At 57.4% G+C, this 111,932-nt stretch overlaps 2 protein-coding genes across 2 annotated transcripts; one reads left to right on the plus strand and one right to left on the minus strand.

Moving 5' to 3' along the window:
• Positions 1-143: 143 nt before the first annotated feature.
• On the plus strand, positions 144-2,832 carry LOC135175010 (leucine-rich repeat-containing protein 4-like). The gene has a single exon (XM_064142806.1). It carries the CDS (start codon positions 433-435, stop codon positions 2,527-2,529), a length of 2,097 nt encoding a protein of 698 aa, XP_063998876.1. The 5' UTR covers positions 144-432; the 3' UTR covers positions 2,530-2,832.
• Positions 2,833-26,481: 23,649 nt separating this feature from the next.
• On the minus strand, positions 26,482-102,694 carry SND1 (staphylococcal nuclease and tudor domain containing 1). Its single transcript, XM_064141569.1, has 17 exons — positions 102,507-102,694; positions 99,325-99,474; positions 95,617-95,737; positions 94,541-94,619; positions 94,070-94,230; positions 92,941-93,032; positions 89,491-89,649; positions 88,181-88,287; positions 86,919-87,009; positions 76,926-77,039; positions 57,704-57,793; positions 49,823-49,923; positions 41,305-41,415; positions 33,388-33,460; positions 31,948-32,089; positions 28,286-28,407; positions 26,482-26,508 (listed from the first exon to the last, which is right to left on the minus strand). The coding sequence occupies exons 1-17, from the start codon at positions 102,579-102,581 to the stop codon at positions 26,482-26,484; spliced, it is 1,815 nt and encodes a 604-aa protein (XP_063997639.1). The 5' UTR covers positions 102,582-102,694.
• Positions 102,695-111,932: the final 9,238 nt, after the last annotated feature.

The raw sequence follows: 111,932 nt of genomic DNA on the forward strand, positions 1-111,932 counted from the left end.
TCTTAAAACCCCTCCAAAAACCAACCCCCCCCAAAACCCAACCTCCCCCACCCCCAAAACCCACCTTCCTGACTCCAAACCCAACTTCTCTACCTTCAAAACCCAACCTCCCCCCACCCCCCCCCCATCACCACCCTCTCCCCCCCCCCCCCTTTGACCAAGCCGGGACCAGTCCGAAGGTGGCGGCGGCGGTGCTGGTGCTCCCCGGCGGCGCCGGAGGTTGATGGTTGGTGGTCGTGGTGTGGGGGGGTGTGTGTGTGGGACACACACACGTAGGCAACACAGGACCCCCCCTCCCCCCTCCCCAAAACTCCTTCTTCCTTCTCCATACCCCCTCCTCCTCCCTCTCCCCCCACCCCCTCCCCAAAACTCCAACCAACCCCCAACCCCAAACCTCCCCCAGATGATGGTGAATGATGATCGTGCCACACCATGAAGCTCTTGTGGCAGGTAACTCTGCACCACCACCACCAGCAGCAGCAGCAGCAGCAGCAGCAGCAGCAGTATCACCACTACGACCATCACCATCATCACCATCACCACCACCACCACCACCATCAACCTTGGCCGAGTCGTCACCGCGCCTGGAGGGCAGCTTTGGTTTCCTACTTAACGGTTCACGCTTGGATCTTCTACGTGGCCGCCGCCTCGCCGGGCCCTCAGAGCTGCCCTTCCGTCTGCTCCTGCACCAACCAGTTCAGCAAGGTGGTGTGTAACCGGCGCGGCCTGGCCGAGGTGCCCCCGGGCATCCCCTCCAACACTCGGTACCTCAACTTGATGGAGAACAACATCCAGCTGATCCAGGCGGATACCTTCCGCCACCTGCATCACTTGGAGGTCCTCCAGTTAGGGAGGAACTCCATCAGGCAGATCGAGGTGGGGGCCTTCAACGGCCTGGCCAGCCTCAACACCTTGGAGCTCTTTGACAACTGGCTGACCGTCATCCCCAGCGGCGCTTTCGAGTACCTCTCCAAGCTGAGGGAGCTGTGGCTGAGGAACAACCCCATCGAGAGCATCCCCTCCTACGCTTTCAACCGGGTGCCCTCCCTCATGAGGTTGGACCTGGGGGAGCTGAAGAAGCTGGAGTACATCTCGGAAGGGGCCTTCGAAGGGCTGTACAACCTCAAGTATTTGAACCTGGGGATGTGTAACATCAAGGACATGCCCAACCTGACCCCTTTGGTGGGCTTGGAGGAGCTGGAGATGTCCGGGAATCACTTCCCCGAGATCAAACCCGGCTCCTTCCACGGGCTCAAGTCCCTCAAGAAGCTCTGGATCATGAACTCCCAAATCAACCTGATCGAGAGGAACGCCTTCGACGACCTGACGGCCCTGGTGGAGCTCAACCTGGCCCACAACAACCTTTCCTCTTTACCCCACGACCTCTTCGCTCCCTTGAGGTACTTGGTGGAGCTCCACCTCCACCACAACCCCTGGGACTGCGACTGCGACATCCTGTGGTTGTCCTGGTGGCTGCGGGAGTACATCCCCACCAACTCCACCTGCTGCGGGCGCTGCCACGCCCCGCTGCACATGAGGGGCAGGTTCTTGGTGGAGGTGGACCAAACCTCCTTCCAGTGCTCGGCGCCCTTCATCATGGACTCCCCCATGGACCTCAACATCTCCGAGGGGAGGGTGGCCGAGCTCAAGTGTCGAACTCCTTCCATGTCCTCGGTTAGGTGGTTGCTGCCTAACGGGACGGTGTTGAGCCACGCTTCCAACCACCCCAGGATCTCCGTCCTCAACGACGGCACCTTGAACTTCTCCCACGTCCTGCTGACCGACACCGGCCTCTACACCTGCATGGTGACCAACGTGGCCGGCAACTCCAACGCCTCGGCTTACCTCAACGTGAGCACCGCCGAGCTCAACACTTCCAACTACAGCTTCTTCACCACCGTCACGGTGGAGACCACCGAGATCTCCCCGGAGGAGATCTCGCCCAAGTTCATCAAACCGGTTCCCACCACCTCCACCGGTTACCAACCGGCCTACACCACCACCACCACCGTTCTGGTCCAAACCACCAGGACCCCTAAACAAGTCGTCGTCCCTACGGCCGACTCGACCGACAAGATGCAAACCAGCTTGGACGAGGTGATGAAGACCACCAAGATCATCATCGGCTGCTTCGTGGCGGTCACCCTCCTAGCCGCCGCCATGCTGATCGTCTTCTACAAGCTACGCAAGCGGCACCAACAGCACAGCACCGTCACGGCCGCCAGGACGGTGGAGATCATCCAGGTGGATGAGGACATCCCACCCGCGGCCGCCGCCAGCACCACCAACACCTCCACCACGGCGGCGGCGGCGGCGGCGAGCGCCGGCGGTGGCGGTAGCTCAGGTGAGGTGTTGACCACCATCCATGACCACATGAACTTCAACACCTACAAAGCGGGGGGCCACGGGGCTCACTGGACAGAGAACAGTTTGGGCAACTCTTTGCACCCCCCCGGGACAACGTTGGCTGAGCCCCCTTATATAATCCAAACCCACCCCAAGGACAAGGTGCAGGAGACCCAAATATGATGACTTGATTTTAGGGTTGTTATATTCCTTTCTTTTTTGGGGAGGGTGGGGGGGTGAGGGTGGTAGGGGTGGGGAGGGTGGGGGAGGGATTTTGGTCTTCTCTTTTTGGGTTTGTTTTTTTTTTTGGGTTGATTTTTGCCTCTCCCTTCCCCCCCTCCCCCTCCCCCCTCCTCAAACCTTGACTCCTTCCCCTCCAAATGCAATAGAAAGATGAAGAAGACAAAAAAAAAAAGAGATGAAAAAAGGAGGGGGGGAAATGGTTTAAAAAAAAAGAATAATAATAGACAATAACTTTTGTACAGAGCTGGTTTTGGATTTTTTTTGGGGGGGGAGGGGGTTTGGGGAGGGTCAGAGGTTATTTTTTGGGGGGGGAGAGGGAAGGTATAACTTTGGTTGGTTGGTTTTGTTTGGATGTGTTTCTTGTACCTGATGGGTTGAGAGAGAGCAGCAAATCCTGGCAAAGCCTCAACCCTTACCCCCCTTGGAAATTAACTGCTCTGCTCCATAGTCCAGAAGCAAGCCCCAAACCACCCAAAATAACCCCAAATCCCAAGAAATTGTCCCCAGGCCCCAAGGGATTGTCCTAAAAGGTCAAGGAATTGTCCCTAAATGCCAAGAAATTGGCCCAAACGCCAAGAAATTGGCCCAAAAGGGCAAGAAATTGGCCCAAAAGGGCAAGAAATTGGCCCAAAAGGGCAAGAAATTATCCACAACCCCCAAGGAATTGCTCCAAACCTCCAAGAAATTGGCTTAAACACCAAGAAATTGGCCTAAAAGGTCAAGGAATTGTCCTAAGAGGTCAAGGAATTGTCCCCAACCTCCAAGAAATTGGCCCAAAAGGTCAAGGAATAATCCTAAAAGGTCAAGGAATTGTCCCCAAATGCCAAGGAATTGGCCCAAAAGGTCAAGGAATTATCCTAAAAGGTCAAGGAATTGTCCCCAACCTCCAAGAAATTGTCCCAAGCCACAAGAAATTGTCCCAAAAGGTCAAGGAATTGTCCCCAAAAAATTGTCCCTAAAGGTCAAGGAATTGCCCCAAAAGGTCAAGGAATTACTCTAAAAGGTCAAGGAATTGTCCCCAACCTGCAGGAAATTGCTCCAAACCCCAAGAAATTGTCCCAAAAGGTAAATAAATTGTCCCCAAATGTCAAGGAATTGTCCCAAACACCCAAGAAACAGTCCCAAACCTCAAGAAATTGCCCCTAAAGATCAAGGAATTGTCCCAAACCCCAAGAAATTGCCCCAAAGAGTAAAGTAATTGTTGCAAAAGGTCAAGGAATTGCCCTAAAAGGTCAAGAAATTGCCCCAAACCCCAAGAAATTGTCCCCAGACCCTAAGAAATTGTCCCCAACCCCAAGAAATTGTCCCAAAAGGTCAAGGAATTGTCCTAAAAGGTCAAGGAATTGTCCCCAAACCCCAATAAATTGTCCCAGAAGGCCAAGGAATTGCCCCAATCCCCCCCAAATTGCCTCAAAACTCCAAAGAACTTCCCCAATGCTTCAAGAAATTGCCCCAAACCCCAAGAAACTACCCCAAAACCTCAAGAAATAGCCCCCAAAAGCCAACAAATTACTCCCAAATCAACAAAACAAGCCCCAAAACCCAACAAATTGCCACCAAACCCTCCAAAAATCCCCCACACTTGAAGAACTTGCCCCAAACCCCAAGAAATTGCCCCAAACTTTCAAGAGTTAACCCCAAAACCTCAAGAAATTGCCTCAAACTTTGCAAAATGATCTCAAAATGAACAAAATAAGCTCTAAAATTCAAGGAATTGACTTCAAACCCCAAGAAATTGCTCCAAACATTGATGAGTTAACCCCAAAACCTCAAGAAATTGCCCCCAAACCCCAAGAAATTGCCCCAAACCTTACAAAATGATCACAAAATGGACAAAATAAGCTCCAAAATTAAAGAAATTGCCCCTAAACCCCAAGGAATTGCCCCAAAACCTCAAGAAATTGACCCCAAACACCAAGAATTAACACCAAAACCTCAAGAAATTGCCTCAAACCTTAAAAAATGATCTCAAAGCAAACAAAATAAGCTCCAAAATTCAAGAAATTGCCCCTAAACCCCAAGAAATTGCCCTAACCCAAAGAATTAACCCCAAAATCCAACAAATTGCCCCAAAACCTCAAGAAACTGCCTCAAACCTTACAAAAATAACTCAAAATGAACAAAATAAGCTCCAAACCCCAAGAAATTGCCCCAAAACCTCAAGAAACTGCCCCCAAACCTCAAGAATTAACCCCACAACCTCAAGAAATTGACCCTAGGCCCCAAGAAATTGCCACAAAACCTCAAGAAATTGCCTCAAACCTTACATAATGATCTAAAAATGAACAAAATAAGCTCCAAAATTCAACAAATTGACCCCAAACTGCAAGAATTGCCCCAGACTTTGATGACTTAATCCCAAAACCTAAAGAAATTGCCCCAAATCCCAAGAATTAACCCCAAAACCTCAAGAAATTGCCTCAAACCTTTCAAAATGATCTCAAAATGAACAAAATAAGCTCCAAAATTCAAGAAATTGACCCCAAACCCCAAGAAATTGCCCCAAACCCCAAGAAATTGCCCCAAAACCTCAAGAAATTGCCTCAAACCTTACAAAATGATCTCAAAATGAACAAAATAAGCTCAAAAATTCAAGAAATTGCCCCAAAACCCAACAAATTGCCCCAAAACCTCAAGAAATGACCCCAAAACTCAAATACTGCAAATCATTCCCAAAAGACAAGAAGTTACCCCAAAACCTCAAGAAATGACCTCAAAAGCTCAAGAAATGACTCCCAAACCTCATGAAATGACCCCAAAACTCAATGAATCACTGCAAATCACCCCAAACCACTATAGGTTACCCCAAAACCTCAAGAAATGTCCCCAAAACCTCATGAAATGACCCCAAAACTCAACTAATTGCTGCAAATCACCCCCAAAGACTAGAGGTTACCCCAAAACCTCATGAAATGACCCCAAAACTCAATGAATCACTGCAAATCACCCCCAAAAGACAAGAAGCTATCCCAAAACCTCAAGAAATTACCCCAAAACCTCAAGAAATGACCCCAAAACCTCAAGAAATGACCCCCAAAACTCAATTAATTGCTGCAAATCACCCCCAAAGACTAGAGGTTACCCCAAAACTTCAAGAAATGACCCCCAAAACTCAATGAATCACTGCAAATCACCCCCAAAGACTGGAGGTTACCCCAAAACTTCAAGAAATGACCCCCAAAACTCAATGAATCACTGCAAATCACCCCCATAAGACAAGAGGCTACCCCAAAACCTCATGAAATGACCCCCAAAACTCAATGAACTGCTGCAAATCAACCCCAAAACACAAGAAGTTATCCCCAAACCTCATGAAATGACCCCAAAATCACCTAAATGCACCCCCAAACCCTCCATTACCTCAGATCCTCACAAAGTCACCCCCAAATCTCAAGACTTTGCCCCAAAGTCAAGAAATAGCTCCCCCCAAAATCAATTCATTGTCCCCCAAAGCAAATAGAATCACCCCAAAGCCCAGCAAATTACCCCAAAATCTCAGGCATTGACCCCAAAACCTTAATCCCCCTCAAACCTTTTGGAACCACCCCAAAAACTGAAGCTGTGACCCCAAAACTCCAGAAGAAGTCCAGATCTTGCCCCCCAAAGCCAAGAAACTACCCCAAAATGCAAGGAAATGACCCCAAAAGCCAAGAAACTAATCAAAAATGCAAACAAGTACCCTAAAAGCCCAGAAACTACCCCAAAATGCAAAGACTACCCTGAAAGGTAAAGAATTTACCCCAAAATGCAAAGAAATTGCCCCAAAATCAAGACACTATCCCAAAATGTAAGAAACTGCCACCAGTAGACAAGAAACTGCCCCAAAATGCAACAAATTTGCCCCCAAATGCAAGAAATTGCCCCCAAATGCAACAAAATTCATTCAAAATGCAAAGAAATTGCCCCAAAATGCAACCAATCTGCCCCAAACCTCAATGAAATGACTCCAAAATGCAAGAAAATTACTCAAAATGCAATAAATTGCCCAAAATTCAAGGAAATTGCCCCAAAACTAAGACACTACCCCAAAATGTAAGAAATTGCCACCTGTAGACAAGAAACTGCCCCAAAATGAAACAAATTTCATTCAAAATGCAAAGAAATTGCCCCAAAATGCAAGAAATTAATTAAATATGTAATAAATTGCCCCAAAATGCAACAAATTCATCCAATATGCACTAAATTGCCCCAAAATACAAAGAAATTGCCCCAAAGTGAAAAAAAAATCCCCAAAATGCAATTAAATTGCCCCAAAAGCCAAGAAATCGCCCCCAAAACCAAGAAACTATCAAAAATGTAAGGAAATTGACTGAAAATGCAAACAAATTACCCCAGAAGCCAAGAAGTTGCCCCCAGGAGCTAAGAAACTATCCCAAAATGCAAAGAAATTGCCTTTAAAAGCATGAAATTGACTCAAATTGCAAGAAACTGCCCCAAAATGCAACCAGTTTGCCACAAACTTCATTGAAACTACTCCAAAATGCAATGAATTGTCCCAAAATGCAATGAATTGTCCCAAAATGCAAAGAAATTGCCCCAAAATGCAACAATTTGCCACAAACTTCAATGAAATTACTCCAAAATGCAAGAAAATTACTCAAAGTGCAATAAATTGCCCCCAAATGCAAAAAAAGCACCAAAATACAAGAAATTGCACCAAAATGCAACCATTTTGCCCCCAAATTCAAGAAACTGCCCCAAAATGCAACCAAATTACCCCAAAATCTGAAGAAATTTCCTCCAACCCCAATAAACTACCCCAAAATGCAAAGAAATTGCCTTAAAAAGCATTAAATTGACTCAAAATGCAGGAATTTGCTCCCCAAACCCAGAAAACAACTCCAAAGTGCAAACAAATTGCCCCAAAACACAAGAAATTGACTCAAAATGCAAGAACTTGCCCCAAAATGCAGGGAATTGCCTCCAAAAGTCAAGAACCTACCCCCAAATGAAAGGAAACTCCCCAAAATGCAAGAAAATTGCTTTTAAATGCAAGAAAGTGACCCCAAATGCAAACAAATTACCCCAAAATCAGAGAATTTGCCCCCAAACCCAAGAAACTATCCCAAAATGCAAAGAAATTGCCTCAAATTCCAACCAATTTGCCCCAAACTTCAACAAATTACTCCAAAATGCAAGAAAATTACTCAAAATGCAATAACTTGTCCCAAAATGAGAAGAAATTGCCCCAAAATGCAACAAAATTAATTATAAATGCAAAGAAATTGCCCCAAATTGCAACAAAAATAATTCAAAATGCAAAGAAATTGCCCCAAAATGCAAGAAAGTGACTCAAAATGCAACAAATTCATCCAATATGCAAGAAATTGCCCCCAAAATGCAAAGGAATTGCCCCAAAATGCAAGAAATGGATTCAAGAGGGAAGAAAATGATTCAAAGTGCAAGAAATTGCCCCAACATGAAATAAATTCCCCCAAAATGCAACCAAATTGCCCCAAAAGACAAGAAGTTGCCCCCAGGAGCTAAGAAACTACCCCAAAATGAAAAGAAATTGCCTTAAAAAGAATGAAATTGACTCAAAATTCAAGAAACTGCCCCAAAATGCAACAAATTCGCCCCCAAATGCAAGAAATTGCACCAAAATGCAACCAAATTTCCCCCAAACCTGAGGAATTTCCCCCAAATCCAAGAAACTACCCCAAAAGCCAAGGATCTACCCCAAAATGGAAAGAAACTACCCCAAAATGCAAAGAATTTGCCTTAAAATGCATGAAATTGACTCAAAATGCAACAAATTGTCTCAAAATGCAACAAATTGTCTCAAAATGCAAGAGTTTGCTGCCCAAACACATGAAACTACCCCAACATGCAAAGAAATTGCCTCAAAATGCAAGAAATTGCCCCAAAATCTGAGAAATTGCCCCCCCCAACCCAAGAAGCTATCCTAAAATGCAAGAAATTGCCCCCAGGAGCCAAGAAACTACTCCAAAATGCAAAGAAATTGCCCCAAAATGCAAGAAATTGATTCCAAAATGCCAGAAGTTGCCCTAAAACGCAAGAAATTGCCTCAAAATGCAACCAAATTACTCCAAAATCCAAGAAACTGCCCCCAAACCCAAGAAGCTGCCCCAAAATGCAGTCAAATTACCACAAAAGCAAATAAACTCCCTGAAAATGAAGAAACTACCCCAAAATGCAATGAAATTGACTCAAAATGCAATGAAATTGTCCCAAAATGCAATGAAATTGTCCCAAAATGCAACAAATTTGCCCCAAAATTCAAACTGATAAAAAATGCAACCAAATTACCCCAAAATACAACGAAATTGTCCCAAAATGCAACAAATTTGCCCCAAAATTCAAACTGATAAAAAATGCAACCAAATTGCCCCAAAATGCAACCAAATTGCCCCAAAATGCAACCAAATTGCCCCAAAATGCAACCAAATTGCCCCAAAATTCAAATTGATTCAAAATTCAACCAAATTGCCCCAAAATACATCAAATTTGCCCCCAAAATAAAATGGATTCAAAATGCAACAAATTTGCTCAAAAATGCAAAGAAATTGACCCCAACTGCAACCAATTGGCCCCAAAATGCAACCAATTTGCCCCAAAAATTCAAATTGCTTCAAAATGCAACCAAATTGTCCCAAAATGCAACCAAATTGCCCCAAAATGCAACAAATTTGCCCCCAAATTAAAATGGATTCAAAATGCAACAAATTTGCGCCAAAATGCAACAAATTGCCCCAAAATGTAACCAAATTGCCCCAAAATTCAAATTGATTCAAAATGCAACCAAATTGTCCTAAAATGCAACAAATTTGCCCCAAAATGCAACCAAATTGCCCCAAAATTCAAATGTCTTCAAAATGCAACCAAATAGCCCCAAAATACATCAGATTTGCCCCAAAATTAAAATTGATTCAAAATTCAACCAAATTGCCCCAAAATACATGAAATTTGCCCCAAAATTAAAATTTATTCAAAATGCAACCAAATTGTCCCAAAATACAACAAATTTGCCCCAAAATGCAACCAAAATGCCCCAAAATTCAAATTTCTTCAAAATTCAACCAAATTGCCCCAAAATACATCAAATATGCCCCCAAATTAAAATTGATTCAAAATGCAACCAAATTGCCCCAAAATGCAACAAATTTGCCCCAAAATGCAACCAAATTGCCCCAAAATACATCAAATTTGCCCCAAAATGCAAAGAAATTGCCCCAAAATGTAACCAAATAGCCCCAAAATACATCAAATTTGCCCCAAAATTCAAATTGATTCAAAATGCAACCAAATTGCTCCAAAATACATCAAAGTTGCCCCAAAATGCAACCAATTTGCCCCAAAATTCAAACTGATTAAAAATGCAACCAAATTACCCCAAAATGCAACCAAATTGCCCCAAAATTCAAATTGCTTCAAAATGCAACCAAATTGCCCCAAAATATATGAAATTTGCCCCAAAAATTCAAATTGATTCAAAAAGCAACCAAATTGTGCCAAAACGCAACAAATTTGCCCCAAAATGCAACCAAATTGCCCCAAAATTCAAACTGATTATAAATGTAACCAAATTACCCCAAAATACATCAAATTTGCCCCAAAATTCAAATTGATTCAAAATGCAACCAAATTGCGCCAAAATGCAACAAATTTGTCCCAAAATGCAACTAAATTGCCCCAAAATTCAAACTGATTAAAAATGCAACCAAATTACCCCAAAATGCAACCAAATTACCCCAAAATGCAACCAAATTGCCCCAAAATTCAAATTGCTTCAAAATGCAACCAAATTGCCCCAAAATACATCAAATTTGCCTCAAAATTCAAATTGATTCAAAATGCAACCAAATTGCCCCAAAATGCAACCAATTTGCCCCAAAATTCAAATTGCTTCAAAATGCAACCAAATTGCCCCAAAACACAACAAAATTGCCCCAAAATGCAACCAAATTGCCCCAAAATTCAAACTGATTATAAATGTAACCAAATTACCCCAAAATACAACAAATTTGCCCCAAAATTCAAATTGATTCAAAATGCAACCAAATTGCCCCAAAATGCAACCAATTTGCCCCAAAATTCAAATTGCTTCAAAATGCAACCAAATTGCCCCAAAATACAACAAAATTGCCCCAAAATGCAACCAAATTACCCCAAAATGCAACCAAATTGCCCCAAAATTCAAATTGATTCAAAATGCAACCAAATTGCCCCAAAATACATCAAATTTGCCCCAAAATTCAAATTGCCCCAAAATGCAACCAAATTGCCCCAAAATTAAAATGGATTCAAAATGCAACAAATTTGCCCCAAAATACAACCAAATTGCCTCAAATTTCAAACTGATTCAAAATGCAACCAAATTGCTCCAAAATGCCAAGAAATTGCCCCAAAATCCCAGACCCCTCCCCAAAAAAACCCTCTCTTGACCCAACCCCCCCCAATCACCCCAAATTTCACACCTACCCCCCCCCCCTCAGCATTAATTCATTGCCCACCCCCCAAAAACTCCAGAATTCACCCCAAAACTTCCTGGGAGGTAGCTCCAAACCTGAAGCATTGATCCAAATCCTCAAGAATTTACCCCAAACTCCTCACTGAACCCCTCCCTTCCCCCCCCCCAAGTAATTAACCTCAATAAATTACCCCCCCCAAAAAAAAATCCCCCCCAAAAACTTCACCAACTCAACCCCCAAAAGCCAAGAAACTGAACCCCAAAACCCCTCTGGGAATGACCCCAAAATCTCAACTATTTACCCCAAAATCTCACCCAACCCCCCCAAAAAAAAACACCTTAAACTCCTCCCCCGATTATTTTCTTGGGGGGGGGCTCAGTGTGGCTATTTTGGGGGGGTTCTGTGTGGGTTATTTTGGGGGGGCTCAGTGTGGCTATTTTGGGGGGGTTATGTGTGGGTTATTTTGGGGGGGCTCAGTGTGGTTATTTTGGGGGGGCTCAGTGTGGTTATTTGGGGGGGCTCAGTGTGGTTATTTGGGGGGGCTCAGTGTGCGTTGTTTTGGGGGGGCTCAGTGTGGTTATTTGGGGGGGCTCAGTGTGGTTATTTGGGGGAGCTCAGTGTGTGTTGTTTTGGGGGGGCTCTGTGGCTATTTTGGGGGGTTATGTGTGTTTTATTTTGGGGGGTTATGTGTGGTTATTTTGGGGGGGTTATGTGTGGGTTATTTTGGGGGGGTTATGTGTGGTTATTTTGGGGGGGTTATGTGTGGGTTATTTTGGGGGGGTTCAGTGTGGTTATTTTGGGGGGGCTCAGTGTGGCTATTTTGGGGGGGCTCAGTGTGGTTATTTGGGGGGGCTCAGTGTGTGTTGTTTTGGGGGGGCTCAGTGTGGTTATTTTGGGGGGGCTCAGTGTGGCTATTTTGGGGGGGCTCAGTGTGGCTATTTTGGGGGGGCTCAGTGTGTGTTGTTTTGGGGGGGCTCAGTGTGGTTATTTTGGGGGGGCTCAGTGTGGTTATTTTGGGGGGGCTCAGTGTGTGTTGTTTTGGGGGGACTCAGTGTGTGTTGTTTTGGGGGGGCTCAGTGTGGTTATTTGGGGGGGCTCAGTGTGGCTATTTTGGGGGGGCTCAGTGTGGCTATTTTGGGGGGGCTCAGTGTGGTTATTTGGGGGGGCTCAGTGTGTGTTGTTTTGGGGGGGCTCTGTGGCTATTTTGGGGGGGTTATGTGTGGATTATTTCGGGGGGCTCTGTGGTTATTTGGGGGGCTCAGTGTGGTTATTTGGGGGGCTCAGTGTGGGTTGTTTTGGGGGGCTCAGTGTGGGTTGTTTTGGGGGGGTTCTGTGTGGGTTATTTTGGGGGGGTTATGTGTGGGTTATTTTGGGGGGCTCAGTGTGGTTATTTTGGGGGGGTTATGTGTGAGTTATTTTGGGGGGCTCTGTGTGGGTTATTTTGGGGGGGTTGTGTGGGGGTTATTTTTGGGGGGGGGGGGATTTGAGGTTGAATTTTACCCTTGGGGAAGGAGTGGGGGATGGTATAAAAGAGGTATGTGTCTGCCCCCCCCCACACTTTCCCCCCCCTCTCTTCACAGGGCTAAAGGCTCCTGAAAATAAAGGGGGGGGGGGGGGGGGACACAAGATAAAATTTCGGGGGGCCCCCTCCCCTCAAATAACCAATCTAGGAGCTTTGACCTATGACTGCAGAGCTGTTTGTAGTCTTTTTCTCTGGGGGGGGGCCGAGGGGGGGTGTATAAGAAAGGGGGTGGGGGTCCTGTCCCTCCCTCCCTTCTCTCTGTCCCCTCATTAAAATACCCCCCCCCCCAAAATGATGATTGTGAAATGTGAGGTGTGTAAGGGAGGGGGGCATTAAAGGGCTATTTTAATTGGGGGGGGCTTCTTTTGGTGTGGGGGGGCCCTCCTATATATTTCAAGGGGGGGGTCCTCACTTTTAAAGGGGGGTCCCCTCATTTATATTTTGGGGGGGGGAAGGTCCTCACTTTTAAAGGGGGGGGTCCCTCCTTTATATTTGGGGGGGGGAGGTCCTCACTTTTAAAGGGGGGGGTCCCTCCTTTATATTTGGGGGGGGGAGGTCCTCACTTTTAAAGGGGGGGTCCCTCCTTTATATTTCGGGGGGGGGGGGAGGTCCTCATTTTTAAAGGGGGGGTCCCTCCTTTATATTTTGGGGGGGGGGAAGGTCCTCACTTTTAAAGGGGGGGGTCCCTCCTTTGTATTTTGGGGGGGGGGGAAGGTCCTCACTTTTAAAGGGGGGGTCCATCCTTTATATTTCAAGGGGGGGAAGGTCCTCACTTTTAAAGGGGGGGTCCCTCCTTTATATTTTGGGGGGGGAAGGTCCTCACTTTCAAAGGGGGGGTCCCTCCTTTATATTTTGGGGGGGGGAAGGTCCTCACTTTTAAGGGGAGGAGGGGGGTTGGGTGTCCTCATTCATTGTTATTTTGGGGGGGGGGGCGTTGTGATGCAAGGGGGTTCCCCCCCCCCCCCCCCCTTTCCACCTCCCCCCTTCCTCCTTCTCCTCCCCCAGCACTGAAATTCCTTCTTTTGGCTTTGAAGGAACCAAAAATGTTCATTACTGGATGAAGATAGAAATGATTTGGGGGGGGGAGGGGAGGGAGGGATATTTTGGGGGGGGGTAATTTTGGGGAGGGAGGGAAGGGAGTAGGGGGAAGGGGAAGCAGGAGGGAGGGAACAGACTGGGGAGGGGTGGAGGGAGGGGAACTGAACTGGTGATGGCTCCCCCCAAACCCAAACCTAAACCCAACCTCAAACCCAACCTCAACCCCAAACCTAAAGCCAAAGCCAAACCTAAACACAATCCCAAACCTAAAGCCAAACCTAAACTCAATCCTAAACCTAAACCCAATCCCAAACTCAAACCCAAACCTAAACCCAACCTCGAAGTCAAACACAAACTCAACCCCAAACCTAAAGCCAAAGCCAAACCTAAACTCAATCCTAAACCTAAACCCAATCCCAAACTCAACCCCAAACCTAAACCCAACCTCGAAGTCAAACACAAACTCAACCCCAAACCTAAAGCCAAAGCCAAACCTAAACTCAATCCTAAACCTAAACCTAAACCCAAACTCAAACTCAAACCTGAACCCAACCTCGAAGTCAAACACAAACTCAACCCCAAGCCTAAAGCCAAAGCCAAACCTAAACCCAACCCCAAAGCCAAATCTAAACACAACCCTAAACCTAAAGCCAACCATAAACTCAACCCCAAACCTAAACCCATACCTCAACTCAACCCTAAACCTAAACCCAAACCTAACACCAAACCCAAACTCAACCCCAAACCTAAACCCAGCCATAAACTCAACCCCAAACCTATAGCCAAAGCCAAACCTAAATCTAAACCAAACCTAAACTCAACCTCAAACCTAAACTTAACCACAAACTCAACCCTAAACCTAAACCCAAACTCAACCCTAAACCTAAACCCAATCCCAAACTCAAACCCAAACCTAAAGTCAAAGCTAAACCTAAATCCAAACCCAAACTCAACCCCAAACCTAAAGTCAAAGCTAAACCTAGACCTAAACCCAAACCTAAACTCAACCCCAAACCTAAACTCAACCCCAAACCTAAACTCAACCCCAAACCTAAAGCCAACGCAAACCTAAACTGAACCCCATAACCAACCTTAATTTAACCCCCAAACCCAAACTCAAACCCAAACTCAATCCCAAACTCAACCCCACCCTAAACCCAGTCCTAATTCCAGCCACAAACTCAAATTCAAACTCAAACCTAAACTCAACCCCAAATCTAAACTGAAATCCAATCCTAAACTCAAATCCAAATCCAACTTCAACTCCAAACTCAACCCCAAACCCAAACTCAAACCTAATCCTAAACTCAAACCTAAACTCAAACCCAAGTCTAAACTCAAACCCAAACTCAACCCCTAGCCTAAACTCAACCTCAAACCCAAACTCAACCCCAAACCCAAACTCAACCCCAAACCCAACCTCAACCCCAAACCCAAGCCTAAACTCAACCTCAACCCCAAACTCAACCCCAAGCCCAAACTCAAACCCAAGCCTAAACTCAACCTCAACCCCAAACCCAAACTCAAGCCCAAACTCAAACCCAAGCCTAAACACAACCTCAACCCCAAACACAACCCCAAACTCAAACCCAAACATAAACGCAAACTCAACCCCAAACCCAAACTCAAGCCCAAACCTAAACTCAAACTCAACCTCAAACCCAAACTCAAACCCAAGTCTAAACTCAACCCCAAACCCAAACTCAACCCCAAACTCAAACCTAAACTCAACCTCAAAGGTCTTTAAGGGCATTTTAGGCTTTTAGGGCTTTGTTTTCTGTGGGTTATTTTTGGGTGGGGTTTTTTTGGGTGTTTTTTTTGGGTGGGTATTTTTGGGGTGGGTATTTTTGGGTGGGGTTTTTTTGTGGGGTGTTTTTTTTGGGTGGGTTTTTTTGGGTGGGTTTTTTGTGGGGTTTTTTTTGGGTGGGTATTTTTGGGTGGGGTTTTTTTGGGTGGGTGTTTTTGGGTGGGTTTTTTTTGGGTGGGTATTTTTGGGTGGGTTTTTTTTGTGGGGTGGTTTTTTTGGGTGGGTTTTTTTGGGTGGGTTTTTTGTGGTTTTTTTTGGGTGGGTATTTTTGGGTGGGGTTTTTTTTGTGGGTTTTTTTTTGGGGTTTTTTTTGTGGGTTTTTTTTGGGTGGGTTTTTTTGGGTGGGTTTTTTTGGTGTGTTTTTTTTTGTGGGGTTTTTTTTTGGTTGTTTTTTTTTGGTGGGTTTTTTTTTGGGGTTTTTTTGGGGTGGGTTTTTTTGGGTGGGTATTTTTGGGTGGGTATTTTTGTGGGTTTTTTGGTGGGTTTTTTTGGGTGGGTATTTTTTGGGTGGGTTTTTTGTGGGGTTTTTTGGGTGGGTATTTTTTTTGTGGGTTTTTTTGTGGGTTTTTTTTTTGTGGTTTTTTTGGGTGGGTTTTTTGTGGGTGGGTTTTTTTTGTGGGGTGTTTTTTTTTGGGTGGGTTTTTTTGGGTGGGTTTTTTGTGGGGGTTTTTTTGGGTGGGTATTTTTGGGGTGGTTTTTTTTGGGTGGGTATTTTTTGGGTGTGTTTTTTTTTGTGGGGTGTTTTTTTTGTGGGGTGTTTTTGGGTGGGTGTTTTTTGGGTGGGGTTTTTTTGGGTGGGTATTTTTGGGTGGGGTTTTTTTGGGTGGGTTTTTTTGGGTGGGTGTTTTTGGATGGGGTTTTTTTGGGTGGGGTTTTTTGGGGGGGGTTTTTTGGGGGGGTTTTTTTTTGGGTGGGTTTTTTTAGTGGGGTTTTTTGGGGGGGTGGGGATTTTTTGGTGGGTTTTTTTTTGTGGGTTTTTTTGTGGGGTGTTTTTTTTGGGTGGGTTTTTTTGTGGGGTGTTTTTTTGGGGTGGTTTTTTTTGGGGTGGGTTTTTTTGGGTGGGTTTTTTTGGGTGGGTTTTTTTCCTGTGTGAGTTTTTTTTTGTGGGTTGTTTTCTGGGTGTTTTTTTTTTGGGGTGTGTTTTTTTCCTGTGGGTTTTTTTTTTGTGTGAGTTTTTTACCGTGGGCTTTTTTGTGGGTTTTTTTTTGGGGGTTTTTTGGGGTGATTTTTTTATTGGGTGTTTTTTTCCTGTGTGGGTTTTTATTTCGTGGTTTTTTTTACTGTGGGCTTTTTTGGTTGTATTTTTTTTTGTTGTTATTTTTCTGTGTGGGGTTTTTTTGGTGTTTTTTTTGTGATTTTTTGGGGTTTTTTTGGTTTTTTTTTTGTGTTTTTTTCTGTGTGGGTTTTTTTTGTGTGTGTTTTTTTTTTCCAGTGGGGTTTTTTTGGAGGGTGGTTTTTTTTCTGTGTTTTTTTGGGTGTTTTTTTTTCTGTGTGAGTTTTTTTTGGTAGTTTTTTTTACTGTGGACTTTTTTTGGTGGGTTTTAGTTGGTTTTTTTTCCTGTGTGGGTTTTTTTTTGCTGTGTTTTTTCGTGTGGGTTTTTTTGTGGTTTTGCTTGTTTGCATTGTGGGTTTTTTTGTGTGTGGTTTTCTTGTGTGGGTTTTTTTGTGTGTGTGGGTTTTTTGTGTGGTTTTTTTTGTGTGTGGGGTTTTTGTGTGTGTAGGTTTTTGTGGGGGGGGTTTTTTTCTGTGGTTTTTTTTTTCCTGTGGGTTTTTTCCTGTGTGACTTTTTTTGGTGTGTTTTTTTTGTGTGGGTTTTTTTTTTTGTGTGTGGTTTTTTTTTTTTTGTGTGTTGTTTTTTTTTTTGTTGGTTTTTTTTTTTGTTGGGGTTTTTTTTTTGTGTGTGGTTTTTTTTTGTGTGTGGGGTTTTTTTTTTGTGTGGGGTTTTTGTCTGTGGGTTTTTTTGTGGGTTTTTTTTTGTGTGTTTCTTTTTGTGTGTGGTTTTCTTGTGTGTGGTTTTTTTTGTGTGTGTTTGTTTTTGTGTGTGGTTTTTTTTGTGTGTTTGTTTTTGTGTGTGGGGTTTTTTTCTGTATGCCTTTTTTCTGTGTGGGTTTTTTTTCTGTGTGGGTTTTTTTTCTGTGTGGGTTTCCCCCTGTGCTTTTTCTTGGTGTGTTTTTCCTGGGTGGTTTTTTTTGTGTGTTTTTTTTTGTGTGGGTTTTTTGTGTGGTTTTTTTTGTGTGTGTGGGGGGGTTTTGTGTGTGGGTTTTTCTTGTTTGTGTTTTTTTTTTGTGGGGGGTTTTTTTCTGTGGGTTTTTTTTATGTGCTTTTTTTTTTCTGTGGGTTTTTTCCTGTGTGACTTTTTTTGGTGTGGGTTTTTTGTGGGGGGTTTTTTTTTGTGGGGGGGTTTTGTCTGTGGGTTTTTTTTGTGTGTGGGTTTTTTGTGTGTTTCTTTTTGTGTGGGGGGTTTTCTTGTGTGTGGGGTTTTTTTTCTGTGAGTTTTTTGTGTGCTTTTTTTTTTCTGTGGGTTTTTTCCTGTGTGACTTTTTTTGGTGTGGGTTTTTTGTGTGGGTTTTTTTTTTTGTGGGGGGGTTTTGTCTGTGGGGTTTTTTTGTGTGTGGGTTTTTTGTGTGTTTCTTTTTGTGTGTGGTTTTCTTGTGGGGGGGGGTTTTTTTGTGTGGTTTTCTTGTCTGTGGGGGTTTTGTGGGGGGGGTTTTCTTGTGTGTGGGGTTTTTTTTCTGTGAGTTTTTTGTGTTGTTTTTTTTTTTTCTGTGGGTTTTTTCCTGTGTGACTTTTTTTGGTGTGGGGTTTGTTTTTGGTGGGTTGTTTTTGTGGGTTTTTTTCATGTGTGGGGTTTTTTTGTGTGCTTTTCTTGTGTGGGGTTTTTTTTTGTGTGGTTTTCTTGTGTGGGGGTTTTTTTGTGTGCTTTTTTTTGTGTGTGCTTTTTTTTTTTGTGGTTTTTTTTTGGTGTGTTTTTTTTTTCTGTGGGTTTTTTCCTGTGGGTTTTTTATTCTATGTGTTTTTCCCCTGGGTGTTTTTTCTCTGCGTGTTTTTTCCTCTGTGGTTTTTTTTCCCTGGGTGTTTTTTTGTGTGTTTTTTTCTCTGGGTTTTTTTTTGTGGTTTTTTTTTTCCTGTTTTTTTTTTCTGGTGTGTGCTTTTTTTCCCTGGGTGTTTTTTTTGGTGGTTTTTTTTTTCTGTGTTTTTTTGGGTGTTTTTTTTTTTCCCTGGGTGCTTTTTTGGTGTTTTTTTTTCCTGATTTTTTTTTTTGGTGTGTGTGTGTTTTTTCCTGGCTGTTTTTTTTTGTGGTTTTTTTTTTTCCTGGGTGTTTTTTTGGTGGGTTTTTTCCTTTTTTTTTTTTTTTGGTGTTTTTTTTTTTCCTGTCTGGTTTTTTTGTGTGTTTTTTTTTTTTTCTGGCTTTTTTTTTGTGTGTTTTTTTCCTGGTTTTTTTTTTTGTGTGTTTTTTTTTTTTCCTGTCTGTTTTTTTTTGGTGTGGTTTTTTTTTCTGGGTGTTTTTTTGGTGTTGTTTTTTTTTTCCTGGGTGTTTTTTTTGGTGTTTTTTTTTTTTTTTTGGTGTGAGTCTTTTTTCTCTGTGTGTTTTTTGTTTCATTTTGCTGCTGTTTTTGTCTCTGGTTCTCTTCCCCCTCCCCCCCCATTTTTTAGGAGGTTTTTTTTCAGACTTGTCTTTACCTTTTGCAACTTTTTTGCCTTCTTGGTTGGGTTTCACTTTAAGGCTTCTGGGGGAACCCTGCAGGCATTTGGGACTTTGTTTTGTTCCACTTCAGGCTCTCAGGAAGGTTTGGATTTGCTCTCTTGTAACCTTTTAAACACCTTTAAGGCCTTTGCCTACTTTTTAAAGCCTCTTTAGGCTTTTTGGGGGCTTTCCTTAGGCTTTTGGTGGTGTTTACCCAAACCCTTCCCTGGCTTCCTCTTTATGTGGCACCCTCAGCCCCTACCCACAGCAGAAGGCTCCACACTGCCACCTCCATCCCCTTCCCATGCCACAAGGCTCCACAGTGCCACCTCCATCCCCTCCCCATGGCACAAAGCTTCACACTGCCACCTCCATCCCCTTCCCATGGCTCCACAGTGCCACCTCCATCCTCTTCCCATGCCACAAGTCCCCACAGTGCCACCTCCATCCTCTTCCCGTGCCACAAGTCCCCACAGTGCCACCTCCATCCCCTTCCCATGGCTCTGCAGTGCCACCTCCATCCTCTTCCCATGCCACAAGGCTCCAAACTGCCACCTCCATCCTCTTTCTGTGCCACAAGTCCCCACAGTGCCACCTCCATCCTTTTCCCATGCCAAAAGGCTCCACAGTGTCACATCCATCCTCTTCCCATGGCACAAAGCTCCACACTGCCACCTCCATCCTCTTCCCGTGCCACAAGTCCCCACAGTGCCACCTCCATCCTCTTCCCATGGCTCTGCAGTGCCACCTCCATCCTCTTTCTCTGCCACAAGTCCCCACAGTGCCACCTCCATCCCCTCCCCATGGCTCCGCAGTGCCACCTCAATCCTCTTCCCATGCCACATGTCCCCACAGTGCCACTTCTATGCCCTTCCCATGGCACAAAGCTTCAAACTGCCACCTCCATCCACTTTCTGTGCCACAATTCCCCACAATGCCACTTCCATCCCCTCCCCATGGCTCTGCAGTGCCACCCCCATCCTCTTCCCATGCCACATGTCCCCACAGTGCCACTTCCATCCCCTTCCCATGGCAAAAGGCTCCACACTGCCACCTCCATCCTCTTCCCATGCTTCATGTCCCCACTGTGTCAGTGCCTCCTCGGTGCCAGCCTCAGCCCTCCAGGGTGGCATCAGAAGGGAATTCCCATGCCCTGATGTCACCACACAGCCATGCCCGCCGTGCCAGGCAGAGCTGGCACAGCAGCTCGTGTTGCCAGCCACTGGTACACCTCCTCCCTCGACATGGGGCTCCTGCTAATTAGCCTAATGAGCTGCAGCTAATCTGGGCTCTGGTGCCGCAGTTGGGCTGTTGCTGCAGCTCAGCAGGTTCACCGCAGCAGTGTGCCCTGGCACCGCCTGCGTTTGGGTGCCCTCAGAGGCTGGCATGGACACAAGACTCTGTGGTGCCACTTCCAGCCCCTCCCCGTGGTCCCACAGTGCCACTCTCATCTCCTTCCCATGGCACAAAGCTCCCTGCTGCCATTCCCAGCCCCTTCCCAGTGCCACCCCCATTGCACAGGGCTCCACGGTGCCACCTCCAGCCCCTTACCACGGCTCTGCAGTGCCACCTCATCTGCTCCCCATGGCACAAAGCTTCACAATGTCACCTCCATCCCCACCCCATGGCTCCACAGTGCCACCTCCATCCCCTTCCCAGGGCACAAAGCTTCACAATGCCACCTCCATCCCCTCCCCATGGCACAAAGCTTCACAATGCCACCTCCATCCCCTTCCCAGGGCACAAAGCTTCACAATGCCACCTCCATCCCCTCCCCATGGCACAAAGCTTCACAATGCCACCTCCATCCCCTTCCCATGGCACAAAGCTTCACAATGCCACCTCCATCCCCTCCCCATGGCACAAAGCTTCACAATGCCACCTCCATCCCCTTCCCGTGGCACAAAGCTTCACAATGCCACCTCCATCCCCTTCCCATGGCACAAAGCTTCACAATGCCACCTCCATCCCCTTCCCATGGCACAAAGCTTCACAATACCACCTCCATCCCCTTCCCATGGCACAAAGCTTCACAATGTCACCTCCATCCCCTTCCCATGGCACAAAGCTTCACAATGCCACCTCCATCCCCTCCCCATGGCACAAAGCTTCACAATGCCACCTCCAACATAGAATCACAGACTCATAGCATCAACCAGGTTGGCAGAGCCCTCCAAGCTCACCCAGCCCAACCCAGCACCAGCCCATGGCACCAAGTGCCCCAGCCAGGCTTGGCTGCAACACCTCCAGGCACAGCCACTCCACCACCTCCCTGGGCAGCCCATTCCAATGCCAATCACTCTCTCTGGGAAGAACTTCCTAACAACATCCAGCCTAGACCTGCCCTGGCACAACTTGAGGCTGTGTCCCCTTGTTCTGTTGCTGGCTGCCTGGCAGCAGAGCCCAACCCCACCTGGCTACACTGTCCCTTCAGGTAGGTGGCCTCTGCCCACCCATGCAGCCTGGCCAGGTCCCTCTGCAGGGCTCTGCTACCCTCCCACAGCTCCACACTGCTCCTAGCTTGGTGCCAGCTGCACACTCACTGCTGCTGGACTCAGTGCCCTCCTCCAGACCAGCAATAAAGACACTGACCAGGCCTGTGCCCAGCACTGACCCCTGGGGCACAGCACTGGTGCCAGCTGCCAGCTGGGTGTGGCACCATTCAGCACCACTCTCTGGGCCCAGCCCTGCAGCCAGTTCCTGACCCACAGCAGAGGGACTCTGCCCAGGCCAGGAGCTGCCAGCTGTGCCAGGAGCTGCTTGTGGCAGAGGTGCCAAAGCCTTTGCTGCAGCCCAGGCAGCCTCCAGCCACAGCCTGCCCCACGCTCAGCAGGCAGAAGCTGAGCAGCAAAGCAGCTCAGGGTGGGTGCACAGAAGGAGATCACCCAAAGGGTTGGAAAATCCACCAGGATCAGCCAAGCAATGGGACCTCACCACAGCATTCCCAAACCTCCAGCAGGAATCATCAACTCAGCTTCCCTGTGGCCTCCTCACCGTGGATTTGGGTAGCAGGGGTTGGGAAAATCCCCTGGGATAACTGTGGGGAGCTGGGAAGTGAAGGTGGCACCGCAGGGAATGGTGGAAGCTGCAGGGGATGGGATTGGCAAACGGGGACCTGATGGCTCCAGCCGGGCAAGATGCTCCAGGAATGCTGCCAGGGGTGGTCCCAGGATGCTGCCAGGGTGCTCCCAGGGATGTTCAGGGGAGCTCAGAGAGATAATTAGGGGAATGCTTCCAGGATGACCACAGGGATGATCCCAGGATGGTTCCAGGGATGCTCACAGGATGCTCCCAGGGATGCTCACAGGATCGTCCCAGGGATGATCACAGGATGCTCACAGAGATGATCCCAGGATGGTCCCAGGGATGCTCACAGGATCGTTCCAGGGATGCTCACAGGATGGTCCCAGGGATGCTCACAGGATCGTCCCAGGGATGATCCCAGGGATGCTCCCAGCAATGCTCAGGGAGTGCTGGAGGGGATTCTGTGGGGGATGTTTCCATGATGATCCCAGGGATGATCCCAAGATGGTCCCAGGGATGCTCACAGGATGCTCCCAGGGATGATCACAGGATGCTCACAGAGATGATCCCAGGATGGTCCCAGGGATGCTCCCAGGATGCTCCCAGGGATGCTCACAGGATGCTCACAGGGATGATCCCAGGATGGTCCCAGGGATGCTCACAGGATCGTCCCAGGGATGATCCCAGGATGGTCCCTGGGATGCTCAGGGGGTGTTGGAGGGAATTTTTGGGGGGATGTTTCCATTATGATCCCAGGTATGATCCCAAGATGGTCCCAGGGATGCTCACAGGATGCTCCCAGCAAGGCTCAGGGAGTGCTGGAGGGGATTTTTGGGGGATGCTTCCAGGACAATCCCAAGGATGATCCCAAGATGGTCCCAGGGACGCCTAAAGGATGCTCCCAGCAATGCTCAGGGGGTGCTGGAGGGGATTTTTGGGCAATGCTTCCAGGATGATCCCAGGGATGCTTGCAGGATATTCCCAGCAACACTCAGGGGGTGCTGGAGGGGATTTTGGGGAGGATGTTTCCAGGATGAAGCCAGGGATGCTTGAAGGATGCTCCCAGGATGCTCCCAGCGTTGCCCAGGGGGTGCTGAAGGGAATTTAGGGGGGGGGGATGCTTCCAGGATGATCCCAAGGATGCTCCTAGAGATGCTCAAGAGAGGAATTTGGCGGGGGGGTGTGATGATGCCAGGGATGGTCTACAGATGATCCTAGGATACTTCCAGGGGTGCTCAGGGGATGATGCCAGGCAGGAAGACAGGGAAGCAGGCAGGGAAGCAGGGAAACAAGGATGCAGGAAATCAGGGAAGCAGACAGGGATGCAGGCAAGGCAGGAAGGAATGAGAGAGGGAAGCAAGCAGGGATGCAGATAGGGATGCAGGCAAACAAGGATGCAGGCAAACAAGGATGCAGGCAAACAAGGATGCAGGCAAACAAGGATGCAGGCAAGGCAGGAAGGAATGAGAGAGGGAAGCAGGCAGGGATGCAGGGAAACAAGGATGCAGGAAATCAGGGAAGCAGACAGGGATGCAGGCAAGGCAGGAAGGAATGAGAGAGGGATGCAAGCAGGGATGCAGACAGGGAAGCAGGCAAACAAGGATGCAGGCAAGGCAGGAAGGAATGAGAGAGGGAAGCAGGCAGGGAAGCAGGCAGGGATGCAGGGAATGAGAAGGAAGAAGGCAGGGATGCAGGGAAGCAGGCAGGGATGCAGGGAATGAGAGGGAAGCAGGCAGGGAAGCAGGCAGGGATGCAGGCAAGGCAGGAAAGAATGAGAGAGGGAAGCAGGCAGGGATGCAGGGAATGAGAGGGAAGAAGGCAGGGATGCAGGGAAGCAGGCAGGGATGCAGGGAATGAGAGGGAAGAAGGCAGGGATGCAGGGAAGCAGGCAGGGATGCAGGGAATGAGAGGGAAGCAGGCAGGGAAGCAGGCAGGGATGCAGGCAAGGCAGGAAAGAATGAGAGAGGGAAGCAGGCAGGGAAGCAGGCCGAGTGCCACCCCCCCAGGAGCCATCCCACTATGGCCTGGTGCCAGCTGTGACCCAGTGCCAGTGCCCAGGGGTGGGTGACACAGTGGCAGGCACTTGGGGACAGCGTGGGAACGTGGCACAGCCCAGCAGCAGGGAGCTTGGCACTGGGCCAGGATGAGGAAGAGGAGAAGGGAGGAAGAAAACACTAAGCTGCTTCCCCCCCTCCCCCTCCAGCCCTGAGGGCTTAGAAATGTTGAGTCAAAGAATTATTTCTCCCTCTCTGACCTGGAAATGCTTGGAGCAGGGCAAGGAAAAACCTTCCCAGGGCTGGAGGGGCTGGGAGAAGGCTGAGGATGATGAGGAGGAGATAAAGATAAGGATGAGGAGGAAGTAAGCCCTAAAAAGCTTTTTTTCCCTTCCCTCCATCCCTAAAGGCTCAGAAATGTTGAGTCAAGGAAATTTTTCCCCCTCCCTGACCTGGAAATGATTGGATCAGAGCAAGGAAAAACCTTCCCAGGGCTGGAGGGGCTGGGAGAAGGCTGAGGATGATGAGGAGGAGGATAAAGATGAGGATGGGGAGGAAGAAGATGAAGAAGAAAGCCCTAAGAAGCTTTTTTTCCCCTCCCTCCATCCCTAAAGGCTCAGAAATGTTGAGTCAAGGAATTCTTTTCTCCCTCTCTGACCTGGAAATGCTTGGAGCAGGGCAAGGAAAAACCTTCCCAGGGCTGGAGGGGCTGGGAGAAGGCTGAGGATGAAGATGAGGAGGAAAAAGATGAGGAGGAGGAGAAAGATGAGGAAGTAAGCCCCAAAAAGCTTTTTTCCCCCTCCCTCCATCCCTAAAGGCTTAGAAATGTTGAGTCAAGAAATTATTTCCTCCTCCCTGACCTGGAAATGCTTGGATGAGAGCAAGGAAAAACCTTCCCAGGGCTGGAGGGGCTGGGAGGAGGCTGAGGATGAGGAGATAAAGATGAGGATGAGGAGGAAGAAGATGATGAAGACAACCCTTAAAGCTTTTTTTCTCCCTTCCTTCATCCCTGCAGGGTTTGGAACACTGAAGCCAAAGAATTTTTAGGCTTTTCCTGACCTGGAAATCTTCAGGGGAAAAAAAAACCCACCTCCAAACCAGCCCAAAACCTTCCCAGGGAGAAAGGAGTTGGGCTAAGGATGAAGATGATGATGAAGATGTCCTGGCAGCCTGGGTGCTGCCAAAGCTCAGCTGCTCCAGGTCTGGAACTGGGAAGGCAGCAGCTGAACTGGTTCCTGCTGCAATTCCCAGCTGGAAAAATGCTGCATTGCACAAAAAGAGCCCTGGGCTGGGGAGGAAAGGGAGGGGGAAGGTGGCAGAGGCTGGCATGGGTGGGCAGAGGGGTGCTGGAGGGGGGTGGCAGGGACTGGCAAGGGCTGGCAGGGACTGGCAGAGAGCAGCAGAGGGGAGCTGGAGGCATTGACAGCCACTAGAGAGGCTGGCAGGGGCAGGTAGAAGGAGCTGGCAGGGACTGGCAGAGGGTGGCAGGGCTGGAAGGGACTGGCAGCGAGCAGCAGAGAGGAGCTGGAGGCATTGACAGCCACTAGAAGGGGTTGGCAAGGGCTGGGAGAGGGTGGTAGGGGCTGAGGAGGGTGGCAGGGGCTGGCAGAGGCTGGCAGAGGGGAGCTAGAGGGGGTGGCAGAGTCTAGCAAAGGGTGGCAGGGACTGGCAAGGGCTGAAAGGGACTGGCAGAAAGCAGCAGAGGGGAGCTGAAGGCATTGGCAGCCACTAGAGGGGCTGGCAGGGGCTGGCAGAGGCTGGTAGGGGGTGGCAGAGGCTGAGAAGAGTGGCAGGGGCTGGCAGAGGCTGGCTAGAGGGGTTGGCAGAGGGTGGCAGAGTCTAGCAGAGGGTGGCAGGGACTGGCAAGGGCTGTCAGAGTGGAGCCAGAGGGGGTGGCAGGAACTGACAGCAGCTGGCAAATGGGAACTGGAGGGGTTGGCAGGGACTGGCAAAGGGTTGGCACAGTGAAGCTGGTGAGGCTGGCAGAGGCTGGAGGGGGTGGCAGAGCGTGGCAGGGGCTGGCAGACGGTGAGAGAGGGGAGCTGAAGGGGGTGGCAGGGACTGGCTGGGGCTGGCAGAAGCTGGAGGGGGTGGCAGAGGCTGGCAGAGGGGAGCTGGCAGAGGCTAGAGGGGGTGGCAGGAACGGCAGAGGGTGGCAGGGACTGGGGAGAGCTGGCAGGGGCTGGCGGGGGGGGAGGGGAGAGGGGGTGGCACAGGGTGGTGACGCAGCCAGCAATGGGCTGGGGACGTCCCCAGCATCTGGTTGCCATGGAAACCAACGGGAATCACCCTCCGTGGCAACCCCTCCAGGGCGATGGCACCCCCCAGGAGGGAGATGCCACCCCCATGGCACCCCAGAATAGAGTTGTCACCCCCCTAGGAAGGAAATGTTAAGCCCCCAAGACAGAGATGCCACCCTAAGAGAGAGATGCCACCCCATAAGACAGAGATGCCACTCCTCAAGATGGGAGATGCCAACCTAAGACAGAGCTGCCACCCCTCTAGATGGAGCTGCCACCCCATGGCACCCCAGGATGGAGCTCTCACCACCCCCTCCAGGTGATGCCATCCCCTAAGACTCCAAGAAACATCCCCAAGGGGACATGTGGGCACAGAGTGATGCCCAAATCAGGGCTCCCATCCTGTGCCCACCCCAGTATGATGCCACCAGCCCCTGTCACTCAGCAGGAGAAGATCCCCCCCAGTCCCAGGAGCCACCAGGATGGGTCACAGCCATGCCAGTGGCAGTGGAGGTCACAATGCCACCACTGCCACCCCTTCCCCTGCTGTCTGTGCCAAGGCCAAGCCTCTTGGCTGCTGCTTTGTGCCAGCTGCCATGGAAATCCCAACAGCAGCAGCAGGTGGGGGTGGGACTGGGTGGGGGAAGGGAAGCAGGCAGCAGGTGACCAGAACCCATTGATGCCAGCACAGAGCCAAGCAGGTTGGCAGAGCCCTCCAAGCTCACCCAGCCCTGCCCAAGCACCCAGCCCATGGCACTCAGTGCCCCAGCCAGGCTTGGCTGCAACACCTCCAGCCACAGCCACTCCACCACCTCCCTGGGCAGCCCATTCCAATGCCAATCACTCTCTCTGCCAACAACTTCCTCCTCACATCCAGCCTAGACCTGCCCTGGCACAGCTTCAGCCTCTGGCCCCTTCTTCTGTCCCTGGCTGCCTGGCAGCAGAGCCCAACCCCACCTGGCTACAGCCTCCCTGCAGGCAGCTGCAGGCAGCAATGAGCTCTGCCCTGAGCCTCCTCTGCTGCAGGCTGCACCCCCCCAGCTCCCTCAGCCTCTCCTCACAGGGCTCTGCTCCAGGCCCCTCCCCAGCCTTGCTGCCCTGCTCCAAACACCTTCCAGCACCTCAGCATCTCTCTGCAATGGAGGAGCCCAGAACTGGACACAGCACTGCAGGGGTGGCCTGAGCAGTGCTGAGCACAGGGGCACAAGAACCTCCCTTGTCCTGCTGCCCACACTGCTCCTGAGCCAGCCCAGGATGCCATTGGCTCTGCTGCCCACCTGGGCACTGCTGCCTCAGCTTCAGCTCCTCTCTCCCAGCACCCCCAGGGCCCTCTCTGCCTGGCTGCTCTCAGCCACTCTGGCCCCAGCCCCAAGTGCTGCTTGGGGTTGCTGTGGCCAAAGTGCAGAACCTGCCCTGGGCCTTGTTCAGTCTCATCCCCTTGGCCTCTGCCCACCCATTCAGCCTGGCCAGGTCCCTCTGCAGGGCTCTGCTACCCTCCCACAGCTCCACACTGCTCCTAGCTGGGTGCCAGCTGCACACTCACTGCTGCTGGACTCAATGCCCTGCTGCAGATCAGCAATAAAGACACTGACCAGGCCTGTGCCCAGCACTGACCCCTGGGGCACAGCACTGGTGCCAGCTGCCAGCTGGGTGTGGCACCATTCAGCAAAACCAAGTCCAGCACCATGGTGGAGCCACAACACAGCAACAGGAGAACCTCAGAGAGGACAACTGGGCCAGACCCAGACCCAGCACCATGGTGACACCAACCCAAGTACTTCAGGAGACAAGCCCAAGCCCAAGCCCAGCCTGAGCAGAAGCTTTGCCACCAGCAGAGCCCAGGGCCTAGGGCACCACAGCAGCAGGTGAGGCCATGGCTGAGTCCCCAGCCCCACCCAGCCCTCAAGCCACCCAAATTTGGTTGTCCCCCAGCCCTGCCATGATGCTGTAGAACATCTGCCCCTACCTCTCTCTGCAGCACCAGCTCCTTGGTGAAGTGTGTGGCCTCTTCACTGAAGGGTTCCCCCTCCTGCACCAACCCAGGCAGGTTCCTGGCACCTCGAGGACACTCAATGCCTGTTAAGAGGAAGAAGAAGATGATGATGATGAAGGGCTTGGAGGAGGTTAAGTGACCACCTCTAGATGGTGACTTGGACAGAGGAGGAAAAGAACTGCTGGAGAAGGTGAGGTGGGACCAGTTCAGCCCAGCACTGGCACAGCCTTGGCACTGGGGCTGGGAGAGCTTGGGGTGTGGGGTCAGCAGGAGGGGGGTTCAAGCCACCAGGGATGGGACCCAGCTTGTGCCAGTCCTTGGCCTATTCCCATCCCCATCCCAGTTCCTGTTGGATCTCCATCCAGAGAGGTTTAATGGCACCCAAAGAGGTGCCCACAGAGCAGAGCCATGGAGCAGATGCCCACAGAGCAGAGCCATGGAGCAGATGCCCACAGAGAAGAGCCTCCTGGAGCAGATGCCCACAGAGCAGAGCCATGGAGCAGATGCCCACAGAGCAGAGCCATGGAGCAGATGCCCACAGAGAAGAGCCTCCTGGAGCAGATGCCCACAGAGGAGAGCCATGGAGCAGATGCCCACAGAGCAGAGCCTTCTGGAGCAGATGCCCACAGAGCAGAGCCATGGAGCAGATGCCCACACAGCAGAGCCTTCTGGAGCAGATGCCCACAGAGCAGAGCCATGGAGCAGATGCCCACAGAGCAGAGCCATGGAGCAGATGCCCACAGAGCAGAGCCATGGAGCAGATGCCCACACAGCAGAGCCTTCTGGAGCAGATGCCCACAGAGCAGAGCCATGGAGCAGATGCCCACAGAGCAGAGCCATGGAGCAGATGCCCACAGAGCAGAACCTCCTGGAGCAGATGCCCACAGAGCAGAACCTCCTGGAGCAGATGCCCACAGAGCAGAACCTCCTGGAGCAGATGCCCACAGAGCAGAGCCATGGAGCAGATGCCCACAGAGAAGAGCCTCCTGGAGCAGATGCCCACAGAACAGAGCCTCCTGGAGCAGATGCCCACAGAGCAGAGCCATGGAGCAGATGCCCACAGAGCAGAGCCATGGAGCAGATGCCCACAGAACAGAGCCTCCTGGAGCAGATGCCCACAGAGCAGAGCAATGGAGCAGATGCCCACAGAGCAGAGCCATGGAGCAGATGCCCACAGAGAAGAGCCTCCTGGAGCAGATGCCCACAGAGGAGAGCCTCCTGGAGCAGATGCCCACAGAACAGAGCCTCCTGGAGCAGATGCCCACAGAGCAGAACCATGGAGCAGATGCCCACAGAGCAGAACCTCCTGGAGCAGATGCCCACAGAGCAGAGCCATGGAGCAGACCCCCCCTGGAGCAGACCTCCCTGGAGATGTGGCCTCACTTCCCCTCTCCCCCCAGCTTCCCCCTCTTGCTGCAGCACAGCTGACCACAGTGACCTCAGCAGCACCACTAGCAGCAGCAGCAGCAGCTCTGGGGATGTCCCACATCTGCACCTCCCCAACCTTCTGCCCTTTAATTAGTGGCTCCTGAATAATTCATCAAGCTCATTAGATCCAAAGCTTCCTCCACACCCAACTTTGGATGACTCAGGCTAAAGCTTTAATTGTCCAGAGCTGTGGTGGCTCCCGGGGGCACCATGATGGCCACACTGATGGGCACCATCACAGCAGCAGCAACCTCCCAGAGAGCTGGGGGGGTGGTCACAGATAGAGGTGGGACTCCATCACCTGTGCCAGGCACCATGGTGATGCTAAAGGGCAAGCATGGGGCTGGCCATGGGCACCTCACCTCACACTCTTCACTGCCCCACCAGGAGGCCATTTGGTCACACTGCTGGCTCATGGTGACTTTGCTGTCCTCCAGCACTGCCAGGGCCTTCTCCTTCCAGAGCTGCCAGCCTGACCTCAGTGCCAGGCAAGGGCATGGGGCAGGTTGTCTTGAGTGCCAGCACACAGCACCCACAGCATGGCCAGGGGTCTGTGCCCAGCCAGCATGGGGTTAGGAGGGGCAGGTCCTGCCTGAGCACCCTGAGCTGCTTTGCTGCTCAGCTTCTGCCTGCTGAGCGTGGGGCAGGCTGTGGCTGGAGGCTGCCTGGGCTGCAGCTAAGCCTTTGGCACCTCTGCCACCAGCAGCTCCTGGCACAGCTGGCAGCTTCTGGCCTGGGCAGAGTCCCTCTGCTGTGGGTCAGGAACTGGCTGCAGGGCTGGGCCCAGAGAGTGGTGCTGAATGGTGCCACACCCAGCTGGCAGCTGGCACCAGTGCTGTGCCCCAGGGGTCAGTGCTGGGCACAGGCCTGGTCAGTGTCTTTATTGCTGCTCTGGAGCAGGGCATTGAGTCCAGCAGCAGTGAGTGTGCAGCTGGCACCAAGCTAGGAGCAGTGTGGAGCTGTGGGAGGGTAGCAGAGCCCTGCAGAGGGACCTGGCCAGGCTGCATGGGTGGGCAGGGGCCAAGGGGATGAGACTGAACAAGGCCCAGGGCAGGTTCTGCACTTTGGCCACAACAACCCCAAGCAGCACTTGGGGCTGGGGCCAGAGTGGCTGAGAGCAGGCAGGCAGAGAGGGCCCTGGGGGTGCTGGCAGAGAGGAGCTGCAGCTGAGGCAGCAGTGCCCAGGTGGGCAGCAGAGCCAATGGCATCCTGGGCTGGCTCAGGAGCAGTGTGGGCAGCAGGACAAGGGAGGTTCTTGTGCCCCTGTGCTCAGCACTGCTCAGGCCACCCCTGCAGTGCTGTGTCCAGTTCTGGGCTCCTCCATTGCAGAGAGATGTTGAGGTGCTGGAAGGTGTCCAGAGAAGGGCAGCAAGGCTGGGGAGGGGCCTGGAGCAGAGCCCTGTGAGGAGAGGCTGAGGGAGCTGGGGGGGTGCAGCCTGCAGCAGAGGAGGCTCAGGGCAGAGCTCATTGCTGCCTGCAGCTGCCTGCAGGGAGGCTGTAGCCAGGTGAGGTTGGGCTCTGCTGCCAGGCAAGCAGCAACAGAAGAAGGGGCCAGAGGCTGAAGCTGTGCCAGGGCAGGTCTAGGCTGGATGTGAGGAGGAAGTTGTTGTCAGAGAGAGTGATTGGCATTGGAATGGGCTGCCCAGGGAGGTGGTGGAGTCTCTGTGGCTGGAGGTGTTGCAGCCAAGCCTGGCTGGGGCACTGAGTGCCATGGTCTGGGTGCTTGGGCAGGGCTGGGTGAGCTTGGAGGGCTCTGCCAACCTGCTTGGCTCTGTGAGTCTGAGTCTCCATGGAGAACCTCTGCTCATCAACCAAACCCTCTGATCATTATGAGAACCTTCTGCTCATCACCAGAACCTTCTGTTCATCATCCAAACTCTCTGCTCATCATCAGAAACTTCTGGTCATCAACCAACCCTTCTGGTCACCATCAGAACGTTCTGCTCATCAACCAAACTCTCTGCTCATCCCCAGAAGCTCCTGGCCATCCAGCCAGCCCTCTGCTCACCCCCAGAACCTCCTGGCCATCCAGCCAAGCCTCTGGCCATCACACAAGCCACCCAGCCAGCTCCAAGGGATGCTCCTCACCTCAAAGCCATCCTCACTGCCATCACCACCATGAACTTCACCCACAGATCCACCAGGGTGATGGATGAACCTACTCAACCACAGTAGGCCATCAGGTGAGGTCTCACCTGCCAGGAGGAAGGTGATGAGGCAGGTTTCCTTTGGCATGAAGAGCTTCAACCTGGAGCCACTGAAGACATACTCCACCACGGCCTCGGAGCGGCCGGCGCGCTGCAGGAAGGGCAGGAACTGTTTGGCCTTCTGCGTGTCCTGGCAGAGGAGAAGAGGAGGTCAGGATGGGGCTGCAGGCACCAACCACCTTCTGAGATCTAGAGGAGGCTTCTTGCCACCCCAGTGCTCCTCAGGGTGCCAACCTGGCAGCTGGGTGTGGGTAGGAATCCAGCTGCTTGCAGTGTGGGATGGACCTAGAAGCTATCTCATGGAATCCATGGTGCTGGTGGGAAGAGGCTTCTAGAGATGATCCAGTCTAAAGCAGGGCACCCACAGCAGCTTGATGACCAGGTGGGGTTGGAAGCTCTCCAGGCAAGGAGGCTGCACAACCTCTCTCTGGGCAGCCTGCTCTAGAGAAGGCTTCTTGCCACCCCAGTGCTCCTCAGGGTGCCAACCTGGCAGCTGGGTGTGGGTAGGGATCCAGCTGCTCCCAGTGTGGGATGGACCTAGAAGCTATCTCATGGAATCCATGGTGCTGGTGGTGGTGGGAAGAGGCTTCTAGAGATGATCCAGTCTAAAGCAGGGCACCCACAGCAGCATGATGACCAGGTGGGGTTGGAAGCTCTCCAGGCAAGGAGGCTGCACAACCTCTCTGGGCAGCTCCACCACCCTCACAGCCACCAAGCTGCTCCTGCTGGAACCTCCTGGCATCCTTTTGGTGCCCCTTGCCTTGTCCCTGGCCACCACTGACAGGACTTGAGCCTCATCTTCATGACCTCCACCCTTTAGCTCTTGCTGAGCATTGAGCAGGTCTCCTCTCAGGCTGCTCTTCTCTAGCCTCAACAGCTCCAGCTCCCTCAGCTGCTCCTCCCAGAGCTGCTCCAGGTCCCTCAGCAGCTTCAGACCCTCCTCTGGGCTCTCTCCAGCAGCTCCCAGTCTCTCTGGAACTGGGCAGCCCAGAACCCAGCTCTGCAGCTGTGCCCTCACCAGGGCAGAGGAGATGGGGAGGAGACCCTCCCTCAGCTGCTACCCACTCTCTTCTTCATGCCCCCCCAGGACACCCTTGGGCTTCTTGAGGCCACACAGCTGGCTCAAGGTGACCTTGTTGTCCCCCAGCAGTGCCAGCTCCTTCTCTGTGGAGCTGCCCCCCAGCAGGTCACCTCTCCCCTGCACTGCTGCAGGAGGTTGTTCCTCCATGGCTTCAGGAGCCTACCCTTAGCCTTGGCTGAGCTTCATGAGGTTCCTCTCTACCCAACTCTCCCTCTAGGCCAGGTCTCAGTGGATGGCAGCAAACCCCTCTGGGTCATCACCACTCCTCCCAGTTGGGTACCACCAAGCCCAGCCTGGTCAACAACCACCCCAGAGGCAAAGCAGAGGAGGAGGAGGAAGGTGCTTACCCCAGAGATGTCTGCCACCCGATGGATGGGGACCTCCTTCTTGCTGTGCAGTCCCTTCCCATTCTTGATGGCCCTGCAGAGGAGAGGAAGTGTTGGCAAGGGGTGGCCTTGTCCTCTGTGTGGCCACCAGTGACAACCAGGGAGGGGCTGCAACGCCAAGCACCAATGCAGGCTGGGCAGTGCCAGGCTGGAGAGCAGCCCTGAGCAGAGGCACTTGGGGGTGCTGCTGGAGGAGAAGCTGAGCAGGAGCCAGCAGTGTGCACTTGCAGCCCAGAAAGCCAAGCAGAGCCTGGGCTGCAGCAGCAGCAGTGTGGCCAGCAGGGCCAGGGAGGGGATTCTGCCCCTCTGCTGTGCTCTGCTGAGACCCCAGCTGGAGTCCTGCATCCAGCTCTGGAGCCCCTGGGACAAGAGGGCTGTGGAGATGCTGGAGAGTGTCCAGAGCAGGGCCAGGAGGATGCTCAGAGGCTGCAGCAGCTCTGCTGTGAGCACAGACTGAAAGAGTTGGGGCTGTGCAGGCTGCAGCAGAGGAGGCTCCCAGGTGACCTTCTTGTGGCCTGCCAGGATCTGAAGGGGGCTACAAAAAACGCTGGGGAGGGACTTTTGAGGCTGTCAGGGAGTGCCAGGCCTGGGGGGGAATGGAGCAAAGCTGGAGGTGGGGAGAGTGAGAGTGGAGGTGAGGAGGAAGTTGTTGAGCAGGAGAGTGGTGAGAGGCTGGAATGGGTTGCCCAGGGAGGTGGTTGAGGCCCCATGGCTGGAGGTGTTTGAGGCCAGGCTGGCTGAGGCTGTGTGCAGCCTGCTCTAGGGTAGGGTGTGCCTGGGCATGGCAGGGGGTTGGCACTGGCTGCTCCTTGGGGACCCTTCCAACCCTGCCTGATTCTGTGATCTGTGATTCTGTGACTGCTGGAATCAGCTAAGCTCAGACCTACTCTGAAGGATCCTTTCTTCCACTTCTCAACTTCCAATCTGTTGAGGGAGAGGTGAAGAGAAGGCTGAGAAGGACAATTAAAAGCTGCATCTTCTGGTGCTTGATGATGTGGAGATGGTTCCAAGTTCAATGGAACCATGGAGATGGGATGGGCACAGATAGATGGATGGACAGGGACAGCATGGAGATGGGCACAGATAGATGGGGACAGGGACAGCATGGAGATGGGCACAGATAGATGGATGGACAGGGACAGCATGGAGATGGGCACAGATAGATGGATGGACAGGGACAGCATGGAGATGGGCACAGATGGATGGGGACAGGGACAGCATGGAGATGGGCACAGATAGATGGATGGACAGGGACAGCATGGAGATGGGCACAGATGGATGGATGGACAGGGACAGCATGGAGATGGGCACAGATAGATGGATGGACAGGGACAGCATGGAGATGGGCACAGATGGATGGATGGACAGGGACAGCATGGAGATGGGCACAGATGGATGGGGACAGGGACAGCATGGAGATGGGCACAGATAGATGGACAGGGACAGCATGGAGATGGGCACAGATAGATGGATGGACAGGGACAGCATGGAGATGGGCACAGATAGATGGGGACAGGGACAGCATGGAGATGGGCACAGATGGATGGATGGACAGGGACAGCATGGAGATGGGCACAGATGGATGGATGGACAGGGACAGCATGGAGATGGGCACAGATAGATGGATGGACAGGGACAGCATGGAGATGGGCACAGATAGATGGGGACAGGGACAGCATGGAGATGGGCACAGATGGATGGATGGACAGGGACAGCATGGAGATGGGCACAGATGGATGGATGGACAGGGACAGCATGGAGATGGGCACAGATGGATGGACAGGGACAGCATGGAGATGGGCACAGATGGATGGATGGACAGGGACAGCATGGAGATGGGCACAGATGGATGGACAGGGACAGCATGGAGATGGGCACAGATGGATGGATGGACAGGGACAGCATGGAGATGGGCACAGATGGATGGATGGACAGGGACAGCATGGAGATGGGCACAGATAGATGGGGACAGGGACAGCATGGAGATGGGCACAGATAGATGGGGACAGGGACAGCATGGAGATGGGCACAGATGGATGGATGGACAGGGACAGCATGGAGATGGGCACAGATGGATGGACAGGGACAGCATGGAGATGGGCACAGATGGATGGGGACAGGGACAGCATGGAGATGGGCACAGATGGATGGGGACAGGGACAGCATGGAGATGGGCACAGATGGATGGGGACAGGGACAGCATGGAGATGGGCACAGATAGATGGACAGGGACAGCATGGAGATGGGCACAGATAGATGGATGGACAGGGACAGCATGGAGATGGGCACAGATAGATGGGGACAGGGACAGCATGGAGATGGGCACAGATGGATGGATGGACAGGGACAGCATGGAGATGGGCACAGATGGATGGATGGACAGGGACAGCATGGAGATGGGCACAGATAGATGGGGACAGGGACAGCATGGAGATGGGCACAGATGGATGGATGGACAGGGACAGCATGGAGATGGGCACAGATGGATGGATGGACAGGGACAGCATGGAGATGGGCACAGATGGATGGACAGGGACAGCATGGAGATGGGCACAGATGGATGGATGGACAGGGACAGCATGGAGATGGGCACAGATGGATGGACAGGGACAGCATGGAGATGGGCACAGATGGATGGATGGACAGGGACAGCATGGAGATGGGCACAGATGGATGGATGGACAGGGACAGCATGGAGATGGGCACAGATGGATGGATGGACAGGGACAGCATGGAGATGGGCACAGATAGATGGGGACAGGGACAGCATGGAGATGGGCACAGATGGATGGATGGACAGGGACAGCATGGAGATGGGCACAGATGGATGGACAGGGACAGCATGGAGATGGGCACAGATGGATGGGGACAGGGACAGCATGGAGATGGGCACAGATGGATGGGACAGGGACAGCATGGAGATGGGCACAGATGGATGGGGACAGGGACAGCATGGAGATGGGCTCAGATGGATGATGGACAGGGACAGCATGGAGATGGGCACAGAAGATGGATGGGACAGGGACAGCCATGGAGATGGGCCACAGAATAGATGGAGGACAGGGACAGCATGGAGATGGGCACAGATAGTATGGATGGACAGGGGACAGCATGGAGATGGGCACATATGGATGGAGGACAGGGAAAGCATGGAGAGGGGCACAGATAGATGGGGACAGGGACAGCATGGAGATGGGCACAGATGGTTGGATGGGACAGGGACAGCATGGAGATGGGACAGAGGATGGATGGACAGGGACAGCATGGAGATGGGCCACAGATGGATGGACAGGGACAGCATGGAGATGGGCACAGATGGATGGATGGAAGGGGACAGCATGGAGATGGGCCACAGAGGGATGGGACAGGGAAGCATGGGAGATGGCACAGATGGATGGATGGTCAGGGACAGCATGGAGATGGGTCACAGGATAGGATGGATGGACAGGTGACAGCAATGGCTGATGGGCACAGATAGGATGGATGGACAGGGACAGCATGAGCACAGATGGGGATTAGATGGGACAGGGACAGCAATGTAGATGGGGACAGGGACAGCATGGAGATGGGCACAGATGGATGGATGGACAGGGACAGCATGGAGATGGGCACAGATAGATGGGGACAGGGACAGCATGGAGATGGGCACAGATGGATGGATGGACAGGGACAGCATGGAGATGGGCACAGATGGATGGACAGGGACAGCATGGAGATGGGCACAGATGGATGGATGGACAGGGACAGCATGGAGATGGGCACAGATGGATGGACAGGGACAGCATGGAGATGGGCACAGATAGATGGGGACAGGGACAGCATGGAGATGGGCACAGATAGATGGGGACAGGGACAGCATGGAGATGGGCACAGATGGATGGATGGACAGGGACAGCATGGAGATGGGCACAGATGGATGGGGACAGGGACAGCATGGAGATGGGCACAGATGGATGGATGGACAGGGACAGCATGGAGATGGGCACAGATGGATGGGGACAGGGACAGCATGGAGATGGGCACAGATGGATGGATGGGGACAGGGACAGCATGGAGATGGGCACAGATGGATGGATGGACAGGGACAGCATGGAGATGGGCACAGATGGATGGATGGACAGGGACAGCATGGAGATGGGCACAGATAGATGGACAGGGACAGCATGGAGATGGGCACAGATAGATGGATGGACAGGGACAGCATGGAGATGGGCACAGATAGATGGATGGACAGGGACAGCATGGAGATGGGCACAGATGGATGGATGGACAGGGACAGCATGGAGATGGGCACAGATGGATGGATGGACAGGGACAGCATGGAGATGGGCACAGATGGATGGGGACAGGGACAGCATGGAGATGGGCACAGATGGATGGATGGACAGGGACAGCATGGAGATGGGCACAGATGGATGGACAGGGACAGCATGGAGATGGGCACAGATGGATGGATGGACAGGGACAGCATGGAGATGGGCACAGATGGATGGATGGACAGGGACAGCATGGAGATGGGCACAGATGGATGGGGACAGGGACAGCATGGAGATGGGCACAGATGGATGGGGACAGGGACAGCATGGAGATGGGCACAGATGGATGGATGGACAGGGACAGCATGGAGATGGGCACAGATGGATGGGGACAGGGACAGCATGGAGATGGGCACAGATAGATGGGGACAGGGACAGCATGGAGATGGGCACAGATGGATGGATGGACAGGGACAGCATGGAGATGGGCACAGATAGATGGATGGACAGGGACAGCATGGAGATGGGCACAGATAGATGGATGGACAGGGACAGCATGGAGATGGGCACAGATAGATGGGGACAGGGACAGCATGGAGATGGGCACAGATGGATGGATGGACAGGGACAGCATGGAGATGGGCACAGATGGATGGACAGGGACAGCATGGAGATGGGCACAGATGGATGGATGGACAGGGACAGCATGGAGATGGGCACAGATGGATGGACAGGGACAGCATGGAGATGGGCACAGATGGATGGATGGACAGGGACAGCATGGAGATGGGCACAGATGGATGGATGGACAGGGACAGCATGGAGATGGGCACAGATAGATGGATGGACAGGGACAGCATGGAGATGGGCACAGATGGATGGGGACAGGGACAGCATGGAGATGGGCACAGATGGATGGATGGACAGGGACAGCATGGAGATGGGCACAGATGGATGGACAGGGACAGCATGGAGATGGGCACAGATGGATGGACAGGGACAGCATGGAGATGGGCACAGATAGATGGGGACAGGGACAGCATGGAGATGGGCACAGATGGATGGGGACAGGGACAGCATGGAGATGGGCACAGATAGGATGGATGGACAGGGACAGCATGGAGATGGGCACAGATGGATGGGGACAGGGACAGCATGGAGATGGGCACAGATGGATGGGGGACAGGACAGCATGGAGATGGGCACAGATGGATGGACAGGGACAGCATGGAGATGGGCACAGATGGATGGATGGACAGGGACAGCATGGAGATGGGCACAGATGGATGGGGACAGGGACAGCATGGAGATGGGCACAGATAGATGGATGGACAGGGACAGCATGGAGATGGGCACAGATAGATGGATGGACAGGGACAGCATGGAGATGGGCACAGATGGATGGATGGACAGGGACAGCATGGAGATGGGCACAGATGGATGGGGACAGGGACAGCATGGAGATGGGCACAGATGGATGGATGGGGACAGGGACAGCATGGAGATGGGCACAGATGGATGGACAGGGACAGCATGGAGATGGGCACAGATAGATGGATGGACAGGGACAGCATGGAGATGGGCACAGATGGATGGATGGACAGGGACAGCATGGAGATGGGCACAGATGGATGGGGACAGGGACAGCATGGAGATGGGCACAGATAGATGGACAGGGACAGCATGGAGATGGGCACAGATAGATGGATGGACAGGGACAGCATGGAGATGGGCACAGATAGATGGGGACAGGGACAGCATGGAGATGGGCACAGATGGATGGATGGACAGGGACAGCATGGAGATGGGCACAGATGGATGGATGGACAGGGACAGCATGGAGATGGGCACAGATAGATGGATGGACAGGGACAGCATGGAGATGGGCACAGATAGATGGGGACAGGGACAGCATGGAGATGGGCACAGATGGATGGATGGACAGGGACAGCATGGAGATGGGCACAGATGGATGGACAGGGACAGCATGGAGATGGGCACAGAATGGATGGATGGACAGGGACAGCATGGAGATGGGCACAGATGGATGGGACAGGGACAGCATGGAGATGGGCACAGATGGATGGATGGACAGGGACAGCATGGAGATGGGCACAGATGGATGGACAGGGACAGCATGGAGATGGGCACAGATGGATGGATGGACAGGGACAGCATGGAGATGGGCACAGATGGATGGACAGGGACAGCATGGAGATGGGCACAGATGGATGGATGGACAGGGACAGCATGGAGATGGGCACAGATGGATGGGGACAGGGACAGCATGGAGATGGGCACAGATGGATGGGGACCGGGACAGCATGGAGATGGGCACAGATGGATGGGGACAGGGACAGCATGGAGATGGGCACAGATGGATGGATGGACAGGGACAGCATGGAGATGGGCACAGATAGATGGATGGACAGGGACAGCATGGAGATGGGCACAGATAGATGGATGGACAGGGGACAGCATGGAGATGGGCACAGATAGATGGGGACAGGGACAGCATGGAGATGGGCACAGATGGATGGATGGACAGGGACAGCATGGAGATGGGCACAGATGGATGGATGGACAGGGACAGCATGGAGATGGGCACAGATGGATGGACAGGGACAGCATGGAGATGGGCACAGATGGATGGATGGACAGGGACAGCATGGAGATGGGCACAGATGGATGGACAGGGACAGCATGGAGATGGGCACAGATGGATGGATGGACAGGGACAGCATGGAGATGGGCACAGATGGATGGATGGACAGGGACAGCATGGAGATGGGCACAGATGGATGGACAGGGACAGCATGGAGATGGGCACAGATGGATGGATGGACAGGGACAGCATGGAGATGGGCACAGATGGATGGGGACAGGGACAGCATGGAGATGGGCACAGATGGATGGATGGACAGGGACAGCATGGAGATGGGCACAGATAGATGGACAGGGACAGCATGGAGATGGGCACAGATGGATGGACAGGGACAGCATGGAGATGGGCACAGATGGATGGACAGGGACAGCATGGAGATGGGCACAGATAGATGGGGACAGGGACAGCATGGAGATGGGCACAGATAGATGGGGACAGGGACAGCATGGAGATGGGCACAGATGGATGGGGACAGGGACAGCATGGAGATGGGCACAGATGGATGGACAGGGACAGGATGGAGATGGGCACAGATGGATGGGGACAGGGACAGCATGGAGATGGGCACAGATGGATGGGGACAGGGACAGCATGGAGATGGGCACAGATGGATGGACAGGGACAGCATGGAGATGGGCACAGATGGATGGGGACAGGGACAGCATGGAGATGGGCACAGATGGATGGGGACAGGGACAGCATGGAGATGGGCACAGATGGATGGATGGACAGGGACAGCATGGAGATGGGCACAGATGGATGGGGACAGGGACAGCATGGAGATGGGCACAGATGGATGGGGACAGGGACAGCATGGAGATGGGCACAGATGGATGGATGGGGACAGGGACAGCATGGAGATGGGCTGAGCTGGGATGGGCTGGAGTTGCACTTGAGCTGGGGGTGATGCTGGGAGGGATGTGAGAGAGGCCTGGGCAGCCCCAGGCTGGCACCCACCGAGCCTCAGCCGCCAGGAGCTCGTCGTAGTGCGAAGATCTTTGGTCGTCGTCTTGCCGGTAGCGGATGACAGTGGCCAGGCCCTTGCTCACCAAGGCCTCAGCGATGTTGCTGCAGGAGAGAAGGGTGAGAAGAAGGCTGAGAACCACTCCAGAGGAACCCCTGCACCAGGGCCCACCCCAGCTGGACCTCCACACCAGAGCTGGGCAGCAGAAGAGGAGAGCCTCAGCGCGCTTCACGCGGTCGGCCAAGGAGAGGTGCCTGGAGGAAGATCTCCCTTGGAAGAACACCTCCAAACACCTCCACACCTCACCAGCACCACCTTGGAACACCTCCTGGGACACCTCCAAACCCTGACCTCCTGACCTTGCTCTTGAGGACCCAGAAAACCTCAACATCATTCACCAAAGGGCTGCTGGAGCCCCCCAAACCTCAACATCATTCATCAAGGGGCAACTGGAACCCCCCAAACCTCAACATCATTCATCAAGAGGCAACTGGAACCCCCCAAACCTCAACATCATTCATCAAGAGGCAACTGGAACCCCCCAAACCTCAACATCATTCATCAAGGGGCAACTGGAACCCCCCAAACCTCAACATCATCCATCAAGAGGCAACTGGAACCCCCCAGACCTCAACATCATTCATCAAGAGGCAACTGGAACCCCCCAGACCTGAACATCATTCATCAAGAGGCAACTGGAACCCCCCAGACCTCAACATCATTCATCAAGGGACTACTGGAACCCCCCAGACCTCAACATCATTCATCAAGGGGCTACTGGAACCCCCCAAACCTCAACATCATTCATCAAGAGGCAACTGGAACCCCCCAAACCTCAACATCATTCATCAAGGGACTACTGGAACCCCCCAAACCTCAACATCATTCATCAAGGGGCTACTGGAACCCCCCAAACCTCAACATCATTCATCAAGAGGCAACTGGAACCCCCCAAACCTCAACATCATTCATCAAGGGGCTACTGGAACCCCCCAAACCTCAACATCATTCATCAAGAGGCAACTGGAACCCCCCAAACCTCAACATCATTCATCAAGGGGCTACTGGAACCCCCCAAACCTCAACATCATTCATCAAGAGGCAACTGGAACCCCCCAGACCTCAACATCATTCATCAAGGGGCAACTGGAACCCCCCAAACCTCAACATCATTCATCAAGGGACTACTGGAACCCCCCAAACCTCAACATCATTCATCAAGGGGCTACTGGAACCCCCCAAACCTCAACATCATTCATCAAGGGGCTACTGGAACCCCCCAAACCTCAACATCATTCATCAAGGGGCAACTGGAACCCCCCAAACCTCAACATCACTCATCAAGAGGCTACAGGAACCCTCCAGTCCTCAGCATCATTCAACAAAGGGCCACTGGAACCCCTCAAACCTCAACATCACTCATCAAGGGGCTACTGGAACCCCCCAAACCTCAAAACCTTCCATGAAGGCTCTGCTGTCACCCCCCCACCCCTTCCCACCACCCCTTGTGGTCGTGCAGAAGCTCTGCAGATGTCACCATCTCTTCCCTTCCCCTTTCCCATCCTCCCAGTAGCTTCCCAAAATAGCTCTGGGAGCTGCTTCCCAGTTCCTGGCATTTCCAGCTGCCTCCCTGCTGCCTTTTTTTTCCCCTCCCCCCCCCCCCCCCTCCCCTCCTCCCTTTCCCAAACCCTTCAGCTTTTGATACCTCTTTTTTTTCTCCCCCCTTCTGGAGCTATTTTTAGCTCCTTCCACCCATCCCCTCCCTGCTCTCATCTCCAGGGATGATCCCAAGTGGATGATCCGTAGGGAATTAGCAGCCCATTCCCTGCTTTGTCTAATGAAAGGGGAAGGGAATGAAACTGAGCTCAGCAGAGTGGAATCTCGGTTTGGGTGGGGGGGGTTTAATGGGGCAGAAGGAGATGGCAACCAATGTCCTGCTGCTCTCACCTCACCTCCAACCAGTGCCCACCACCTGCCCCTCAGCCCACTCCCAGCAGCCCAAACCAAGGGGACCAGAACATTCCAGCAGCTCCTGGGGGGGATCCAACTGGTATGGAGGTGATGGAAGGTGGTGGAGGGGGTGGGCTGGGGGTGAGCTTCAACCTTCCTCTTGCATTGAATCTCCTCAGGGTGGGGCTGGGAGGAAGCTCTGGGGGGTACCAAGGAGCACCCAGAGCAGCTGGCACAGCATCACCAGGGCCAGGTGAGGCTGGGAGGAAGCTCAGGAGGACACCCAGGAGCACCCACAGCAGCTGGCACAGCATCACCAGGGCCAGGTCAGGGTGCAAGGAAGCTCAGGAGGGCACCAAGGAGCACCCAGAGCAGCTGGCACAGCATCACCAGGGCCAGGTCAGGGTGCAAGGAAGCTCAGGAGGGCACCAAGGGCAAAGCAAGGGCCAGGTGAGGCTGGGAGGAAGCTCAGGAGGGCACCCAGGAGCACCCACAGCAGCTGGCACAGCATCACCAGGGCCAGGTCAGGGTGCAAGGAAGCTCAGGAGGGCACCAAGGAGCACCCAGAGCAGCTGGCATAGCATCACCAGGGCCAGGTCAGGGTGCAAGGAAGCTCAGGAGGGCACCAAGGGCAAAGCAAGGGCCAGGTGAGGCTGGGAGGAAGCTCAGGAGGGCACCAAGGAGCACCCAGAGCAGCTGGCACAGCATCACCAGGGCCAGGTGAGGCTGGGAGGAAGCTCAGGAGGGCACCAAGGAGCACCCAGAGCAGCTGGCACAGTGTCACCAGGGCCAGGTGAGGCTGGGAGGAAGCTCAGGAGGGCACCAAGGAGCACTTAGTGCCATGGTCTGGGTGCTGGGCAGGGCAGGGCAGGGCGAGCTTGGAGGGCTCTGCCAACCTGCTTGGCTCTATGAGTCCAAGTGGCAGAGCTCAGAGCCACCATGCCAAGCTCTGAGAGGCTTCTGCCAACCACCACTTCTCAGGATGTGGGTTGGCAGAAGCCACCTCCATGCCCAGAGGAGGAGGAGGGAGCAGCTTGGGAAGCAGCAGCAAAACCTGGACCTCTTCCAGCTGGAAAGGATCACTCCAAGCTGCTGGAGATGATCCCAGCTTCCTCCTGGCACTGTGACCCACCAGCAGGGTGGGGACCTCAGTGGTGACCAAGGAGTGGCAGCTGCTCCCCCCAGCCTGCTCCCCACAACCTGCCTGCCCCAAGCTGCTCCCCACAACCTGCTCCCCACAACCTGCCTGCCCCAAGCTGCTCCCCCCAACCTGCTCCCCACAACCTGCCTGCCCCAAGCTGCTCCCCACAACCTGCTCTCCACAACCTGCTCCCCACAACCTGCCTGCCCCAAGCTGCTCCCCACAACCTGCTCTCCACAACCTGCTCCCCACAACCAGCCTGCCCCAAGCTGCTCCCCACAACCTGCTCTCCACAACCTGCTCCCCACAACCTGCCTGCCCCAAGCTGCTCCCCACAACCTGCTCCCCACAACCTGCTCCCCACAACCTGCCTGCCCCAAGCTGCTCCCCACAACCTGCTCCACACAACCTGCTTGCCCCAAGCTGCTCCCCACAACCTGCTCCCCACAACCAGCCTGCCCCAAGCTGCTCCCCACAACCTGCCTGCCCCAAGCTGCTCCCCCCAAGCTGCTCCCCCCAAGCTGCTCCCCACAACCTGCTCCCCACAACCTGCTCCCCCCAAGCTGCTCCCCACAACCTGCTCCCCACAACCTGCCTGCCCCAAGCTGCTCCCCACAACCTGCTCCCCCCAAGCTGCTCCCCACAACCTGCTCCCCGCAACCAGCCTGCCCTGCAAGGCTGGGGGGGGGGGGGGGGGGTGGAGTGTGGGGGAGGTGCTCCCAGTACTCAACTGGAAGCAAACTGGGAGCACTGGGATGGCTGCTGGGAAGGGAGAGAAGCTTGGAGAGGACATCTCCTGCTGGCTGGGATGGAGACTGGGAGTGGGGATTGGGGAGGGGATTTTGGGGGGAGGGAGGAGGATGGGGAGGGAAGTGTCCAGCTCCAGTGTCTCTTCCCCCAGGTAGCTTCCAGGCTGGGAGATCCCTCCCAGTACTCAACTGGGAGCACTGGGATGGCTGCTGGGAAGGGGAGAAGCTTGGGGGGGGACATCTCCTGCTGGTTGGGATGGAGATTGGGAGAGAGGATTTTGGGGTGGGGAAGTGTCCAGCTCCAGTGCCCCCTCCCTCAGATAACTTCCCTCAACTGGGAGCACTGGGATGGATGCTGGGAAGGGGAGAAGCCTGGAGAGGACATTTCCTGCTGGCTAGGATGGAGATTGGGAGTGGGGATTGGGGGAGAGGGATTGGAGAGGGAAGGGACTGGGGAAGGAAGGGAAGTGTCCAGCTCCAGTGTCCTCTCCCCACATAACTTCTACTCTGGAAGATCCCTCCCAGTACTCAACTGGGAGCACTGGGATGGCTGCTGGGAAGGGAGAGAAGCTTGGAGGGGACATCTCCTGCTGGCTGGGCTGAAGATTGGGGTTGAGGCTGAAGGTTGCAGTTCAAATGTCCCCTCCAGAGATGCCTTCAAACCATCAGTGGCAGCAGCAAGGGAAGCTGCAGACATCTTCCTATCCCCCCACCCCCCCATCCCTCCCCTCCAGTTAATCCCAGCTTAAAACTGGAGCTGGGAACTGGGAGGATGAAAAGCTTTGGGCTGCAGAGGGGGGAGGGAAAAATCCCATTAAAGCTGTGGCAAATCAAATTTGTTTGGTGAAGGAGGAGAAGAGAGGAGATCAAAACTAACTCCTTCCAACCTCAGCACTCTGAAGATCAGCTCCCAGTTAAAACCTTCCCACCCCCCCCCCAAAAAGCCCCCCTTGGAGTGGGGTTTGCAGCAGCAAAACACCTCCAGGTCTTGCTGCTGGTGCCATGACCCTGGGAGAGGGCACTCTGGCACCCTGGGGGCAGAGGTGGCCTGAGCAGAGCTGGATGGGGTGGGCTTGGAGGAGACCCTCAGAGCCCAACCTTTAAGCCAGCCCTGCCAGGGCACCACCAACCCTCAGCTCCTTCAAACCCCTCCAGACTCCCCCACTGGGGGCCCCAGCATTGCCCTGGGTAACCCTTGAAGACCTTTTCCATGCAGAAGTTGTCCCTCAGGCCCAACCCAAAGCTCTCCACATGGCAACTTGAGGCTGGCTCCTCCTGTCCCATTGCTTGGGAGGAGGCTTTGATGCCCACCTGGCTGCAGGCTCCTCAGAGCCAGAAGGTCTCCCCTCAGCCTCCTGTGCTCCAGGCTCAGCACCCCCAGCTCCATCACCTGCTCCTCACAAGCTCTCCAGAGCCTTCTCCTCCTTCTTCAGACTCTTCCCCATCTTTGTTGCCCTTCTCTGGGCCTCCTCCAACCCCTCCATGTCCTTTGTGGAGTGAGGGACCCAAACCTGACCCCAAGATTCCAGCTGTGGCCTCAGCAGTGCCCAGTCCAGGTGAACTATCCCTGCCCTGCTGCTGGCCACACTCCAGCTGACCCAAGCCAGGCAGCTGGTGGCCTTCTTGGCCACCTGGGCACCCTCTGGCTTGTTGCCAGCTGCTGTCACCAACCTCCTGCAGATCCTTTTCCACCCTCTCCAGCCACTTTGCCCCAAGAATGGAACCTTCATGAGGTTGCTGTGACCCAAGTTCATAGAACCATAGAGCCAAGCAGGTTGGCAGAGACCAGCAGGTTGGGTTGGGTTAGAAGAGACCTTCAAAGGTCACCTGCAGTCAGCAGGTTGGGTTGGGAGGGACCTTCAGAGGTCACCTGCAGTCAGCAGGTTGGGAGGGACCTTCAGAGGTCACCTGCAGTCAGCAGGTTGGGTTGGGAGGGACCTTCAGAGGTCACCTGCAGTCAGCAGGTTGGGAGGGACCTTCAGAGGTCACCTGCAGTCAGCAGGTTGGGTTGGGAGGGACCTTCAGAGGTCACCTGCAGTCAGCAGGTTGGGTTGGGAGGGACCTTCAGAGGTCACCTGCAGTCAGCAGGTTGGGTTGGGAGGGACCTTCAGAGGTCACCTGCAGTCAGCAGGTTGGGAGGGACCTTCACAGGTCACCTGCAGTCAGGAGGTTGGGAGGGACCTTCAGAGGTCACCTGCAGTCAGGAGGTTGGGAGGGACCTTCACAGGTCACCTGCAGTCAGCAGGTTGGGTTGGGAGGGACCTTCACAGGTCACCTGCAGTCAGCAGGTTGGGTTGGGAGGGACCTTCAGAGGTCACCTGCAGTCAGGAGGTTGGGAGGGACCTTCACAGGTCACCTGCAGTCAGGAGGTTGGGAGGGACCTTCACAGGTCACCTGCAGTCAGCAGGTTGGGTTGGGAGGGACCTTCAGAGGTCACCTGCAGTCAGCAGGTTGGGAGGGACCTTCAGAGGTCACCTGCAGTCAGCAGGTTGGGAGGGACCTTCAGAGGTCACCTGCAGTCAGCAGGTTGGGTTGGGAGGGACCTTCAGAGGTCACCTGCAGTCAGGAGGTTGGGAGGGACCTTCAGAGGTCACCTGCAGTCAGCAGGTTGGGTTGGGAGGGACCTTCAGAGGTCACCTGCAGTCAGGAGGTTGGGAGGGACCTTCAGAGGTCACCTGCAGTCAGCAGGTTGGGTTGGGAGGGACCTTCAGAGGTCACCTGCAGTCAGCAGGTTGGGTTGGGAGGGACTTTCAGAGGTCACCTGCAGTCAGCAGGTTGGGTTGGGAGGGACTTTCAGAGGTCACCTGCAGTCAGCAGGGGACACCTTGCACTAGAGCAGGTGGCTCAGAAGCCCAACCAAAGCCATCTGGAATGGCTCCAGGGGCTGGGACATCTCCCAGCTCATTGGGCAGCCAGAACCAAGTTCTCCCTACCCACCCTCCTGGCCACCTCCCACCACTCTGCTGCAACCAGGACCAAGGTTGGCACCACCCAGCTAAGCCCTGGGCACAAGAAGCATTTGTGCAGGTGGTGGCAAGGAGGAGGAGGAGGGAGGGGGCACAAAGTGGCACTCCTTGAGGCTTGTGGTGGCCACGAGATGCTTTGGCTGCCACAGCCCCTTTGGGCTGGGGGTTAAACAAAGCAGGGTCTGTGCCAGGCTGGGATGAAAGCCTGGCTTGTCCCACTGGCATCTGGCCTAGGTGCCAGCCTACTTGGCATGCAGATCACGTTGGGGTGGGCATGAAGCTCACTGCTGCCTGGCTTCTGGAGATGTCAGGCCTTTGCTTCTTCATTTCCTGGGGGTGTTTTTAGAGGGGTGGTCCTGCAGCCCCTCTGCCTGCTGGCAGGAGAGCCAGGTGGGCACAACAACCCCAAGCAGCACTTGGGGCTGGGGCCAGAGTGGCTGAGAGCAGGCAGGCAGAGAGGGCCCTGGGGGTGCTGGCAGAGAGGAGCTGCAGCTGAGGCAGCAGTGCCCAGGTGGGCAGCAGAGCCAATGGCATCCTGGGCTGGCTCAGGAGCAGTGTGGGCAGCAGGACAAGGGAGGTTCTTCTGCCCCTGTGCTCAGCACTGCTCAGGCCACCCCTGCAGTGCTGTGTCCAGTTCTGGGCTCCTCCATTGCAGAGATGTTGAGGTGCTGGAAGGTGTTTGGAGCAGGGCAGCAAGGCTGGGGAGGGGCCTGGAGCAGAGCCCTGTGAGGAGAGGCTGAGGGAGCTGGGGGGGGTGCAGCCTGCAGCAGAGGAGGCTCAGGGCAGAGCTCATTGCTGCCTGCAGCTGCCTGCAGGGAGGCTGTAGCCAGGTGGGGTTGGGCTCTGCTGCCAGGCAGCCAGGGACAGAAGAAGGGCCCAGAGCCAGGGCAGGTCTGGGCTGGATGTTAGGAGGAAGTTGTTGGCAGAGAGAGTGATTGGCATTGGAATGGGCTGCCCAGGGAGGTGGTGGAGTCTCTGTGCCTGGAGGTGTTGCAGCCAAGCCTGGCTGAGGCACTGAGTGCCATGGGCTGGGTGCTTGGGCAGGGCTGGGTGAGCTTGGAGGGCTCTGCCAACCTGCTTGGCTCTATGGCTCTGTGAACTTGGGTCACACCTACCCCATGAAGGTTCCATCCTTGGGGCAAAGTGGCTGGAGAGGGTGGAAAAGGATCTGCAGGAGGTTGGTGACTGCAGCTGGCAACAAGCCAGAAGGTGCCCAGGTGGCCAAGAAGGCCACCAGCAGCCTGGCTTGGGTCAGCTGGAGTGTGGCCAGCAGCAGGGCAGGGATAGTCCACCTGGACTGGGCACTGCTGAGGCCACAGCTGGAATCTTGGGGTCAGGTTTGGGTCCCTCACTCCACAAAGGACATTGAGGGGCTGGAGGAGGCCCAGAGAAGGGCAACAAAGATGGGGAAGAGTCTAAAGAAGGAGGAGAAGGCTCTGGAGAGCTTGTGAGGAGCAGGTGATGGAGCTGGGGGTGCTGAGCCTGAAGCACAGGAGGCTGAGAGAGACCTTCTGGCTCTGTACAGCTCCCTGCAAGGAGCTCGAAGTGAGCATCCCTCAAGCAGACCAGGTCACGGCTAAGGTCCTCCAGTCTGACAACTCCTCCCAAACCTCTGGAGGTGGGAAGGGGCTTGTGGAGCCTGCTAGTGAAGAGGAGGAAGGCTTCTGGCCCCAGTGTGCCCTGCTGGCATTGGCTGTCCACTTACATGCCCCCGATGGAGACGGTGGCACAGGTGCGCTCGGAGAAGGCTGGCACGGTCTCGGTGGCACTGCTGGCTGGGCGGATGTAGTCCACTGTCACGTTCACCTGGGCCAGGAGAGATGGACAGGAGGTCAAAACCAACCTCCCCAGCAGCTCTGCATCAGCACCTCCCAACCAGCTCTGGACCATCACCTGCCAGCCAGCTCCGGACCATCACTTCCCCAGCCAGCTCTGCACCATCACTTCCCCAGCCAGCTCTGCACCATCACCTCCCCAGCCAGCTCTGGACCATCACCTCCCCAGCCAGCTCTGGACCATCACCTCCCCAGCAGCTCTGCACCATCACCTCCCCAGCAGCTCTGCACCATCACCTCCCCAGCAGCTCTGCACCAGCACCTCCCCAGCAGCTCTGCACCAGCACCCCCCAGCCAGCTCTGGACCATCACCTCCCCAGCCAGCTCTGGACCATCACCTCCCCAGCCAGCTCTGGACCATCACTTCCCCAGCCAGCTCTGCACCATCACCTCCCAACCAGCTCTGGACCATCACCTCCCCAGCAGCTCTGCACCATCACCTCCCAACCAGCTCTGGACCATCACCTCCCCAGCCAGCTCCGGACCATCACCTCCCCAGTGCCTCTGCACCATCACCTCCCAGCCAGCTCTGGACCATCACCTCCCCAGTGCCTCTGCACCATCACCTCCCAGCCAGCTCTGGACCATTACCTCCCCAGCCAGCTCTGCACCATCACCTCCCAGCCAGCTCTGGACCATCACCTCCCCAGCAGCTCTGCACCATCACCTCCCCAGCAGCTCTGCACCATCACCTCCCCAGCAGCTCTGCACCATCACCTCCCCAGCAGCTCTGCACCATCACCTCCCCAGCAGCTCTGCACCATCACCTCCCAACCAGCTCTGCACCATCACCTCCCAACCAGCTCTGCACCATCACCTCCCCAGCAGCTCTGGGCCATCACCTCCCAACCAGCTCTGCGCCATCACCTCCCAACCAGCTCTGGACCTTCACCTCCCAACCAGCTCTGCACCATCACCTCCCAACCAGCTCTGGACCATCACCTCCCAACCAGCTCTGCACCATCACCTCCCAGCCAGCTCTGGACCATCACCTCCCCAGCCAGCTCTGGACCATCACCCCCCAGCCAGCTCTGCACCATCACCTCCCAGCCAGCTCTGGACCATCACCTCCCAACCAGCTCTGGACCATCACCTCCCAGCCAGCTCTGGACCATCACCTCCCCAGCCAGCTCTGGACCATCACCCCCCAGCCAGCTCTGGACCATCACCTCCCCAGCCAGCTCTGGACCATCACCCCCCAGCCAGCTCTGGACCATCACCCCCCAGCCAGCTCTGGACCATCACCCCCCAGCCAGCAGGCTTGTGTTGAGCTCCAGCCCTCCTGTGGGGCTGGGAGGATGTGGGGCTGGGAGGACATGGGGCGGATGGCTCTGAAGTGGGGTGGGGAGGCTCAAGCTCCATTTCTCTCCCTTCCAAGGTGGGATGAGGAGATCCAAGGTTGGTTTCTCCTCATCCCTGGACAGAAAAAGGCAAGAGCAAGCTTGTGTTGAGCTGCAGCCCTCCTGTGGGGCTGGGAGGACGTGGGGTGGATGGTTCCACGGAGGGCTGGGGATGTCCAAAGTCGCTTTCTCCCTATGCCTGGAATCTGCAGTAGGTTCCATCTCCATCCCTAAGGCAGCTGTAGATGGCTGGCAGGCAGCTCTGGGCACATGTCCAAGGTCATCTCCAGTCAGTGTGAATTAAATCAGCTGCAGCAGCTCTTCTGCCCCTGGAGGAGATCCAAGCCCTCCGAGAAGCAGGGCCCCAGCGCCCAGCTCTGCGCGGCTCTCTGCAAAGCCACCAGGGCTCAATGTCACCCAGCCCCGCTCCAACTGGCACCAGCCAGGCATCTGCCAAGCCCTGCTCCACCCTCAAGCATCCCCAAGGTGCTTGGAACCAGGCTGTGGAGATTGTGGTCTCAGCAATGCACTCACAGCATCTCCTGCTCCCGGGGCGTGGTGGTGGTGGGAAGGGAGCGGCGCAGGTCACCCCCTCCAAAGCAGGGCACCCACAGCAGCTTGCCCAGCCCCACGGGGCACAGCTGGGCTTGGAAGCTCCCCAGACAAAGGAGGCTCCACAAACTCCTGCTGGCAGCCTGCTCCAGGGCTCCACTACCCTCAAATGACAGAGTCACAGAGCCAAGCAGGTTGGCAGAGCCCCTCCAAGCTCACCCAGCCCTGCCCTGCCCAAGCACCCAGACCATGGCACTCAGTGCCCCAGCCAGGCTTGGCTGCAACACCTCCAGCCACAGCAACTCCACCACCTCCCTGGGCAGCCCATTCCAATGCCAATCACTCTCTGACAACAACTTCCTCCTCACAGCCAGCCTAGACCTGCCCTGGCACAGCTTCAGACTCTGGCCCATCTTCTGGCCCTGGCTGCCTGGCAGCAGAGCCCAACCCCACCTGGCTACAGCCTCCCTGCAGGCAGCTGCAGGCAGCAATGAGCTCTGCCCTGAGCCTCCTCTGCTGCAGGCTGCACCCCCCCAGCTCCCTCAGCCTCTCCTCACAGGGCTCTGCTCCAGGCCCCTCCCCAGCCTTGCTGCCCTGCTCCAAACACCTTCCAGCACCTCAGCATCTCTCTGCAATGGAGGAGCCCAGAGCTGGACACAACACTCAAGGTGTGGCCTGAGCAGTGCTGAGCACAGGGGCACAAGAACCTCCCTTGTCCTGCTGCCCACACTGCTCCTGAGCCAGCCCAGGATGCCATTGGCTCTGCTGCCCACCTGGGCACTGCTGCCTCAGCTTCAGCTCCTCTCTCACAGCACCCCCAGGGCCCTCTCTGCCTGCCTGCTCTCAGCCACTCTGGCCCCAGCCCCAAGTGCTGCTTGGGGTTGTTGTGGCCCAAGTGCAGAACCTGCCCTGGGCCTTGTTCAGTCTCATCCCCTTGGCCTCTGCCCACCCATGCAGCCTGGCCAGGTCCCTCTGCAGGGCTCTGCTACCCTCCCACAGCTCCACACTGCTCCTAGCTTGGTGCCAGCTGCACACTCACTGCTGCTGGACTCAATCTCCTGGTCCAACAAGTTGCTCCTGGTGGAACCTCCTGGCCTCCAGCTGGTGCCCACTGCCCCTTTGTCCTGTCACTGGGCACCACTGAGAAGATCCCAAGCCACATCCTATTGCTCCTCCACATGTCCTTTAGCTCTGTGACAGCAGGAGCCTTGGTGCCAAGGTTAGAGACACCAACCCTATGGAGAGCTTGGGTGTGGTGGCAGCAGGAGCCTTGGTGCCAAGGCTTAGAGACACCAACCCTATGGAGAGCTTGGGTGTGGTGGCAGCAGGAGCCTTGGAGCCAAGGTTAGAGACACCAACCCCATGGAGAGCTTGGGTGTGGTGGCAGCAGGAGCCTTGGTGCCAAGGCTTAGAGACACCAACCCTATGGAGAGCTTGGGTGTGGTGGCAGCAGGAGCCTTGGAGCCAAGGTTAGAGACACCAACCCTATGGAGAGCTTGGGTGTGGTGGCAGCAGGAGCCTTGGTGCCAAGGTTAGAGACACCAACCCCATGGGGGCAGCTCTCTGGACCCCTCCCTGCAGAGCTACCTCCATATCCACCCCAGCAAGGACCAAATCCACTGGGACTATTTTTGCTCTCCCAGTTCTCTGCCATTATCTCCTTCCACCCCAGTGATCCACACCCCCACACCACCACTCCCCCCTCAGCTAATTAGAAGAGGAGGGGCCAGCAGTGTCCATCAAAGCTCAACTCAATTAATGAAGCTGCTTAATGATGGGGCCTGGAGATCGATGGATGCCAGTGGAGGGGATGGAACTGCCTCAGCTTCTGCTGTGGCTGCAGGGTTCCAGCAGAGGAGACAAATCCATACTGGGACAACTGGTTCATTGGCAGCCACTGGGCAAATTCCACCCCGTGGGGGGTCATGGAGGCAGCGTGGGGGGAGGTGGGGCTGGGATTGATGGAGCTGCATGGAGGAGGAGCTGTGACTGCTGCTGGACAAGTTGTCCACCAGCCAGCAATGAGCCCTGCTGGCCAAGAAGGCCAATGGGGACTTCCTTGGGGGCAGGAAGAAGAGTGAGGTCAGCAGGTCAAGGGAGCTTCTCCTCCCCATCACCTCTGCTCTGCCCTGGGTGAGGTCACAGCTGCAGTCCTGAGTCCAGTTCTGGGCTGCTCAGCTCACCAAAGACCTGAGCTGGGTTTGGCTGTGCTGAGCTCCTCAGAAGAAGCAAGCAGGAGAAGCATGGAAGGGATTGGGAGAGACCTGGAAGGTGATGGAGTCCAAACATCAACCCAGCACTGCCTGAGCACCACCAGACCATGGAAGGGATTGGGAGAGACCTGGAAGGTGATGGAGTCCAAACATCAACCCAGCACTGCCTGAGCACCACCAGACCATGGAAGGGATTGGGAGAGATCTGGAAGGTGATGGAGTCCAAACATCAACCCAGCACTGCCTGAGCACCACCAGACCATGGCCCTCAGCACCACATCTCCATGGCTTTGATACCCCTCCAGGGATGGGGACTCCACCACTGCCCTGAGCAGTCCTTTACAGCTCTTTCCATCCAGAAATTGTTCCTTGTGTCCAACCTGAACCTCCCCTGTGGGAACCTGAGGCTATTTCCTCTTGTCCCATCACTTAGGAGAAGACTTTGATGCTCAGCTGGCTCCAACCTCCTCCTCTCAGGGAGTTGTAAAGAGCCAGAAGTGTCCCCTCAGCCTCCTCTTCTCCAGGGTGGGCCCAGACTCTTGTCAGTGGTGCCCAATGATAGGACAAGGTGCAAAGGGCACCAGCTGGGAGCCAGGAGGTTCCACCAGGAGCAACTTGTTGGCTTTGAGGGTGGTGAAGCCCTAGAGCAGGCTGCCCAGAGAGGTTGTGGAAGCTCTGGAGAGCTTCCAACCCCACTCTGCACATTGTGATGCTGGGCAAGCTGCTGTGGGTGCCCCTGTTGGAGCAGGGAGGGTTGGACTGGGTGAACTTGGAGGTCTCTTCCAACCTGGTTGATTCCATGATCTCCAGAGGTCCCTTCCCATCAGCAGCACGGTGACATTTAGGGTCCTTCAGGTCTGTTCTCCATCTCCCAGCTCCTCTCTGAAGGTGACAAATGTCACAGGGCACCAAAGGCAGCAGATGTGGCAGTTGGGATGTCTCCTCCTCATCTCCCTTGGGTGTTTGCTCCAGGGAGAGGAGTGGGAGTGGAGGACAGAAGAACTTCTTTCTGCTTCAGTTTTACTGCAGGAGCCTGGGGAAAGCCACTCAGAGGACCTCAGGATCTGGGTAAAGCTGGGCCAGATCTAACAGCTCACTGGAGGAAGCTTCTGTGACAGGGAGATGGTGCTGGAAGAAGTTGGAGATGGAATCATCTGGGTTGGGAAAGAGCTCAGAGGGCATCAAGTCCAATCACCTGGGTTGGGAAGGAGCTTCAAGAGCATTGAGTCCAATCATTTGGGTTGGGAAGGAGCTTCAAGAGCATTGAGTTCAATCACCTGGGTTGGGAAGGAACTCTGAGGGCATTGAGTTCAACCACCTGGGTTGGGAAGGAGCTTCAAGAGCACTGAGTCCAATCATTTGGGTTGGGAAGGAACTCTGAGGGCATTGACTTCAATCACCTGGGTTGGGAAAGAGCTTCAAGAGCATTGAGTTCAATCACCTGGGTTGGGAAGGAGCTCTGAGGTCATTGAGTTCAACCACCTGGGTTGGGAAAGAGCTTCAAGAGCACTGAGTCCAATCATTTGGGTTGGAAAAGACCTCCAAGGGCATTGAGTTCAACCACCTGGGTTGGGACAGAGCTTCAAGAGCATTGAGTTCAATCACCTGGGTTGGGAAGGAGCTCTGAGGGCACTGAGTCCAATCACCTGGGTTGGGAAAGAGCTTCAAGAGCATTGAGTCCAATCACCTGGGTTGGGACAGAGCTTCAAGAGCACTGAGTCCAATCACCTGGGGTGGGAAAGAGCTTCAAGAGCATTGAGTCCAATCACCTGGGTTGGGAAGGAGCTCTGAGAGCACTGAGTCCAATCACCTGGGTTGGGACAGAGCTTCAAGAGCACTGAGTCCAATCATTTGTTTTGGAAGAGCCCTCTGAGGGCATCAAGTCCAATCTCTAAGCCAACAGTGTAAGGTCACCACCAAACCATCTCTGTGGCTTTGAAACCCCTCCAGGCATGGGGGCTCCACCACTTCCACCTCAACAGCTCTCCAAGGGATGAGTTTGTTCCTCATGGTCCACTCTAAAATCTTCACTTGGTACCTTCTGACCCTCAAAAGACCCAACCATCCCCCAGCTGCCTCCTCAGCACCTCCTGCCTGCTCTTGGTGGCATGCTGCCCGTGGCACAGCCAGAGCAGATGCATCATGAGGTGGCACCATGAGGACAGGAGGGCAGCTGAGGACAGATGGCTGATTGAAGCCACCAGAAAGTGGCTCCTGGTGCCAGGATGAGAGCAGCCAAGGTTGGGCATGGGCTGGGTGAGGATTGCCATCTTGTGGCAGTTGGGCACAAGAAGGTGACCACCCCAGAGGAAGCAGGAGAAAGGCTCCTGCACCTTGAAGAAGCTGCTGCTTGCCTTGGGATGGGGTGGGGAGATCCAGGTCCACACTTCCTAAAGTGCAGCTCCTTCTAGTGCCACACCAACGCTGGAGAGATGCCAGCAGGAGGAGAGGTGACCACTGTGTGGGGACAGCAGCCATGAGGAGGTCCTGAGGATGCAGGGACAGCACCCACAGAGAGGGTCCCCACCATGCTGGGACAGCACCCACAGGACAAGACCCCAGGAAACAAGGTCACCTCTGCAGGGACAGCACCCACGGGGAGGGTGACCATGGCACAAGGGGTACAATCCCTACCCTGCACCTTCAGGACATACCATTGCTGCTCCAGGCCTTTCTTGGCCACCTAGGCACAACTTGGCTCAACTCTGCCCACTGATGACCTACACCAACATATCCTTTCTGGGGCCACTCTGAAATTCCCAGGGCACACATAGCACATTCCCATGAACAGCTGACATGGGAGGGAGCCTCTGCAAGGCCCTCACCAAGGCTGATGAGGCAAGACTTGGGCACCATCATAGAGCCAAAGAGCCAAGCAGGTTGGCAGAGCCCTCCAAGCTCACCCAGCCCTGCCCAGCACCCAGCCCTGCCCAAGCACCCAGCCCATGGCACTCAGTGCCCCAGCCAGGCTTGGCTGCAACACCTCCAGCCACAGCCACTCCACCACCTCCCTGGGCAGCCCATTCCAATGCCAATCACTCTCTCTGACAACAACTTCCTAACAACATCCAGCCTAGACCTGCCCTGGCACAGCTTCAGCCTCTGGCCCCTTCTTCTGGCCCTGCCTGCCTGGCAGCAGAGCCCAACCCCACCTGGCTACAGCCTCCCTGCAGGCAGCTGCAGGCAGCAATGAGCTCTGCCCTGAGCCTCCTCTGCTGCAGGCTGCACCCCCCCAGCTCCCTCAGCCTCTCCTCACAGGGCTGTGCTCCAGGCCCCTCCCCAGCCTTGCTGCCCTGCTCCAAACACCTTCCAGCACCTCAACATCTCTCTGCAATGGAGGAGCCCAGACCTGGACACAGCACTGCAGGGGTGGCCTGAGCAGTGCTGAGCACAGGGGCACAAGAACCTCCCTTGTCCTGCTGCCCACACTGCTCCTGAGCCAGCCCAGGATGCCATTGGCTCTGCTGCCCACCTGGGCACTGCTGCCTCAGCTTCAGCTCCTCTCCCCCAGCACCCCCAGGGCCCTCTCTGCCTGCCTGCTCTCAGCCACTCTGGCCCCAGCCTGTAGCTGCTGGGGTTGCTGTGACCAGAGTGCAGAGCCTGCCCTGGGCCTGGCTCAGTCTCACCATCACTGTCCCCTCCATACCTTCTTCCCAATGAGCTTCTTGCGCAGGAACTCCCGGGCCTCAAACATGTAGGGGATGTCATAGAGGGGCCTCAGCTTCCTGTTCTTGTCCTGGAAAGGAGACAGACAGGGGACACTGGTCAGAGGAATGCAGCAGAACCACCTTGAGATGGCCACCATAGAGCCATGGAATCCATTGTGGTATGGTCTCAGTTGGAGGAGAGCTTGCAGGGCACCCCTTAGCCCAGCACTGCCAGGGCACCACCAAACCCTCCCCACCAGCACCACATCTCCATGCCCTTCAAACCCCTCCAGGGATGGAGACCTCAGCACTCCCCTGGCAGCCTAGGCCAGGCCTCAACAACCCTCAAAAGGCAGAAACTGAACCTCCCCTGGGGCAACCTGAGGCTCTCTCCTCTCACCCTGTTACTTGGAAGAAGACCTCGATGCCCACCTGGCTGCAGCCTCCTTTCAGGGGGCTGTAGAGAGCCAGAAGGTCTCCCCTCAGCCTCCTCTCCTCCAGGCTCCACACCACCTCAGGTCTCTCAGCTGCTCCTCACAATACTCCAGACCCTTCCCCAACTTTGTTGCCCCTCTCTGGACCTGCTCCAGCCCCTCAATGTCCTTCAAGCCATGCTCAGTCCAAAGAAGATGGAGTGGTGAGAGCTGAGTCCTCACAAAGTGGGACCAGTAACCAACAAGTGCCACCAGTGATGGCATCATCCTTGCCCTGGCAGCAACCACCCTTCCCTGGGCATGCCAAGACTCATGACCATGCCACATTGAGCCCAGAGGAGGTGGAGAGGTGGAAATTGACTGCTCACCAAGAAGGACCACCCCAAACCAGGGACCATCAGCAGGGTCACCACAGAGAGGGCAACATCACCTGTGATGACATCGCCCTTGCCAAGAAGCCACCAGCCCTGTGCCACAGAGCAGCTGGCAAAGTGGGAGTCCAGAGTGGTGCTGAATGGTGTCACATCCAGTTGGCACATGCAGTCACTAGTGGTGTTCCCCAGGGGTCAGTGCTGGGCACAGGCCTGGTCAGTGTCTTTATTGCTGCTCTGCAGCAGGGCACCGAGTCCAGCAGCAGTGAGTGTGCAGCTGGCACCAAGCTAGGAGCAGTGTGGAGCTGTGGGAGGGTAGCAGAGCCCTGCAGAGGGACCTGGCCAGGCTGCATGGGTGGGCAGAGGCCAAGGGGATGAGACTGAACAAGGCCCAGGGCAGGTTCTGCACTTTGGCCACAACAACCCCAAGCAGCACTTGGGGCTGGGGCCAGAGTGGCTGAGAGCAGGCAGGCAGAGAGGGCCCTGGGGGTGCTGGGGGAGAGGAGCTGAAGCTGAGGCAGCAGTGCCCAGGTGGGCAGCAGAGCCAATGGCATCCTGGGCTGGCTCAGGAGCAGTGTGGGCAGCAGGACAAGGGAGGTTCTTGTGCCCCTGTGCTCAGCACTGCTCAGGCCACCCCTGGAGTGCTGTGTCCAGTTCTGGGCTCCTCCATTGCAGAGAGATGCTGAGGTGCTGGAAGGTGTTTGGAGCAGGGCAGCAAGGCTGGGGAGGGGCCTGGAGCACAGCCCTGTGAGGAGAGGCTGAGGGAGCTGGGGGGGTGCAGCCTGCAGCAGAGGAGGCTCAGGGCAGAGCTCATTGCTGCCTGCAGCTGCCTGCAGGGAGGCTGTAGCCAGGTGGGGTTGGGCTCTGCTGCCAGGCAGGCAGGGCCAGAAGAAGGGGCCAGAGGCTGAAGCTGTGCCAGGGCAGGTCTAGGCTGGATGTTAGGAGGAAGTTGTTGTCAGAGAGAGTGATTGGCATTGGAATGGGCTGCCCAGGGAGGTGGTGGAGTGGCTGTGCCTGGAGGTGTTGCAGCCAAGCCTGGCTGGGGCACTTAGTGCCATGGTCTGGGTGCTTGGGCAGGGCTGGGTGAGCTTGGAGGGCTCTGCCAACCTGCTTGATTCTCTGATCCTATGATTCCCCACTGTGGTTGTGAAGATGCTGAGAAACCCAAACCCCCTTTGCAGAGCCCTGAGCAGGAGCTCAGAGGTGGAGGAGCTGTGCCAGGAGAAGCCAATTGGGCCCATCCAGAGCGTCCAACACATCTCACCCCTTAACCGCTGCCCTGTCAGCCCCCATCACATCCCACTCTGTTGCCTGCTGCAGATGATCTCTGCTGGCAGAGGAGAATGTGGCCCAGGAGATGGCTCTGGGAAGCTGTTCAAGAAGGAGGACACGTGGGTAAGGAAGCTCTGCACATCAGGAGGAAAACTCAGCCTAGCAGGGAGAACATTGAGCAAAGCCTACAGTGGTCAAGCACCCAGGTCAAGGGAGGTTCCTCCTCCTACTCTTCTCTGCCCTGCTGAGGTCACAGCTGGAGAAGTGAGGTCAATTCTGGACTCCTCAGTTCCAGAGAGACTGGGAGCTGCTGGACATGGTCCAGTTGAGGGCCTGAAGCTGCTGAGGAGCCTGAAGCATCTCTGTGAGGAGGAAAGGCTGAGAGCTTTGGGGCTGTTGAGCCTGGAGAAGAGCAGCCTGAGAGGGGATCTGCTCAGTGCTCAGCAAGAGCTAAAGGGTGGGTGGGGAGCAAGATGGGACCAGACTCTTGTCAGTGGTGCCCAATGATAGGACAAGAGGCGCAATGGGCACCAGCTTGGTGCCATGGTCTGGTTGACTGGCCAGGGCTGGGTGCTAGGTTGGACTGGATGAGCTTGGAGCTCTCTTCCAACCTGCTTGAGTCTATGCTTCTATGGAAGTCAGGAGGTCCCAACAGCAGCAACTTGTTGGCTTTGAGAGATGGTGAAGCCCTGGAGCAGGCTGCCCAGAGAGGTTGTGGAATCTCCTTGTCTGGAGAGTCAAACTCTTCTTCATGGCCTGCAGGAGACCCTTGGCTTTCTTGGCAAGGGCACACTGCTGGCTCACAGGGCAGTTTGTTCTGCACCATAGAACCACAGAGCCAAGCAGGTTGGCAGAGCCCTCCAAGATCACCCAGCCCTGCCCAGCACCCAGCCCATGGCACTAAGTGCCCCAGCCAGGCTTGGCTGCAACACCTCCAGGCACAGCCACTCCACCACCTCCCTGGGCAGCCCATTCCAGTGCCAATCACTCTCTCTGACAACAACTTCCTAACAACATCCAGCCTAGACCTGCCCTGGCACAGCTTCAGCCTCTGGCCCCTTCTTCTGTTGCTGCTTGCCTGGCAGCAGAGCCCAACCCCACCTGGCTACAGCCTCCCTGCAGGCAGCTGCAGGCAGCAATGAGCTCTGCCCTGAGCCTCCTCTGCTGCAGGCTGCACCCCCCCAGCTCCCTCAGCCTCTCCTCACAGGGCTCTGCTCCAGGCCCCTCCCCAGCCTTGCTGCCCTGCTCCAAACACCTTCCAGCACCTCAACAGCTCTCTGCAATGGAGGAGCCCAGAACTGGACACAGCACTCCAGGGGTGGCCTGAGCAGTGCTGAGCACAGGGGCACAAGAACCTCCCTTGTCCTGCTGCCCACACTGCTCCTGAGCCAGCCCAGGGCTGCCAGAGCCTTCTCCACACAGCTGCTGAGTTCACTGCTCACCTGTACAGCTGCAGGGGGTGGAGGTTGTTCCTCCCTGGGTGCAGAACCCTCCACTTGAACTGGTTGAACCTTGTGAGGTTCTCCTCTACCACATCTCCAGCCTGGCCAGGGACAACCTGAGAGCAGGGTCTCCTCCCAGCCTGCCACCTGGAGCAGCATTTGGGGTTGATCTGCTCACAAGGACCAAAACTAAAAGGAGGTGGGGGGGACATGGCACAATTCAGCCCCAAAACCTGCCTGTAGGAGCCTGAGAATCAGGGCTGTGGAGTCTCCTTCTCTGCAGAGCTTCCAACCCCACCTGGCTGCTGGGCTCCTGGACAAGCTGCTGTGGGTGTCCCTCCCTGCTGGAGCAGGGCTGAGGGGGTTGGAGTGGCTGAGCTCCAGAGGTGCCTTCCCACCACCAGCAGCAGCACTGGGACTGTGTGATCAACCATTCAGAGAGTAATTAAAGTCCTTAATTAGGCTCAGGCAATTAAAGGTTTGAGGGGAGGAAGCTGCTTAATTAACGAGGAAGTCAAGGTGTGGTGGAGCATCCCCTTGGGAGATTGGAGGAGGAGGAGGAGAGGGTAGAGCCTTCATCCTCCCTCAAGTGCTGCCCAGTTCCAGAGAGACTGGGAGCTGCTGGAGAGAGTCCAGAGGAGGATCTGAGGCTGCTGAGGGACTTGGAGCATCTCTGGGAGGAGCAGCTGAGGGAGCTGGAGCTGTTGAGGCTGAAGAAGAGCAGCCTGAGAGGAGACACTGGCACAGGGTGAGGGTGGTGAGACACTGGCACAGGGTGAGGGTGGTGAGCCCCTGGCACAGGTTGCCCAGGGAGGTTGTGGAGCACAGAATCACCCAATGTGATCTTTGATCACATTGGGTGATTCTGTGCTCCACAACCTCCCTGGAGGTGTTCAGCACCAGGTTGGATGAGGCCTTTGAGTGCCCTCTTCTAGCAGGAGCTGTCCCTGCCTATGGCAGGAGGTTGGAAGTGGCTGAGCTTTGAGGTCCCTCCCAACCTAAACCATTCTAGGAGGAGGAAGAAGAAGAAGCTCTCCCCATCTCCACCAGAGCAATTAGAGAAGGTCATTAACAGCCAAGCAATTAGCAGAGCAAAGGAGCTCTGAGCACCACGCCTGGATGAGCAGCTCGAGGAGGTGAGGAGAAGGGCTGGAGGTCAGCAGCTGCCACCCTGAGTGGCTTGGAGCACTGCTCACAGTGTCACCAGCAGCCCCCAAGGCTGCTCAGGGGAGAAAGAAGACCCCAAAGGACCTCCCAGTGCTCAGCTTGGGATGGGAGATGGATCCAACCTGGAGCAAGCAGAGGGAACCTTTGGAGAGGGGACTGGGGATGTGGGTTGGGAGCATCCAGCCCAGTGATGGTGGGGAGGGGAAGGAGGCAGCAGGGTCAAAGTCATGGACACACAGCAGGGGTTGGAACCCAGGATGCCATTGGCTCTGCTGCCCACCTGGGCACTGCTGCCTCAGCTTCAGCTCCTCTCCCCCAGCACCCCCAGGGCCCTCTCTGCCTGCCTGCTCTCAGCCACTCTGGCCCCAGCCCCAAGTGCTGCTTGGGGTTGTTGTGGCCAAAGTGCAGAACCTGCCCTGGGCCTTGTTCAGTCTCATCCCCTTGGCCTCTGCCCACCCATGCAGCCTGGCCAGGTCCCTCTGCAGGGCTCTGCTACCCTCCCACAGCTCCACACTGCTCCTAGCTTGGTGCCAGCTGCAAACTCACTGCTGCTGGACTCAGTGCCCTGCTCCAGAGCAGCAATAAAGACACTGACCAGGCCTGTGCCCAGCACTGACCCCTGGGGCACAGCACTGGTGCCAGCTGCCAGCTGGGTGTGGCACCATTCAGCACCACTCACTGGGCCCAGCCCTGCAGCCAGTTCCTGACCCACAGCAGAGGGACTCTGCCCAAGCCAGGAGCTGCCAGCTGTGCCAGGAGCTGCTTGTGGCAGAGGTGCCAAAGGCTTAGCTGCAGCCCAGGCAGACTCCAGCCACAGCCTGCCCCACGCTCAGCAGGCAGAAGCTGAGCAGCAAAGCAGCTCAGGGTGCTCAGGCAGGACCTGCCCCTCCTAAACCCATGCTGGCTGGGCACAGGCCCCTGGCCATGCTGTGGGTGCTGTGTGCTGGCACTCAAGACAACCTGCCCCATGCCCTTGCCTGGCACTGAGGTCAGGCTGGCAGCTCTGCATAGCCTAAAGTTGCCCCATGGGAGCTTTAGTTGGGACATGAGGAACAGTTTCTGCCCCTTGAAGGTTGCCCAGGGCAGTGGTGGAGCCCTCACCCTTGGCAGGGCTTCCAAGGCATGGTTTGGTGGTGCCCTGGCAGTGTTGGGTTAAGGACTGGACTGGATGATCCTCCAGCCCTGCCCAGTCCATGCTTCCCAAGGGAGGGTTTGAGCCCTGAGGAAGCCCAAGGTGAGCAGAAGTGGCACCTGGGCCAGGCTGTGCCACGCTCTGGGATGGGGCAGCATCTGCTGCTGCACCTCCTGCCCTTGAAAGCCCAGCAAGCAGGGATGGCTTCTTGGCAGGGCACCAGGATGGGGTCCTGGAGGGACTGTCCCCTGTCCCTCTCACCTCCTCACCCATGCCATGTCCCTGCCTCTGCTGCATCCCTGCCTCTGCCACATTCCTGTCTCTGCCATGTCCCTGCCTCTGCCAACCTCCTGCCTCTGCCATATTCCTGCCTCTGCCACCCTCCTGCCTCTGCCACCCTCCTGCCTCTGCCACCCTCCTGCCTCTGCCACCCTCCTGCCTCTGCCACGACCCTGCCCGTGCCACCTCCCTGGTGATACCACATGCCTGCCTGTATCACCTCCTTGCCCATGCCACCTCCTCCCCTGTCCCCTGCCACCTTTCTGCCAGCCACCAGCAGCAAGCATCTCCCACCACTTCCCAGGAGGTGGTCTCAGGGATGCTCTGGCAGCAGGACTTGGGGTGGCTACCACCATAGTGATGCTGATGGTGACAGTGCTGCCAGTGCCACCTCGAGCTGTCCCCTCCCTTCCCGAGGGACACAGTGCCAGCTCCATCCCTCAAAGCCTTTTCTGCTCCCCACTCCCCTCCCCCCCTCTGCCAGCCCTGCCTGTGCCATGTCCTAGTTTCTCTCCTGCTGCTTTTCTTCTCTCCCAGTCACGTGCTGGATGCAGCTTCATCTGCTGCTGGTTCCTCCAGCTGCTGCCACCAGTTAGAAACCAGCCCCCTCTTGTGCCCAGCCCAGGTGGCACTGGGACCTGCTGGTGCAGCAGGATGAAGGTTCTGCACTAATGAACTGCCCAGGAGAAGGGATGAGGTTGGATCCCTCCCCATATCCCACCTCACCTCATGCTAGTGACCCCTCCCCCTTCCCCACCAAGCTGGTGAGGTGGCATCAGCCTGGGGTTAACCACCCCATGGGGGCCTCCAGTCTAGCAGCTGGGGGGGTTCCAGTTATGTCCTGAAACTGGGGTTAACAGTGGAGGCTGGAAAAGGAGGTGACCCAACCCCCCATATCCCACCTCAGCCCATGCTCCAAAAGGGCCTTGGTGCCCACCAAGCTGCTGAGATGGCATCAGCCAGGGCCTCACCATCACTTGGGGGTCACAGAATCCTAGAGCCAAGCAGGTTGGCAGAGCCCTCCAAGCTCACCCAGCCCTGCCCAAGCACCCAGCCCATGGCACTCAGTGCCCCAGCCAGGCTTGGCTTCAACACCTCCAGCCACAGCCACTCCACCACCTCCCTGGGCAGCCCATTCCAATGCCAATCACTCTCTCTGACAACAACTTCCTCCTAACAGCCAGCCTAGACCTGCCCTGGCACAGCTTCAGCCTCTGGCCCCTTCTTCTAGCCCTGGCTGCCTGGCAGCAGAGCCCAACCCCACCTGGCTACAGCCTCCCTGCAGGCAGCTGCAGGCAGCAATGAGCTCTGCCCTGAGCCTCCTCTGCTGCAGGCTGCACCCCCCCAGCTCCCTCAGCCTCTCCTCACAGGGCTCTGCTCCAGGCCCCTCACAGCTTTGGCGCCCTCCTGTGGACACCTTCCAGTACTGCAACATCTCTGCAATGGAGGAGCCCAGAACTGGACACAGCACTCCAGGGGTGGCCTGAGCAGTGCTGAGCACAGGGGCACAAGAACCTCCCTTGTCCTGCTGCCCACACTGCTCCTGAGCCAGCCCAGGATGCCATTGGCTCTGCTGCCCACCTGGGCACTGGGGGACACAATGGCTCAAGGGCACCTCCACCAAGTTGGCACCACCTTTGCCATCTCTTGGGGTACCCCTTTAGCCCCTCTCTCCCTGGGGGTGCTGATGCAGCTCCATCACCACAGGAACCCTGCTGTGACGCTGGGCTGGAGGCTGCAAGTGGAATTTCTCCCTCCCGAGAGCTGCCCCAAGCTGATGTACTCAACTCCACCTCCTCCTCCTCCTCCTCCTGATGCTGCACTCAGCTTGATCTCAGAGCTTTCTTCCAAACAACAACAGCTGCTGCCTGAGGGTCCAAGCTTGGCTGCTGCAGCTTCCAGCCTGCAGCTACGGAGGCGTCACAGCTACTGGCTTGGGTTGGAAGAGATCTTTAAGGTGAGGGAGTCCAACCCTTAACCCAGCCCTGCCTGGGCACCACCAGGCCATGGCCCTCAGCACCACGTCTCTACAGCTTTCAGGGATGAGGACTCCACCACTACCCTGGGCTGCAGGAGCTGTAACTGCTGCTGGACAAGTTGTCCACCAGCCAGCAATGAGCCCTGCTGGCCAAGAAGGCCAATGGGGACTTCCTTGGGGGCAGGAAGAAGAGTGAGGTCAGCAGGTCAAGGGAGCTTCTCCTCCCCATCACCTCTGCTCTGCCCTGGGTGAGGTCACAGCTGCAGTCCTGACTCCAGTTCTGGGCTGCTCAGCTCACCAAAGACCTGAGCTGGGTTTGGCTGTGCTGAGCTCCTCAGAAGAAGCAAGCAGGAGAAGCATGGAAGGGATTGGGAGAGACCTGGAAGGTGATGGAGTCCAAACATCAACCCAGCACTGCCTGAGCACCACCAGACCATGGAAGGGACTGGGAGAGACCTGGAAGGTGATGGAGTCCAAACATCAACCCAGCACTGCCTGAGCACCACCAGACCATGGAAGGGACTGGGAGAGACCTGGAAGGTGATGGAGTCCAAACATCAACCCAGCACTGCCTGAGCACCACCAGACCATGGCACTCAGCACCACATCTCCATGGCTTTGACACCCCTCCAGGGATGGGGACTCCACCACTGCCCTGGGCAGCCTGAGTCAGAGAAGCTCCTCAAGAAGAAGCCTTCCCAGAGCTGATTCCTCACAAAGTCACAACCAGAGGCTTCATTTTCCCAGTGCCAGCAGGCAGGACCTTAATTGCAGGGTTCACCATCACCATGGCAAGATCTCACAAGCTCCCCTCCAGTTTGGAGCAGTTTAACCATCACTGGGGGCTTGACAACTGCTACTTAAGAAGGGCAGAAGGTCACAGCTCTTCCTTCTCTTGCCAGCAGCTCCCTGAGCAGATCAGAAGGTCACAGCTTCATTTTCTCATCAGCTCTTCACACACTCACCCACCAGACCCATGACCACTTGGCACCTCCTCAGTGACAAACCAGGAGGAGGATGGAACCAGCAGGGAGATGGAATCATAGAATCATAGAATTCTTCCTGGAACCAGGAGGAAGGAAGAGCTGGGAGGAGGAGGAGGAGGATGGAGCTAGGGCTGCATCTGCATCCTCCTGGCTCTGCATTCCTCCTGGTAGCATCTTCCTGCCTGGGACAGGGTCCCCAGAGCCACAGCTACTGCCTGTGGTCATGGGCCTGTTGTCATCTGGAGCAGCAGCAGCTGCTGCCTGACTGCTGCCAAGCTCCTGCCCAGCTGCCCAGGGTGACATCAGGGCTGCCAGGCTGTCCACAAGCCCACCACCACCCTGCCCTTTGCTCCCCCACCTTGCCCCTGCCTGGTTCACAGCTTTGAGGTAGGGTTGGTTCATTTTCCTTTGCTGCTGAGCTCTCCAAGCCATGAGCAATGTCCTGAGGTTCCAGAGGCTGGAATCCATACAGCAATCCCACTCTGCTGGCTTGGAATCATCCAGCAGGGAGCAGGCAGCATCCCTGGCTCCTGGCAAGACAGCTCAGGGGCCAGGTTCCAGCTGTGCCATGCTGGGTTTGTACATTGGATTTCAACCAGCAGGACAAAAAGCCTCCTGAGGTAAAGCAGCACTGATTTATCAGGGGGCTGGAACAGCCTGAAGGGCCTCCAGAACCTTCCCACCTGGAGCTGGATCTCAACCACCTGCAGCCCAGGATCAGATCCCAAACTATTCACTTCCCACCTGGGAAAGAAGTCAAGGGAAGGGACAATGGAAGCTCTGGATCAGCCTCAAGAGCCCCAGAACATCCCAGTCTCAAGACTGGAGCACCTGGAGCTGGATCTCCACCACCTGCAGTCCAGGATCAGACCCCAAACTAACAGGGGAAGGAAGAATGGAAGTTCTGGATCAACTTGAAGCTCTGGATCAGCCTGAAGAGCCCTAGAACACTCCACCATCTCAAGACTGGAGCACCTTGAGCTGGATCTCAATGACTTGGAGTCCAGGATCAGCTCCCAAACACTTCCTTTGCCACCTTGGGAAGCCTTCAGGAGAAGAAGGGACTGGTGAGAGCAGGTGAGGGGCCTGGGGTCATTTAGTCTGGAGAAAAGGAGGATGAGAGGAGCCCACATTGCTCTCTACTGTGCCCTGGAAGGAGGCTGCAGCGAGTTGGGTATTGGTTCTCTTCTCCCTGGTATCAAGCAATAAGATGAGCCAATGGCATCCTGGGCTGGCTCAGGAGCAGTGTGGGCAGCAGGACAAGGGAGGTTCTTGTGCCCCTGTGCTCAGCACTGCTCAGGCCACCCCTGCAGTGCTGTGTCCAGTTCTGGGCTCCTCCATTGCAGAGAGATGTTGAGGTGCTGGAAGGTGTTTGGAGCAGGGCAGCAAGGCTGGGGAGGGGCCTGGAGCAGAGCCCTTTGAGGAGAGGCTGAGGGAGCTGGGGGGGTGCAGCCTGCAGCAGAGGAGGCTCAGGGCAGAGCTCATTGCTGCCTGCAGCTGCCTGCAGGGAGGCTGTAGCCAGGTGGGGTTGGGCTCTGCTGCCAGGCAGCCAGGGACAGAAGAAGGGGCCAGAGGCTGAAGCTGTGCCAGGGCAGGTCTAGGCTGGATGTGAGGAGGAAGTTGTTGTCAGAGAGAGTGATTGGCATTGGAATGGGCTGCCCAGGGAGGTGGTGGAGTGGCTGTGGCTGGAGGTGTTGCAGCCAAGTCTGGCTGGGGCACTGAGTGCCATGGTCTGGTTGCTTGGCCAGGGCTGGGTGCTAGGTTGGGCTGGGTGAGCTTGGAGCTCTCTTCCAACCTGCTTGATTGATTCTCTGAGTTAGTTCCTGGGAAGGGTTAGGTGCTAGGTTGGCAAAGACCTCTCAGATCACCCAGTCCAACCTGTGGGGAGGAGATGTGCAAGCAAACCACTTCCCTGCTGTACAAACCATGCTGCCCCCAGGGCTGAGCCAAGGTTAGGAGAAGAAGCTGCCTCCATCTGTCTCCTCTCCTGAAGGAGCTCTTTGTAGCTCTCACTGAAATATGGATGAAGGAACTCCAGGTGCCCCCACCACTGCCTGCTTCTCTCCTGTCCCTAGCTGCTCCTCAAGCCTGACAAGATTTAGACCTCATTAAAGTCCAAAGAGCCAAGCACTTAAAGCTCCACCAGGACCTCCAGCCAAGAGGACAATCAGGTCGGTTACACCAAGCATGGTTGAGCAACCATGATCCTTGTAAGCATAATTGAAGCACCAACAGACACTGAGGAGTTCCTGGGGTTGCTTCTCATCCATCTTTTATGATCCTTGAGTGGAGAGAAGCTTTTCATGTGGCCTTACAAACCTCTGCTGGAAAGAGGAAGGCAAAAAAGGAGCAACCCAAGATCTACTCATGCTTGGGTGGGTGTAGTGCCAAGCACAGCTGCAGGCTGGGTGGGGAATGGCTGAGAGCAGCCCTGAGGAACAGGCCTTGGGGGTCTGGGGGTGAGGAAGAGCTCCACAGGAGCCTGCAGTGAGTGCAGCCCAGACACAACCCTGTGCTGGGTGCAGCAAGAGCAGTGTGGGCACAGGGCAAGGGAGGGGATTCTGCCCCTTGGCTCTGCTCTCCTCAGACCCCACCTGCAGTCCTGGGGGCAGTTCTGCAGCCCCCAACACAAGCAGGACATGGAAGTGTTGGAGCCAGTGCAGAGGAGGGCCAGGAAGGGCTGCAGCAGCTCTGCTGTGAGCACAGGCTGAGAGAGTTGGGGCTGTGCAGCCTGGAGAAGAGAAGGCTTGGAGGAGACCTTGGAGTGGCCTTGCAAGACCTGAAGGGGGCTACAGGAGGGACTACTGACAAGGTCTGGGAATGAGAGGAGGAGGAGGAGGAGGAGGAGAAATGGGTTTGAAGTGGCAGAGAGGAGATTGAAACTGGATGTTAGGGAGAAGTGAGGGTGGTGAGAGACTGGCACAGGGTGAGGGTGGTGAGCCCCTGGCACAGGTTGCCCAGGGAGGTTGTGGGGCACAGATCAAAGATCACATTGGGTGATTCTGTGCTCCACAACCTCCCTGGAGGTGCTCAGGACCGAGCTGGCTGAGTCCTTCAGCATCCTCTTCTAGTGGGAGGTGTCAAACTTTGCTCCCATCTTCTGCTTCCAGCCTTGAGCAGAGCAGGTTGGCAGAACTGGAAGAGCAAGCCAAGAGTGCCAAGAAGGGGATGTGGAGTGAAGGATCAGGGTCCCACACCATCAGAGACCTCAAGTACACCATCCAGCCCCTGGGCACAGGTTGCTCAGGGAGGTTGTGGAGCACAGAACCACCCAACGTGATCAAAGCTGTGTCTCAAGCTGTGCCAGGGCAGGTCTAGGCTGGATGGTAGGAGGAAGTTGTTGGCAGAGAGAGTGATTGGCATTGGAATGGGCTGCCCAGGGAGGTGGTGGAGTGTCCACATCCCTGGAGGTGTTGCAGCCAAGTCTGGCTGGGGCACTTAGTGCCATGGTCTGAGTGCTTGGGCAGGGCTGGGTGAGCTTGAAGCTCTCTGCCAACCTGCTTGATTGATTCTATGGGTTAATTAGAGACAAGGGTTAGGTGCCAGGTTGGGCTGGGTGGGCTTGAAGCTCTCTGCCAACCTGCTTGATTGATGCTATGAGTTAATTAGAGACAAGGGTTAGGTGCCAGGTTGGGCTGGGTGGGCTTGGAGCTCTCTGCCAACCTACTTGACTGATTCTATGAGGTAGTTCCTGAGAAGGGTGAGGTGCTAGGTTGGGCTGGGTGAGCTTGGAGCTCTCTGCCAACCTGCTTGACTGATTCTATGAGTTAATTAGTGACAAGGGTTAGGTGCCAGGCTGGAAAGGACCTCTCAGATCACCCAGTTCAACCTGGTCGATCCTGCGCCAACCTGCTTGAGTCTATAACATCACAACCACCATTCACCCCAACACCAAACCACCTCCAGGGGGCTTTGTCAAAGCCAACTGAGCCCTTGGCTCCTCAGCCAACATCTGAGCTGCTCTGCAGCCAAGGTTTCAGCTCCCTGCAGCCTCCAGCAGGCTGGTGAGGACCATCCGAGTGCCCTGCGCCGCCAGCGCCGCCTCTCCCCGCAGCCTGCCCAGCTCAGCGTGCCAGAGGATCCTCTGCAGGCACAGGAGGAACCCACCCATGTTCACACCTCAGTGTTCCCACTTCTGCCAAGCCACCCTCTCTCCCAAAAACCCAGCTCTGGGGAAGCATCAGCCAGGCACCTGCCAACCATCTGCTGAGCAGAACTCACCCAGCTCGGCACCGAGACATGAGCTGAGCAGCAAGAGGCAGCTGCAGGCACTTCAGGTTCCACCACCAGCCTTGTGCACCAAACCAAGACAGCTTTGGAAGGAGCAGCTCCTTTCCAGGGATGGAGCAGCTGGGGTTCCTCAAAAGAGGAGTGGTGGGACCTTGCCTCAACATCTCCACCTCTCAGATCTCCAACAGGGTTAAAGAAACATCTCCAGCAGCATCAGGGTGCTTGATAGGGCTGGGTCCATGGTTGGAGCTGATCCCTGGTGGTGTTTGGTCAATGCTTGGCTCTGATGGGGCTGGGTCCATGGTTGGAGTCAGTCCCTGGTGGTGTTTGGTCAATGCTTGGCTCTGATGGGGCTGGGTCCATGGTTGGAGCTGATCCCTGGTGGTGTTTGGTCAATGCTTGGCTCTGATGGGGCTGGGTCCATGGTTGGAGCTGATCTATGGTGGTGTTTGGTCAATGCTTGGCTCTGATGGGGCTGGGTCCATGGTTGGAGTCAATCCCTGGTGGTGTTTGGTCAATGCTTGGCCTTGATGAGGCTTGGTGGGGCTGGGTGAGTGGTTGGACTTGAGGACCTTAAGGGTCACTTCCAACCAAAATGACTCCATGGTTCTAAACCCAGCACCCTGAGGGGTCTGGGATGTCCCTGAGCTCAGACTCTGAGAATCCCCAAATTCCAGCCTGGTGGTGGCAGGAAGGGACCTCTGGAGCCCACCCAGTCCAACCCCCCTGCTCCAGCAGGGGCACCCACAGCAGCTTGAACAGCATCACAAGAGCCAGATGGGGCTGGGAGCTCTCCAGACAAGGAGGCTCCACAACCTGTCTGGGCAGGCAGGGCTCCAGTGCTCCACCACCCTCACTGCCAACCAGCTCCTGCTGCAACCTCCTGGGCTCCACTTTGTGCCCATTGCCCCTTATCCTGGCACTGGGCACCACTGAAAAGTCACAGACTCACAGAGCCAAGCAGGTTGGCAGAGCCCTCCAAGCTCACCCAGCCCTGCCCAAGCACCCAGCCCATGGCACTAAGTGCCCCAGCCAGGCTTGGCTGCAACACCTCCAGCCACAGCCACTCCACCACCTCCCTGGGCAGCCCATTCCAATGCCAATCACTCTCTCTGACAACAACTTCCTCCTCACAGCCAGCCTAGACCTGCCCTGGCACAGCTTCAGCCTCTGGCCCCTTCTTCTGTCCCTGGCTGCCTGGCAGCAGAGCCCAACCCCACCTGGCTACAGCCTCCCTGCAGGCAGCTGCAGGCAGCAATGAGCTCTGCCCTGAGCCTCCTCTGCTGCAGGCTGCACCCCCCCAGCTCCCTCAGCCTCTCCTCACAGGGCTCTGCTCCAGGCCCCTCCCCAGCCTTGCTGCCCTGCTCCAAACACCTTCCAGCACCTCAACATCTCTGCAATGGAGCAGCCCAGAACTGGACACAGCACTCCAGGGGTGGCCTGAGCAGTGCTGAGCACAGGGGCACAAGAACCTCCCTTGTCCTGCTGACCACACTGCTGCTGAGCCAGCCCAGGATGCCATTGGCTCTGCTGCCCACCTGGGCACTGCTGCCTCAGCTTCAGCTCCTCTCCCCCAGCACCCCCAGGGCCCTCTCTGCCTGCCTGCTCTCAGCCACTCTGGCCCCAGCCTGCAGTGCTGCTTGGGGCTGTTGTGGCCAAAGTGCAGAACCTGCCCTTGGCCTTGTTCAGTCTCATCCCCTTGGCCTCTGCCCACCCATGCAGCCTGGCCAGGTCCCTCTGCAGGGCTCTGCTACCCTCCCACAGCTCCACACTGCTCCTAGCTTGGTGCCAGCTGCACACTCACTGCTGCTGGACTCAGTGCCCTGCTCCAGACCAGCAATGAAGACACTGACCATGCCTGTGCCCAGCACTGACCCCTGGGGCACAGCACTGGTGCCAGCTGCCAACTCTGGCCCCACCTCTTGCTCCCCACCCTTTAGCTCTTGCTGAGCACTGAGCAGATCCCCTCTCAGGCTGCTCTTCTCCAGGCCAAACAGCCCCAGGGCTCTCAGCCTGCCCTCCTCCCAGAGCTGCTCCAGGCCCCTCAGCTCCTTCAGCCTCTCCACTGGCCTCTCTCCAGCAGCTCCCAGTCTCTCTGGAACTGGGGAGCCCAGAACTGGACCCAGCTCTGCAGCTGTGACCTCAGCAGGGCAGAGCAGAGTGGAGGAGAACCTCCCTTGACCTGCTGGCCACACTCAGCTTCCCCTCCCCCAGGAGACCCTTGGCCTTTCTGAGGCCACACTGCTGGCTCATGGGGACCTTCTCGTTCACCAGCATCCCCAGTTCCTTCTCCTCGGAGCTGGATGGGTTTCATCTTTGCTCTTCTCTCCAGAGCTGCCCTCCCATGGCCACTCAACTGCAGCACCTCCTCAGGGAGGCTGAAGGCTGCAGATCTCCTCCCATCCCCACTTATCTAAATTGACATCTTAATTGGTCCCAGGCTTGGGCTGGGGAGAATCAAACCCCTGGACCTCGACTCCTGGAGGAAGGCAGGATCCAAATCCATCCCAGAGCTCCTAGGCTGGGTGTGTTTGGAGTCTGGAGGAGGGACAAAACCTCCTCTCTGCATAGGTGAGGTGTTGAGGGTGCAGAGACCCCACCTGGACCCTGGCAGGAGGAGGAGGAGGAGGAGGTGGGAAGGGAAGTGGGAGCAGAGTTGAGTCCTGACTCCATGCCTGAGCTTCTCCCTGCTGTGGGACTCGCAGGTCCCAGCTCCTGCCTGTGCTGTGCAGATAAGGCTGAGGTGGTGCTGGGGGAGGACCTTCAAGGACAGCCTCGGGGCACCTTCTCCCAGCTGTGTTCTAGGAGCCTGCCAGGCTGAAGCTTGCTGCTGTCTGCTTTCTCCTGGCTGGTGACTCAGGTTGGGTCACCCACCCCTGGCTGATGCCACCAGCAAAGTGCTGGGAGGCTTCTGGGGCAGCATCACTCAAAGGTTTTAGGACCAAGGAGTTGTTTTGGTTGCAGAAGACCTCTGAGATCAGAGTCCAGCCCTGAGCTCAGCACTGCCAGGGCACCACCAAGCTCCACAGCACCAAAACCATTCCAGGGATGAGGACTCCACCACTGCCCTGGACAACCCTCCAGGGGGAGAAATTGTTCCTCATGGCCAATCTGAACCTCCCCTGGGGCAACCTGGATGCCCACCTGGCTGCAGGCTCCTCTCAGGGAGCTGTACAGAGCCAGAAGGTCTCCCCTCAGCCTCCTTTGCTCCAGGCTCAGCACCCCCAGGACCCTCAGCTGCTCCTCACAAGCTCTCCAGAGCCTTCTCCTCCTTCTCCAGACCCTTCCCCACCTTTGTTGTCCTTCTCTAGACCTGCTCCAGGCTCTCAATGTCCTCCCTGGGGTGAAGGGGGGCCCAAACCTGACCCCTGTGCCCAGCACTGACCCCTGGGGCACAGCACTGGTGCCAGCTGCCAGCTGGGTGTGGCACCATTCAGCACCACTCTCTGGGCCCAGCCCTGCAGCCAGTTCCTGACCCACAGCAGAGGGACTCTGCCCAGGCCAGGAGCTGCCAGCTGTGCCAGGAGCTGCTTGTGGCAGAGGTGCCAAAGGCTTAGCTGCAGCCCAGGCAGCCTCCAGCCACAGCCTGCCCCACGCTCAGCAGGCAGAAGCTGAGCAGCAAAGCAGCTCAGGGTGCTCAGGCAGGACCTGCCCCTCCTAAACCCATGCTGGCTGGGCACAGGCCCCTGGCCATGCTGTGGGTGCTGTGTGCTGGCACTCAAGACAACCTGCTGCAGGAGAAAGCAGTCACCCACACTGAAATGCCACAGGAGTGAGGCAAGAGGAGGGAAGAGATGGCAGCTGCCTCTCTGGAGCCTCCTCAGATACCATGAATCACCCTGCAGGGTGCCAAGGTGGCACAGAGCAGCAGCTCTACCTCCCTAGCACCTCTGGTAATGCCTCCCTGCATGCCATGGGCTGCTCTGCAGGGTGCCAAGGTGGAACAGAGCAGCAGCTCTACCTTCCTAGCACCTCTGGTAATGCCTCCCTGCATGCCATGGGCTGCTCTGCAGGGTGCCAAGGTGGCACAGAGCAGCAGCTCTACCTCCCCACCACCTCTGGTAATGCCTCCCTGCATGCCATGGGCTGCTCTGCAGGATGCCAAGGTGGAACAGAGCAGCAACTCTACCTTCCTAGCACCTCTGGTAATGCCTCCCTGCATGCCATGGGCTGCTCTGCAGGGTGCCAAGGTGGCACAGAGCAGCAGCTCTACCTCCCCACCACCTCTGGTGGCCACTTCTCAGCCACCTCTTGTGTCCCAACACGGTGCTGACGCCAGCTTGAGGCAGGATGGAGGAGGAAGAGGCTAATCTGGGAAGTTCATCCATAATTCAGTGTGGACAACACCAGACCATTCCAAGAGGGTGGAATTGCCAAGTCTCTGTTCCCACAGCAACCTTGGCACGGTCCCTGGTGGGCAACCAACAGCTCCAAGAGCTGTGGCACGAGGTGGTGGTACCCACCAGGGCTGTGGCACCCACCCCAAGAGACATCCAGGGTAAAAATAAGCCTGGAATAAAGGAGGCTTGGAAAAGATCCTTGGATGGAGGTTGGAGATTCCCAGCTAGGAAGTCTTCTTCTGGCATGCAGGTGGAAGCTTCCTCATCATGGAATGGGTTAGGTTGGGAGGGGACCTCGAAGCTGTGCCATAGGCAGGGGACAGCTCCTACTAGAAGAGGTCACTCAAAGGCCTCATCCAGCCTGGTGCTGAACACCTCCAGGGAGGTGGTGGAGCACAGAATCACCCAATGTGATCTTTGATCACATTGGGTGATTCTGTGCTCCACCACCTCCCTGGGCAACCTGTGCCAGGGGCTCACCACCCTCAACCTGTGCCACACAGCTTGGTGCCACCTGCACACTTGCTGAGGCTGCACTGATTGCTCTGCCCATATCACTGACAAAGCTGCTCCACAGCACTGCTGCCAGCACTGACCCCTGAGGGAGCCACTTGGCACTGCTCTGCAAGTGGGCACTGTGCCCTTGCTCACTGCTGTCTGCCTGCTACCACCCAGCCCATTCCTGACCCATGCAGCCTGTGTGTCCCCAGCTTGGTGCCCAGGATGCCCTGTGGCACAGAGCCCAAAGCCTCACTCAGGGCTGGGCAGATGCTGCAAGTTGCCCTTCCCATGTCCACTGCAGCTGTGACCCCACCACAAGCAGCCTCTGCCTTTGCCAGCCATGCTCTGCCCTCGGTGTAGCCCTTGCTGGATGCCATCATAGAGCCAAGCAGGTTGGCAGAGCCCTCCAAGCTCACCCAGCCTGGCCCAGCACCCAGCCCTGCCCAAGCACCCAGACCATGGCACTCAGTGCCCCAGCCAGGCTTGGCTGCAACACCTCCAGCCACAGCCACTCCACCACCTCCCTGGGCAGCCTATTCCAATGCCAATCACTCTCTCTGCCAACAACTTCCTAACAACATCCAGCCTAGACCTGCCCTGGCACAGCTTCAGCCTCTGGCCCCTTCTTCTGGTGCTGCTTGCCTGGCAGCAGAGCCCAACCCCACCTGGCTACAGCCTCCCTGCAGGCAGCTGCAGGCAGCAATGAGCTCTGCCCTGAGCCTCCTCTGCTGCAGGCTGCACCCCCCCAGCTCCCTCAGCCTCTCCTCACAGGGCTCTGCTCCAGGCCCCTCACAGCTTTGTCGCCCTCCTGTGGACACCTTCCAGTACTGCAACATCTCTGCAATGGAGGAGCCCAGAACTGGACACAGCACTCCAGGGGTGGCCTGAGCAGTGCTGAGCACAGGGGCACAAGAACCTCCCTTGTCCTGCTGCCCACACTGCTCCTCAGCCAGCCCAGGATGCCATTGGCTCTGCTGCCCACCTCAGATGGCCACAGCCACTGCTGACTGCTGCCTGAGAGAGAGCAGAGCCCCTTCCCAGTGTCCCCCTGAGGTGCCCTCCCCATGCCCCCCCCCAGCCCAGGCTCACCTGTGTGCTGTCCCCTTCCAGCCGAGGAGGTCTGATGCTGGAGAGGTGAATGGTTTTGTAGTCTCCAGAGTTGAGCTTCACCACGATGGCATCAGCATTCAGCACCTGCATCACCTGGGCAAGGGGAAAGGGGGCAGCTGAGCAGGGTGGCCCAACAGCTTGCACCATCATAGAGTCATCAGCCTGGAATCAAGCAGGTTGGGAGAGAGCTCCAAGCTCATCCAGTCCAACCTAGCACCCAGCCCTGCCCAATCACCCAGCCCATGGCACTGAGTGCCAACCTGGACCCCTTTTCAGCTGGATGTGTGTGTGTGTGTGTGGCTGACACCACTCAAGCTGTGCTGCCACCCAAGGAGGGCTGGGAGAAGGCAAAGCTCAAGGTTTCAGTGAGGATATATGCAGGGTCCTGCAGCTGGGCAGGAGGAACACCAGGCAGCAGTACAGGTTGGGAGCTGTCCTGCAGGAAAGCAGCTCCCTGGAGGAAGACTTTGGGGTGCTGGTGGACAGCAGAGTCCTGTATGGGCCAACTATGTGCCCCTGGGGCCAAGAGAGCCAATGGCAGCCTGGGGTGCAGCAGAAGTGTCCAGCAGGGCTGGGGAGGCTCTGATCTGCCCTGCTGAGAGCACACCTGGAGCACTGCATCCAGTTCAGAGGTTCAAGCAGGTTGGCAGAGACCTCCAAGCTCACCCAGCCCTGCCCAAGCACCCAGACCATGGCACTCAGTGCCCCAGCCAGGCTTGGCTGCAACACCTCCAGCCACAGCCACTCCACCACCTCCCTGGGCAGCCCATTCCAATGCCAATCACTCTCTCTGACAACAACTTCCTAACAACATCCAGCCTAGACCTGCCCTGGCACAGCTTCAGCCTCTGGCCCCTTCTTCTGTTGCTGCTTGCCTGGCAGCAGAGCCCAACCCCACCTGGCTACAGCCTCCCTGCAGGCAGCTGCAGGCAGCAATGAGCTCTGCCCTGAGCCTCCTCTGCTGCAGGCTGCACCCCCCCAGCTCCCTCAGCCTCTCCTCACAGGGCTCTGCTCCAGGCCCCTCACAGCTTTGGCGCCCTCCTGCGGACACCTTCCAGTACTGCAACAGCTCTGCAATGGAGGAGCCCAGAACTGGACACAGCACTCCAGGGGTGGCCTGAGCAGTGCTGAGCACAGGGGCACAAGAACCTCCCTTGTCCTGCTGCCCACACTGCTCCTGAGCCAGCCCAGGATGCCATTGGCTCTGCTGCCCACCTGGGCACTGCTGCCTCAGCTTCAGCTCCTCTCTGCCAGCACCCCCAGGGCCCTCTCTGCCTGCCTGCTCTCAGCCACTCTGGCCCCAGCCCCAAGTGCTGCTTGGGGTTGTTGTGGCCAAAGTGCAGAACCTGCCCTGGGCCTTGTTCAGTCTCATCCCCTTGGCCTCTGCCCACCCATGCAGCCTGGCCAGGTCCCTCTGCAGGGCTCTGCTACCCTCCCACAGCTCCACACTGCTCCTAGCTTGGTGCCAGCTGCACACTCACTGCTGCTGGACTCAGTGCCCTGCTCCAGAGCAGCAATGAAGACACTGACCAGGCCTGTGCCCAGCACTGACTCCTGGGGCACAGCACTGGTGCCAGCTGGATGAGCTCCAGGAGTCCCCTCAGATCAGCATCATGGTGAACCTCAAGAAGAACAACAACAACTTTCCCTCTCTTCTCACCCCTAGGGAAGGTTGATGGGGGGCAGAGGGAGGGCACAAACTGGAGCCCTCCTTCCTCCAGGACTATCACCTCCCCCTTCCCCCTGCAGTCTGCAATGGACCACATTGGGAAGGATGATCCCTGCAGGTGTTGGGGGGGGGAGGGTGGAGGAACATGAAACATCTGCAGAGGCCTGGAGAAAGCCAAAGCTCAGCAGGAAAATCCTTTCCATCCTTTCCTCCAAGAGCTCCTGGGTGGCAGTGAAGGCACCATCAATATTGGATGAAGTAAGGTGACAAATGGCACAGCCACGGGGACACTGCTGACTCTCCTGTTCTGCTCTCACCTCCCTCACCCTGTCCTCTTCTCACCCATGAAAGCCCTGAGAAAGGGCCTGCAAAGCATCTGCTGCTGCTTCCAGCAGGCTGAAGCCTCCTGCCTGGAGCTGGGAGCACCTGGAGGTCATCCTCAGGTCCTGCTGCCACCCTGCTCCTGATGCCACATCCTTGAGTGACAGATGCACAGCAGGCTGGGGGCAGAGTGGCTGGAGGGGATGGAGAAGGACCTGGATGGATTGGGCCAAGGTCCATGGGATGAAGTTCACCAAGGCCAAGTCACTACACCTCCATGGATGCTCCAGTCTGGGGCAGAGTGGCTGGAAAGGATGGAAAAGGACCTGGATGAATTGGGCCAAGATCCATGGGATGAGATTCACCAAGGCCAAGTCTTGGGTCACAACAGCCCCAAGGATGCTCCAGGCTGAGGGCAGAGTGGCTGGAAAGGATGGAAGGGGACCTGGATGGGTTGGGCCAAGGTCAATGGGGTGAGGTTCACCAAGGCTAAGTCACTACAGCCCCATGGATGCTTCAGGCTGGAGGAAGAGTGGCTGGAAAGGATGGAGAAGGACCTGGATGAACCCATCCCAATCATCTTGGGCCAAGGTGAGTGGGATAAGGTTCACCCAGGCCAAGTCCTGGGTACTGCACTTGGGTCACTACAGCCCCATGGATGTGCCAGGCTGGAGGCAGAGTGGATAGAAAGGATGGAGAAGGAGCTGGCTCCACTCTGACTCGAGGTGGATGTAGAGACCCTGTCCTGCAGCACCTCATGGCCCCTCAGAGCCCCAGCACAGCTGGGTCAAGCTGGCAAAGTGCCCTCCAAGTTGCCTCCACGCCTGGCACTGTGGGCAGAGGCACTGAGTGCAGCCTCAGCAAGGTTGCTGCCCACACCAAGCTGTGTGCTGCAGCAGCCAGGCTGAGGGCAGGCATCCAGCCAGAGGCACCTGGGCAGGCTGCAGAGGTGGGCACAGGCCAAGCTCAGGAGGTGCAACAAGACCAAGGGCAAGGTCCTGCAGCTGGGTGGAGGCAATGCCAAGCACCAATCCAGGCTGGGCAGTGCCAGGCTGGAGAGCAGCCCTGAGGAGAGGCACTTGGGGGTGCTGCTGGAGGAGAAGCTGAGCAGGAGCCAGCAGTGTGCACTTGCAGCCCAGAAAGCCAAGCAGAGCCTGGGCTGCAGCAGCAGCAGTGTGGCCAGCAGGGCCAGGGAGGGGATTCTGCCCCTCTGCTCTGCTCTGCTGAGACCCCAGCTGGAGTCCTGCATCCAGCTCTGGAGCCCCTGGGACAAGAGGGCTGTGGAGATGCTGGAGAGTGTCCAGAGCAGGGCCAGGAGGATGCTCAGAGGCTGCAGCAGCTCTGCTGTGAGCACAGCCTGAAAGAGTTGGGGCTGTGCAGGCTGGAGCAGAGGAGGCTCCCAGGTGACCTTCTTGTGGCCTGCCAGGATCTGAAGTGGGCTCCAAAAAAGCTGGGGAGGGACTTTTGAGGCTGTGGGGGAGTGGCAGGAGTGGGGGGAATGGAGCAAAGCTGGAGGTGGGGAGAGTGAGGCTGGAGGTGAGGAGGAAGTTGTTGAGCAGGAGAGTGGTGAGAGGCTGGAATGGGTTGCCCAGGGAGGTGGTTGAGGCCCCATGGCTGGAGGTGTTTGAGGCCAGGCTGGCTGAGGCTGTGTGCAGCCTGCTCTAGGGTAGGGTGTCCCTGGGCATGGCAGGGGGTTGGAACTGGCTGCTCCTTGGGCTCCCTTCCAGGCCTGACTGATTTTGAGTCTAAGACCATTTCTGGCCAGGAATGCAGGGGTTTGCTCAGGGCTGGATGGACTTGGCCAGGTCCCTGGTGCCAGTTGCTGGCTCCCCAACGTCTCCTGTGGCCAGGCTGGAGGCTGAGATGTTGGCACTTGGCATCCTCTTGCCCTTCTGCCAGAGAAGCACCACGAGGAGAGGGGGAAGCACGTGCTGGGTGTCTAATGAAGCATGGGGATTGACCCTCAGAGCTGACTTGCAGCTCCTCTGGGTTTCAGCAGCTGGTTTGTGTCCAAGGAGGCAGGGATGGATGCTCAGAAACGTGCTGCTGAGTTCCCCCCCTGACCTCCTTCCCCCAGCCAGGACGATGCCCTGGAGCATGAGATGTGATTACTCTGCTTAACAGGGCAAAAGTGCTCTGGGCTGGGTTGGGCTGGCAGGGAAAGAGGAGATTTAGGTCCTAGGAGAAGCTGAGTTGTCCCCTGGGGGAGGTTGGAGACGAAGCTTTGGTGTCTCCTCCAATTTGGATTGCCAGCATCTTGCTACCCCTCGGGCTGGGGGGAGCTAGGGGGGAAAGGGCTTCAAGAGCAGCAAGGCTGAGATCTCCTTCCTCTGCTCTGGACACAGTTCTCCAGCAGGGCAAGAGTGGAACAGAGTCACAGAACAGACTCACAGAGCCAAGCAGGTTGGCAGAGCCCTCCAAGCTCACCCAGCCCTGCCCTGCCCTGCCCAAGCACCCAGCCCATGGCACTCAGTGCCCCAGCCAGGCTTGGCTGCAACACCTCCAGCCACAGCCACTCCACCACCTCCCTGGGCAGCCCATTCCAATGCCAATCACTCTCTCTGACAACAACTTCCTAACAACATCCAGCCTAGACCTGCCCTGGCACAGCTTCAGCCTCTGGCCCCTTCTTCTGTTGCTGCTTGCCTGGCAGCAGAGCCCAACCCCACCTGGCTACAGCCTCCCTGCAGGCAGCTGCAGGCAGCAATGAGCTCTGCCCTGAGCCTCCTCTGCTGCAGGCTGCACCCCCCCAGCTCCCTCAGCCTCTCCTCACAGGGCTCTGCTCCAGGCCCCTCCCCAGCCTTGCTGCCCTGCTCCAAACACCTTCCAGCACCTCAACAGCTCTCTGCAATGGAGGAGCCCAGAACTGGACACAGCACTCCAGGGGTGGCCTGAGCAGTGCTGAGCACAGGGGCACAAGAACCTCCCTTGTCCTGCTGCCCACACTGCTCCTGAGCCAGCCCAGGATGCCATTGGCTCTGCTGCCCACCTGGGCACTGCTGCCTCAGCTTCAGCTCCTCTCTGCCAGCACCCCCAGGGCCCTCTCTGCCTGCCTGCTCTCAGCCACTCTGGCCCCAGCCTGTGGTGCAGAGGCAGAGGCAGAAGCTGTGAGCACTTTAGGGCTGGATTCTAAACAGCTTCTGGCAGGAGAAGCCTTTTTCGGGGGGGGAAGGGCAGGGGAGGGGAAGGGAAGGAGGATGTCCCCAATTTTTGGGTTGCTCCAAGCCAAGCTGATGTAGGCAGTTCAGGAGAGAAGCTGCCAGATTCTTCCTCCTCCTCTTCCTCCTCAGCCTCCTCCTCCTGCCACTCTCCCACAGCATCGAATCCAGCCCAAACCTTCAGTTCTCCTCCACCCCTCAACCCCTCCCCTGGCACACAAAGCCCCAGGAGCAAGCAGCCAAAATTAGCTTCACTTTGCTGCTTTAGCAAAGCCAGGTTGGGATCTTCCTCCTCCTCTTCCTCCTCCCTTCCCTCCTCCTCCTCCCCTATGTCAGCTCTGCCATGTTCTGCCTTTCCCGGAGCTGCCCCAGCAGGAGCTGCCAGCCTGATGCCAGCCTGGCGGTGCTGAGAGCTCCCTGAGGGGTGCTGGGAGGATGGAGGAGGGCTCAGGGGGTGCTGGGAGGAAGGATGAGGGCCCAGAGGGTGCTCAGACCCCACCAAAGGGTGTTGGAAGGAAGGATGAGGGCTCAGAGGGTGCTGAGAGGATGGAGAAGGGCTCAGAGGGTGCCCAAAACTGGGAGCCTGTGCCCCAAAACTGGGGAGATACACCCAAAACTGGGAGCCTGTGCCCCAAAACTGGGAGCCTGTGCCCCAAAACTGGGAGCCTGTGCCCCAAAACTGGGAGGGTTCTGCCCTGAACCTGTGTGAGCAGCCCCAAACTGGAGTGGACTGAGCCCCAAAACTGGAAGGGAAGTTGTGCCCCCATGCTTGGGGGGGATCCTAACTGGGCTTGTGCCCAGACCTGAGAGGTTGTGCCCCAAAGCAGAGAGCCCCAGAGCCAGGCAGGTTGGCAGAGCTCTGCAAGCTCAAGGTGCTCACCTAGGAGCCTCCTCTGCTGCAGCCTGCACAGCCCCAACTCTTTCAGTCTGTGCTCACAGCAGAGCTGCTGCAGCCTCTCAGCATCCTCCTGGCCCTGCTCTGGACACTCTCCAGCATCTCCACAGCCCTCTTGTCCCAGGGGCTCCAGAGCTGGATGCAGGACTCCAGCTGGGGTCTCAGCAGAGCAGAGCAGAGGGGCAGAATCCCCTCCCTGGCCCTGCTGGCCACACTGCTGCTGCTGCAGCCCAGGCTCTGCTTGGCTTTCTGGGCTGCAAGTGCACACTGCTGGCTCCTGCTGAGCTTCTCCTCCAGCAGCACCCCCAAGTGCCTCTCCTCAGGGCTGCTCTCCAGCCTGGCACTGCCCAGCCTGGATTGGTGCTTGGCATTGCCTCCACCCAGCTGCAGGACCTTGCCCTTGGTCTTGTTGCACCTCCTGAGCTTGGCCTGTGCCCACCTCTGCAGCCTGCCCAGGTGCCTCTGGCTGGATGCCTGCCCTCAGCCTGGCTGCTGCAGCACACAGCTTGGTGTGGGCAGCAACCTTGCTGAGGCTGCACTCAGAGCCTCTGCCCATGGCACCCACAGAGATGCTGATCCCAGGGCTCACCCCTGAGGGACTCCACTTGGCCACGGAGCCATTGGCAGCCACTCTGTGGGTGCAGCCTTCAAGCCACTTCTTAATCCATCAGTGCTCCACCCCTCAAACCCCAGTCTGGGGCCACAGCTCCCAGTTTTGGGGCCACATTTCCCATTTTGGAGCCAAACTTCCCATTTTGGGGCCACATCTCCCAGCTTTGGGGCCACACTTCCAACTTTGGGGGCACACCCGCCCCATGGCAACAGCTGGCACAAGGCCTGGAGCTGCTGCTGAGCCTCCAACCCCCCATGAGAGCCTTCCACTGCCTTGCTGTGGTGCCAAGGATGAGGCATCTGCTGGTGGCACCTCCTCGCCAGCATCCCACAGGCTGCTTCCACCAAACAAGGGACATCTTGGAGGTGCCAGAAGCTTCCACAGCCACCTCCAGAAGCTGCTGAGCAGAAAGGATGAGTAATGGGTGCCTGTGCCAACTCCTGGCAGTGCCAGCTCCGTGCCCATGGTGGGCACTGGGCCAGCTGCTGCTTCTCACCGCGATGGCAGCGCCAAGGACCTGCAGTTGGCTTCTAAGCTCTGGTCCCTCTCCATGACCAGTTGGGCTTGGGAGTTGGGCAACTGGGAGAGGAGAAAAGCCCAACAGAGCCTGGGGAAGCTGAGGAGAAGATGGAGGAGAAGCTTTTCTGGGGGTCTACTCCAAGGAAGGAGAAGGCCTGCAGGTGCTGAGCCCCCCAGGAGCACTCAACCTCCAGAAGACCCCCAAGGGTAGAAGCCCCCAGGAGGAGAACCTCAGGACAAGAACCTTGCAACTAAATGCTGAGAACAGGTGCCCCAGAAGGGGAACCTCTAGGGTAGACCCCCCAGAAGGAGACCCTCAGAGGGAGAACCTCAAGGGTAGACTCCCCAGAAGGAGACCCTCAAGGGTAGACTCCCCAGAAGGAGACCCTCAAGGGTAGACTCCCCAGAAGGAGACCCTCAGGAGCAGAACCTCACAACCAAAATGCTAAGAACAGACCCCCAGAAGGAGAACCTCGAGGGTAAAACCCTCAGGAGACCCTCAGAAGCAGACCCTCATGACCAGAGCCCCCCAAGGAGCAGACCCTCATGACCAGAGCCCCCCAAGGAGCAGACCCTCATGACCAGAGCCCCCCAAGGAGCAGACCCTCATGACCAGAGCCCCACAAGGAGCACACTCTCATGACCAGAGCCCCACAAGGAGCACACTCTCATGACCAGAGCCCCCCAAGGAGCAGACCCTCATGACCAGAGCCCCCCAAGGAGCAGACCCTCATGACCAGAGCCCCCCAAGGAGCAGACCCTCATGACCAGAGCCCCCCAAGGAGCAGACCCTCATGACCAGAGCCCCCCAAGGAGCAGACCCTCATGACCAGAGCCCCCCAAGGAGCAGACCCTCATGACCAGAGCCCCACAAGGAGCACACTCTCATGACCAGAGCCCCCCAAGGAGCAGACTCTCATGACCACAACCCCCAGAAACAGAACCTCCAGGAGCAGCCCCTGCAGGGCAGAACCCCCTGGAGCCCAGGAGCTGGGGTGGCTGAAGCCCTCCCAGGGTTAGCAGCCCAAGCCAAGTGAGCTCTCCCAGCCTGCTGGCACAGTGGCTGAGCCACCAGCACCATCTAGTGGGTGCTCCTCAGAGGTCTTCCTGGCTCCAAGCCGTTCCTGCAGCCCAGCCCTGCTGCCACAAGGGCCCTGGAGAAGCTGAGATGGTCCTCCACAGGGCCATCCATAACCCAAGGTAGGGGCAGCAGCAGACCAAGCTCCAGAGAGCTTCTCTTGCATTGGAAGGGACCTTGAAGACTGAATCCAACTGCTCCACAACCTCACCTAGAGCAGGCTGCTCAGAGATCAACCCTACCAGAGCAGGGCAGGGATTGTCCTCCTGGACTGGGCACTGGGGAGACCACACCTGGGACCCCAGGAGCAAGTGCTGGGGTCACTCACTCAAGGGCAGAAACCCCAGGAGCAGAGCCCTAGAGAGCAAAGCTGAGGAGCAGAGACCCTCATGAGCAGAGCCTCCCAAGGAGCAGACCCTCATGACCAGAGCCCCCCAAGGAGCAGACCCTCATGACCAGAGCCCCCCAAGGAACAGACCCTCATGACCAGAGCCCCCCCAAGGAGCAGACCCTCATGACCAGAGCCCCCCCAAGGAGCAGACCCTCATGACCAGAGCCCCCCCAAGGAGCAGACCCTCATGACCAGAGCCCCCCCAAGGAGCAGACCCTCATGACCAGAGCCCCCCCAAGGAGCAGACCCTCATGACCAGAGCCCCCCAAGGAGCAGACCCTCATGACCAGAGCCCCCCAAGGAGCAGACCCTCATGACCAGAGCCCCCCAAGGAGCAGACCCTCATGACCAGAGCCCCCCAAGGAACAGACCCTCATGACCAGAGCCCCCCAAGGAGCAGACCCTCATGACCAGAGCCCCCCAAGGAACAGACCCTCATGACCAGAGCCCCCCAAGGAGCAGACCCTCATGACCAGAGCCCCCCAAGGAGCAGACCCTCATGACCAGAGCCCCCCAAGGAGCAGACTCTGATGACCACAACCCCCCAAGGAGCAGACCCTCATGACCAGAGCCCCCCAAGGAGCAGACTCCCTCCAAAGAAAGACATTGAGGAGATGGAGCAGAGCCAGAGGAGGACACCAAAGCTTGGGGAGGGTCTGAAGAAGAAGAGTGAAGAACTTGTGAGGAGCAGCTGAGGGACCTGGGGTTGTTGAGCCTGGAGAAAAGGAGGCTGAGAGAGACCTTCTGGCTCTCTCCAGCAGCATGAAAGTGGCCTGCAGCCAGGTGGCCATCAAGGTCATCTTCTAAGTGATGAGGCAGAAGGAAATGGCCTCAAGTTGCCCCAGGAGAGGTTCAAGTTGGCCATCAGGAACAATTTCTACCCCTTGAGGCCTGGCCCAGGCTGCCCAGGGTGGAGTCCTCATCTCTGGAGGGTTTTAAGGCCATGGAGATGTGGTGCTGAGGGCCATGGGTTGGTGGTGCCCTGGCAGGGCTGGGTTAAGGCTTGGACTTGATGATCTTCAGAGTCTCTGCCAAGCCAAACTCATTCTGACACTGAAGAGAACTCCAGCAAGCCTCGAAGAAGCCCTCAGGAGATTCAGTGATGGTTCAGCCCCCAAGCAGCAAGGCCCCTGGACAGCCACCAGACTTCCTCCCTCCACCATGGGTCCATCTCCACCCACCCCAGACCTGCCCAAGATGCCACAGAGGGGATGCAGCCAAGCCAAAACCACCTGCAGCACACCTAGAGCTGGACCCAAAGCAGAGGCAAACCTGGCTCCACCATCCCAACCCTTCCTGCTGCTTCTCCTGCTCCACCAGCAGCTCACCTTGGCCACAAACTGCTTGTCCTTCTGGTCCAGGTTGGCTGTGGGGGCCACATAGTCCCTCCAGATCCTCAGCTTCCGTTCTTTGGCGAACCTGAGAGGAGAGGGGACAGAGGTGTCAGGGCCAGGATAGTGTCCCCAGCAGGGAGGGAGCTGCTGGGCCTTCAGCTGGCCACTAAACCCCTGCTAGGTACTCTGAGGTTGGCACAGATGTGGAAAGAGAGGGCTGGGGGAGATGCTTCAGGGGCAGGGGGAAAGGTGGGGGAGAGGTTTTGAGGGAGAGGGGGCAGAGAAACTGGGGGAGAAGCCTCTGGGGTGGGCAGGAGCTGGGGGAGAAGCCTCTGGGGTGGGCAGGAGCTGGGGGAGAAGCCTCTGGGGTGGGCAGGAGCTGGCGGAGAAGCCTCTGGGGTGGGCAGGGGCTGGCGGAGAAGCCTCTGGGGTGGGCAGGGGCTGGGGGAGAAGCCTCTGGGGTGGGCAGGGGCTGGGGGAGAAGCCTCTGGGGTGGGCAGGGGCTGGGGGAGAAGCCCCTGGGGTGGGCAGGGGCTGGGGGAGAAGCCTCTGGGGTGGGCAGGAGCTGGAGGAGAAGCCCCTGGGGTGGGCAGGAGCTGGCGGAGAAGCCTCTGGGGTGGGCAGGAGCTGGCGGAGAAGCCTCTGGGGTGGGCAGGAGCTGGCGGAGAAGCCTCTGGGGTGGGCAGGGGCTGGCGGAGGTGGCTCTGGGGTGGGCAGGGGGAGAAGCCCCTGGGGTGGGCAGGGGGTGGGGGAGGTGGCTCTGGGATGGGGGAGGTGGCTCTGGGGTGGGCAGGGGCTGGGGGAGGTGGCTCTGGGGTGGGGCTGGGGGAGAAGCCCCTGGGGTGGGCAGGGGCTGGTGGAAGTGGCTCTGGGGTGGGCAGGGGCTGGTGGAAGTGGCTCTGGGGTGGGCAGGGGCTGGTGGAAGTGGCTCTGGGGTGGGCAGGGGCTGGGGGAGAAGCCCCTGGGGTGGGCAGGGGCTGGGGGAGAAGCCCCTGGGGTGGGCAGGAGCTGAGGGAGAAGCCCCTGGGGTGGGCAGGAGCTGAGGGAGAAGCCCCTGGGGTGGGCAGGAGCTGGGGGAGAAGCCCCTGGGGTGGGCAGGAGCTGGGGGAGGTGGCCCTGGTGCGGGGCTGAAGCTGGTGGCGAAGTTTCTGGGGGGGCTAATAAGCTGGAGGAGAAGTTGTTTGGAAGGTGCCCAGAGCAGAGGTGGGCAGAGGTGGGCAGGGGGAGCCCCTCGGGGTGCCCGGGGCGGGGCTCACCTCTCGGCTGCCCGCAGCTTGTCGGCGCCGCGGGTGTAGACGGCGATGGACCAGTCCACGCAGCGCGCAAAGCCCTCCCGCAGCAGCAGCTCCGTGATGTTCCCGTTCTGCCCACGGGGAGAGCCTCCTTCAGCTCCCCCGGGCCCAGACACCCCCCAGCCCTCTGCAGCCAGCACCCAGGGCCCCGCCAGAGGGACAGGGACACCGAAACCACCTCCAGCAACAGCAGGGTCCCCCACAACCATCACTCAAGACCCCACCAGAGGGACAGGGACACTGAAATTACCTCCAGCACCAGCAGGGTCCCCCACAACCATCACTCAAGACCCCACCAGAGGGACAGGGACACTGAAACCACCTTCAGCACAATAAGGGTCTCCTACAACCATCACTCAAGACCCCACAAGACCTCGAGACCCCACCAGAGGAGCATGGACAACAAAACCACCTCCAGCATCAGCAGAGTCTCCTACATCCATTGGAAGACTCTTCAAGACCCCACCAGAGGGACAGGGACACTGAAACCACCTCCAGCACCACCAGGATCTCCTACAACCATCACTCAAGACCCCACCAGAGGGACATGGACACTGAAACCACCTTCAGCACAATAAGGGTCTCCTACAACCATCACTCAAGACCCCACAAGACCCTGAGACCACACCAGAGGGACATAGACACTGAAACCACCTCCAGCACCATTAGGGTCTTCTACATCCATTGGAAGACTCTTCAAGACCACACCAGAGGGACATGGACACCAAAACCACCTCCAGCACCACCAGGGTCTCCTATAACCATCACAACACCCAACAAGACCTCGAGATCCCACCAGAGGAACATGGACACTGAAACCACCTCCAGCACCAGCAGGGTCTCCTACAACCATTACTCAAGACCCCACCAGAAGGACATGGACACTGAAACCACCTCCAGCACCACCAGGGTCTCCTACAACCATTACTCAAGACCCCACCAGAAGGACATGGACACTGAAACCACCTCCAGCACCACCAGGGTCTCCTACAACCATCACTCAAGACCCCACCAGAAGGACATGGACACTGAAACCACCTCCAGCACCACCAGGGTCTCCTACAACCATCACTCAAGACCCCACCAGAGGAGCATGGACACTGCTTCAGCACCACCAGAGTCTTCCACAACCACCACTCCAGACCCTACCTCTCCTCAGGACCCCCCCAGAGCAATGTGGACTTTGACATCACCTCAAACACCTCCACCAAGCCATGACAAAAGCCTGCTTGGACCTTCTCCCCCCTCCCCTTCTCCCCAGCCCCTGCACTTGCCGGGTGGAGGATGGTGCCCAGGATGTTCTGGTTGTGGCAGCTCTCCAGGACAATCTGCACATCCCTCTGGAGGAGCCTGGACTCTGTGAAGAACTTGGCCTCAGCAGCAAACGGCTCAGGGACCTCAGGAGCATCTGCCTCCCGTTTGAAGGTGGGGCACTGGAGGAGAGGGCAAGAGACAGAGCATCACAGAGCCAAGCAGGTTGGCAGAGCCCTCCAAGCTCACCCAGCCCTGCCCAAGCACCCAGCCCATGGCACTCAGTGCCCCAGCCAGGCTTGGCTGCAACACCTCCAGCCACAGCCACTCCACCACCTCCCTGGGCAGCCCATTCCAATGCCAATCACTCTCTCTGACAACAACTTCCTAACAACATCCAGCCTAGACCTGCCCTGGCACAGCTTCAGCCTCTGGCCCCTTCTTCTGGCCCTGGCTGCCTGGCAGCAGAGCCCAACCCCACCTGGCTACAGCCTCCCTGCAGGCAGCTGCAGGCAGCAATGAGCTCTGCCCTGAGCCTCCTCTGCTGCAGGCTGCACCCCCCCAGCTCCCTCAGCCTCTCCTCACAGGGCTCTGCTCCAGGCCCCTCACAGCTTTGGCGCCCTCCTGTGGACACTTCCAGTACTGCAACATCTCTGCAATGGAGGAGCCCAGAACTGGACACAGCACTCCAGGGGTGGCCTGAGCAGTGCTGAGCACAGGGGTGGGCACAAGAACCTCCCTTGTCCTGCTGCCCACACTGCTCCTGAGCCAGCCCAGGATGCCATTGGCTCTGCTGCCCACCTGGGCACTGCTGCCTCAGCTTCAGCTCCTCTCCCCCAGCACCCCCAGGGCCCTCTCTGCCTGCCTGCTCTCAGCCACTCTGGCCCCAGCCCCAAGTGCTGCTTGGGGTTGTTGTGGCCAAAGTGCAGAACCTGCCCTGGGCCTTGTTCAGTCTCATCCCCTTGGCCTCTGCCCACCCATGCAGCCTGGCCAGGTCCCTCTGCAGGGCTCTGCTACCCTCCCACAGCTCCACACTGCTCCTAGCTTGGTGCCAGCTGCACACTCACTGCTGCTGGACTCAGTGCCCTGCTGCAGAGCAGCAATGAAGACACTGACCAGGCCTGTGCCCAGCACTGACTCCTGGGGCACAGCACTGGTGCCAGCTGCCAGCTGGGTGTGGCACCATTCAGCACCACTCTCTGGGCCCAGCCCTGCAGCCAGTTCCTGACCCACAGCAGAGGGACTCTGCCCAGGCCAGGAGCTGCCAGCTGTGCCAGGAGCTGCTTGTGGCAGAGGTGCCAAAGGCTTAGCTGCAGCCCAGGCAGACTCCAGCCACAGCCTGCCCCACGCTCAGCAGGCAGAAGCTGAGCAGCAAAGCAGCTCAGGGTGCTCAGGCAGGATGGGCAGAAGCTGAGTTGATCTGCTGAGAAGTCCTGATGGACACCAAGTCCTCCAGGAGCCACCCAGGTGGCCTCCAGAAGGCCCAGTTGTGGTCTGCTGAGGGGCAGCAGGAGGAGTGTGGGCAGCAGGAGGAGTGTGGGCAGCAGGAGGAGTGTGGGCAGCAGGAGGAGTGTGGGCAGCAGGAGGAGTGTGGGCAGCAGGAGGAGTGTGGGCAGCAGGAGGAGTGTGGGCAGCAGGAGGAGTGTGGGCAGCAGGAGGAGTGTGGGCAGCAGGAGGAGTGTGGGCAGCAGGAGGAGTGTGGGCAGCAGGTTAAAGGAGGCTCTCCTCTACCTCTACTCTGCCCTGCAGAACTTGGTCTGGCTGTGAAGGGTGTGGAGGAGAAACAGGAGGAAGGGTCTGGAGAACTTGTGCCATCCTCACTGCTCCTCATCCTCCTGGACATCACCAGGAGGAGCAACACAACCTGGAGCAGGAAGGACCTTGAGGAGCTGGAGCAGGGCCAGAGGCTCATAGAATCATCTCTCCAGCTGTGGCCTCAGCAGGGCAGAGGAGAGCAATGGTGGTGGTGGGAAGGGACCTCTGGAGCTCATCCAGTCCAAGTGCCCTGCTCCAGCAGGGACACTCACAGCAGCTTGCACAGCAGCCAGGTGGGGTTGGAAGCTCTGCAGAGAAGGAGACTCCAGAGCCTCTCTGGGCTCCACCTGCCTCCAAGCCCAAATGTGTTCTCCCTCCTGGGCTCCAGACAGTGCCCACTGCTCCTTCTCCTGTCCCTGGCCACCACTGAGAAGAGCTGAGCTCCTTCTCCATGACCTTCACCCTTCAGCTCCTATTGAGCACGGAGCAGATCCCCTCTCAGGCTGCTCTTCTCCAGCTTCAACAGCCCCAGCAACCTCAGCTGCTCCTCACAAGCTCTCCAGCCCCTTCTCCTCCTTCTCCAGACCCTTCACCAGCTTTGTTGCCCTTCTCTGGGCCTCAGCACCTTCCCAGCCTGCACTGGCCTCTCTCCAGCAGCTCCCAGGCTCTCTGGAACTGGGGAGCCCAGAACTGGACCCAGCTCTCCAGCTGTGGCCTCAGCAGGGCAGGGCAGAGGTGCAGGAGAACTCTTCTTCACCTCACACACTCCTTGAAGCCTCCCCAGGAGGCCATTGGCCTTCTTGAGGCCATGCTGGTGGCTCAGGGGCAAGCTGCTGTCCATTAGCACTTCCAAGTGCTTCTGCTACACTGCTGGGGACAAAAGGATGGAGTCAGACTCTTCTCAGTGGTGCCCAGGGCCAGGACAAGGGGCACCACCTGGAAGCCAGGAGGTTCCATCAGAAGAAACTTGTTGGCTGGAGTGGATGGTGGAGACCAGAGAGGTTGTGGAGACTTAGACTCACAGAATCAGTCAGGGCTGGAAGGGAGCCCAAGGAGCAGCCAGTTCCAACCCCCCTGCCATGCCCAGGGATACCCTGCCCTAGAGCAGGCTGCACACAGCCTCAAGGGCCACAAAGGCAGGGAAGGGTCAGGAGAAGGAGGAGAAGGCTCTGGAGAGCTTGTGAGGAGCAGCTGAGGGAGCTGGGGGTGCTGAGCCTGGAGCACAGGAGGCTGAGGGGAGACCTTCTGGCTCTGTACAGCTCCCTGCAAGGAGCCTGCAGCCAGGTGGGCATCCAGGTCTTCTCCCAGTGGATGAGCCAAGAGGAACCACACTCAGCTTGCCTCAGCTATTTCAGTTGAGCACAAGGAACAATTTCTGCCCCCTGAGAGCTGTCCAAGCCTGGCCCCAGGCTGCCCAAGGGCAGTGGTGGAATCCCCAAACCTGGAAGGGTTTCAAAGCTGTGGAGATGTGGTGCTGAGGGCCATGGTGTGGTGGTCACCTAGCAGTGGTTCAGGCTTGGACTCCATCATCTTGGAGATCTTTTCCCACCCAAGAAGTTCTTGGCCTGGTCCCACAAGGCCAGCAGCTAAGCAAGACCTCCTCCTCCCAGAGAAGCCACCAAGGAGGATGGGCAAGGAACAACAGGGCAAGCTCCAGGTGGAAATGGCTACAAAGAGGTCTTCTGAGCATGCCAGGGGCACCACCAGCCAAGCCTCACCTTGATGCCTGAGAGCATGACAGTGACCAGGTAGTAGTCAGGGAGCAGAAGGGCTCTGACCACGCTGCCGTCCCGGACGTGCTCTATGATGGCTGTGGAGGAAAGGAGCAGAGGTTGGTGGAGCTGTGGTGGAGGCTGAGGAGCTCTTTGTGGGGGGAAGGTGCCAGGAGCAGCACCTCAAGGAGCTCAGGTCAAACCTGTGGAGCTGTTTGTGGTGAGAAAGTGCCAGGAGCAGCACCTCAAGGAGCTTTGGAGCTCTTTGTGGTGAGAAGGTGCCAGGAGCTGCACCTCAAGGAGCTGTGGAGCTCTTTGTGGTAAGAAGGTGCCAGGAGCTGCACCTCAAGGAGCTTTGGAGCTCTTCGTGGTGAGAAGGTGCCAGGAGCAGCACCTCAAGGAGCTTTGGAGCTCTTTATGGTGAGAAGGTGCCAGGAGCAGCACCTCAAGGAGCTGTGGAACTCTTTGTGGTGAGAAGGTGTCAGGAGCAGCACCTCAAGGAGCTTTGGAGCTCTCCAAGGAGATTTGGAGCTATTTGTGGTGAGGTGCCAGGAGCAGCACCTCAAGGAGCTCTGGAGCTCTTTGTGGTGAGAAGGTGCCAGGAGCTGCACCTCAAGGAGCTGTGGAGCTCTTTGTGGTGAGGAGGTGCCAGGAGCAGCACCTCAAGGAGCTCTGGAGCTCTCCAAGGAGCTTTGGAGCTCTTTGTGGTGAGGAGGTGCCAGGAGCAGCACCTCAAGGAGCTCTGGAGCTCTCCAAGGAGCTTTGGAGCTCTTTGTGGTGAGGAGGTGCCAGGAGCAGCACCTCAAGGAGCTGTGGAGCTCTTTGGTGAGAAGGTGCCAGGAGCAGCACCTCAAGGAGCTGTGGAGCTCTTTGTGGTGAGAAGGTGCCAGGAGCAGCACCTCAAGGAGCTGTGGAGCTCTTTGGTGAGAAGGTGCCAGGAGCAGCACCTCAAGGAGCTGTGGAGCTCTTTGTGGTGAGAAGGTGCCAGGAGCAGCACCTCAAGGAGCTGTGGAGCTCTTTGTGGGGAGAATGTGCCAGGAGCTGCACCTCAAAGAGTGTGGCACAAGCAGGCAGTGAAGATGCAGGCCATGGATGAGTGCCAGCCACCCATGGAGAAGAACTGATGCCGACTCACCATTGACTGGCTTCTGGTGCATGGAGTCCACAAAGTGCCTGGGGTTCTCAATGGTGTACTTGAGGTCTCTGATGGTGTGGGACCCTGATCCTTCACTCCACATCCCCTTCTTGGCACTCTTGGCTTGCTCTTCCAGTTCTGCCAACCTGCTCTGCTCAAGGCTGGAAGCAGAAGATGGGAGCAAAGTTTGACACCTCCCACTAGAAGAGGATGCTGAAGGACTCAGCCAGCTCGGTCCTGAGCACCTCCAGGGAGGTTGTGGAGCACAGAATCACCTCCAAGCCTCCTCGACCCTTCAAAACCAAAAGGTCACCACACTGAGCCACTGCTACCAGGGAAAGCTGAGCACCACAGGGGTGCCAAGCAGAGGCTGGTGCCTGGCCAGAGCTGAGCAACTCAACAGCTCCATGGTTAGGTGAGGAAGCAGTGAAGATGAGGTCCTTGGAGGAGGAACCCAAGCCCCCCACGTACTTGTTGGTGCGGATCCCTTCCCGGCGTGAGGCCAAACCTTCAGCCACCAGGGACTCAGCAATGTTCTCCCCACTGGTGTCTGTGAAGAGAGGAGACTCGAGAGAATCAGAGTGGGGGAGGTTGGGAGGGACCTCAAAGCTCAGCCACTTCCCTCCCCTGTGCCACAGGCAGGGACACCTCCCACTAGAACAGGTCGCTTTAGGGCTTCATCTAACCTGGTCCTAAACACCTCCAGGGAGGTTGTGGAGCACAGAATCACCCAAAGTGATCTTTGATCTTTGATCACACCTGGTGAGATCCTGTGCTCCACAGCCTCGCTGGGCAACCTGTGCCAGGGGCTCAGCACCCTCACCTCCCCTGGCACAGCTCCAGGCTGTGTCCCCTTCTTCTGGTGCTGCTTACCTGGCAGCAGAGCCCAACCCCACCTGGCTACAGCCTCCCTGCAGGCAGCTGCAGGCAGCAATGAGCTCTGCCCTGAGCCTCCTCTGCTGCAGGCTGCACCCCCCCAGCTCCCTCAGCCTCTCCTCACAGGGCTCTGCTCCAGGCCCCTCACAGCTTTGGCGCCCTCCTGTGGACACCTTCCAGTACTGCAACATCTCTGCAATGGAGCAGCCCAGAACTGGACACAGCACTCCAGCGGGGGCCTGAGCAGTACTGAGCACAGGGGCACAAGAACCTCCCTTGTCCTGCTGCCCACACTGCTCCTGAGCCAGCCCAGGATGCCATTGGCTCTGCTGCCCACCTGGGCACTGCTGCCTCAGCTTCACCTCCTCTCCCCCAGCACCCCCAGGGCCCTCTCTGCCTGGCTGCTCTCAGCCACTCTGGCCCCAGCCCCAAGTGCTGCTTGGGGTTGCTGTGGCCAAAGTGCAGAACCTGCCCTGGGCCTTGTTCAGTCTCATCCCCTTGGCCTCTGCCCACCCATGCAGCCTGGCCAGGTCCCTCTGCAGGGCTCTGCTACCCTCCCACAGCTCCACACTGCTCCTAGCTTGGTGCCAGCTGCACACTCACTGCTGCTGGACTCAGTGCCCTGCTGCAGAGCAGCAATGAAGCAGCCTGAGGACCCCCTCAGGCCTCACCTTTGCCCAGGTAGACCATGCCATACTCCCGGCCCTGCGGGGTCTTGTACTCCACGGTGAAGCAAACCTCCTTCCCAATCAGCTTCTTCCTGAGGAACTCCCGAGCTGGAAAACCCCAAGGCTGGTGGGAAAAGAAGTCAAGGAGTCAAAGACAACCCAAGAACTCACCTCCTCCCCCACCTTTCCTCCTAGGAGTGCACTGAAGGCTGTTAGCAACTCAAGATCCTCCCAGGAGAACCCAACCGCGCTGAGAAACCTCCACTCTCCCCAGGCTCAATGCACCCCAAAGGTTGGATTTGATCCCTCAAGAGGCTGCTCCAGATGGCAAAGTTCTCCTCAAGCATTCAGATCCAGCTGAAAGAGACCAGGAAAGCTCCTGGGCACAGAACATAAGGGTTTGGATGAGGCCCAGCACTCATGGGGTCTTTAAGGCTGCACCAGCAGTCTGGGAGGGTGCTGAGGTCTTCAGAGTGGGACCAGCAGAATGGACAAGATGGAGCTGAGGTCTTCAGAGTGGGACCAGCAGAATGGACAAGATGGAGCTGAGGTCTTCAGAGTGGGACCAGCAGAATGGACAAGATGGAGCTGAGGTCTTCAGAGTGGGACCAGCAGAATGGACAAGATGGAGCTGAGGTCTTCAGAGTGGGACCAGCAGAATGGACAAGATGGAGCTGAGGTCTTCAGAGTGGGACCAGCAGAATGGACAAGATGGAGCTGAGGTCTTCAGAGTGGGACCAGCAGAATGGACAAGATGGAGCTGAGGTCTTCAGAGTGGGACCAGCAGCCTGGAGAAGGAGCTGAGGTCTTCAAGGCTGAACCAGCAGCATGGAGAAGAAGGAGCTAAGGTCTTTAAGGTTGGGCCAGCAGCCTGGAGAAGGTGGTGATGAGGTCTTCAGAGTGGGACCAGCAGCCTGGAGAAGGAGCTGAGGTCTATAGGCTGCCCCAGCAGCAAGGAGAAGGAGCTGAGGTCTATAGGCTGCACCAGCAGCATGGAGAAGGAGCTGAGGTCTATAGGCTGCCCCAGCAGCAAGGAGAAGGAGCTGAGGTCTATAGGCTGCACCAGCAGCATGGAGGAGAAGGAGCTGAGGTCTATAGGCTGCACCAGCAGCATGGAGAAGGAGCTGAGGTCTTTAAGGTTGCACCAGCAGCAAGGAGAAGAAGGAGCTGAGGTCTATAGGCTGCCCCAGCAGCATGGAGAAGGAGCTGAGGTCTTTAAGGTTGCACCAGCAGCCTGCAGAAGACATGATGGAAGCTCCTCAAGGTTCCCTCCTGAGGTTGAAGGCAAAGGAGCACAGCAGGACCAGCCATGGTGACCACATGCAGATGGAAGAAGCCAATCCCCTGCAGCTCTGCACCTCCTCAGCTCCAAAGCTGGAGCTCCATCAGGCAAGCCTGAAGCCTGCAGAAGGTGGGTGGGAAACTGGTGGAGCAGCAGCTGACGTACTGGGAGCCAATTAAGCCACCCTGTCACATCCTCAGCTGAGTGACATCTCAAAGCCAACCTCCAGAAGACAATGTCCCCAAGGAGAACAATTACCTGCCACAGCCTCCCACCACCTACAGGACTAGGGAGGAGGATGGGTGCTGGCCCAAGGTTCTCCAGCAGACACCAAACCAGCACTGCCAGCACTGAGCTCCACTGCTGCTGCCTCTTCTGCCCCCACCTCGGGGCTGCTAAAGGCCTACAGAGGAAGCCTAGAGGCACCAGCAGCTTCCTCAGACCATCACTGGGCCATGCAGGTGTCCACATCTTAGTCACAGCAAGGTGAGGATGGTGAAGTCCACCCCAAAATCCATCCTGGGATGCTAGAAGCTCTCAAAGACCTTCTGTGCCCCCAACTTGAGTCTGGTAAAGACCTACAGAGGAAGCCTAGAGGTACCAGCAGCTTCTTCAGATCATCACTGGGTCTTGCTGTCATCCACATCTTAGTCACAGCAAGGTGAGGATGGAGAAGTCCACCCCAAAATCCATACAGGGAGGTTGGAGGAGGAAACAGATCTCTTGAAGGATGATGGAAGGAGATGTTTCCTCCAGCAAACGAGCTGCTGCATGAGACAGACAGAGGGCAAGTAGAGCAATGGCCAAGTCAAAGCTGCTGAGGTCTTCAGAGTGAGACCAGAAGCTTGGAGAAGGAGCTGAGGTCTTTAGGCTGCCCAGCAGCAGCAGAAGGAGCTGAGCTCTCTGTGCTGCCCAGCAGCAGGCAGCAGCAGAAGGAGCTGAGCTCTCTGTGCTGCCCAGCAGCAGGCAGCAGCAGGAGCTGAGCTCTCTGTGCTGCCCAGCAGCAGGCAGCAGCAGGAGCTGAGCTCTCTGTGCTGCCCAGCAGCAGGCAGCAGCAGAAGGAGCTGAGCTCTCTGTGCTGCCCAGCAGCAGGCAGCAGCAGAAGGAGCTGAGCTCTCTGTGCTGCCCAGCAGCAGGCAGCAGCAGAAGGAGCTGAGCTCTCTGTGCTGCCCAGCAGCAGGCAGCAGCAGGCAGCAGCAGAAGGAGCTGAGCTCTCTGTGCTGCCCAGCAGCAGGCAGCAGCAGAAGGAGCTGAGCTCTCTGTGCTGCCCAGCAGCAGGCAGCAGCAGAAGGAGCTGAGCTCTCTGTGCTGCCCAGCAGCAGGCAGCAGAAGGAGCTGAGCTCTCTGTGCTGCCCAGCAGCAGGCAGCAGCAGGCAGCAGCAGAAGGAGCTGAGCTCTCTGTGCTGCCCAGCAGCAGGCAGCAGGAGGAGCTGAGCTCTCTGTGCTGCCCAGCAGCAGGCAGCAGCAGAAGGAGCTGAGCTCTCTGTGCTGCCCAGCAGCAGGCAGCAGCAGAAGGAGCTGAGCTCTCTGTGCTGCCCAGCAGCAGGCAGCAGCAGAAGGAGCTGAGCTCTCTGTGCTGCCCAGCAGCAGGCAGCAGCAGAAGGAGCTGAGCTCTCTGTGCTGCCCAGCAGCAGGCAGCAGCAGAAGGAGCTGAGCTCTCTGTGCTGCCCAGCAGCAGGCAGCAGGAGGAGCTGAGCTCTCTGTGCTGCCCAGCAGCAGGCAGCAGCAGGAGCTGAGCTCTCTGTGCTGCCCAGCAGCAGGCAGGAGGAGCTGAGCTCTCTGTGCTGCCCAGCAGCAGGCAGCAGCAGAAGGAGCTGAGCTCTCTGTGCTGCCCAGCAGCAGGCAGCAGAAGGAGCTGAGCTCTCGGTGCTGCCCAGCAGCAGGCAGCAGAAGGAGCTGAGCTCTCGGTGCTGCCCAGCAGGCAGCAGCAGAAGGAGCTGAGCTCTCTGTGCTGCCCAGCAGCAGGCAGCAGCAGAAGGAGCTGAGCTCTCTGTGCTGCCCAGCAGCAGGCAGCAGCAGGAGCTGAGCTCTCGGTGCTGCCCAGCAGCAGGCAGGAGGAGCTGAGCTCTCTGTGCTGCCCAGCAGCAGGCAGCAGGAGGAGCTGAGCTCTCTGTGCTGCCCAGCAGCAGGCAGCAGGAGAAGGAGCTGAGCTCTCTGTGCTGCCCAGCAGCAGGCAGAAGGAGCTGAGCTCTCTGTGCTGCCCAGCAGCAGGCAGGAGGAGCTGAGCTCTCTGTGCTGCCCAGCAGCAGGCAGGAGGAGCTGAGCTCTCTGTGCTGCCCAGCAGCAGGTAGCAGGAGCTGAGCTCTCTGTGCTGCCCAGCAGCAGGCAGGAGGAGCTGAGCTCTCGGTGCTGCCCAGCAGCAGGCAGGAGGAGCTGAGCTCTCGGTGCTGCCCAGCAGCCGGCAGGGGGCTGTGCCGTGCCCGCAGTACCTCGTCCGGGGTGTCCCTGGCCTCGGGCTGGCCGGCAGCAGCTCGCCGGGCCAGGCTGCCAGCGCGGATGTTGCTGAGGTTGATCTGCCGCTCCGGGGGGGGCCCTCCACGGGGCTGCCCACGCACGATGATGGCACAGCCTGACAGCACCTGGGCACGGGAGGAAGAGGAGCAGTTAGGGAACGGCCTCTGCTTCCACCGGCAACAGCTGCAGGAGGAGGCTGCTCCATGGCATCTCCTCCCTGCCCATGCCAACCTCTGCTTACCCCATGGCATCTCCTCCCTGCCCGTGCCAACCTCAGCTTGCCCCATGACATCTCCTCCCTGCCCGTGCCAACCTCAGCTTGCCCCATGACATCTCCTCCCTGCCCATGCCAACCTCTGCTTACCCCATGGCATCTCCTCCCTGCCCATGCCAACCTCTGCTTACCCCATGGCATCTCCTCCCTGCCTGTGCCAACCTCAGCTTGCCCCATGACATCTCCTCCCTGCCCATGCCAACCTCTGCTTACCCCATGGCATCTCCTCCCTGCCCATGCCAACCTCTCCTTACCCCATGGCATCTCCTCCCTGCCCGTGCCAACCTCAGCTTGCCCCATGACATCTCCTCCCTGCCCATGCCAACCTCTGCTTACCCCATGGCATCTCCTCCCTGCCCGTGCCAACCTCAGCTTGCCCCATGGCATCTCCTCCCTGCCCATGCCAACCTCTGCTTACCCCATGGCATCTCCTCCCTGCCCGTGCCAACCTCAGCTTGCCCCAAGGCATCTCTGCTTGCTCCGTGGCATCTCCTCCATGCCCAGTCCCATGACAGCTCCACCATGCCAATGCCAACCTCTGCTTGCCCCATGCCACCTCCTCCATGCCAATGCCAACCTCTTCTTGCCCCATGCCACCTCCACCATGCCAATGCCAACCTCTTCTTGCCCCATGCCACCTCCACCATGCCAATGCCAACCTGTTTGCCCCATGCCACCTCCTCCATGCCAATGCAAACCTCTGCTTGCCCCATGCCACCTCCTCCATGCCCAACCCCAGCAGAGCTCCAGCTCCATGTGGCAACCACTGCCCAGGCTGCGTTTGCCCCCCGTGGATGTGCCCAGGTCAGGTTTGAGGCAGGCTGAAGGCTTGGGGGCATCAGAGGGTTTGGGGACACCTGAGAGATTTGGGGGGGACACCAAAAGGGCCTGGGGGAGGCTGAGGCAAGTGCAGGAGCTGCTGGAGAGGCTTTTGGGGTCACCAGAGGCTTTGGGGTTCATCACAGAATGTTGGGAGGCCACCAGAGGGGTTTGGGGGTCAAAGTGTTTTGGGGGCCACCAAAGGACTCTGGGGATCACCCCAAAACTCTCAGTAACTTCACACCTCTGGTGACCCCAAAACCCTGTGCTGCCCCCCCAAACCCTCCAGCATCCCCAGTCCTTTGGTGTCCCCCCAAACCCATCAGCACCCTCAAACCTCCAATCACCCCCTCCAACCCCTCAGCAGTCCCCAAATCCTCTGGCACCCCCAAAACCCTTTGATGTCCCCAAACCCTCAGCATGCCCCCCAAACTTCAGTGTACCCCAAAAGCCACCAGCATCCCCCAGTCCCTCAATGACCCCCCCACACCCCTCTGGCACACCTCAAACCCCAAAACTTCTTGGGGACCCCCAAGAAGCCTCTAGAGACCCCCACCTCAAACTCACAGGTCCCCCCCCAAACTTTTGTGTACCCCAAACCTCTCCAGTGTCCCCCCAAACCCCCTCAGGTCTTCAAAACCTTTGTGTCCCCCAAACCTCTCCAGTGTCCCCCCAAACTCTTCAAGTCCCCCAAACCCTTCAGGTCCCCCACACCTTTGTGCCCCCCACACCTCTCCAGTGCCTCCCCCCCAGACCCCTCAGCTCCCCACAACCTTTGTGTCCCCCAAACCTCTCCAGTGCCCCCCCAAACCCCTCAGCTCCCCACAACCTTTGTGTACCCCAAACCTCTCCAGTGCCCCCCCAAACCCCTCAGCTCCCCACAACCTTTGTGTCCCCCAAACCTCTCCTGTGCCCCCCCAAACCCCTCAGCTCCCCAAAGCCTCCTAATGACCCCAAAACCTTTTGGCTCCCCCAAACCCCGCCCGCGTCCCACCTGACCCTCCCCCACTGCCCCCTCAAACCTTCTGGTGCCCTCCACAGCCTCAGCTCCGGGGGGAGGGAGCCCCAAACTCTTCCTGCCCCTCCCCGGAGCACCGGGACCCTACGGCCCCAGCCCGGTCCAGCCTTGTCACCGGAGCCCAGAAGAAACGGGGGGGACACAGCCCGGGGGGGCCAGAAGCGGCAGCTCCGCCGTGGGACGTGGGGAGGGGTCCCGGAGCGGGGTCCGCGGTACCGGAGCGGGGCTGCATAGCGAGCAGGGGTCCCGGGTAGCCGAGGGGGCTACGGGAGGTGGAGGATCCTCCTCAGGAGCGGAGCGGGGGCCGGAGGAGGAGGAGGTCCCATGGATAGGGACGGGCAGCGGGGAGTGCACGGGAGATCCCGAACACCGGAGGGGAGTCCCGGGTACCGGAGAGGGCTACGGGAGGTAGAGGAGTCCCGGGTACCGGAGAGGGCTACGGGAGGTAGAGGAGTCCCGGGTACCGGAGAGGGCTACGGGAGGTAGAGGAGTCCCGGGTACCGGAGAGGGCTACGGGAGGTAGAGGAGTCCCGGGTACCGGAGAGGGCTACGGGAGGTAGAGGAGTCCCGGGTACCGGAGAGGGCTACGGGAGGTAGAGGAGTCCCGGGCACCGGAGAGCGGTCCCGGGTACCGGAGAGGGCTACGGGAGGTAGAGGAGTCCCGGGTACCGGAGAGCGGTCCCGAGTACCGGAGGTGGCTGCGAGAGGTGAACATGTCCCGGCCACCGGTGAGAAGTACCGGAGGGGCCCCTGGAGGAAGTGGAGGAGTCCCGAGTACCAGAGAGGGGTGTTTGGGTACCCTACGGGACTGCCGGAGATGTGGGGGCTGCCAGATACCGGAGAGGGCTCTCGAGTACCGGAGGTGGACAGATTCCAGGCACCGGAGAGGGGATGCCAGGACACCGGAGAGCTCCCAACTACCCAGGGGAGCTGCACCGCACGACCGGTCCAGCTGCCACACGACGCAAGAAGAGAGGAAGGGGAAAGCCCGGGGAAGGCCCGCGGGGAACGGCGGCAGCAGGCGGGCGGGCGGGCAGCGCTCTTACCATCTTAACGATCCCGCGCTGGACGGTTAGCGGTGGCGCGGAGCCGCCCTGGCCGGTGGCGGCCGCGGAGGCCATGCTGGTGGAGCCGGGGCAGAGCGGAGGGCGCCGGGGCAGAGCGGCGGACGGCAGCGGCGAGCGGCGGCGAGAGCGGAACGGGCCCGGACCGAGCGCGGAAGCAACCGCGGGGCGGGGGCGGGGCGACGGGACGAGGCGGGGCCGAGCGGGTAGCCACGCCCCTCGGCCGGGCTGTTAGCCAATGAGACGCCGGCTCCCGCCGCCGGCTCCGCCCACCCCCTGCCGCCTTCCAGCCAATAGCGGCGCGCGGCGCGGCACGAGAGGGCCCGGCGGGGGGTGACGTCAGAGGAAGCCGCGCGCTGGGCAGGGGCGGGACTTCCGGGGGGCGCGCGGCGGCGCCAGGGACACGTCGGCAAAAGGCGGCCGCGAGCGCTCCCACGTGGCCTCCGCCGCGCGCCGCCGCCCGGGGACACGCCCCCCGCGTCGTGCGTCGTGACGTCAGCGCCCGCCCCCTGGCGCCGCCTGGCGCCGCCTGGCGGACAGGGGTGGGAGCGGCAGGGAGCCGCAGGGGCAGCGCTGGCGCAGCGCTGGCGGCCAGGGTGGGGCACCGACCCCTGGCGATGGGCGAGGGGGAAGGGGTCCGGGGGGGGCAGCCCCATAGCGGGACAGGGGAAAGGGGTCTCGGGGAGCCGTGGGAAGCGGAGGCCCCGGGGGCAGCCCCGTGGCGGAGACAGGGGAAGCGGTCCTGGGGGCAGCCCCATAGGGGAGCAGCGGCACCGGGGGAAGGGGTCTCGGGGGACCGAGGGAAGCGGAGACCCCGGGGGCAGCTCTGTGGCGGAGACAGGCGAAGCGGTCCTGGGGGCAGCCCCATAGCGGGACAGGGGAAAGGGGTCTCGGGGAACCGGGGGGAAGCAGAGTCCCTTGGGGCAGCCCCATAGCGGAGCAGCGGCACCGGAGGAAAGGGGTCTCGGGGGACCGAGGGAAGCGGAGTCCCCGGGGACAGCCCCATAAGGGAACAGGTGAAGGGGTCCTGGGGGGCAGCCCCATAGGGGAACGAGAGAAATGGATCAGGGGGATCCGGGGGAAACGGAGTGCTCGGGGGCAGCCCCGTGGCGGAGACAGGGGCAGGGGTCCTGGGGGGCATCCTCACAGGGGGACAGGGAAAGGGGTCCCGGGGGTCAGCACCACGGTCCCCCAGCACAGCTCAGCGGGAGAAGCTGGGGCAGGCGCCCCGGGGAGGGTCCCCCAGCACAACCCCACGGTGACGTTAAAGGGCTGTGGGTCCCCCCAAACACAGCCCCACGGGGGTGGGCGGGGGGCATGAGATTCCCTCCAGCACTGTGCCATGGAAGGATGCCCCTGAAGGAGGTCCCTCGAGTGCCCCAGGCCACGGTTTGGGGGTACAAGGTCACCAAACCCCCTCCCTCCAGTGCCAAGCTGTAGGAGCTTGGGGTCAAAACAGGAGGATGGGGACCCCCCCCCCACCACCACCACCCTGCAGTGTCCCTCCTGATGCAGGGGCGATCTGTGCCCCTTTGGGGGCGGGGGGGTGGCATTCTGGGTCACTGCTGCCCCATGGCCCTGTCCTCAGTGCCACCCTCCACCCCTCTGCTGCCCCAGGAGGCCACCCAAGTGCCCCCCAGGAGACCACCACATCCCCACCGTGTCCTGTACCAGGGAGGTGGGATCCCATCTGCCCTGTGGCATTGACCATCCTGGTTCACCCATCATCATCATCACCATCACCATCATCATCACCACATCCTGGCACTGGGGTGGCAGTGCCACCTTTCTGTGCACATGAGGCTGTAGGTGCAGACCTGAGCCCTTGAGGTGACCCCAAAACCCACCCTGTGGAGCAGAGGGATGCAGGGAGAGAGCTCAGGGTCAGAACCTGGGCTTGAGCACACAGCTGTGGGCACACCTCAGCTGGTGGCACCAGCAAGGGACCCAGCTGGCGGTCAGTGGGTGGCAGAGAGCTCAGCTCCACTTGGGAGATGGTTTGGAGGTGCCCTTGGAGCTTACCTGCTTGGAGAGGCCATCTGTGGCCATGGCAACATCACAATGTTGGGTGGTAGAAGCTCATGAGATCCGTGGTGCTAGGGCTTGGTATCTAGCAGGGCTGATTGCTGTGCCCCTGCTTGCCCCTGCCAGCTCAGGAGGTGCCAGTCTGGTGCTGGAGGGGGGGGGGTAGATGATGATCCACCTCTGGAGTGCTCATGCAGAGAAGCCAGGAGGTGACCACTGAGGTTGTTGGAGCCACTCAAGGTGGTAAGGGCAAGGAAAGTGTTAGAGCTCTGCTGGGGGCTTCTGTGCTGGCATCTCACAGGCTTGGGACCGAGAGGGCAAGAGGCCAATGGTCTCCAGGGGGGCATCAGGAAGAGTGCGGGCAGCAGGTCAGGGAAGGTTCTTCTCATCTCTTCTCTGCCCTGGCCACAGCTGGAGAGCTGGGTCCAGTTCTGGGCTCCTCAGTTCCAGAGAGCCTGGGAGCTGCTGTAGAGGGTCCAGTGGAGGCTGGAGAGGTGCTGAGGTCCGGAGAAGGGCAATGAACTCCATCATCCTGGAGCTGTCTCCAGCCCAACCCGTGCCAGGACTCCTCCCTGGAGCTGTGCCAGGCTGTGCCTGCTGCCCCCACCCACAGCATCAGCCCTGCGTCAGCGCTGGCACTGGCAGGGCAATGATGGGTGACAGGGCATGGGCTGTGCCAGGGCCACTGCTGCAGCCTCCCTCCCTGGCTGCTGGGCCCCACGGATCGGTGCTGAGCATCATGAGTGAGTGCTGAGCCCCACAGGTGGGTGCTGAGTCCCATGGACCGGTGCTGAGCATCTTGAATGGGTGCTGAGCCCTATGGCTGGGTGCTGAGCCCCATGGCTGTGTGCTGAGCTCCATAGCTCGGTGCTGAGTCCCACACATAGGTGCTGAGCCCCACGGCTGTGTGCTGAGCTCCATAGCTCGGTGCTGAGTCCCACACATAGGTGCTGAGCCCCATGGCTGTGTGCTGAGCTCCATAGCTCGGTGCTGAGTCCCACACATAGGTGCTGAGCCCCATGGCTGTGTGCTGAGCTCCATAGCTCGGTGCTGAGTCCCACACATAGGTGCTGAGCCCCACGGCTGTGTGCTGAGCCCTATGGCTGGGTGCTGAGCATCTTGAATGGGCGCTGAGCCCCACGGCTGTGTATTGAGCCCCACAGATAGGTGCTGAGCCCCGTGGCTGGGTGCTGAGCCCCGTGGCTGGGTGCTGAGCCCCATGGCCGTGTGCTGAGCCCCACACCGGGGTGCTGAGCCCCGTGGCAGCGGTGGAATGCCCATGGCCGGAGGGGCTCGGAAGCCCTGGAGGTGTGGTGCTGAGCGCTGCGGGTCGGTGGCGCCCGGGCAGGGCTGCGGCTGGCACCCAGCGGCTCTGAAGGTCCCTTCCAGCCTCACCTCCGCCAGCCCCGCGCAGCTGCCAGCTTCGGCACCCTGGGGGCAGCTGAGGTCACAGGCACCAGGACTACCATCCTGCAAGGTCCTCCCATGTCCCTGCCACCCCCATGCAAGGTCCTTCCATGATCCCCACTCCCATCCCTTGCACAGGAAGCTCAGCATCCTCATCCTGCCCTTGGGTGCTCAGCATCCTTGTCCTTCCCATGGGAAGCTCAGCATCCTCATCCTGCCCTTGGGTGCTCAGCATCCTTGTCCTTCCCATGGGAAGCTCAGCATCCTCATCCTGCCCTTGGGTGCTCAGCATCCTTGTCCTTCCCATGGGAAGCTCAGCATCCTCATCCTGCCCTTGGGTGCTCAGCATCCTTGTCCTTCCCATGGGAAGCTCAGCATCCTCATCCTGCCCTTGGGTGCTCAGCATCCTTGTCCTTCCCATGGGAAGCTCAGCATCCTCATCCTGCCCTTGGGTGCTCAGCATCCTTGTCCTTCCCATGGGAAGCACAGCATCCTCATCCTGCCCTTGGGTGCTCAGCATCCTTGTCCTTCCCATGGGAAGCTCAGCATCCTCATCCTGCCCTTGGGTGCTCAGCATCCTTGTCCTTCCCATGGGAAGCTCAGCATCCTCATCCTGCCCTTGGGTGCTCAGCATCCTTGTCCTTCCCATGGGAAGCTCAGCATCCTCATCCTGCCCTTGGGTGCTCAGCATCCTTGTCCTTCCCATGGGAAGCACAGCATTCCCATCCTGCCCTTGGGTGCTCAGCATCCTTGTCCTTCCCATGGGAAGCACAGCATCCCAGCTCTCCTTGTCTTCATCTCTACACCTCTCCATGTCTCACTCCACCTCTCCATCTCTCCACCTCCCCACGTCTCCATCTGTCCTTTCACCTCTCCATGTCTCCACCTCTCCATTTCTCTGTCTGTCTCCACCTCTCCAAGTCTTCATTTCTCCATCTGTCTCTCCACCTCTCCATCTCTCCACCTCTCCACCTCTCTCTCCATGTCTCCACCTCTCCATGTCTCCATCTCTCCATTTCTCCACCTGTCTCTCCATGTCTCCATCTGTCTCTCCACCTCTCCATGTCTCCACCTTTCCATCTCTGCATCTGTCTTTCCACCTCTCCATGTCTCCACCTTTCCATCTCTGCATCTGTCTTTCCACCTCTCCATGTCTCCACCTTTCCATCTCTGCATCTGTCTTTCCACCTCTCCATGTCTCCATCTCTGCATCTGTCCCTCCACCTCTCCTTGCCTCCACCTGTCTCTCCACCTTTCCATGTCTCCACCTCTCCAAGTCTTCATCTCTCTGTCTCTCCACCTCTCCATTTCTCCATCTGTCTCCACCTCTCCATGTCTCCATCTCTGCATCTGTCCCTCCACCTCTCCATGTCTCCACCTCTCCATTTCTCCACCTGTCTCTCCACCTCTCCATGTCTCCACCTTTCCATCTCTGCATCTGTCCCTCCACCTCTCCATGTCTCCACCTGTCTCCACCTCTCCATGTCTCCACCTGTCTCCACCTCTCCATGTCTCCACCTGTCTCTCCACCTCTCCATGTCTCCATCTCTCCATCTGTCTCCCACCTCTCCACCTCTCCATCTGTCTCTCCAAGCCTCCACCTCTCCACATCTCCGTATTTCCACCCCTCCATCTGCTCCTCTCCTTCCCTCACCTCTTGGGACCTTCCCCTCTCAGTGCCCCCCCCGCCCCCCATTCCCAGCCCTCATTCCCGGTCCGTTCCCACTCCCAGTCCCCTCTGCGCCCGCCCCTTCCCAAAGACGCACACCTCGGTGCCCTCCTCTCCCTCTCTCCTCCTTCCCTCCCCAGCTCCTCTCGGCCCCCCGTGGTGCTGGGGGCACCTGCAGGGGACACTCCTCCCCTCCCCCCCCCGGTGCCCTCCTCTCCGCCCCTCAGCCCCGACCCCTTCCCCTCGGCGTCCCCTGCGCTCCCGGTGCGCACAACCCGGGGCGGGGCGGGGGCGGTTTTCTCCCCCAGACCCCCCCACCTTGGGCACCCCCCCGGGCTCATTGCCACTTGTGGGGGTCTCAAAAGGACCAGTTGAGACCCTCCTGCCCCCCAGCCCCGCGGGTGCGCCCCAAGCCCCCAGCCCAGCGCTGCTTTACGCACGGGCGGCAGCCCCGCGCCGGGGAGGAGGTGCGTGGGAGGTGGTCCCCGGTGCCAAGCCGTGGGTGAGGGGGGGTGAAAGTCCCCAAGCCCTTTCTGCCATCGCTCCCCCCCTACCCTCCCCAAGCCAACCCCAGCTCCTCCAGCTTGGCACCGAAGCGCCTGTGGGGGAGGTGGTGGCGGTAGGGGGGGAGGGGAGAGGTTGGCACCAAGCTGGGCATCCTTTAGCGGAGCGGAGAGGGGGGGTGGGGGCGGCTGCAGTGTGCGTGGGGGGGTTCCGCAGGGGCTGTGGTTGGCACTGGGAGCTGCTGGGCCGTGGTTAATGTGTAATTGGGAGCATATGGCAGTGGGCAAAGGGGGGGTGTGGGGTGTGTGTGATGGGGGGGGTAGGGTGGGGGGGCTTTATTGAGCTGGGTGGGGAGGGAGGGTGCTTGGGTGCCCTCCTGCCTGGGTGATGTTTGCTCTTTAAACATCTTCCCCTGGAAGGTTGTTTTTTTACAAGGGGGGGGAGAAGGTTTGGGGTTATTGGAGGGGGGGTGGGGGAGGCCCCATCTGTGTTACAACCAATCCTCATTGGAAAACTGGGAGTATTCCCACTGGGATCCTTCTCGCTGTCTCCACACACTCCCCCCCGCCCCATCACCTCCCCACCTTTGGTTTCTTTACCACCCCCCACCCCACCCCAAAAAAAAAAGAGGGGGAAAGGGGGGGAAGAGTTTATTTGTGTATCACCCAACTAAAAGAGAGAGGAGAGCATCTCTGCTCCTTCCAGCCCCCCTTGGAAAACTGGGATCATCCCCACTGGGATCATCCCCACTATCTCCAAACCCACCCCCCATCACCATTGCCTTCAATTCCTTCCCCCCCCCACCATCACCTCTAACTCCTTCCCCCTCCATCACCATCACCTTCAACTCCTTCCTTCCCCCCCATCACCATCACCTCTAACTCCTTTCCCCCCCATAACCATCACCGCCAATTCCTTCTCCCCTCCTCATCTCCATCACCTTCAGTTCCTCCCCCCCAACCCCATCCCCTTTATCTTCCTCCCCTCCTCATCACCATCACCTTTATCTTCCACCCCCCCATCACCATCACCTTTAATTCCTCCCCCTCTTTCCATCACCTTTAATCCCTTCCCCCCCATGCCCATTACCTTTATATTCCTCCCCCTCATCCCCATCACCTTTAATTCCTCCTCCTCCATCCCCATCACCTTTATCTTCCTCCCCCCCATCACCATCACCATAACCTTTAATTCCTCCCCCTCTTTCTATCACCTTTAGTCCCTTCCCCCCCATCACCATCACCTTTATCTTCCTCCCTTCCCATCACCATCACCTTTTTCTTCCACCCCCCCTTATCACCATCACCATAACCTTTCATCCCTCCCCCTCTTTCCATCCCCTTTAATCCCTTCCCCCCATCACCTTTATCTCCCCCCCCCCCCCCCCCATCACCATCACCTTAAATTCCTTCATCACCCCCCCCCCAGCAAACCAGAACCTGGGGGGGGGAGGGGTTGGGTTTACTTTAATGTTTTATCCCCCAAATAAAAGGGGAGGGGTGGGGAGGGGGTGGAAAGGGGGGGGGGGGGGGAGGGAGGGGGCATCTGTGCTGCTTCCCATCCCCTTTGGCAGACTGGCACCATTCCCACTGGCACCATTCCCACCATCTCCATCCACGTCCCCACCAGCCCCTCCCCTCCATCTATGATTTCTTCAGCCCCCCCCCAGACCCCAAATGCTGACCCCCAGGAGGGATAAAAGCCGCTGCCAGCAGCGCCCCGGCCGGGAGGACTGGGCAGGAGGAGGCAGTGCCAAACTCTTCACCATATGGCTGGCACCTCCTGGCCCTTTCCCTTGTTTGCTCGGTGGGATGGTCCTGGAGGTGCTCCTAGGGCCACCCCCTTCCCCTTCATCCTCCTCTTCCTCCTCTGGTGCTGACATCACAGCCCAGTGCCACCCAGCGCCACACCACTGCAGCAGCTCCCGCGGGGCTCCGACCACCAGCCCAGTGCCAGCTCCACAGGGGCCACTCAGGACCAGCCCCGTGCCAGCTCCACAGGGGCCACTCAGGATCAGCCCCGTGCCAGCTCCACAGGGGCCACTCAGGACCAGCCCAGTGCCAGCTCCACAGGGGCCACTCAGGATCAGCCCCGTGCCAGCTCCACAGGGGCCACTCAGGACCAGCCCAGTGCCAGCTCCACAGGGGCCACTCAGGATCAGCCCCGTGCCAGCTCCACAGGGGCCACTCAGGACCAGCCCAGTGCCAGCTCCACAGGGGCCACTCAGGACCAGACCAGTGCCAGCTCCACAGGGGCCACTCAGGATCAGCCCCGTGCCAGCTCCACAGGGGCCACTCAGGACCAGCCCAGTGCCAGCTCCACAGGGGCCACTCAGGATCAGCCCCGTGCCAGCTCCACAGGGGCCACTCAGGACCAGCCCAGTGCCAGCTCCACAGGGGCCACTCAGGACCAGACCAGTGCCAGCTCCACAGGGGCCACTCAGCACCAACCCAGTGCCAGCTCCACAGGGGCCACTCAGGACCAGCCCCGTGCCAGCTCCACAGGGGCCACTCAGGACCAGCCCCGTGCCAGCTCCACAGGGGCCACTCAGGACCAGCCCAGTGCCAGCTCCACAGGGGCCACTCAGGACCAGACCAGTGCCAGCTCCACAGGGGCCACTCAGGACCAGACCAGTGCCAGCTCCACAGGGGCCACTCAGGACCAGCCCAGTGCCAGCTCCACAGGGGCCACTCAGGACCAGCCCTGTGCCAGCTCCACAGGGGCCACTCAGGACCAGCCCAGTGCCAGCTCCACAGGGGCCACTCAGGACCAGCCCAGTGCCAGCTCCACAGGGGCCACTCAGGACCAACCCAGTGCCAGCTCCACAGGTGCCACTCAGGACTCAGCTCAGTGCCAGCTCCACAGGGGCCGCTCAGCACCAACCCAGTGCCAGCTCCACAGGTGCCACTCAGGACTCAGCTCAGTGCCAGCTCCACAGGGGCCACTCAGGACCAGCCCCGTGCCAGCTCCACAGGGGCCACTCAGGATCAGACCAGTGCCAGCTCCACAGGGGCTACTCAGGACCAGCCCAGTGCCAGCTCCACAGGGGCCACTCAGGACCAGCCCCGTGCCAGCTCCACAGGGGCCACTCAGGACCAGCCCCGTGCCAGCTCCACAGGTGCCACTCAGGACCAGCCCCGTGCCAGCTCCACAGGGGCCACTCAGGACCAGCCCCGTGCCAGCTCCACAGGGGCCACTCAGGACTCAGCTCAGTGCCAGCTCCACAGGGGCCACTCAGGACCAGCCCCGTGCCAGCTCCACAGGGGCCACTCAGGACCAGACCAGTGCCAGCTCCACAGGGGCCACTCAGGACCAGCCCCGTGCCAGCTCCACAGCGGCCACTCAGGACCAGCTCAGTGCCAGCCCCGCAGGTGCCCCCGAGCGGCAGCACCGTGCCAGGCTGCCGGCGGCCGCACAGGTACCAGGTGATGCCAGCTGTGCCCAGCGCCGCAGGGTGCGGTTGGGTCCCCTGGAGCCAGGAGGCAGGTCCCGGTCAGGAGCCGGCTGGGGAGGAGCTGTCCCCGCGGGCTCCCCCAGGGCTCCTCGGCTCTGCTCCCCACTGCCCCTGCCCTGCCCCTGCCCTGCCCTGCCCTGCCCTGCCCTGCCCCGCAGCGCCACGCTGAGACCCAGCTCTGCGCCCCCGCGGATCCCTCCGAGCGATCGGGATCCACTGAGATCCCTCTGAGCGATCAGGACCCCCTTAAGATCTGTGAGAAGCGTCACAACCCCTCTGAGATCCCTCAAAGGGATGCCAGGACCGTGCCAGGCTCACAGGGGGGTCAAACTGGCACCTGGTCCCTGCA

Source organism: Pogoniulus pusillus, chromosome 4, assembly GCF_015220805.1.
Source record: "Pogoniulus pusillus isolate bPogPus1 chromosome 4, bPogPus1.pri, whole genome shotgun sequence".
Classification (NCBI taxonomy): domain Eukaryota; kingdom Metazoa; phylum Chordata; class Aves; order Piciformes; family Lybiidae; genus Pogoniulus; species Pogoniulus pusillus.

Coding starts and splice junctions, on each gene's coding strand:
- LOC135175010 (XM_064142806.1), top strand. CDS start 433: ATGAAGCTCTTGTGGCAGGTAACTCTGCACCACCACCACCAGCAGCAG.
- SND1 (XM_064141569.1), bottom strand. CDS start 102,581: ATGGCCTCCGCGGCCGCCACCGGCCAGGGCGGCTCCGCGCCACCGCTA. Junction 95,738..99,324: donor CCAGGGACACCCCGGACGAG/GTACTGCGGGCA, acceptor TTTTCCCACCAG/CCTTGGGGTTTTCCAGCTCG. Junction 28,408..31,947: donor CATCACCTTCCTCCTGGCAG/GTGAGACCTCAC, acceptor TCCTCTTAACAG/GCATTGAGTGTCCTCGAGGT.